The sequence below is a fragment of the Alligator mississippiensis genome, chromosome 5 (genome assembly GCF_030867095.1).
Source record: "Alligator mississippiensis isolate rAllMis1 chromosome 5, rAllMis1, whole genome shotgun sequence".
In the NCBI taxonomy this organism is placed as follows: Eukaryota; Metazoa; Chordata; order Crocodylia; family Alligatoridae; genus Alligator; species Alligator mississippiensis.
Window position 1 is genome coordinate 156748571 of NC_081828.1, and position 144179 is coordinate 156892749.

At 45.0% G+C, this 144179-nt stretch overlaps 3 protein-coding genes and 1 long non-coding RNA gene across 12 annotated transcripts; 2 read left to right on the top strand and 2 right to left on the bottom strand.

Moving 5' to 3' along the window:
• Nucleotides 1-547: 547 nt before the first annotated feature.
• CBX3 (chromobox 3) lies at nucleotides 548-12484 on the bottom strand. 2 transcript variants are annotated; one of them, XM_006265353.4, is made up of 6 exons: nucleotides 12386-12484; nucleotides 11121-11171; nucleotides 7496-7638; nucleotides 3898-4063; nucleotides 2421-2515; nucleotides 548-1198 (listed from the first exon to the last, which is right to left on the bottom strand). In XM_006265353.4, exons 2-6 carry the CDS (start codon nucleotides 11142-11144, stop codon nucleotides 1072-1074), a joined length of 555 nt encoding a protein of 184 aa, XP_006265415.1. In that variant the 5' UTR covers nucleotides 11145-11171; nucleotides 12386-12484; the 3' UTR covers nucleotides 548-1071. The 2 variants fall into 2 exon arrangements, with proteins under 2 accessions (XP_006265415.1, XP_006265414.1); XM_006265352.3 differs by lacking the exon at nucleotides 11121-11171 and having other exon boundaries at nucleotides 12386-12481.
• A 115-nt stretch (nucleotides 12485-12599) lies between these two features.
• Nucleotides 12600-27080, top strand: HNRNPA2B1 (heterogeneous nuclear ribonucleoprotein A2/B1). Of its 8 annotated transcripts, XR_001372838.3 has the most exons (12): nucleotides 13878-13980; nucleotides 17914-18024; nucleotides 18618-18764; nucleotides 19622-19832; nucleotides 20184-20285; nucleotides 20365-20454; nucleotides 21433-21495; nucleotides 22506-22625; nucleotides 22940-23062; nucleotides 24474-24551; nucleotides 25888-26019; nucleotides 26732-27080. XR_001372838.3 is itself a non-coding variant. In XM_014603146.3 (11 exons), exons 1-10 carry the CDS (start codon nucleotides 12773-12775, stop codon nucleotides 24533-24535), a joined length of 1059 nt encoding a protein of 352 aa, XP_014458632.1. In that variant the 5' UTR covers nucleotides 12600-12772; the 3' UTR covers nucleotides 24536-24551; nucleotides 24706-25191. The 8 variants fall into 8 exon arrangements, 7 of the variants coding, with proteins under 7 accessions (XP_014458632.1, XP_006265411.1, XP_014458633.1 ...); XM_014603146.3 differs by lacking the exons at nucleotides 13878-13980; nucleotides 25888-26019; nucleotides 26732-27080 and adding exons at nucleotides 12600-12802; nucleotides 24706-25191; XM_006265349.4 differs by lacking the exons at nucleotides 13878-13980; nucleotides 25888-26019; nucleotides 26732-27080 and adding exons at nucleotides 12600-12802; nucleotides 24706-25191 and having other exon boundaries at nucleotides 20365-20445.
• Nucleotides 27081-34804: 7724 nt separating this feature from the next.
• Nucleotides 34805-71538, bottom strand: NFE2L3 (NFE2 like bZIP transcription factor 3; the record flags this gene model as incomplete). Its single annotated transcript, XM_059729360.1, is given in 4 exon segments — nucleotides 34805-37444; nucleotides 37447-37720; nucleotides 60776-60955; nucleotides 71404-71538. Coding segments are annotated over 4 exon segments (1599 nt in total), but the record flags the coding sequence as incomplete, so codon positions are not given.
• Nucleotides 71539-72275: 737 nt separating this feature from the next.
• LOC132250916 (uncharacterized) lies at nucleotides 72276-78524 on the top strand. Its single transcript, XR_009462619.1, has 2 exons — nucleotides 72276-72521; nucleotides 75991-78524. It is a non-coding gene; the product is annotated as an uncharacterized LOC132250916 (long non-coding RNA).
• Nucleotides 78525-144179: the final 65655 nt, after the last annotated feature.

Below are 144179 nucleotides of genomic sequence, written 5' to 3' on the forward strand. Positions count from 1 at the left end.
CTGACACTTTTATGCACTGAAAGACTAACTTTTGCTGTAAGTTCAAGAACATTATACCTAGGGACCTACCAAATTCGCAGTTTCACAGATTTCACAAAATCTGGGCAATGCCCGTGGGAAAAAAAACAAATGTTACCAAAAATAAATCACTGGCTCCCCAGAGGGAGCCAGCAGTCCTCAGCACACTGTGGCAGCCTACTAGGGTGGAGAAGAGGGAGGTTGGACTGTTTGGCTGAAGGACTGCTGGCAAGATGGCTGCCTTCCCTCCCCCATTGCTTGCAATGGCTGTCTGTCATGTGGCCCCACCCATCCACCAATTGGCAACAAGGGCAGGGCAGCATGACACAGCCCTCACAGCTAATCAGTGGCAAAGGGCAGAACCACCAGGGCTCCTCAGCCAATCAGGGATATGGGGCACCCCCTGCCATGCTCTCCCAGTAAAATGGCTGCCCAGGCACACATTTTGCCTGCAAAATCAGGGAGCAGCACCTACAAATTAGGTAGGTCCCTAATTATACCGGTTCAAAAAAGTCAGTTCCTGTCAGTATAAAGGAAGAATATAAAACTATTTTATTGACCACTGTTCACCAGTATTTACAATAAAGTAAACAATATACAGTCTGATAACATTCAAATTACTACAAAGTTAGTTTTCATCTGGCCTCTTCCAGACCAAGTAATCCCAAATACTAAAAAGAATGGTTCTACAAGTTTAAAGGGGCTAGCTAGGGATAAAGAAGATACATGCACATCAATAATATAGAAGACTACAAAACATTGGTAAGTTTTCGTTTAAACATTTGTTATGACTCAGTAATAACTATGGAGGTTTATGAAGGTTTATAAAAGCTGTTACCTAATGTGGAGGAAGTAGTAGTATCAAATGCTCTCCTGTGATAAATGAAGTTGCAGAAAGCCTTTATTTACTTGCTGTTGATGCAAAACACACTACTCCAAAAAAATATCAAACTTGATTTTCATTAGAATGTATGCTTCTCACATTGCTAATAAATCAAATAAAATCAAAATCAGGTTTCAATATTCATATATATAAAAAAGCAACGCAAACAATTATTGTGCTTCATCTTCCGGACATGAATGCCAAGTTAGTCGTTCTTCATAAAAAGCGATTACAATCTGAGGACACTTCACATTGGCTTCTTTGGCCAGTACCAAATCTGCCTCATCCGAGTCTTTCCTATTATAGAAAGGGAAAAAAAAATCCTGACTTTTATAAAATAGTTGACAAGTACTAGAAAAGATGTACTTGAACTTGGTATTATAATAAGAATTAATGGATGTCAGAAAGTAAAGCCACAAATTTAAGTTCAGCAGCTTTCCTTCCACAGCTCAAACACTTAAAAGGATATTAACTAGTTAGTAATTTTGAGTCATTAATTTAATTAAACATTGTCCCCACTCTCTACCAACTTGGTGTTTTAGAAACATTTTCCTAAAAAGCATCTCAAACAGAGAAGAGAACGTATATGGAGAAAAAATTACTACGCAACAATGTACTTTATGCATTTGACACAGTGAAGGAAGAGGAGACAACCTCTTAATGTATTATTCTTTAATTATATGATTAAACTTCAGGCAGCATCAGACTTAAACTGACTGTGCCAGACTTGCAGAGAATGACCTTAACATATAAACTCAATACAACTTAAATGTAATGTAGTGAAACTACCTCACAGACTGCAGCCAAGCAGGTCGGTAGGGGTGAAGGACAACAAAACCAAACATGCAAGACTGAAGTGGTTCCGACTCTTGTGTTTTTAAAGCTTATGTTGATTTTACATGCCTGTTATGTACCTACAAAGTTTGCATACATGTTTGCTATCTGTAATAAGTTATGAAGTAACTAGCTACAAAGTAGAATACCTAAAAGAAAGATCAGAACTTCATTTCTTCAATTTTATTATTGTAGAATGATCTGTTTCTGCATTTTATAGTACGAATGTAACACTTGGAATACTTCTAAGACTTTAGAGTAAAATGAAAAGGAAGAAGGACCTTCTAAAGAACCGATCTTTAATGGTCTCAACAAGTCAAGTGATAGACTACTATTTTTTTTGGTCATTCTGCAAAGCATTTACCATAGAAGTGATAAAAAGCTGTCATTCCTATACACACATCCTCTCCTCCCCACACAGATATAGTATCCTAGTCTGTTTTTTTATTACTAATATTTCATCGGTCAATTTTATTTTTATTATTTGTTCAGGACAGGTCCTCTCAAATGCAGCTTTAGTTACATTTAGAGTAAGTATTCCATATAGCAAACAACCATATTACTATCAAAACAAAGCAAACAAAAACACTACACTAAATACACTACCAATGTTCGCATTTCATTCCAAGAGTGATTGCTATTTCACTAGCTTAAACACTTCAAATCGCAGCTGCAAAGCACTTACCACTTCATAAGAAACATAAGTTCCCCACTGCTATCTGTTGCTCCAATTATTCGCTCAGGATCAAGACCCCTTGCAAACCCTCTTGGTTTATCAACCTATTAAAAAAAGTCACATTTAGTTTAAAGTTAATGCTAAATGACATTTGCTTACTGTGCTGAATTAAAGATTAGATCACGCCAAAATTTCTTCTCTCATGGCTGCACATCAGACAAACCATTTCATGAGTGTTATTTAGTAAAGAAAAGTATTTATTACAAACATTTGTCTTGAAAAAACATGTAAATAAAGCAAGCAGCATCTTTCTAGGGTAAATGCAACGTTCCATGACTTCCACATCTCAGCTCCTTAGTTCAGCCACTTACCAGCGGGCAAAGAAATTAGCAACTATTTCCTGAATTTAGGAGCATCACTATTATTTTTTTTTTGAGCTAGAAACCATTTCTTCACAAAAAGCAAGATACAAACCTGAAACCAATTAAACCCAAGGAACTCAATTCTAGACTTCTCAATTCTGATGATTATTCCTGCTACCATTTTCTGAATGTTGCAATGTTGCAGAACTGACCACACCACAGAACTATGCAGTCATTATAATAGTCTTTATGTCACCCATCAGCCGGTCCATATGTCTTAAGAGAAATGGGGGCGAACCTTTAAGGCACGTGTGCCACAAGTTAGCCCCCACGTGCCACTGATTCCTTTTCTCTGTCCAATCTGCTGCTCTGCTTTCTTCTCCCTACCCTGGGCCTGATCTGTAGCTCTGCTTTCTACCCTACCTGCTGCTGTGGCCACCCCTGTCAGAACTTCTTAGCTTTCTGAAAACAGCTGTACATCTCTACTGAGCTGTCTACATTTCTGAATCACTACATCCAATTTAAAAGCTTGTAGGGATTTTAAATGTCTCCAGCCACTACAAATACCCTATTTTGCACACATCAACGCTTCACTTACTGTTGCCATGCTGTCCATTTACCTGAACTGCTTAGATCTTGCTGGACCTGACTGAATGAACTAAATGACCTGCATAAACTGCAATTTTTGCAACCTTACCATTTGTTTCAAAGTATGATACATTAGTTTAGAACCTTGGGATTCCCCACTGTTAACTTTCCGTCATGAGGCAAACTGATCATTTAACCCCCTTTTAACATTTTTATCTAAGCCATTTTTGATCCATAATTATTTAGAGCTTCTTTTGTACACCTCTGAAAAGACTAAATGAATTATGCCAAGTGACTTTCCTTTAACTCACTGTGTTGACATATCCAAAAAGACTGAGACTTTTCTTTTGCCAATACTATGCCTGTTAAACACTAACACATCACATGGTTCCTGGTGTTTTCTTATTCTGTTTTTAACTAATCATTCTAAACCAATGTTCCTTATAGGCAACAAAGACTTACTGATTTACTTCTCTGGCCTGGCGCCTTAAAAAAATATAAAGAAAAATATATATAGCACAAGAACATATACTTACGGAATCCCTTTTTTTCTTTGATTTACTGTCATCAGACTCACTATCTGATAAAGATTTTCTTTTGGCACCGTCGGTTTTTTCTTTACCAGCTTTCTGAGAGTTTAGAAAAGCTTCAATTAACTCTGGACAATCTAAGTTTTCTTCAGGTTCCCATGTGTTGTCAGCACTGAAACAGATGAAAGTATGAAATGTACATGAAAGTTCATGAAAAACTCTATTACTGCAATGGACCAACTTCAGGTCAAACTGAAGATACAAATCAAGCAGACATATTTGCTCCTATGACTGAGGGCTTTAAAAAAAACCTGGCTACTGCATTTAAATATGTTCACTTTTACTTAAACACCTTGGAAAAACCTGGACATAAAACCATGTAAACAAACTAGGTGATAAGAAAGTTAACTATGTGTATGCTCAGCTGTTATTTAACGTCAAGTGTATTAACTGCTTCTCCCCATCAGTTAAGTGCCAACTCAGAAGTCCCCAGACACCAACTGCTTAAACAGCACTGAACACCCAAAGACTGAATCCCCAAGACATTTCCAGCTACTGAAAGATGCTTTCCCGTCATCAGGCAGGTCCTGTAAATATCCAGACTACACAGGTTACCGTTCCATACATTTTGACATGACACACTCTAGGAGAGGGGTAGGCAAAAGGGGTGTGTGAAACGGGCTCTATTTGATTCGGATTCGGCCTAAATTGGGGATAGTGATTTGATTAGTGGATTTGGATTACTGTCCCCAATTCGATTCAACTGAATCTGAAGATTCAATGCCAATTTGGAGAATCAGTGATTCAGTCATAGACACAGCTTTAAGTGTTTTTTTCTACATACCTCGAGGTACCAGGCGTGGCTCATGAATGCTGCGACGCTGGGGTGGATGGAGTGTCCCACAGGAGCACAGCGCCCCCTAAATGTGCTTGGCAGTGAACCCGGAAGTGGACCGGAAGTACTACACGCCAGTCCGCTTCCCCAGTGGACCTGGAAGTGCTTCTGGTCCACTACTGAGTGGGCTGGGGAGCCCCCCACGTTCCTGTGGGATGCTCCATTAGCCCCACCATCGCAGCATTCACAAGCCGCTTGGTACCTTGAGGCATGTAGAAAAAACATTTAAAACTATGTCTATATCGCCAAATCTTTCTGAATGTCTATGAATCAATTCGGAGAGTTCCAATTCGATTCGGAGAGATTAAAGGGTCTCCTGATTCAATTCGGAGATTTGGCCACTGAACTGGGCTGAATCTCCGATGAATCGAATCGGGGACTGAAGCTTTGCACAGCCCTAGTAGGCAACCCCTGGCATGGGTGCCAGAGCATGACACGTGAAGACCTGGAACAGACCTAAGACCTGGAACCGACTGCCGCCAGAGGTGGTGCAAGCGCCTACTGTGGATTCCTTTAAGAGTCAATCAGACATTTATCTTGCTGGGATCCTGTGACCCCAGCTGACTTCCTGCCCCTGGGGCAGGGGGCTCGACTCAATGATCTTCTGAGGTCCCTTCCAGCCCTAATGTCTATGAATCTATGAAATTTTGCTTGGCATGTGTGCCTTGGAGCAGATGGCAGAGTAGGGAGGGGCTGGGGCTGTGCTGCCACAACAAGGATTGGGCCCGTTGTGGCTTCCCTCCCATTTGCCCTGGCACGCCAACATCTTACAAGTTGAGGTTGTAGGTGTTTTTTGCACTCTGCCCAAAAACATTGCCAACCCCTGCTCTAGGAAATAGAATGAAATCATAATATGACTACTTGAGATAACGTGAATGTGCACAGAACTGTGTACGTTCAAAAGCTAGACCAGGTACATACAATGAATTGCTTTATTTCCAGCTAAAGCATGATCTGCTCTCAAGTGGTGACATTCTGCAAGTCTTCTGTAGTGATTCACAAGTAGATATATATATACACACACACACACACACACACACACACACACACACACACACACACACACACACACACACAGAGAGAGAGAGAGAGAGAGAGAGAGAGAGAGAGAGACTTGGCAGAATTTGATTTTTTTTTTTAATGTTGATGGTTAAAATTGACATTTATGTTTAAACATTTCATTTTTATCCATTGACATTTTCAGGATCACACAAAATTAGAGGTGTGAGGGGCAGACAATTTAGTAATACAAAAAGTAAGTATCCATAAATCAATAAAACATACCTTCATACCCATGCATACACACAAAGTGGCTGTTGTAGGAGCTGGGGCTGTATGGGGTAAGGCTGTGCTGGGAGCAAGGGTTGGATGGGCAGGGCTTGTAGCAGCTGGGAGCCCAGTATGCTGCTGGCCCCTCGTTCTGCCCAGGTCCCAGCTGGGGCAGGGGCCAACCTCTGCAGAAGTCTGCCCTCATGAGGTAGGGGCCAGGCTAGGTCAGTCTCCCTGGGAGCTTGGTTTAGGCCCCAGCCACACAGAGGCCAGCTCAGGCTCCACAGCTTTGCCCCTGCCCCAAACATAGAGGGGCCAGGCTGGGTCAGGCTCTGTGGGAGTTTGGTCCCAGCCCCAATCATGCAGGGGGGTTAGGGGGGCAGGGCTAGCAGCAATGGGGAGCCTGGTGCTGCTGGCTGCTTGTTCTGCCCAGGTCCCAGCTGGGGCAGAGGCCAAACTCAGGCAGAGCCCAGTCTGGCCTCCACAGTTTGGCTCCTGCCCCAATCATGCAGGTGCTGGGCCAGGCCAAGCTGCACAGGTATTTAACCCCGCCCTAATCACACAGGAGCCAAACTCCCACAAAGCCTAGCCTGGCCTCCATGGAAGTTTGGCCCCTGCCCTGGCTGAGACCTAGGCAGAGCAAGTGGCTAGCAGCACTGGGCTTCCCACTGCTACCAACCCTGCCCCTCCAACCCCCCTCCTGCATTGGGGGAGGGGCAGGTGAACACCTTGGGGACCCCAGGACTTAAAAAACTGTGCGCGCTCCCCAGCTTAGTGGCATAAGGGGTCTTTACGTGTCCCAGCTCACAGGGACCTTTAAAAATCCCTGCTGGCAAGGCAGTCGGCATGATTACTGCGATCGCAGCTTAGAGCCCACCATGTCTTAAAATGAACATCTGTCAGAAGACTTTTGCAAGTGTAACGAATATCAAAAGGGACTTTAGTGTGCAGTACATCCCTCTTCAATACAAGTTTAAATAACATTTTCATTTAGTATAATGTCATATTTACTCTTTATCAGGCTGAGGAAGTGTCTGCAGTTGGCCTGTGCTCTTCCTGGATGGAATAATAAAGAAGCCAGAGGCTAGTGTACACGCAAGAAAGCCAGTCACCTCTCTACTATTTACTAGCTACAATCAATCCCCTCCCCACCCCCTACCTGTCTCTCACCCACAGACTACCTCAATTTACATTTTCACTGACTGGCTCTCTCACATGCATACCAGCCTCTGGCTTATTATTCCATCCAGAAAGCGCACAGACCAACTGCAGACGCTTCTCAGCCTGACAAAGGGTACTTGTACCCGAAAGCTTGCAAAGAAGAATGTTTCCCAGTATCTGAGTTGGTCTAATAAAAGATATTGGATTTTCCCGAAGAACCTTGTCTGCCTACTAAATTTTAGGTACTATCCAAGGATATACACATTGGGAATGCCTTACTCTGTAAATCCTTTCCATTTCAAGTAGTATTCAACCTTCCCATTTACGACACGTCTGTCCAAGACTTTTTCCACAACAAATTCTTCAGGCTCTGCCTCTTCAACTTTTTTACCTTTGCCATTCTGTTTCTTTCCCATCTTGTGCTACAAAAGAAGTTCAGAATTATACATGATGATTATCATTAATTTGCTTCATATAGTTACTTAAATGACCAAGGCCCAAATGTCTTCACTAGAAAAAGAACTTATAAACTTATTCATGCTATACCCACAGCTCAAATGCCTATAAGATTAGTGAACGAGGGAAGGTAATTTGAAGACTTTTTTTTGGAAGTTACTTAAGAAGATACTAGTGGTCAGTGTTACATCTTAACAAGGCAAAATATTTTTGGCTATGCAGTCAATACCACCTCTCCCCTCTGGATTTCATTTTCATTCCACTCCTTCCCAAGTGCCAAACACCCAGACCATTAACAAGAAATTCTAATAAATAACTACCACCCACAAAAAGGCAGTGCAAGAGGAACAGCATAAGAACAAATACAAAGAATGACAATGTTAAGGGAATTATGAGGAGAGGCATAGAACAGAAAGGGGATGCTACTCTGGCTTGAAAAGAAAGTTGAAAATGATTAAATATTAACCTGCCCTCCAAAAAAGAAAAAAATTCAGGACATGTTGCCATATCAAGTTAGATACCCAGCAGACAACTGCTCTCCATAGGACATAGACCAAGTAGCATTCCATAACTGCAGATCCCAAACATCCTTATTCATGTACCAACTCAACTTGCATTCAGATGTTACATATCTGCACAATCTGCTACACTTAAATACATGTAACATATAAAATTTTACTAATTAAAATTTTAGATAATTTATGTTACATAAGATATATTGTATAACATCATTTAAACTCTTAAAATTAATTACATCCACATCATCCTCAAGCATTCCCAGTTTAATAAGGCCCAATTAAATGTAGAAGGACACAGTATTTTTTTCAAAATTTCCCCATTTACAACCTTAAAAGGCTCCAAACAAGTCTATAATACTGTCACATTAAGCACCTTGGGTTCCATGAGACCAAATACAGCATTCTGGTTGCCATTTTGGAAATGTTCTTGCTGAGTGAGTATTCAAAATGGCAGTAACACAGCAGTTCAGCTCCCATACTGCAGTCCTGTGAGAAACTTATTTAAAGACTGACAGCACTGTTTTCTTACCTGATTTCCTACAAAACACCCAGGGCTGTTATAGTTTTACTCATAGTGCTATCTGTAAGTAGCACAGATAGTGAGAACGCAATGAAGCAGGTTTGAAACTAATTAAGCTTTATATACTTTCCAGGGTTTTGTTCCAGGGTGTTTTTTCTTTTTTCAGTACAGGATGCTATAAAGTCTGTCAGACAGAAAGTCATGTTTCTACCATCTATAATTGAAGATACTAAAGTTATTAGTATCTTCTTTCCAAAAGGCATTGATCTTTATGTTCCTTTTCATCAACTTTCCCCTAACATCAGCAATTTCAGATATCTCCTTAGCACATCCAAAACCTACATGTGTGTATAGCAAAATAAAACAGGGAAGTGAAGACTTTAAATAGCGAGTTTAAGTGTGAATATACAAAAAAGTGTGGTATTTAGGCTTTTAGGGCAAATTAGGTGCTGTTTAAAGAAGCTAGCTTCAAATGAGAAATGTTTGCACTGCCTTGCACGTTCCAGACATGTTTGAATGCAGAAATCAGGTCTAAAGTGATCCAACCTAATTACAATGGCATTTTTGGCCTCCAAAGAACGTAACCTAAGACTGAAACAAAGAGAAATAAAATAGGGGTATGTCTAGCCTCTCCTATAGAAGGAAAAGAAAGACATGAAAACTAGTGAAAAAGAGTAGAAATAAAAAATGATAGAGATGAAAGCACAGCAGGATGGTCATAGCTCTGTAACAGTAACCATATTGTTATGTTGGGCAAGGCTATTGTAAATATGACATACAAGTGCATATAATTTCTTGAGAGAAGTTCTTCTTTGGGCTAAATCTCCCCATCCCACCATTCTCTGAAAATGATTCTTCTTCTTGCTCTTATAATTTAAGAATCAAATCTCCTAGACTTCTAAAACAAAACACTTGAAGCAAGTGCATGAGAAAGGTAAGTATTTGGAAATCTTTATCGGACGTAACAGATTTATGTACGTCTCACAGGTACATCAGCAGATCTTCAAACTTTTCTTCTTGACCTTCTTTAAATTCTGTAATGTGCATTTTATACCATATGGCCCACAGAAAAATTGCTTATTCAGTTCAAATTTCTGCATGTTCTGTGGTTGCATGCTGTAATCCACATCTCAACCTACAAAAACACGCAACATTTGAAATCAACAGGAAGAAATGTCTCTAGAACTATCTGACCTCTTCTTCTAGGTCCCATCATTTTACACCAAAACCTGAGCATATTCAAATAAAGCGAACTTGCACTTTTTCATATTCAAAATTCACAGAAGAGACACGTACCTTCTTCAGTATATAATCACTCACCTTTTCATTTTATAAAAGTGAAAGATTATAACATTGAGGTAATATTGTAATAGGGAGGTTAGCTATATACAAGTGTCAGGAAAAAAGGGTCTCTTTCCCCTCCTATGAGTGTTTAGATCTACCACCACATTATTGAAGTTAGGGACTTGGGGAACTGGTATCTACTTGAAAATGTAGAACTTTAGCTTGATTAAGTATTTGTAAGCATTATTGACTGGAATCTGGTTGCAATACTCCTTAGAGTAAGTAAACCACAGCACTTAAAAGATAATGCAAACATTTAAAAGTTTACCTAAAATATAGTCAACTGCACAGTAACAAGCTTAATGGCATTTTTTTCCCACAACAGACAAAATTGTTCCTTTTCCAAAGCACACAGATTTGTTTGTCCATTTTTTTTCCCTTATTGGGTATATTTAACACTAGGCTTATGCACTTCTGTCCTTTGCAAACATGTCCTGTCATTTGTTGAGTGGACATCAGAACTACTGAGACATCCGCCTGCCCTAAATTCCAAGTTTGTGGTCCATCATTTGACAAACGATTCCACCATGAAAACTGTCCAGGTGAAGTAGACATTTGGTAACCTCTACAGTTATGAAACGCAAATTTGTTGTTCAATTAAACAATTTCAGTGGCAACCCTAGCTATACCCCATCACCTTACCTTTCTGTATTGGTATTTAATTTCAGAAATTGCTTGATTTCAGCAGTTTGTTCTAAACTCCTAGTGAAACATTAAGTGCTATTTTTATGTGCAATGGATGATATGGTGTGATGAAAGGAGGCTAAAAAAATTCAGTGTTTTCTGGTAATGGTTAACTATTATTCTAGTTGACAACTGGACAGCTGAAATGGAGTAGAGCCCTCCTTTAAAAAAAATTGAATGCATCTCATTAGATGGCAGATTTTTAAAGCCAAAGTCAATGTCCTTTCTCATAGCCTTACTTTCTGGATCTGAGATTTTAGTCAGAATAATGCTGGGGAGGGGAGATGTGGATGTATCTTTTACATAGAGATGCCAAGTTATAATTTTGAAAAAAAAATATGTTGGTTAAATCCTTAAATATTTTAGGTGTGCATGAACTTACCAATGTAGTTTTATTGGAGGCCATTTTTATTGCAGACTTGCAGAGCTTTTACTAGAAAAATGCATGACAATTAAAAGGAAGTTTACATTACTCAGAGAAAGGCATCTCAATACAAGCATGGTCCTTTTTCCAACCCCCATGTGTTCACTGTATATGACATTCAAGTGTGGATTCATCCAGAACAAAACTAGGTTGTTACTTTGTCTGGTGTAACCCAAGACCACATGGTGAAACTAGTGACATAAAACCTGCACTTGCACCCGTGGTTAAAAAATGTCCTTTTTACAGGACGTTCTGAGGCACAGGGATGTTTCAGAGGAAGCTGAGGACCACCAGGATGCCTTATATGCTTGAACCCAGAATCATAAGAACTCAGATTGGAGCAGTTAACCAGAAGACATAACTGCAAGCATTTGCAAGTTGCAAAAGAGAGATTTTTTGCTGGCAGCAGTTCTGCAATAGTGAAACAAGTAGCCAGAGTCCCCCGGGATCCTTCTATATAACAGTCAAGACACATCCAACCCCAAGGCTGCCACCTGATCTTGAAGTTTGCAAGCATTAGGACTGGGATGCTGACAGGGCCTATGGAGGAGTGAAATATTTAAGCCTAAAGATAAATGTATTGTTTGACTGCACCCAGGCCATCCCCCACCTCCCCTCCCCCCTCGTCCTCCATGTTGGGCCTCAGCCTGGCCACTTCTTCAGGGACCCCCCCCACCCCGAAATTCTAAAACGGCCCCGATTTCACTGAAAAAGGCGATGGATAAAGCTCCAGAGAAGGCCAGAAAATCCCCTTCGACTCAGCCCCGCCGCCCCGGGAGCCCAGGCAGCGCGAGGATCCCGGGCCCTGGCCCCGCGCGGCACAGCCCGGCCCGGCCCGCCCAAGCAGAGGAGGGGAGGGGGAACAAAGGCCCGTTGCCGAGGCCCGGGAGGGGGGGGGCGGGGCTGCGCCACGGGCCTGCGCTGGGTGGGTCCCGGGCGAGCGGGCGCCCCGGGGCGGCCTCACGCAAGGCCGAAGCTCCCCGGCGGCGGCCTCCTCCGGGCCCGCGGGCATCGCCACGTCCCCCATCCCCTCCCCGGCCGCAGCGCGGGCCCCGGCGCCGGCCAGCGCGCTTTGTCTGCCGCACACGGCCGCCCCGTGCCCTGCGGCTCCCCCGCCGGGGCCCCTCCTCGGCCGCTCCTGCCCGCGCCCCGTGGGGGCTGCAGCGGCGCCGAGAGCGGCGGAGCGGGGGACGAGAACGAGAGGAAGGGAGAAGGATACAGACTTCACGGCGGCTCCGCGGCGTCCCCGTCGCCTCCTCGCTCCCTGCGCGCACTGAGCGCAGCGGCATCCGCGGCAGGAGGGAGGGCGGGAGGGCGAGCAGGCGGGAGGCCGGGCGCGAGCGGGGCGGGGCCACGAGCGGAGCGGGGCGGGGCGCTGCGTGCCTGCGTGAGGGGAGTTGCCACCGCCGCTGCTGCTGCGCCGGCGACGGGGCCACAGCGCAGGATATCGCTGCTGCTGCCGCCGCCGCCGCGCGCGCCGGAGCTGCCGCCTTCCCCTCCCCCCAAGTGCCGCGCGGTCGCCAGCGTAGCAGCGGGCCAAGACGTCTCTCCCACGGGAGCCTAGCGCAGCGCCGGGGACCCAACCTCGCCGCGCGCCCAGGCGGAAGAAGATGCCTCGCGGGGACCGGGAGAGCGACTGGGTGAGTCGCCAGCGGGGACGCAACATGGCGGCGGCGGCTCCCGCAGCCACGGCCGGGAGGGAGCGGGGCTGGGCCGGGCAGCACAGGGCGAAGGAACCGGGCTAGGAGAATGGCGCAGGGCGGGAGCACTGAGGGAAGAAATCCGCTCTTAGTGGTTCGCCCTGAGGCGGGCGGACTGGGAAGGGCCGGGCCCGGGAACCGAGGAGTGGGCCGCGAGGGTTTGTCCCCGAGCGGCTTCGGCCCTTCCCAGAAAGCTGGAAGAGGGAGCAGCCTCCGCCGAGCTGAGCCGAGGCGCTTCGGCTCCGGTCGGCCACGCGGCGCCTCACGATTCCCTTTCCGGAAATGGCCGAAGCGGAGCGTGAGCTTGCCGGGTCCCGGACTCGCTCCTTCCGGAAAGAGCCGAACTTCCTCGGCCCAGCGGCCGCCGCCGTTTCGACTTTTTCCGTCAGGCGCCGAAGCAGAAGAGCTCGACGACGACGGACGCTTCGGCTCATTCCGGAGGCGGCCATTGCTCCCGGAGCCGATGTTTTTTTTTCCTTCCTTTTCTGCGGACAGTAAAACACAAAGGGGAGCTCGGTGCCACGGCCCAGTCTCTTCCCCCCTCTCGGGAGCCGCGCGCTTTGGGCAGGGCAGGGCAGGGCAGGCTGGCGTGAGGTGAAAACAGGTTGACCGCGAACCCGAATTTCAAATTGCGTAACGGCTGAGGCAGCCATTACTGGGCCTGTCGCGTGCGCTCGCACCCGGGGCCGCCCGCACCATGAAGAATATGGTACGTGCCTGGCGGCGCGCGGGGCTCGGCCGGGGGGAAGGGGTCGCGGCACCCCCACATCCCCTCCTTCCCCCCCCCCCCCGTGGGTCGCTAGAGCCGGCCCGGGCCTGAGCGACAGTTAGAGGAGGAAAGTTCTGGAAGCGCCGAAGGCGGTTGGGGCTGGCGCGGGGGGAGGGAGGCGGGGGAGGGGCGGGTCGATTGCCGGGACCGTTGAACCGAACGACAGCGGGGGGAGGGCCCGCGTGCCCCTGGCGACTGCCGGCCGCGGTGCCCCGGCTTTTAATGGCGGTAACGAGGCGGAGGGAGAAAATGGCGGCGCGCAGATAGGCTCGTGTGTGAGGAGGGCTAGCGGCTCCGCGCCAGGATGGGGAGGCGGGCCGTGAGCCAGGGCAGCGCCGCGGCCAAGCTGGTGAGAGGCGGCGTTGGGGGGGAGGGGGGCTGCGGTTTCCTCAGCCGGCTGCGGGTGCAGCCGGGCCCCGGAGGGCGGCGCGCGGCTTCTCGAGGGAGGCTTTTCTCCTGCCGCATCGCTTCCCCGGCAGGCGGCGGCTTGTGGGCGCCATTTTCCTTCTCCGCAGCCGAGCGGCCCCGGCTCCCGGCGCTGCCACATGGCTGCCACCTGGAGCGCGATGTGCTCGGGCCCTGGAGGCAGCGCGCTCCGGCGCAGGGGCAGGAGGCGCCGGCTCTGCCCGCGCAGCCGCGCATTGCTCGGAGCGGCCTCTGCGCCGCAGCTCCCGACCGCGCGCCGTTTTGGCGGGCGTTCAGCGCCGGGATGCGGAATCTTCTCCCCCGCCCCTCAAATTTCTAGCCGCCATTTTTTGGTGGCTTTGCTCTTGCAGCAGTTGAGACGAATTTGTTTTATCTTAGTGTACTAGGGCAGAACAAGGAGGCTCCCAGTAACTTGATAAGCTCTTCCCTTGCACAGGATACAGATGCTCAACCGGCTTTTCTTTTGGCATTTTGAAACAGTTTCCTTCCTCTCCCCCCCCCCCATCCAGATTTCATCAGCAAGCAGGTAAAAGTGAGGTGCAGACATTTTGCTTTGCCAAGTGTAAAACTGCAGTTTTCAGTATAGTGGGTTGGTTTAATTCTGACTTGTAAGCTAACATTCACACTCCCTAAAACTCAGGGGAAATAGTCTTAGTCCTAAGGCTCTGTCTTTGCTAAGGCAAAAACATTGTAATGAATGTGTTAAACATCCCAATGCATGCAACATATTTGGTGGCTGTCCAGTAAAGGTAAATCCTCAGAGGAACAAGAAGTAACACACTTAAGCATAAGGCTGAGTAACAAAGATCATTTGTAGGCTAACTAAATTAGAGATGCACAAACTTCCATGAGCCTGAGCTTACCTCATGAAGTGATGTGAGCATGTGCATTTCTGATTTGGTTAGTCTACCCTGCGTTTCTGCTTGACTTCAGAATGACTTGCCTACCTATCTCCCTCTAATTGTACGTTGTCATCAGAGTTCATATCCTACACGAGGCCGACTGCTTGCCTGAGACTTCACTTAAATGCATGTGTATACGCACGCATGCATGCAATGATATATTAAACAGTAATGTGAACCATCATTTAATATGGAGATTAATTATAGTAGTCTTTTCCCTTGGTAATCCCAATGGCTGCCTGAAAGCTTGTCTTACATTCCCCTTCTCTCTCCTCCCTCCCCCCATTATATAGTTGGTCCAGTAAAAGACATCACCAAAACTCTTGCTCCTCACATTTCTTAGACTAGTGGTTCTCATCCTTTTTAGATTCAAGATACCCCAAGGTAAACCAAAAGCGCTCTTGGACAGACTCATGGAACGCCTCAAAAAATGTCAGCTCTATTTTTAAAAGTAGTAATATTCACTACTTTTTTGGTTACTGAAAAATAGAGCAGTTTTATTTGTTGTAAAGAATTTGGAGACACCACAACTATGGATTTCTATTTGAAATCTCTGGGTGTATCTTGTGACTTATGTTTGGAAACCTAACAGTGCTAACATTGTATAGTACCCTTGAAAGGATGTCAAGGCATGCCACGAGGCCACGTACTGTGGTTGAAAATCACTCCCTTAGATCAGCATTTCCCAACCGTGGCACATGGGTGTGGAGCCACACCCCCTGCCCACTGATGCTGTGGACACGGGGAGCATGGCTCCAGCCCAAAATGCCATCCGGCTGGCTGCACACAGCTTCCCCTGTCCCCATCCAGTGTGCTGTTTGTGCTTTTTTTATTCAGGTAAATGTGCTGTGGGGCAAAAAGGTTGGGGGGCACTGCCTTAGGCCATGTGGGGCTACATGCTCCAACCCTCCTTTCCTAGTTGTATTATTCCCATATGGCAATTGCTTATATTGGAGAAAGTAAATTTATTTGTAGTTGTCTTGTAAGGAAGTTGTAGCCTACAAGCAAACCTTACCAAGTGTCCTGCACCACCAATGATCCACAGGCTTGTTTGAGAACCAGTAGTGTAATTTTATTCATTTCACTTTTTTAAGTGACTTAATGCCTAACTTTTTCTAGTAGGTATTGGTTACAGAGTTGAAATTGCTCTGGTTTTGTTTTTTTGTTTTTTTGTTACAGTAACATAAAATACCTATAGAATTAGTCTGTTGGCATGCCAAATGATAGTGATTTGATCTAAGTTTTATTAGTACTTGCTTTAAATTGTCCTCTTCCTTTCTTCAGTTCCATTTAAAGTTTTGTAATGTGAAAGGGTGGTTGGTGAAAAATTCATTAAAATCTACGTGTTTGCAATTATTTTATGTTGTAATAGTGCAGGTATTCTAGTTGACTGTTAGAATTAGGCCTTTAGGCTTTTTTTTCCCAGTGGTTAATGCACTTGGCTTCTTGGGCTAATTTTCCAACTTTTCAAATGCAGAAAATGATGCTGATGTTCTATTAAACTGTTTGAATCTTGATTAAAAAGCATAGTAGAAGATGTATGTGATGCTGTTATTACACTGTTGGCAGATGCAGTATTCATTTTTTCTAAATAGTTTTCTAGGGGTTTATTGGGGCCCATGTTTGCAATACATGATTCAGTTTTTTCAAAAAGTCTGAGTACTACACAACTCAGGCTCTGCAGACAGTTCTAAAGAAGTACAGGGTAAGGCTGTAACTTAGAAAAATGAACAGTGCAATTTCTGCAATCTGAAATTATAGTCTTGGTTTGAAGTCATTATCAAAAGCTGTTTTGGCATTGCTTTCAGTGGTCCTTCTTCCATGTCTCACACTAGTTGAAATCCTGCCTAGGCAGCATCAAAAAGCTTTTATTAGTCTGAATAGTTTATTGGAAAATAAGTTGAAGTGATAATCATTTTAAAGCAGGTTACAAACACATTTATAGACAAAATTGGCAAGTCTCTCTTTAGACTAGTTCTTTTTTATTTTTTTAATTTTTTTTAGGGTTGGAGAGAATAGGTAGGGGAGAACTTGCACCATTTTATTAGTGCTGGATTAGCCCTTCAGGTACATTCCATAAGTAGGGACTTTCCAAAATGTAGGTGGCAGGACAGGTGATTTCATGGTGCTGACTGCCATTTACATGGTCTCTGCGGAGTGGGCTCCCTGAAGCCCCTGATTGGCCAAGGGGCCCCACCCCCTCACTGCTGGTTGGTGGAGAAGGGTAGGGAGGGCCACATGCAACGCAGCCCTCTCAGCCAATCACTGCTAGCTTGGCTGCCCCTTTTTGTTACTGGGCCTCCCAGTTCTCCCCCCTCTCCCAGTAGCCATGGGTTGCAAGGCAGGGTTGCCAGCATTTTTTTTAGTAAGTCCCTGTGTCCCCCAGTGATTCTGCGATTTGAGTAGGTCCCTATCCATAAGTGCTAGCTTGATACTACTTTTAAATGAATTGATAAAAGAAATAGCTTAACGGCTTGTAGTTGTGTTTGGAGACATGTCTTATCTATTACTTTTTAATTAAAATGTGTGTTGGAACATTCAGCACAGACTTGTTTTAATCTGATCTGGCAAAATAAACATTCTGCTTATTTGAATCTTGCATACTGTTTTTCAAAAATAAAAAAATATTGTAGGAAGGACAGTTAAGGGAGCCTCTTGTATAAGAACTCAAAATTAGTTAAACTAATTTTGGGAGGTATAGGGAAGTTGATAAATCTTAGAAAGTTAATTGTGAAGGTGAACTCATTCCAGAGGAGACAAAACTTGAAAGATCAAATAAGCAGTATGGTATTTTAAAAAACACAAAATAAAACACAGCCTAAAGTTGAAAAAGCATGTTCATTGAAAGTTCTGAATTAGTTTGAGATGATTTAGTCTTACAATACTAGTTTAGTTTAACTATACTGTAAGGAAAACTTGAAATGACATGAATGTTATCTTGTTCTCCAAAATAGAGGGAAAAGGAACAGTTTCGCAAACTGTTCATTGGTGGCTTAAGCTTTGAAACAACAGAAGAAAGTCTGAGAAACTACTACGAACAATGGGGAAAGCTTACAGACTGTGTGGTAAGTTTTATGTATTAGTAACAGGTGAATAATACGGGCTTAAAGATTTTGTAAAAATGGTATGCCATCTCCTGACCAAATTTCAAGAACTGTAGACTTATTTTTGAGAGTTAGGTTAAATATTTCAGCTTTATCCTTCCTGCAGGTACATGTTTTGTGGTCAGTGCTTACTTAATCCATGCAGCTGACACTTGGCATCAGTACTGCCTCTTAACTGTGTATTATGTATGTTGAAGTGTAATAAGTCCTGTTTAATTAGGTTCTGTTTAATTGATAACATATTCCTTTAATTTATTTTAATGAGGGCAAATGGAAGCAAGTGGGATAAGATCTTTAAAAAACTTAAAAAAACTTTAAAAAAAAACTTTAAAAAAAAATTGGTGATGTACATCTTAAGTATGTGAATGAGCCATTGATAGTAATTGCTCTTTATTATGAAAATTTACTGTTTCAAAGTGTTTGTAGTGCAAAATGATATAACACGTTTTTTATATAAATCAAGAAAAATATAAATTAGAAAAGACATGTTACTATCACAAGTTATACAAAAACTTGTTAGTGGAAAAATAAAAAAAATTAACCGTCTTTAATAGGTGATGAGAGATCCAGCCAGTAAACGATCAAGGGGATTTGGTTTTGTAACGTTCTCCTCCATGGCTGAAGTTGATGCAGCAATGGCTGCCAGGCCTCATACAATTGATGGAAGGGTGGTTGAACCTAAGCGAGCCGTGGCCAGAGAGGTAAGCAGAATCTTGGCAGCTTTTGGTTATGTGGAAGTCTGTATTAACATTTTGGTTAGGGTATACTTATTTTTAAATTTAAGCATAGTAAACTCCTAAATTTCTTGTAGTTGAAAGGCTATGGTTGAGTCTAGAGGAAATGTGACCCGCTTCTTAAATTTTTACTTGTTAACACTGCTTTAAACTTCTTAAAGTACTATGTGCAGGTGTAGTTGTTGATTTTTATTAACATGAATTAAAGACTTGCTTGACAGGAGCCATTTCAAGTTAAGTGAATGCTCCTATAGTGAGGGTTTACAAATCAGATATATCCCCAGTGCTGACTCCGTCTCTGAACAGAGAAGTATATTTTGGGGAACTTCATGTTTTGCCAAATCTGAAAAAGAGTGGGATCATGGCTTCCTTAAAGTCAGTACAGGTCAGATTCTAATAATCTTAGGTGATATGTAGAATGTGAAAACCATGGTCTGAAAATAAAGAATGCAGTCTATTTAAAAAGCATACTTTCGTTTGAAAAACTTAATCATCAATATCTTTACAAGTAAAACCTAAGATTGATTTAAAAAAAAATGTTAGGGTAAAAATATCTCTTTTTTTTCTAAGTTTGTCATGTCTCTTTAGATTTTTCACATAGCAAATGGAGGGATTACAAGCATTTTAAAAATAAAAACAAAACAAAAAAAATCCCTAACCCTGGCAGTAATATTGCAGATGAGGGGTGAGATACTTAAAATATTGGTATTCACTTTTTAAAATTAATCAGACTTTAAATTGACTTCCAAACATTTGTAAAATGTACATGTGCACAATTTCCTCTTCCATTTTATTAATTTAAAAAAACTTGTAATACTTTCTAGGAATCTGGAAAACCTGGTGCCCATGTTACTGTGAAAAAACTTTTTGTTGGTGGAATTAAGGAAGATACTGAGGAACACCACCTTAGAGACTACTTTGAGGAGTATGGAAAAATTGACACTATTGAAATAATAACTGACAGGCAGTCTGGTAAAAAGAGAGGCTTTGGCTTTGTTACATTTGATGACCATGATCCAGTGGATAAAATAGTTTGTAAGTATAGCTGTATTATAACTATATCACAGCTAATGGTGCTTTTGCAGTAAATATTTATGTAAGTTCGGGTTTCATCATACTTCCGTGTATAAAGGTTGGTGGGATCAAAGTGTTAGTTCAGGCCTTCAGTTAATAAGGGGAACTTGTGTGACTGTGTATAATATATATATTTTTAATCCTACTTTAAAAAAAAAATGTCCTCCTTCCTATCCTAGTAATAGAAGAATATCTACAATCTTGGTTGGTATTGGTATGAGAAAACTGTTTGTATTTGGCTGTTGACTTTTCTTGTTTTTAACCCTAGAAGTAATATGTACTGAATGTATTTTTCATGTTTTGTGATCACAGTGCAGAAATACCACACCATCAATGGTCACAATGCAGAAGTAAGAAAAGCTTTATCTAGACAAGAAATGCAAGAAGTTCAGAATTCTAGGAGTGGGAGAGGAGGTATGGAAGTTTATTGTTTTATGATTTTAGGTCCTCTTTTCAGGAAATGAATACTTAAGATAATTCAAAATCATTCTAGGTAACTTTGGCTTTGGTGATGCACGTGGAGGTGGTGGTAACTTTGGTCCAGGACCAGGAAGTAACTTCAGAGGGGGAGCTGGTAAGCCAGGCATGTTTGTATTTTTATTCTTTTTTTTCTTCATATTTTGGGGGGTTCAGATTAATAGTATTTTATTTAAATGAAGAGTTTTGAAAAAAGAAAAATAAGAGAAGAAACCTTTTGGTGTGTTTAGCATACTACAGAATTGCTAGGCAGAAGCTGAAATGTGAGTAGTTAAGAAGAAGTAATAGTGTATTGAACAGAGTCATTTTAACATTTTGTCAGTGCTTTTCCAGTTTTAGCTTATATAATTAAAAGGACTCATTTTTAAATCAAACAGTTTAAAACTGGTCAGTTTTTAAGGAAACATGGAAAGTACTATAACTTAGAATAAATTGTTGAAATAAGCTAGTATCCAGGAAACTTCTGTCTTCTAAGCTTCCTTGTTGAGGTATAGAAACAACCCAGTATTTTAATGTAAGAGAAGCATAATATTTTAAGGAATTGGTTCTATGTCCTGTAACATACTAGTTCCATGTTCAGACTGTCTTAAAGTTTTTTGTATTCAGATTATCCAGAGTTTAATTTTTTATGTATTTTTCAAACTTTTCACATTAACATCTTAAGAAAAGGCTCTTTTTTAAGTTCAGGTGCAGTATAAGAGGTTAGCCCAATAGTAATTTTATTTATTGGAAAAGATTAGTCAGAGAAAGGATAACATCTTAAGTTTTGTGAAATGTATATTTTGGACAAATAGTGATTATAAATCACTAATTTCCATGACCTGTGTTCAGGGTACTGTTTTCCCCCCGAAAGGGTTGATAGTCACTATTTATTACCTTTATATAATATTTAGTTTTTGAAATGTGAGATGTGCAAGATTCATCTTGAATTGTCTAGGCAGATTAGAGAGAGAGAAAAACCTGAAAGGTGTTCTTATATAAGGTCTTAGTTCAAAATTCTTTTGAGATGAACATTAAGTTCGCCAGTAAGAATAATCTTACGGTTTCCCTGTAGAAGAACTAAAATGCGTTTTTTTTCCAACAGATGGATATGGAAGTGGTCGTGGATTTGGTGATGGATACAATGGATATGGTGGGGGACCAGGAGGTTAGTATAGTGGGTTTTTGTGACTTCCCATATTTGAAGAGGCTCTTGCATATGTTTTTTTTCTAATTGGTTTAAGTAATATATGATGTCCTTTTTTACAGGGAATGTAGCTTCTGTCTCTTATTAATTCTGTAATACGGTTTGCCATATGTTCTGGATATTCGTATTTTTCCTCTCCCTAGAAACTTGATTTCTGTTGAAAGCTTATTTTCTTTTTCAGTCCTGTTTTTGGTGCTAGATGATTTCAAGCTCCTTCACCTGTTATCAAGCATCTGTGCTTGATGTTAAATCAATGCATGTGTACTCATGTTTGCTTTTGTTAACGAATTTTTATGGTCATAGGTCCTGTCGTCTGTGTCCTGTCCCCGTCTTGTGTTGTGTCCGTCCTCTTCTCTTCCCCCCCCTCCCCCCCCCGTGGAAGCATAACTTACTGTACAATTTGCATGGTTTAACAGAGTTTATCTGTTCATCATCATCATCTTGGTATCTTATTTTTGTACCTCTGAACTGCATGCACAAAGTCCTCACCACTAGTAAAGTATCATCTTTGCACTGCTTGAATTTTTCTCTTCTATTAATTAAGTTGTGTATTACTTCCATGATGCATACAGAGGGTCTTTCAGAAAAATTGGTGGCAAAAGTAATGACTTGCTGTAATGCTTGTAAATTTGGAATTAGCTGCAGCTAAATACCACTCAGTAGAATTTACCTTTTAAACGTTCTATTTCCTGAAAAATGTGGCTTTTAACTTAACCTTTGTGCTGCTAAGCTTTGTTTTTTAGTCTATAAGCAGACACTGGAGTCAGAGAAAACAGCTTGTTGTGGAGGGGGAGGGGTACAGAGCTTTAAAATAATAAGACCTCAAGATTTTCTTGTGCCTTTTCCTTGGTAGAAAGATTATTTCATTTTCTTTGGAATCGGTTCTTAAATATTACCATTTGTCAGATCCTACAGTGTGTTGCTGACATTTATAATGTCAAGTTACTATTGAAAGGCTTGTTTTATAATAGGTGGCAATTTTGGAGGTAGTCCTGGTTATGGAGGAGGAAGAGGAGGGTATGGCGGAGGAGGACCTGGATATGGCAATCAGGGTGGGGGCTATGGAGGCGGTTATGACAACTATGGAGGAGGTAATTATACTTTCATGAAAAAGTTAACTGAAAGTCTGGTTATGAATTGGCCTGAGCATGACTGTTAACTCGAGAATACTTTTACACTGGCTTTTGTAAATTTTACCAAACCAATACACTCTTACTGTAATTGACATAGAAGAATGGTGTGACCTTGAGTGATATGTAGTGTTCTACTTAAAAAGGCTTGAGGATTTTCTTCTATTTGTTTATGCTTTGACAGTTGTTTGTTTGTTTGTTTGTTTGCTTGTTTGTTTTATCGTGAGTACTGTATGTGATTCTGCTAAATCTTCTCTTTTTTTTTGTCAATATAGGCAATTACGGAAGTGGAAACTACAATGATTTTGGAAACTATAACCAACAGCCCTCAAACTACGGTCCAATGAAGAGTGGAAATTTTGGTGGTAGCAGGAACATGGGGGGACCATATGGTGGAGGTACTTGTATGTCCTGGATTGAAATGGGGTGCAAACTTTTGGGGTTGTGACTTTGTTTTTCCCAGGGACAAGAGGAAGGAGGAGTACTTGCTAACTGAAGACTACACAAAGGTTGTGTAGGCATAGTCAAAAAATTAATTTTTGCCCTGCTAACTTTTTCTTTAACATGTTGCATTTGGACCAGCTACAGTAGCCATGCTTCCCACCCCCCTTTAAATCTTGGTCAACAGTTATGGACCCAAGTCAGAGAAGACATAAGTTGTGTTTTGTTGTTTAAGTAAGCGTCTTCCTTCTTTCCCCTTCTAGCGCGCCCCCCCCCCCCCATGTTTGTAAGATATTTGTTAATGAACAAATCTAATATGTGAATCTCCACTAAACTCCAAATACCTCTTTTTTTTCTCCCTCCCTTTCCAGCTTCACCCTAGTGTAATTTTTTTTTTTTCCTGACACTTGTTTGTTTGGGTTTTTTTTCCTTTGATCAATGCGTCTGATTTAGTCTGGTGTTGCCCAGGCTTCCGATACTGGGGCCATGCTTTCTGTGGATTAAAATTGGCAGCATACTTTGTTCACTGGTCCCTTGGCAGGAATCTAGTTCATGAGCCTGATCCCTCTGGGACTGGAGCCCCATCCAGCCCGTTTTTCAGAGCGTACTCTTTGAGAATCGCAATATTTTCTATAAGGTGCATCTCTGCATTGCTTTCTGTGTAGCAATTGCTGAGCTACAATCCATTTGACAGTTGGGTTGTGAAACTGATTTGGCCCCCCACGGATCAGATCCAGATTGCAGAGCTATTCTCAGGTTGGATAGCCTACCTCCTGGCAGCAGGGTGTGGGGCAGTGGCATTAAAACCCTGTGGCTGCTTGGAGTTGCTGTGTCAGCATAGAGGCAAAATCCAGGGGGTTAATGACATCACTACTTACTCCCTTTTTGCCTGCTACCGATTTTATTTGCCAGTGGTGACTGAAAACACTACTTTTGACAGTGGGTAGGGGTGAGAGTCCAGTGGCAGTCCTGTTAGTCCCCTGGGTTTCAAAGCTGTGCAAAGACGGTGGCTCTAGCAGCTGCAGCAACAAGCCCTGCAGGCCACGTCCCACCTACAGAGGTAGGTTGTTCAGCCTGAGAAGCCTAGTTGACCGTATGTTTGATGCCTTTGCTGTAAAATAGTGTGTTGATGGACTGCTGTAGCATGATACTCAAGACTGCATAGATTAGGAGAGTTTGGCTCATTCTGTGGAGATGAAAGAAATCTTCAGCTTCAGAACTTCAGAAACTTGAGGTAGTAAAAGGACAGTGAGGCGTTAGATTTTTTTAATTTGAGTTACGTGCAATATCTTGAATTAAATTGATCAGTCTTTAATTATACAGTGTACAAGAATATGCCTGAGAGTGTTGTGTGTTCCTTAATTGTAGGAAATTATGGTCCAGGAGGAAGTGGGGGAAGTGGTGGATATGGAGGGAGGAGCCGTTATTGAGCTTTTGCAAACTTGGGTAAGTATCTTTATAAGCGATAAACTTGCAATGTTTCTTGAGACTTAGTTGCAGGAGTAAAAGCTTTTTAGGATCATATTATCTTTCCTTTAAAAATTGGTTAGATGGATAATATCATAACCTATTTTTTTACTCTTTACTTCTGTTGAAACAGGCTTCACTGTATAAATAGGAGAGGATGAGAGCCCAGAGGTAACAGAACAGCTTCAGGTTATCGAAATAACAATGTTAAGGAAACACTTATCTCAGTCATGCATAAATATGCAGTGATATGGCAGAAGACACCAGAGCAGATGCAGAGAGCCATTTTGTGAATGGATTGGATTATTTAATAACATTACCTTACTGTGGAGGAAGGATTGTAAAAATGCCTTTGAGACAGTTTCTTAGCTTTTTAATTGTTGTTTCTTTCTAGTGGTCTTTGTAAGAGTGTAGAAGCATTCCTTTGATAATGTTAAATTTGTAAGTTTCAGGTGACATGTGAAACCTTTTTTAAGATTTTTCTCAAAGTTTTGAAAAGCTATTAGCCAGGATCATGGTGTAATAAGACATAACGTTTTCCTTTTAAAAATTTAAGTGCGTGTGTAGAGTTAAGAAGCTGTTGTACATTTATGATTTAATAAAATAATTCTAAAGGAAATATTGTGTAATTATAGATTTTTTTTTTAATATTGTAAAATAAGGCAAGGAGTGGGTAGTATAAGGTCCCACCAATAATACAAACTATTGTTGTATATGTAAAATTAAATGCTGGTCAGAAAAAAAGTATGTTGTCTGTAAATTATCAGGTTTAAAATATCTAGATAACTTAAGGGATATCTCTGCAAGGAGAAACACCTTTTTAGATCTTTTAGATGCTGCTTCTTCAATGGCAAGGAAAGGAAATATCCCCAGCGAGGTACTCTTCCAGGGACACAGGTCTAGTACAAGAGAACTCTTGAAAACGTCACTAAATTCAGGCAGTCTTAAAAAGCTGCGCTGTATTTCTGCCAAGCTTTAACTACAGTAGTTTTATAAGGATGCCAACGAAGGCTGAGGGTGTAGAGCAAAATAGTTCTAAGCTTCAGTTAAACTTCTTTAGGTAAGATCTTATTTACTTTTCCTTTCTTAATGTTCCAAAAAAACAAGAAACTAATACTATATGACAGTCTACTCTTTCAGTATAGTGGTTATCGTATGTAGTTTAACATAGCAATGAATTGAGTTAACCATTACCAACTGAAGAGAATTTTGTGAATCCTGTTTGTTTTTTCTTTCTTCTTGCATATTAAATTTTGAAATAAAATTTTGTATTAATTTCAGCTACTTAACATATGTTTTTCCTACTGGAATCTAGCTTTGATATGAACCATGGACAAGCATAGACTGCTGCTACTGTACACTGCTACAGTTGAACAAAAGAGACTGGCAAGTGTCCATTAGTAAAGCTTTGCAAGGGTTCCATCCCTGGTGTTGGTAGTTTAAAATGGTAGGTCATAAGTTAATTAAATCATAACATTTTATTTTTGCACCCTGCAAACTTGTTTTTCTTGGGAGTCTTAAGCATTTTGATGCTTCTAACAGTTCAGTAATCTATATTAAAGATAATGCATTTCACTTTAAAGAATCCCAAGTAACATTAGATTGTTTACATATAAGAATGTTTTTTTTGGGGGGGGGGGGGGGGGGGGGGTTGCCACTGAAATACATCTCAGAAGGAAATGTCACCCATTCTTTCATGTACAACAGTTCATGAAATCAGAAGCGAAAACTTCTTCATAGGAAACTACAGGTGGTATTTTACATATGCACAGTGTAATTGCCTAAACTGAAAACTTGGCTAGGATATAGGAGGTCTCCACTACTTCTGTATTTACAACTAGTAAATTTTTGTGACCAATTCTATGGCCCTTAATCTTGCTGAGTGTTGCCTTGCTGTTTAATCCATTGAACTCAGTGGAGTTCAATGTAAGAAAGGGTGGTGTAAATCTGCCCCCCCAGCTTTTTTTGCTCAAGACATTTTTTTGAAGGTTTCACTGCCTGCAAAAGGCTGTGCCTTGAACCTGGACTCGCCTATCCAAAGATGTCTTCCTAACAGGGATTTGTTTAATATTTTTGCAATTGCTGACATTCCCCTGTAGGTAATATGGATAGACATATGTAATAAACATCTTCAGATACACTTTTTTTTTCTTTGGCAGGAAGGTGCCATGCTGCAGGTAACTAATGAAGAATTGGTCAACCACAGAATCGCTTCAAGAAATAAGAAATTGTTTCATCAGAAAATAGTTGCTTTATGCTGGCTTCACTAAAAATAGAGGTTAAATGAATCTTGATTAAAACATCTCAGTACAGCTTCCTGTAAAGCTGGGTGCTTAAAAATTATAGTAATAAAAACTGTCTGTAAATCTTCTGAATAAAACTCAAGTTCAAGTTGGTTAGGAAAAGCAAAATCGCCAATGTTAAAAGGTAAACATTCTGTGAATAGAAACATTTTAAATACTTTTTATAATTTTCATAGCTTTTAAAATAAAGTATTTTTATACCAAATTAGTTCTAGTGTAATGATTGATATGAGGTAATTTGTGTCTAATATTCAATAACATACACAAGTTGGCCTTTTCTGAGCTTTTAATTTAAAGATGCATCTCCTTTTGAAAGTAACTTGAATCTTGGAAGGTGATTTGACATGCAGACACACAAGCTATTTCAATCTTGAATTGTGTATGCACTTGTTCTATCCTGGGAAAAACAGTGCTACAAATACAAGAAATTTTACAGTTGTACAGAAAACACTAGTTCTGTCTGCGACTGCTTTACTTTTTACCCTTTCTTCCTGTTCAGTACTTGTCTGGTAAAGACTTTGATATGCTTTCTTAAAACAATAGCCAAGTCCATTTTTAATCTATAAGATAAAATGTAATGTAAAAATATTACTCTACCAAAGTATGAAGCTTGTTTACAAGTTGTTTCCCATAGATGTATTCTCTGAAATATGTATGTGAGCTTGGGAAGCAGTCAACAGTAGAACCTACCTTCAGAAAGACTTCTTTCTACCTTCTGTGGTTTAGACCAGGGGCTGACAAACCACGTGCTCTTGGGACATGCTGTATCCCTAGGGCATGTAGCTTCTCTAAGCCACACAACCCCTGCATTGCATCTGTCTCAGCAGTCCTCCCTGCTCTGCAGTTACTGTGCTGTAGTGAGGCCAGGCATCTGCATTGATATGCAGACAGCTTGAGTTTTGAGGAAGCCAGAGGGGCTGGGAAGGAGGGGGGAAGATATGTGATCCACTGCAGGGAACCAGGTCAGAAGCCTGTTTAGTCTTATGGGAACACAGTTACTAGAGCTTGTGATGCATTCTGAACCTAGTTCCAGTTTGTAAGTGGTGTAAGTTTTGCATGTCCATATTTTAAGCACTTCCTTTGGCAGTGATTATCCTACTGAATGGGGGGACAACACTTGGGGAGGAATAATTTTTCCTTTTTCTTAACAAAATGGTTTGGTGTAATTTGGTACAACAATGCTTTAGCACTGTCTGGTTTTAATGAAAGTGGATGCATAATTATTTGTCCAATAGAACTACTCCGTTTTCTATCCTGTGCATTGGAAGGGTAATGCAAAGGAGAAGCATTTAGCTTCAGCTGCAAAAGGTACAGTGGGTTCTAAGATCCCATCCATGGGGGAGTTTGTGTTTTATGTTTTTGAAAATCTGGTCACAGTAATGAATATAGTGACATTTTAAGTCACCCTAATATGGTTTTTAGTAATTTAAATAAGGCTTCAATGTAGGATTGATCTTTGATTCAGTTTCAAATTAAACTTGTTCTCCTTTTTTCCATTCTTAATTACAATACAAAGTTACTTTACAGAATGCCCTTTCTAAAGAAGTTTTATATGATTGTCAGTTAAGCATCTCAATGGGACAATAAAAGCGAGTACTAAAGCTGGTATTTTTACCTTACCTAGTGGTATAAGAATAAGGTAAGTCAGCATTTCATGATAATTCACTAGAATCCTGCAAAATGGAGGACTGTCCAATAATATAGTCAGCTTGTCTCAGACTATAGAGCATCTCAATCTTAAGATCAGGAGCAAATCTTCCTTGCTGCAAGCTTGGATGGAAGAGAAAAGTATTTTAAATAACTATCTACACTTTTTTTTTTTTAATTAAAGAACATTTTTTGTGTTCCAAGTCAAATTGGCCAAATCAATTCCAAATCTGTGATTCATTCAAGAACTAAATGTGGCCCTACTTCCAGCAAACATCCTCCACCCCTGCCTGGGGCTTCAAATGTTTCTAAATCCTTTGGCAGGCATCCTACGTGCAGGCCCAAGCCTGAAAGCTTGGTGTTCAGAAGCCCCTGAGCTTGGCTTGCTCTTGGCCAGATGGCCACAGGAGCAAGCTAGGGAGGAGTGTCCCATTTCCATAAGGTTGGTGTATAGCCATGATCCTCCCACTAGAAGCTGGCCAGTGGGAAGCTAACTATGGCTCCTGTAGGGCATCTTGTCTGCAAGTAGACAAGGGTGTGCAACCCTCCACTACATAGTGCCATTTTAATTACATAACCTCAATCAGGGTATTTCCCCTGCCAGGTAACCATCTACACCTTTACTTGGTCTCGGCTGTTGAAGGCCAGTTTTGGGTTGCTAATGGGTCTCAATACTGTTCACTTAAGGTTGTGATACTGGCTACCCTTGGGGATACAGGAAAGTTTTGTCCATAAAGAATGGGGAGGGGAAGTACTTGTCATACTGAAAGTATAATGGTTAATATGCACATTGGAACAGTGATGTCAGGGAGGGTGATCACTCTGAATATAGAGACAACATGTATTATAAAGCTCAGTGAACTTGATCATTATTAGAAGAGGGAAAGACTACTTGAGACTAGATCAAGCTTGTAGGTGCTCCTTAAAGCTTAATTGAGTGTTAAAATACGTGAAACAGTGCCTATACAAGTAAGGTACATTGACTCCTAAGTGCTTTTGAACTCAGTTTGTGGTGTGCAGACAGGGATCCAGGTTTTCCGTTTTCCCATGGAAAAATGGGGGGGAAAACATTTCCCTTTTTTATCAGAGAGAACATGGATTTCTCCTTTTAGCAGAGAAACCCGCCAATTCTCCACTTTTGCAAAGAGCTCTGCTAGCTGGTTGAACTCCAGCCTGCAAGAGCTGTTTGCAGATGGGGGAAAGGGCAGGGTCTGCGGCTCAGTCAGCCACAGCTTGGGGCTCAGCTCAGCCTTGCTCTTTGGTCCTTGAGCCTGTGTGGTAAGTGGGGCTTACAGGAGCCAGCAGGGCTGTGGGAGAGCCAGGAGCTGGCCCTGCCTGAGCAGGCAGCAGCAGTGGGGAAGCTGGCTTCTGCAACTGCCTGCTGTTGGGGGCAGGGGCCTGCAGACTTGGCTCCCTGGCTCCATAGCCCTGGCAGCTGGGGGGCTCTTTTGGCAGGGCTGGGGGGCAGGGGCTGCAGGTGGGGGGCAAGAGGCATGGGGGAGGGCTGTTCTGGGAACAAGTGAGGGGCACCAGCAGGGCTGGGGGAAGCACTGGGGGCAAGTGAGGGGCACCAGGAGGCCTGCAGGGTGCTTTTAATAATGGACTTAGGGCTTTTTGTCAGAGAATTTGATGGGGGGGGAGGGGGTTATTGTATTTTTTTTAATTGGAGAAAACCAGGATCTCTGCATCATCACTTCACCCAACTTCAAAATGTCTTCAGGAAACATAAGGGGTCTCAGTTCAATCCCTTGCTTTTGCAGGCAATGACAACATAAAAGAATCATAGAATCCCTTTTTGTAAAGATACCACATTTCTGTAATTATTTCTGTAAGTAGAAGCTGGAAGTACAGAGGCAGAAGAGATCCACAGATTGTAAGGAGCTGGAAAGGACCTCAGAAGATCATCAGATCCAGCCCCCTGCACCAGGCAGGAAAGACAAGTGGGGTCAGGTGACCCCAGTGAGGTGACTGTCCAGTCTCCTCTTGAAGATTTCCAGGGTGGGTGATTGCACCACCTGTGGTGGGAGCTTATTCCACAGTCTGGACATGGTAACTGAATAAGTTTTACCTGACGTTGAGCCTGAAACAGTCTTCCAGGAGTTTGTGACCATTACTCCTAGTTTTCCCCAAGGATGCCCTGGTGAAGAGTTGTTCACCAAGCCCTTGATGTACGCCTCATGTAACCTGCTACCATGTCCCCTCTCAGCCTTCTCTTTTTCAGGCTGAAGAGTCCCACATCCCCCAGCTTTTCGTTGTATGGCTTGCCATGCAAGTCTCTGATCATACAGGTGCCCCTTCTCTGGACTCTTTCAAGCTTTACCATGTCCTTATTAAAGTGCGGTGCCCAGAACTGGATGACGTACTCCAGCGGCGGTCTCACCAATTCTGAGCAGAGTAGAAGAATCGCTTCTTTGGTTTTGCTGGAGATGCATCAATTGATGCATGCCAGGGTATTGTTAGTCCTGCTGGCTACAGCATTGTACTGCCAGCTCATGTTCATACTGTGGTCTGTTACCTACCTTTCATTGGTAGTGCTGGTCAGGTTGGCGTTGCCAAGCCTGTAGGTGCGCAGGGGATTGTTTGTCCCCGGGTGGAGCACTTTACATTTCTCAACATTGAACTTCATCTGGTTCTGGTCTGCCCAACTTGCAAACCTGCCTATCTGCATCCTATCTTCAAGCATGACCATGCTTCCACATAACTTGGTGTCATCTGTGAACCTGGCCAGTTCTCAAGAACACCTCAAAAGAATAGACCTTTTAGTTCTCTTGCTATTGGATACTTCCACAAAATCTGTTTCTGCTATAAGGAAGGGAAGTTTGTTTGTTATTCTAGCTTTGAGCCTTTTGGCTAAGGTAGGATATAAATCATAGGGCTGGAAGGGACCTTGAAGGATCATCGGGTCCATCCCCCTGCAGGAGCAGGACAGAATAATTAGATCTTTAGAAATGAAAGGCAGATGAATACCAATAATACAAATACAAACCAGAAAATCCTGCAGTCATCAGGAGAAGATCATTCTTAACATTTGTATCGAGAGCTATTTATGTTTGGAAATAGTAGTTTCTAGTATTATATCACACTGCTTGGTCTTCTCAGGAAAGGCATTATCTTGATAAGTTATCTTAACCACAAATGCAGCCTAAGCAGTACTAGCAGTTACCTTGTAGACACAGAAGCCAAAAGATAAACTTTACCAATCAAAGGAGAACTTAAGCTAGTTTTCATTAGGTACTTTTCATTAGGAACTTGAAATAAACTTATTAGAGGTGCACTGGTACATTGGTCCAATATCGGATCGGCACTGATGTAAAGAAAATGGTCTATATTGGAAATCAGCCTGAAGTGACTGATAATTTAGCTGATAAATGGCCTGTGCGTGCACACAGCTGCAGCACAGCATGTAGGCAGTGAGGAGCATAGCCAGCAGTGTGGAGACCTGCATGTAGATGGTAAGTCTGTTGTGGTGGAAAGGGGGCAGATCAAGGCCCCCCTGATGAGAGAGCTGGGGGAGGGGCGGGCACTGCTTAGCTGGGGTGGGGGGCATGGGATGGAGCCACAGCTTGTTCACGGGGCATGGGAAGGGCAGGGGGGCTCCCACTAGTGAGCACAGCTCATTTGGCAGCTTATCTGGCGGCTCCTGCCCCTCAGCCAGGAGGGCACTTGGGGGTGTGTGCCCCTGAATCTGCACGTGGTAGGCAGCGGCGGTGGCACTGGAAGAGGATGTTATGGGGCAGTGACAGCAATTTTTGGGGTGGCTACAGCCTCCTCTAGTCCCCTCCCAGTGCTGCTGCCACCTGCCTGGCACCACCCCAGTGCCAGCCCCAGCCCGCAGCTGTAGCTTGCCTCAACTGCACTGTGCGCAGATCTGGGGTGCATGCCCCCTGCCCCCCCATCCCCTCCTGGGGTACATGCAGCAAGCAGCGAGAGCCCCTGCCCTACACCAGCCCCACTCCCTCCTTTACTGAGGGGACCTTGATCTGCCCTCCAATGACCATTCCCTCCCCCCTCTCCTTCCACTACACCAGACTTACCAGCAATACATAGCTGTATCAGAAATCCGAATGTATTGGCCGATTATGCCTCCTTAAAAATCAGCTATTGGTCCCCAAAATCTCTATCGGTGCATCCCTAGCATTTATACTGCTTCCATGAGAAAAATAATTCCGATTAGTTCAGAAAGGTGGTCATCTGGAATAAAATTAATATATGCCTTTTATCTCACATCTCCACTACCAGTAGTTCTCAAGAAGAGAGCAGAGTTTGCATAATAAACGTTAATAGTTTTGAATCCAGGGCCAAATGTAAAGTCAACTACCAGCTCTTGTGTCATAAATAGGAGTACTTATCAGCCTGGTGGTGGCTTCCTTAGTGGTTACATTATCAACAGGAGCCTTACAGACATCAAATCTTGATTTGTTACTCTCTGCTGTTCCCTCCCTTGTATAAATTACAGTATAACAGTAAATATCCAGAGCTTCTGGGTAAGACCCATGGCACTGTCATGGTAGTAGCATAGGGATAAATCAAGGGAAATTGAATTGGCATAAAAACTGAATATTCTAGTGAGGGCACCAGTTCCTTATGGTCTAAGAATACAAGACTGCTGGAACCAAACAAGGCAAAACCAATGGTCAGATAATCTATTCTGCTATCTCTATTTAATTACTAAAATACATAAACCTTCATCCTCCTTACAGAGAAGCTACTGCTAGTTTATTTCCCAGAAATTGAGCTCTCCATAGGAAAGTTAAATGGCTGAAGCGTGAAATCAGTGGAATTAATGGTCAGCTTAGAGCTACATACACTTCTTTAGTCTACTATATTGCGATTAAGTAAAAAGGAACTGTGTGAATGTTTAGCTGTGTAATACTGATTTTTCAAGGGCTCTGAGAGTGCTGCTAATTCCTCTTACCATTTCTAACAGAACACTAGTAATTTAATTAACTGTTCCCCAATTTGATAACTCCTTCATAACCTTTTTTGGCTTTCTCAGCAACACACACGTGAGGCTACCCTACTTTTTCCTTGACTGTTAAAGTACTTGAAAGAGATCCTCTCTCCCCCATTTACCTTATTAATTTTGCTCAGTTTAGTTTTGAATAGGTTTCATAACTTACATGTGCACATTTTACAATGCACTAAAGACTTCAGAGTTCTTGTGCAGGCCCTGTTCCAAAGAGCTGGCCAGACTACCTTCCCTGCCAAAGCCCCCTTTATAAATTAAATACTTGCTTTTACTGGTCTATTTCCTCTTATCGGCTTGGGGCTCAATCTCAAACCCTGTAAGTCCTCCCACTCTTTTCAGTGATTACTGAACGCCCTGTGATTCTCAGACTCTGAGAAAAAAATTGCATGCACACAACTTGAACGGCAGGAGTTATTTTTCTGATGTCGGCAAAACTACTGCATACTAGGGCTGTGTGAAGCTTCAATAGACGATTCGATTCAGAGGAGATTCGGCCTGATTTGGTGGCCAAATCTCTGAATCCAAATCAAGTCGGGAGACCCATTAAAAGGTCCAAATTGATTCAGAGATTTTCAATTCGGCAATTTGGAAGGCTTGCAGCATACAAAAACTAAGGAGGGGGATGGCGTGATCTTCCATATATGGAAAAGTCTGAGGTGGGGGGGAAAGACTGCTCTGATACTGACAGCTGCAGCTGGTCAGTAACTGTGATCTTTCTCTGAGTTCCCTTCCAATTGCAGGGCTCTGGGGGAGGGACGCAGAAACAACATATAATGCTGTGTCTGAGGTGCACTTTCACAGAAACCCCTGCACTTGTCTCCTTGAAACCTTGGCAAACTTCATGCCCTTAGAAGAGGCTACCATCCCTGCTATTTTCATCCAATTCAAAAAAATGATGAAGTTATAAGTATTTTAGTGATTCCCCATTATAGTCTATGGCTGAATCTCCGAATCTGAATTGGCCAAATCAAATCGGGACAGTGATTTGAATCACCAAATCGAATCACTGTCCCTTCAAATTGGCCGAATCTGAAGTGAATACCTGCTGCTTTGCACAGGCCTACTACATTCAAAAACCTGTAGGATCTGAGCTTATTTTATAAACCAGAATATATAAAAGCTTTGGTGGCTTTAAAAAAAAAAAAAAAGGCCAGTGATCCAAAGAATTCCTTCTATATACTAACCATTACGAGTGATCTCTAAAACCAGAAAATGTTAGCATCTGAAGGAACAGTTCAGTTAGTACCTATGCAAATTTAATCCAGTGTTTCTAGAAATGTGGAAAGGTTATTTGGAAATGACATGGACACAAATTCAAGAAATCTTTTAATGTACAAATGCATTTTGAAAAAAAAATAGGAATCTAATTTCTTGATCACAACAATTAAGAATAAATTTTGCATTATCAAGCAAATAGTACATGATTTTACAAATTATGAATGGATAATATTGTATCTGCTGTTCTAAATCACTGTAAACATAAGTTCAGAAAATTCAACACTGCTGATTGATGCAATAAAGGAAATTTAACATGGGCTTACCACAGTACTTTTTTGTGTGTCTGGACACAAAGCTCTTGTGTGACAATCCTGATGCAACAGATACCTTTTTTTTTTTAGTATGATAAAATTTAATACTATATTTTTGTAGTATTTTGTATTATAAAAGATACCAAGTGTCTTTATGCTGTTATCTGGTAGAGCTAATGGTGGTATTGTACATTACCACAGTTTTTTGGTTTAATTCCCTATCTTAATATTGCATACCTGCTTTTCTTAGAAGCCATCATTCTGCAGATCTTTCAGGTCAGAATTTGAACATGTGATCCATTGCAAATAAAGAGGTAAATACTTTTGGCACTTATTCTTATAGCACAAATAAATCCACATCAAAGGCTAAAGCTAGAATATCTAAGCCATGTAATCATATACAATACTACCACCAAATGCATTGTGATCTTGCTGCTATAAGTGTAAGACAAATAATTTAGTAGTTTGTTTAAACTGGAAGACTTGAAAAATGTAACTTTGAAAAAGAAAATTGAAAAAGGATTCTTATTAGCAAATCCACTTCAAAAAAGAATCTGATTAAAAAAGGTAAAGGTGCTTACAAAAAGATCAATAAAAATAAAATGCACAATCTAAAAACTTACTTTTCTTATGTAATTTTCCCTTGGAGAAAATGGAGAAGGGTCAACTTATTGAGACTGAGAAATGCCACACTAGAAGTACAACACAAGGCTGGAACACAAATCGCAGAAAATAACTGATTCACCATTGCATTCCTTCAGCTTTAAACAGAAGGCTGGTGTAACAGTACTGAATTTAGTGCAAACTGTATGTCTGGGTGTACTTGGAGAAAAAATGGCAACGTTAAGTATTAAATGCGTTTGAAACTATCATTATAAATGTATGTGTATATAAATTTGTATATAAGCCTCCAGAGCCCCTTCAGAAAACTAGGGAAGAGAGAATTTTTGAAGAAATACACAACAAGCATAATTTACTTCCACAAAAAGGAAAAAAAAACTTGCATAAATTAAAAACAAAACCTTAACGAATTCAAACTAAAAGACGAACATTTGCAAGGCTAAGATTTTTGTTCCAGTGCTAATAGACTAAATCAAAATCTTAAGGTTGCTTTACATTTCAAGAGTCAGGCATTTAGAGTGACTCCTCAAGTGAATCCTCAAGTAACTCTGGCTGTACGTGAAGTTCAACTGCTCAGTCTAAATTGGAAGGTTTGAATTGTTGTAGCTTCTTAAGGAAGATATATATATAAAATCTTCCTTAATTGTTAAACACAAGGGCCACCTTCTCAAGTCTAGGAAGATTAGTTTTATCCAGGTTGCTGTTTTTATATTACTATAAGCATTTCTGGTCCCCACTATTAATGCCTATGTTTTCACTACCCCTCTTTAAAATGATGTCCTGAACAATTTGCTTAAATTAACATCACTTTTTTTTTGTTTCTGTTGTTTTGCTCATCTTGTTTATGTTCAGATTTGACTAGTCTCCTGGGTACTATGAAAACACTGCCATCACTACTGCAATGAATAGCATACTGGCTCCGGTTAACAGGTCTACCTTGGTCATCTCTTAACCTACTGAAAATGTCATGATAAAGGTCACATAGTTTTTGCTTCATAAGGCTAATTGATTTATTGCATTGAGTTCTCTCCTTCTTAAGGTTCGCCTTTTGTGTTTGAAGGTTGCAAACATCTTCCAAGTTCAGGATCACATCTAGCTTACGTTTGCGGCAGTTCTGTGCAGCAACTTTGTTTTTTCCTCTTCTCCTTATGTCACGTATAAGTGATATTTGGGAATCTGTCAGATAGTACATTGATAGCGTGCTATTAAACAAATCAACAGGCATGCTCACAATTTCATCTATGGAAAATGGAATTCTCAGGGCTTTTGCATGGCGCTCGTCACAACTAAGATTTCGACTAAGATTTGCATCTGAACTGTTGTGGCATCTGCTTTTTTCTTCATCTGGTTTTCCAGGCAACAAGGAACAATGCTCAGAAGTGGTTGTTAATTGATTTGGCAGATGATTGTAAGTGTGATTATGAAGAAGCTGTTGGAGTGTTGATTTCCCTAAATAGTCTAAATCTCTTTGATAATCCATAGGGGAATATTTACTTGGCTTTGGGAAATGACCCCCTACAGCTCCTAAGACATCATGGGAAATAGATCTAGCATCACTGCTATAACCAACAGCACCTTCACTGTAGCCTGAAGAAGCTGATGAATCAGAATTATTTGAAAAGGCGGTGCTGTGGTTAGAATTTATAGAAAGTCCAGACTCAGAGTCTAGTTCTCCAAAGAGTTAGGAGATTTCCATATGATCAAAACCTTCCTCCAAAGCTAATGACATTGCATTCATCTCATCAAATATATTTTCCTCAAGATTTGTTAGATGATCCTGGTTTGTTAGGTTCCTGATGTCAACTCAACAGATGGAAACAGCCCCATCAAACTCGTCCCATTAAGCAGTGATTAATGATTTGTGATGCTAGAATTTAATTGTAGAAAAGGCTCTTGTCTTTGTATGCTTCTCATTTCTGGATTTATCCTTGTGGTGTGGTTTGATCTCTGAAACATAGCTTCACGAAAACTGACATCATGGCTAATAGCTTGGGTCAAATTGACATTATAGTGTGAACATGATGAATTTGTATTTCTGCTACTAGTAGCAAAAGGTTGAATATCTCCCAGTGAATTTCTCTAAAGGAGAAAAAAAAATTAGCATCAGCAACTCTGGCCAAAACAAATTCTCACCTATATACTGACTCACCTACTTTTTCCTTCTTTTTTAGCATTATCCCTATTATTAGGATGCATAATGATACTAAACTAAAAGAGCTGGAAGTATTCTGTCTTAATTATATATAGATCCATATCTATTCTCTGATTGCATTATTTTCTAAAGAATCCAATGCTGGCCATAGGTAGGTGTTTCTAAGTTTTTCTTGAAAGGAAACAAAAAGCTTTATGGCTGTGAAACTGTCCATTAAAGGAAATAATCACAGTTGAGCCAATACAATACTGTCTTCCAGAGTATGCAGGAAGCTCAGAACATTCTGCAATTGTGAAAGGCTGCATTCACTTAAATTCTTAAATAAATAATCCTGTCTAGTTTTAAGTTAAGATATCAACATTAGTTATTTTACTAATTAGTTTGGAAGAAATGTTGAACTTTCCCTCTTGCATACTCAGGCCTTGTCTTCACCGCAGAGCTAATTTGGGTGACTGGCACATAGCTCAGACAACCCTACACCCAGCCACTCTGCAAAACCATACTTAAGATACTGTATCTTGGCTGGTGCTGCACTCCCTTGCATATGTTGCTAGGATGTCCGACAGCACATGGTATGTACTTTATGCTGCTGCAAGCTGAGCTGCTCTATGATTCTCTTCTAGTGAATTATGAGAACACTTTATCCTTCCAGATACAAGGGGGAATTATGGAAAGGAACTGCCCAACCATCAGCTTTCAAGTAGTTAGCCTGTCCCTCACTGCACAATGAGTGGCAGAAATGATCCTGACTGAAAGCCTAACCAAGCTTTAATCCATCACCCAGAGTAGGCTTGAAAGCATGACTAAATTCTGGTCAAAGGTTTATTTATGCAGACAGAAGAGTAGGTTAGGGGCTAAGTAAGAGGTTGGATTAACTCTTCAGGGAAGAAGCTATTTAATTGTTTCTCATACCACTCTATCAGCTAAAACAACTAAAGATTATTTCCTCTGCTGCCTGAATCTCTAGTTTACCATCTCCATCAATGCTGTCTACGACATACTGTACATATAACACATATGAGGAAAACAGAAACTGGGGAAATGAATGTAGTTCATTATCTTTTGTCTTTTAATACTAACAAAACTTCTGCGTAGCCTTCAGTGCCCAAGAACCCAATTACTAAAGAATAAAAGTTATGGTCCTGTGCAACTGAAGTCTATATTACTACAAAGTACGCAGGCTCAGGTTGTATTTTGCAGTTCCCAACAGTACCACATCATTACGAAAGAGTGAAATATTATTTCCCGACATTGTGCCCTTTCTGCTGACTCTTCCTCTCAGACATATTAAAGCTGCTCTTATTTCACTGAATCCACTATTCAAAAACAATCATAAAAAAGCAAAGTAGTAGTTTCAAGTAGAGTTCATGACCCTGAGGATTTGCCAAAGTGATGTAATATTACAACAGAAGTTTCTTATTTTTTAAAGATATTTTTTGACTGTTGCTATGTGTAAAACATACCTGAACAGGGGAAACATTATGGTAAAACTGACTGCACAGAAAATACTGGCAAATGCATGAATGAATAAATAAATACTCTCCATCCCTTTCAGTTACAGCAGTGACTCCACAAATGTTAGTAATACTTTATTTATCTTGCATACCACTCCCCCCCAAATAAGACATGCGCCTTGATTTTTGGGAAGGTGGAATGAAGCAAACAAGACGATGGTGTAGGAAGGAATGTTTTAGGCTTATTAGGAACTGAGGAATCTTTTGCAATGGGGGAACCTGTACAGAAGGGATGGTCTATACCCGAGCCTAAATGGTACCAAATTGCTGGCATGTAATATTAAAAAGGAGATAGAGCAGGTTTTAAACTAAAAATGGGAGGAAAGCCAACAGATGTGGAACAGCACACAGTTCAGACTGACAACCCCAATAGGGGTGAAACCATAAAAAAATGGAGATAAGAAACAGGGAGAAGACAAGCACAAGCAACTACCTTTAATGATTAAAAAGTCACACGTAAGTGGCCAGGCAGCAATAAAAACTGTATGTGCTTTTATACTACTGTTAAAAATTTAAGGTCAAAGGTGGGGGAGCTTAACAGTAAATAATATTATTGTCTAAAACATGGTGGAATGAAGTGGAAAAAAAAAAAATCAACAGGATGCTGTAATTTTAGGATACAAATTATACAGCAACAAGTGGGCCTTTAGCTCAGTTGGTTAGAGTGTGGTTCTAATAACACTAAGGTTGCAGGTTCAATCCCACTCGGACTAGATGATCTCTCGAGGTTCCTTCCAGCCTTACTTACATATGACCACATCCACATGAGTGTAGAGGTTTGTTTTCCTAGGGACAACTAGCAGTGGGACACCTTGTGCTGCTGCAAGCTGTCCCTGGGGAAGGCCTGTGCCATGCACCCTTTAGCAAAGGGGTGGGGAAAATGTGGCCCGCAAGGCCATTCTATCCAGCCCGCAGGGCCCCTAAAAAATGTAGAAAAATCAATATTTCTCTGCCCTTGGTTCCTGTCAAAAATGACAGGTATGTCTTACACATAGCAGGAGTCAAAAATGACAGGAACTAAGGTCAGTAGCACCCAGCCCAGCCCACCCCCCAGCTGGAAGCCCCAGCCAGGGTTTCTGGGCTGGGAGTACCTGGCTGCCCCGGCAGGAGAAGCTCAGGTAAGTTGGGGGGGGACCCCAGGCAAGGAAGGAGCGCTGTGGCGGGGGAAGGGGCCTCTCCCTGCCCATGACCAGTGCCCCGCGCTGCAGCTGCTTGAAGCCTACGTGGGGCTGCCTGCGCCCACTCCGGACAGCCCCATGCAGGCTGTGAGTGCCTGCAGCGTGGGGCACCAGCATGGGGCGGGGCAGGGTCCACTCCCCCCCCCCCCACGCTCAGCTTTTCCCTGGGCTCCTTCCCTGTGTGGAGAAAAGTGACCCCTTGCCCGCCCCATGGCCGGCACCCCGCGCTGCAGGCGCTCAGCCTGTGCAGGGCTGTCCAGAACAGGCACAGGCAGCCCCAGGTAGGCTGTGAATGGCTGCAGCATGGGGCTCTGGGCATGAAGCAGGGAGGCGCTGCTTTCTCCCCCTACCCTGCACTCAGCACCAGCTTGTAACCTGGCCCCACTGCCAGGCTGGGGAAAAGTGGCCCCTCGCCCGCCCCATGACCAGTGCCCTGCGCTGCAACCACCTGCAGTCCGCATGAGGCTTCCTGTGCCTGCTCCAGACAGCCCCGCATGGGCTGCAAGTGCCTGCAGCGTGGGGCACCGGCCATGGGGCAGGCGAGGGGCCACTTTTCCCCACGCTCAGCACCAGCTTCTTCCCTACTGGCAAGCAGGGGGTCGGGGCTGTGCACTGCACTGGGTGCGAGCAGGTAGGGAGCCAATGGAAGCACAAGGCCCACACCAGTGTCCCGGGGCCAGTGCTGGCCCGGGCCCAGAGCAGGGTGGCAGGAGCGTGGGGTCCCAGCTGGCAGGGTCCCTATGGAGTCAGGCCAGCTCCTCCCTCCCTGCTGGTGCAGCCCAGCCTGGCTCCACAGACCCCTGCCAGCCTGTGCCCCGCTCTGGGCCCCACCGGTGCTGGCCCTGGGACATTGGTTCCAAGATGGTGACCAGGGGGTGGGGCACCTGTCAAGGGGCAGGGCTACCCATGCAGCCCTTGACAGCCTGCCAAAACTGGGTAAGCAGCCCTCCTCCGAAAATAATTGCCCGCCCCTGCTCTAGCACATGGCAAGTTACCCTGGGTGGGATAGAAGAGGCCAGGGCCAGCACTAGGCTGGCTCCAGCAGCCTTACCTGGCGGGGGGAGGGTCTGGGGGCCTCCTGGGGCTGCAGCCACAGTGATTCTGCTGTTCGGAGTCTAGCTGGCAGCTGGAGCATGACTCTGGCTGGCCAAGCTCCCATTCTGAATGGCATATGCTGCCCCTGTGTGCACCGCTCTGCTTTTTTTTGGCACACTTTTTTTGACCCCTGGATATCCAGGGGTCAAACCCTCCCCCATGCTGCTCCCTTGCAGCATGGAGAACTGAATGCACAGTATGTGGTGCTGTAGACGTGTTTGCAGCACCACATACCCCATGGCCACACCCATCTGGATGCAGCCTATAAAAGATAGATTAGGCTGTACTACTGAGGGAGTAGCAACCTACATCAAAAACACCACCTAATCAAATTGGGTAGACTTTGATAAGATAGATGCCATAGAATCTCTGTGGACAGAAATTCTGGATTTCAATAGAAAAAAGTACGTCTGGGGATATACTACAGGTTCCCAGACCACGATGGCAGAAGTGAGCTAGAAATACTAAGGGAGATGACAGAGGTTCTGACAGCAGAAAACACAGTAATAACGGGTGATTTCAACTATCCACAAAGAGACTGGGTCAATCTAACATCAGGCTGGGATACAGAGACCCAATTTCTTGAAGTTATAAAAGACTGCTTCTTGGAAGAGTTAGTCCTGGAACCTACAAGAGGAAAAGGCATTCTTGACCTATTCCTAAGCAGTGCACGGGGTTTGGTGCAAAGGTAAGTGTTACTGAGCTGCCCTGCAATAGTGACCACAAAGCAATTGGGTTTGACATTCACGTAGAAGGGGAGACGAGAAGAAAATCTAACACTGTAGTCTAACTTTAAAAAGGGAGACTGCACCAAAAAAAAGGAAATTAGTTAGATCAGGGGTGGGCAAAATATGGTCCACAGGCCAGATACAGCCCACCAGGCCATTCTATTTGGCCCGCAGGGCCCCTAAAAATTTATAAAATTAATATTTATCTGCCCCTGGCTGCCTGTCGTGTGGTCCTAAATGGCTTGCCAAAACTCAGTAAGCGGCCCTCCGCCTGAAATAACTGGCTGCCCCTGAGTTAAACAGAAGTTAAAATGGGACTTTAAGGAGGTAAAGAATGTGCAAACAGCATGGGAACTCCTTAAAAACACTTGGAGGCACAGATAAAATACATACCACAAATAAAAAAAAATGAAAAGTGGACCTACAGAAAGTCAGCATGGTTTAATGGCAGAGTTGAAGAGCCAATAAGCAGAAAAAAGTCTTCTTTCAAAAAGTGCAAGTCAATTCCTAATGAGGAAAATAAAAAAGATCATAAACTCTGGGAAATCAAATGTAAAACTGTAATAAGCAGCTAAAAAAGAATTTGAGGAGAAACTTGCTACAGACATAAAAGGTAACAATAAACATTTCTTTAAGTACATCAGAAGCCAAAGACATGCCAGGGAGCCAGTTGGGCCTTTGGATGACCAGAGTGTAGAAGGGGCACTAAAAGATGACAGAGCCATTGCCAAGAAACTAAATACATTATTTGCATCTGTTTTCACTCGGAAAGATGTTAGGAAGATTCCCTCACCAGTTCCACTTTCTCTCTAGGGACAGGTCAGAGGAGCAGACCCAAACTGAGGTGTCAATAGATAAGGTCGTAGAGAAAATTGATAAATTAAGCCAGGGGGTTTCAATCAGGAGTATGCATGCCCCTGGGGGTACCTAGAATGATCTCAGGGGGTACTTGGCAGCAGGCACTGATCGGCCACGGGGGACCCACCCCCCTCATCTAGCTGCTGAGGGACTCCTGCCTTCTTGACTGGCCGCCAGGGGTACACTGATCCAAAAAGGTTGAAAATCCATGAACTAAACAGTAGCAAATCACCAAGACCTGATAGCATTCATCCTAGAGTCCTGAAGGAACTCAGATTGGAAATTGCCAAGCTCTTAACTGTAGTATGCAACCTATCACTAAAAACAGCTTCAGTACCACAGGACTGGGAGGTTGCCAATGTAACTCCAATATTTTTAAAAGGGTCTAGAGGGGGGACAGAACTACAGGCCAGTGAGCTTAACTCCAGTTCCTGGAAAATTGGTAGAAAAAATAATAAAAAGAAATGTTCAGCACATGGCTGAACATGACTCGCTGGGGTGGAATCAACACAGCTTTGTCAAAGGGAAATTTTGCCTCACCAACCTAGAGTTCTCTGACAGTATTAATAAACAGGTGGACCAGGGAGACCCAGTTGACAAAGTATATATAGATTTCCAAAAAGCCCTTGACATGGTCCCCCAACAGAGGCTCCTAATTTAAAGCAGGCAGTCATGGGATTACAGGGAATGTCCACTTGTGAATTAGAAATTGGCTTAAAGACCAAGGCAGACTGTGAGGAAGTACAGAAGGATCTGGATGAAATGGACAACTAGGAGATGAAATTCAATATAGATAAGTGTAAAGTGATGCCCCTGGGCAAAAGTAACCCAAACTATACCAGCACTATGATGAGCTCTACACATTAGCTGTTAATACACGGAGTCATTGTGGATAGTTCGCTAAAAACATCAGCTCAGTGCTCAGCAGCTGTCAAAAAGCTATCAAACAAATTATTAAGACGGGAACTGTAAACAAAACTGAAAGTATCATCATGCCCCTTTATATGGCTTATGCGATGTATGGTCAACCTGGACAGACCCAGAGACATATAACCCCTATCTTGAAGGAATATGAACCCCTTCCATACCTAGTAGGGCTGTCAAGAGAGGGTGGCCTGCTCCTCAGGTGGAATTTATTCTTGGGTGGCAGCTTGAACCAGGGCAGCAAGTCTATGGGTTGTGAGGAGCTGATGACATTATGCAGCTTAAAAGGCTGGGTTTGGCTGGCACCTGCGCAGGGTTAGTGTCATATTCTGTCTTTTTGGATAGCGCATCTGCTTTTGTTTCTGGACCCAGGTTGGTATGGTATTTGAAAATCAAAACAGGAGAAGAAAAGCACCCAGCTCAGCTGCCTCTGATTGAGAGCTTTCACCTTAGAGTCATGGAGTCAATGGACTGGAGGAGACCTATAAGATCAAGTCCGGTCCCTTGCCATAGGCAGCAGCTTAATGAGCTCAAACTAGGTCAACGAGCCACTTATCCAGCCTCCTCTTGAACACCTCCAAGGATGGTGACCATATCACCTCTGCCGGGAGTGTGTTCCAGGTTCTAGTTACCCTTATGGAGAAGTTCTTCCTAATGTCCAGCCTAAATCTTCCCTCTATTAGTTTGTGACCACTGGTCCTCATTCTCCCAAGGGGTGCCTTTTGCTCTCCCAGATCTTGGGTGTTCCTCCTGACATACCTGTAGGTGGCTATCAAGTACACCTCACAGCCTCCTCTGACACAAGCTAAACAACCTCAACTCCTGGAGTCTCTCCTCATAGACCTATCCTCCAGACTCCTAATCATGCGGGTGGCCCTTCTCTGCACCCTCTCAAGTTTATCTGCATCCTTGAAGTGCGGTGCACAAAACTGGGCACAGTACTCCAGTTGGGGCCTCACCAACACTGAGCAAAGAGGGAGAAGCTCCTCCCGGGATCTGTTCACAACACGTTGGCTGATGCATGCCAGAGTTCTGTTTGCCCTACTGGCAACTTCCTCGCACTGTTGGATCATGTTCATCTTCTGGTCGAATCTGGCCCCCAGGTCACGTTCAGATGCTGTGCCAGCCAATGAGCTACTGCCTATCCTATAGTCTTGGTGAAGGTTCTTCCTACCCAGATGAAGAACCCGGCACTTCCCCTGTTGAACCTCATCTGTTCAGCCCATAGAACCAGTCTGTCAAGGTCATAGATTCATAGATGTTAGGGTCAGAAAGGGCCTCAACAGATCATTGAGTCCGACCTCCTGCCTGGGCAGGAAAGAGTGCTGGGTCAGATGACCCCAGCCAGATGCCTATCCAGCCTTCTCTTAAAAACCCCCAAGCTTGGAGAGAGCACCACCTCCCTTGGTAGCCCATTCCAAATTCTGGCCACCCATACTGTGAAGAGGTTCTTCCCGATGTCTAGCCTAAATCTGCTCTGTCAGTTTGTAACCATTGTTCCTTGTTACCCCAAGAGGCACCCTGGTGAACACAGCATCTCCAGTTCCTTGCTGCACCCCACTAATGAATTTGTAGGTAGACACAAGATCATCTCTCAGCCTTCTCTTGCAAAGGCTGAAGAGGTCCAGGTTTCTTAGTCTCTCCTCATAGGGCTTGGTCTGCAAACCCGTAACTATCTGAGTGGCCCTCCTCTGGACCCTCTTGAGGTTATCCACATCCTTCTTAAAGTATGGTGCCCAAAATTGGATGCAGTACTCCAACTGCAGTCTGACCAATGCCACATAGAGGGGAAGTATCACCTCCTTGGATCTATTTGTCAAGCATCTGCTGATGCACAATAAAGTGCGGTTAGCTGCTGATGATTCCATCACACTGACGACTCACGTTCATCTTGGAGTCCACTAGGACTCTGAGATCCCTTTCCGTTTTTGTGCTGCTGAGAGGGTCATTTCCTAGCTAGCAGGTATGCTGGATATTTTTATGTCCTAGGTGCAGCATTTTGCATTTGTCCTTGTTGAACTGCATCCTACTGTATTCTGCCCACTTTTCCAACCTGTTCAGGTCTGCCTGCAATCGTGCCCTACCCTCCTGTGTGTTCACTTCACCCCACAATTTAGTATCATCCACAGACTTGGACAGAGTACACTTCACTCCCACATCCAAGTCACTCATGAAGATATTGAAGAGTACAAGTCCAAGGACTGAGCCCTGCGGGACCCTACTGCCCACATCCTTGCAGCTCAATACTGAACCATCCACTACCACTCTCTAGGTGCGACCCCCAAGCCAATTTGCCACTCACTGGACTGTGTAATCATCTAAGTCACAGCCTCTTAATTTATTTATGAAAATGGAATGAGATACCGTATCGAAGGCCTTCCTAAAATCCAAGTAAACAACATCCATCTCTGCTCCTGCGTCTAAGCATTTTGTGACCTGGTCATAAAAAGAAACCAGGTTAGTCAGGTATGATCTACCATGCTGGTTGCCCAGCTACATTATTTTTCCTGCTGGACTCACATAAATATGATCCTTAATAATTTTTTCAGACTTTTCCAAGGATAGAGGTGAAACTAACTGGCCTATAATTACTTGAATCCTCCTTCCTCCCCTTCTTGAAAATAGGGACCACACTGGCCCTTTTCCAGTCCTCTGGGACCTGACCCAAGTGCCATGAGTGCTCAAACAGCTCTGCCAGTGGTTCTGCTATGACACTGGACAATTCCTTCAGTACTCTTGGATGCAGCTCATCCAGTCCATCCAAGTGACTCTGTACCAAGTCAGCATCAACTGTTGGTGGGCTGGTGTCCCTCTGATGCCCATCTAAGAACCCATTAGGAGACTTGTTTTGACCTTTGTTCAGAAACACTGAGGCAAAAAACTCATTGAAGAGCTCAGCCTTGTCCCCCCTGTGTCACTAATTGCTACTGCTTGTTCAGCAGGGGTCCTATGCTGCCCTGTGCCTTCTTTTTACTCCCTACATGCCTTAAAAAAAAAAGACTTTTTGTTGACTATAATTTGCGTTGCCAGCCTCAGCTCTGTAGTTGCTTTGGCCTTTCTAACTGCCTCCCTGCAAGTGCAGGCCAAGTAGGTATACTCCTATTGTATACTCCAGGTCATCCTGGATCTTTACCCTATTCTCTGGTGTGCCCTCATTTCCCCACAGCTTAGTGTCATCTGCAAACTTAATCATAAAGCATTCCACGCCCTCATCCAAATCATTAATAAATATGTTAAAAAGCATGGGTTCAAGCACTGATCCCTGTGGGACACCACTGGAGACAGTCCTCCAGGGTGAGGCCATCCCAACGATTACAACTCTCTGGGACCAGCCTCTAAGCCAGTTATCCACCCGCCTCACTGTAGGCTGGTCAAGGCCAGTACACTCCAGTTTAGTTGAGAGAATTTTATGGGAGATAGAATCACAGGCCCTACTGAAATCTAAGTAAGTGATGTCTACCTCATATCCCTTGTCCAGCTGGTTGGTTACCTGGTTGAAAAAAAAGACACCAGTTTGACAGGCGTGATTTGCCCTCCACAAAGCTGTGCTGGTTGTTTCTTAGCACCCTGTCAGTTACAAGCTTGTGACTGATGGCATCTTTAACAATTTTTTCAAAAGTTTTTCCTAGGACTGAAGTAAAATGGACTGGTCTATAGTTTGCAGGGTCATCTCTTCTCCCTTTCTTAAAGATGAGCACCATGTTGGCCCTCATTCAGTCGCCCGGGTCCACCCCTGAGTTCTACAATTTTTCGAATATCTTCGCCAAAGGCCCTACTGTGAGTTCAGCCAGTTCTTTCAGGACTCTTGGATGTAGGTCATCTGGCCCATAGGACTTGAAAACGTCCAATTATTCTAAGAGGACCCTCACCTGTTCGGGACTGATTACATGTTGTTTGTTGGCTTCCCCATGTTCCCTGGGCCTCTAGACAGGTACTCAGCTTCTATTAGCCTTCTGGAATACCAATGTGAAGCATTCACTTAGGACAGGGGTATACAACCTTTTTGAATGTGGGGCTAGATCATGAACTTTTTATCACCCAGTGGCCTGGCGAGCCATATTCAAAGACCTCACAGGAAGCAGTATCACATCAGGAAGCGATGTCACGTGACCTTTAACACCAATGAAGATGCAGGAAGTGACAATGAAATGGGTCTGGAAATATGGTTTAAAATCCAATAAAAACAATATAAAAGCAAGAATGAAATAATACCAAACACTTGACTAAAATAAACTTTCGCTTCTACTCACTTCTCAATGAATGAAAGAAGCATAATGCAAGTCAACAGATCAAAAGTGGAAAAGATATTTGCCAGAGTGGAAACTAATCAAAGCAACAAAATATGGGCATTTTTTAGAATAATCTTCAAGAAGATTTACTTTTACTGAATTAATAACTAGTTATGACTAAATGTTACATAATAAAAACCCTGGTTTTAAATGTTGACCATAATTTAAATAGCAACATCAGAAAGGCTTGTCAGCACCATCCAGTCTTAAAATAAATTGCCCTTTTCTACACAGAGATCGATGGCAACATAAAACTTGACCACTAGGGAAGCCCATCCAAAGATAAAAAATATTTATTCCATCAGAACTGAAGTAAAGTAGACAAGCTGTTTCCAAACTGAGACTTTTTAGAAAATATCAATCACAGCAGTTACATTTCTATTACTTCCAGGAAGATCTTTCTTTACTAATGAAGAAGAAGAAACAATTAAAACTGTTTGAGCCATTTATCCAGCAGGGGAAGGGGAATGCATCCCTCTTCTGCCATTTTGAGAAGTCCCTTGTTGGATCACTGAGACCCCCTTCCTGAAATCCAAGTTGCTCATTTATTGAGAGAATCCAGTTCCTGGCAGGACCAGCCCTGATAACTGCCAACAAATTAATCAAATCTTATTAGATACGGTGGGAGACTAATCTATTTACAAACAACTGCAGCCCACCTACATAAAAAGCACGAAGTTTACACATAAACAAAGTACCACATTTACTCTCAGGTATACAGAGTAGAAAAAATATAAAATCTACATTAAACCTTAACCTACATCCTGAATTCTGATTTCAACCAAAGGTATCAAAATTATCAAAATACTGAAGCTCCACCTGAACTGCCAAGGAGGTGGCTGGACATAGAGCACCTCTGGGCCGGGCTCCTCCTGCCTGCTGCCCAGCCCAGCTCCAGCAACCTTGTGCCCCGCAGCCCCGGCCAGAGGCACCCCCAGCTCCGCGTGGGTCCTTACCTGGTGCCTCCATCCACCACGCACGCGGGCAGGGTACAGGCCATGCTGCAGCTCCCCCGGCCGTGCGCCGGGTGCAAGGGGCGGAGCCAGAGAAGTTGCAGGCACTGCCCAGCTCATCCAGTCAGGCACGGCTGGGGCAGCCTGGTGCTGCGCAGCCCTCAGGGCAGCGGCAGTGGGACCTGGCTCACGTGATGAGCCCAGCCCTGCGGGGGTAAGCAGCTCCCCTCTCCTCACTGCCATCTGGGGCCCGCAGGCCGGCCCTGCCCGCCTCGCCACTGCCCCACTGCTGCGGAGCGCGGAGCAGGTGCCAGGACTCCTCACATGTCCCGAGCAAGGGACCTTGGGCCAAAGAAAATGGCTTGGCAGGCCGCATGTTGGACAAGCCCGATTTAGGAGCTCTGCCTTTTTGTGGGGATCAACTGTAGGCTGTCCCTCCGAATTCAGTAGGGGTCCCACAGTGCAACTTGATTTTTTTTTTTACTTCCCATGTACCTGTAGAAGAACTTCTTGTCCTTTGTTTTGGATGCCAGCTTGTTCTCCATGCTGCCTTGGCTTTCTGTATCTCATATCTGCAGACCCTGGTTATATAAGTGAACTCTTCTCTGGTTGCTGAACCTTTTTTCCATTGATTATGTGTTTTTTTTCTTTTTCAAAAGTCCTCTAATGTCCCTGTTGAGCCAAGCGGGTCTCTTGGCTCCTTTCCCACTTTTTGATCTTGTAGCAATGGCCTCTTTTTGGGCACTGAGAATTGCTCCCTTGAGGGGGCACCAGCGCTCCTGAACTCAGAAACTGTCCAGTCACTGGTCACAAAGGGCATTTCCAACTAGCCTTCTGAGTTTGTCAAAGTCAAAGTCTACCCTTCTGAAATCCAGGACTTCCATTCTACCTTCAGTGGATGGTGAACCTAATCAGATCATGATCACAGTCACCCAGAGTACCTCCAATCTTCAGGTCCCCTACCATGTCCTCCCCTTTGGTAAGCACTAAGTCCAGAGTGGCTTTACCCCTAGTCGGTCCTTCAACAACCTGTGACAGGAACAGGTCATCAATAGCTGCCAAGAAACTGGCTGACTTGCTGGAGCTGGCCGAATAGTTATTCCAACAGATGTCAGGGTAGTTGAAGTCACTCATGACAACCAGGTCTTTAGTTCTGGCTGCCTCAGTCAATTCCCAGGAGAATGCCTGATTGTCCTCCTTTTCTTAGGAAGGAGGTCTGTAGTAGACTCCCACTATCTGGTCTCCCTCTCCTGAACCCTCTTGTATCTTGACCCAGAGGGTCTCGAGGGACCCCTTCCTGCACTCCAGCGTGACCTGCAGGGAAGGGTACTACTCTTTCACATAGAAGGCCACCCCTCCTCCCTTCTTCCCAGCTTGATCCTTCCTGTAGAGCCTATGGCCCTCAATATCCACTGCCCAATCATAAGTCTCATCCCACCAGGTCTCTGTCAAACCAATGAGGTCAAATTCCTCATCTGCTAGGAGAAGAGTCAGTTCCTGCTGTTTATTGCCCATGCTTCTGGCATGATGATACTTTCAGTTTTGTTTACAGTTCCCGTCTTAATAATTTGTTTGATAGCTTTTTGACAGCTGCTGAGCACTGAGCTGATGTTTTTAGCAAACTATCCACAATGACTCCCTGTGTATTAACAGCTAATGTGTAGAGCTCATCATAGTGCTGGTATAGTTTGGGTTACTTTTGCCCAGGGGCATCACTTTACACTTATCTATATTGAATTTCATCTCCTAGTTGTCCATTTCATCCAGATCCTTCTGTACTTCCTCACAGTCTGCCTTGGTCTTTAAGCCAATTTCTAATTCACAAGTGAACATTCCCTGTAATCCCATGACTGCCTGCTTTAAATTAGGAGCCTCTGTTGGGGGAGTGGCTGTTCCCATCCTGTTTGCAGTGTAGAGGACATGGTTGCCCCGTCCATCGATGCTGTGAGAGCTGCATAGCTGTTGTGTAGGGCTATTGGTGGAGCAACTGATACACCTTGTGGCTTTGGGCCTGATGTGACCAATTTCCACCTGTCGTTGGTTGGGTCATCTTGCTCAAACCTGTTCTTCTGCCTGGTTTCCCTGGCATACTTCTCCAGGTGCAGGACCTGGCAGTATACTTCTATCTCGACCTCATGTTCCCTGATGACTCACAGCCTGTTTACCTTCTCCTAGAGCTCCCTTACCCAGCCCACCAGAGTCTCCACCAGTGAGCACATCCCACAAGTGGGGTTGCCAGTGCCCCAGCTCCCAATCTCCAGCAGACATGCCAAGGCAGCCCTTGCAGCCTAGAGTCAAGGGCTCCGTCTGTGTGGAGGCTGGGACCATAGGCTCTGTCTGGGTAAAGTATTCTAGATTCCTGCAAAAGTATTCTAGATTCTTTTGGTCTGTGAGGACCTGTATCTTGTGTTGCACTCCTTCAAGGCAGTGCTGCCATTCCCCAAAGACCATGCAGGTGGTCAGGCATTCCCAATCCAGGATCTCATAATTCTGTTCTGTTGTGGTAAGTTTTCTGGAAAAGAAAGAGCAAGGGTGTAGGGTCTGTTCTAGGCTCTGCCGTTGGGAGAGCACTACACCTATAGTGGTGTTAGATGCATCTGTTTCTATCATACGTGACAGGGCAGGGTCTGGATGGGCAAACACAGTGGCAGAGGTGAAGGCCTATTTCAGGTGCCTGCACATTTGCTGGTGCTCCTTGGACCAGTAGAACTGGCGTTCTTCCACAATAACTCTGTAAGGAGATTTACCAGCCAGGCAAAGTTTGTAATTAATCTATGGTAAAAGCCACAAATCCTAGGAATCTCTGGAGCTCTTTGACATTTGATGGGGTTTCCACTCACAGGTGGCCTGAACCTTCCTCGGGTCCATTTTCAGGCCTTCTGGAAATAGAACAAATCCAAGAAGCTTGATTGTCATTTGGTTGAAAGTACATTTCTCTAATCTGGCAAACAGGCCATGTTGGCACAGTCTTTCCAGTACTATTCAGAGGTGTGTTGCATGCCAGCTAGGTTCTTCTGAGAAAATCAGAATGTTGTCCAGGTAGGCAATTACAAATTGGTCCAGTAGGTCTCATAGCATGTTGCTGAGAAGGTGTTGGAAAGGAGTTGGGGTGTTAGGTGGTCCAAAGGGCTTGACTAGGTCTTCAAAATGCCCATACTGCCCTAAAAGCAGTCTTCCATTCATCCCCAGCACAGAGTCGCACCAGCTTATAGACTCCCTGAAGATCAAGTTTGATGTAGATTCAAGCCATTTTGAGCTAATCAAGCAGCTCTGGGATGAGGGGTAGAAGTTACTGATTATGAAACATAAACTGGTTCAGTGCCTGATAATAGATGCATAAACAAACATTCCCATCCTTTTTTTTTTAAATAATCAGGACAGGGGCTCCCACAGGTAAAGTGGACCTGTGTATAAAACCCCAGGCCAGGTTCTCACCTAGGTACTTGCAGAGGGTGGAGAGTTCAGGCTCTGACATAGCGTGAATACAACCCATAGGAATTTTTGCTCCTGGCTGTAGGTTGATAGGAACCTTGTAATATTGATGTGAAGGAAGAACATCTGTTTTGGGTTTTTTTTAAAAGAAGTCTGTGAACTCCTGGTGTTTCCTGGGCAAATGGGTTCTGGAAATGGCACCTCTGGAGGGGCTGCAGCAGGCAGGCCTCTAGTTTGGATTGTAGGGGGATCTGTCCCCCTTGTCTTCCTACAGCATTGCTGGCAGTAGTCTGAGTTCAGGTGGACCTCCCAGGCTCTCCACCTGATTAGTAGGTTGTCGCACACAAACCAGGGGCACCCTACAATTAAGGGTAGTGCAGGGAGCAAATGGCCCCAAAGCATATAGTTTCCCTGTGTAGCAGGAGATTCATCTTGAGGGTGGAGGTTTCCCATTCCATAGGCCTCAAAGCCAGGGGCAAGCCATCTATGAGCTCTATGGTTTCAGGTTTGTATCATCCCCTTCACAGAATTTGTAGCCTTCGTATCATGGCCTCGTCTATGAAATTACCTGCAGCTCCAGAGTCTAGCAGGATGGTCATCACAGGGAATGAGTGGTTCTGACCCAGGACTTGGAGGTGGGCAGATAACAGTACCTGGGCCTTTTTTGGGCTGGGTATTACACAAACTTCATGGGCTAGGGATGCCTTGAGGACTCTGGATGACTCTGAGACAGTTCCCTTTACCAGGCCTGGGATCACTCATTCATCTTGACCTCTTCTCTGGGGGCATGTGGTGTGCTTTTGTCCGGAGGCCCCATCATCATTGCACTACTGCTACTGCTGGTGGTGTTCCCATTCTTCTGGTATGGGGTGTCAGAGCCCCTACCTGCTAGCATGGGGTCGGGAGCTACCATAGTACAGTAAGACCCGGGAGGGATCAAGGCTTCTTTCTTTTCCTCTCTGAGTTCCCAGAAGCAGAGGTCAATCTGGACAGCCAGGTCCACACACACAAATTCTGAGGGTGTTTCCACCAAGCCAGTTTGTCTTTGATCACCCGTGGTCCCCAGCAGAAATAAGGGAGTTGGGCTGGTTCATTCCATCAGGTGTGCGCTGCATAGTAGCACAAGAGGGAAGCATTCACTGTAACAGAATCTTCCCCCTGATGTAGGGACCACAGCACAACCTCCACTGTCCAGACTGGGTGAGGGTCTCTAAACATGGCTGTGAAGTCCGTGAGGAATGCTCTTCAATCTGGAACTGGATTATTGTGCTCCACCAAAGGTGCAGCCCACTTCAGAGCATCTCCTGTTAAGAGACTAACCACTAGCCTCACCCTTAATGTGTTTCCAGAGTAGAGCTCAGGTTGGGCTATGAATAGGCTGAGGTATTGCATGAGGAACCCGTGGAAACACAGCCTGACACCATCGTACCTTGCTGGTAAAGGGACTGGTAAGTGGGGTTCCAGGTGGGAGGCTGACACATGGAAACCTCACTGTAGAGCTGGTAGACATGGGAGCAGAGGGACCTATTCTCCACCAACACCTGCCAGACCTGATCTTTTAGCATCTTCAGAGCAAAAGCTATCTGCCAACTGTTCTGGCCTGAGTGGATCTGGGGGCACCAGTACAGAATCTGCCTCCATGCTGAACCCCCTTTGCCACATGTGGTGGTCCAGGCAACTTGTGATGGGCTGCAGGCACCAAGGTCTGGGTCAGAGTTGGAAGTAGCCAGAAGATCCCAGGAGATCTGTCTGGGAAACCAAACTGGAGGTCCAAGAGGTCAGGCAGAATGTGAGGTCAGGAGGCTAGCTAGGTCAAGTTTTCAAAGAATTGGTTAGACTCAGCCGCAACACAATCCAAGGGCGCAGCAGCCTAGGTACAAGGTTGCACCTTGTTTCCTGAGCACTTCCACTTCCAGGCCAGGGTCCTATATGGGAAGGGGTAAGATGTCAGCTGACTTTGGCTGGCCACTTCAGTGGCAGAGTGTGGGTGTACACCTAGGCCCAGATGGAGGGTTCTGGCCAGCTGGGTCTACCCCAGTGATCCATTAGGGAGGTGGCAGACCAGGGTGAGCCACTTTGCCAGGCAGACCAAGGCCCTGGGTTCAAGGCCACAGCCTAATGCCACATGTCCCCAAATAAGATGTGTGCCTTGTTTTTTTGAAAGGCAGAATATAGAAAAAAAGGTTTTTCCAGAGCCATGACCTAGAGCTGGCTTTTTCATGAAGACACTGTGCTACAAGATGGCTGCTAGTTTCTCTGTGCCTTCCTGGAAACAGGGTGTGTGTGTGTGTGTGGGGGGGGGGGGGGGGGGGCGGCAGTGCAGCCCACTGTTAACCCTTTCACAACCACTCGTAATTTGACACAAGTTTTTGGCAAGTTTTATGAGAGATGTAGTACTGAAATGACTGCCTTTTTAAAAAGCAAAAGATTTTCAATTATAAAAAAGTAATTTAAAGGATGTGAGGACGGTTGGGGAAGAAATACCACATGGTTGACTGTTAAAAGAGGGCCTGAGACTGTAATAAAGTACATGATGGAGAACTGAAAAAAAAAAAAATCAATGGAAAATTGTATTGAAGAAAGCAAGAGAGCAGTCTCAAGGACAGCAGAAAACAGGGGAAAATGACAAGGAAGAAAAATAGGTGCAAAAAATGTTCAAAGGGCCATAGTCTACATGTGAGCAGACTAGAAAGAGTGCTGCCTTTTAAGCAAGCCGGGGCAGCTGAGGAGGACTGAAGAGTGGGAAACTGATTGTGCCAGTAGCGTAACAAGGGTGGGCACCCGGGCAGCTCCCCCAGATGCTAACTTGGGGGCAAAAAAAAAGTGGTTGCCACTGCACAATTGCACGGAACTACACAGAAATTGATGCTGCCCCCGTGTATAGGCACCATACTCCGACTACTCATACCAAACTACTTTGTTACACCTCTGCACACTGACGTCTATGCCTTCAATGTTGAGCACATGGAGAGTGGAGATGTGCATGTCATTTATGGATACTACTAGCACCAAAAAGTCTCCAAGCTATAGTGGCTGAAGCACATGAGTACCCACAGGGAAAACATGCATATGAACAACCACTTGAAGAAAAGCCTTCTCCATTTCATTAACTATGAAATGCATTGCAAAGAATTTCACCGTAGCCAAGTTGTACTTAGTTGGGCTTACAAATGGGGTTTCCAGTCTGCAGTGCACTGGATAAACAAGTTAAGACGCCCTTATACAAATTAGAGACAATGTATACATTTTTTAAAAGCAAAATACAGTATATTCACATAATGTTCTCTGATCCACTTACCTGTAGCTCAGGTGAGAGAAGATCTTGCCATATTTCTCCAAAAGAGTAACCCTGTATTAGCTCTTCTGAAGACTCAGAAGCGAGTTGTTCTCAGTTATGCTCTTAAAAAGAAAGATATCATTGTTTTTTAAACAAAGTGTTAGAACGTAAGAAACTGCCATTTATTGGGTCAGATCATAGACCTACCTAGCCCAGTGTCCTGTTTCATAGTGGTGGAGGGTGGATGCCAAGGGTATGTCCAAAATTTCCACTCCCACCCCTGCCTGCCCCACCCAGCCCCACCCCTGCCTGCTCCACACTTGCCAGCAGTGAAAGCAGAGGTGGTTGCCGGGCAGAAACTGTTCCTGGGTGGGGGAAAAGTGGCCCCTTCCCCTTGCTGCTACCAGGCCCTTCCTGCTGCAGCCACCCGAAGCCTGCACCGGGCTGCCTTGTGTCTGCTCTGTGCTGCCACTGCTGCCGTACTGGGCAGCCCGGAGGCAGCGGTGACAGCACCGGAGATGCAGGGCAGCCCAGCATGAGCTCCAAGTGGCTGCAGCAAGAAGGGCCCAGCAGCGGCAAAGGGGAGAGGCTGCTGTTCTCTTACTCTGAGGAACAGTTTCTGTCTGACTGTCACTACTGCTGCCACTGCTCAACACTGGCAAGTCTAGAGCAAGTGCAGGGCGGGTCAGGTCGGGGCTGTGCGCATGGGTTCCCACTGGTACCATGGGGCTGAGGCCAGCGGCAGTGGCAACCCGAAGGAGCCACTGCCACCTGGGCTGCCTAGAAAGGCAGTCCAGCCGTGGAGTTGTCCCAGCCCTGCTGCATGCCCAAGGGATGACAAGATGTGCCACAGGCGGGCCGTGTAGAGCAAGCAAGGGGCGGGCTGGGGTTGGGGCTGTGCATGTGGGTTCTAGCTGATCTGCTCCTGCCAGGGTGAGTTCGGAGTGGGCATGGGACAGGGCTGGAGCTGTGCACTGTTGACAGTGGTAGGGAGGCGCTGAAGGGCACACAGGCTCCAGGCTGTTGCAGGGTGAGGGCAGGTGCTGACTGGCTCAGGGGGGTGTGCATGGGGGGCTCCCATGCACACGCTACCATACCCACAAACCCTCGCCCACAAACCCCAGAACCACATCCTCCCCCACGTACAAATCACACACCCCACAGACACTGCACCCACCCATAACCTCCCCCACACCCCTCCCCACATGCACCCCCCCCACACACCTGCATGCCTCTGGAGGGGAGCCTTGCTTACTGCTATGTGCACACACCCCACCACAAACCCTATACCCACCCACACCCTTCCCCCCCGACACACACACACACACACACACACACACACACACTGACAGCCCCCCACAAATCCCATATGCACCCATCCATACCTCCCCAGTCCTCTACATACTCTCCCCCATTATACAAGAGTAAGACTTCATTTTGAGCTATTATCCAGTCACCTCTATATACATAGTACAAACATACAAATCAGGACAAAAATATTTTTTTAAAATAAAATTAAAATATGTTATTGTGGATGTTGTTTTTAGCATAGAATTTGTTTTTTTCCAGTTACAAGATTGCAAACCCCCTTCCCAAAAGGAGTATTTCCAGGAACAAGGGCAGGGACATCCAGTGCCAAAGGTCAGGGGGTAGGAGTAGGGGTAGGGGTGGGGCTTCCGGTCCCAAGATGGCAACCAGGGGGCAGGGCACCTGTCAAGGGGCGGGGCTACCCTTGTTGCCTTTGACAGCTCCCCAAAACTCATTAAGTGGCCCTCCAGCTGAAATAATTGCCCACCCCTGCTCTAAGTCCACTGAAAGTAAACAGCAGACAGGTCACAAGACAAAGCAGAGCCACTGGTAAGAAAAGCCAGTATAAAATTCTCACCTCTCAGATGGAAAAAGGAGTAGCTACCACATAACAGATTTCATTGAGACATGGGCCAGGAGTACCTTTCTGATTTACTATAGCAACCTTAGGGTGCCTACAGACGTTTAGGGGCCCACTCTAACTCATGGTGCTTTACAAAAATACACCATGAGTTAGAGACTCCTACTCTACCCAGAAGTTTGCCTTCTGGGTCAGTTGGGGGAAGCTGCTGGGGTGTGGAGGAGAGGGCAGAGATTGGGATGCAGGGTTGGAGCCTGCCTGCACCAGCCCTAGCCAGCAGACAGGGGTGCTCCAGCAGCTTTCAAGGAGGCTGCTGAACCACCCCCTCCTTAGCCTCACCCTGCCCCATCCCCCAGCTCCGGGGCTGTCACTGGGGGAGGGAGGAAGGAAAGGGAACAGCCAGCACAGAGCTGCCAGCTGCTTTGCCTGGCCAAAGCTGGAAGGGGGCTGCTGAGTGGAAAGGAGCCCCCTTGCTTCATGGGCCCCTTACAACTACCCCAGCTGGGGTATTGGGGTGTGTGCGGGCCGGGAGCGGTCCGAGGCCCTTTTTCCGCGCGGCGGGCTGTGGCCAGCAGCCCGGACACGCCGGGTCGGGGAAGGCAGGTGGTACGCTAGAATTAGACACGGACGCTTAGTGGTTGATTTAAGATTATTTTACTTACACCGAAGATGGTCGCGGTGCAGGCAGGAAAACTTGCTTGAGTTGCAGTTACAAAACATAACAAAACTCGAATCTGCAGAACATGAGGGTACGTCGCAATGGGGTTTCGGTGACAGGAAGATAAACCTGCAGGACTCAAACCCGGGTAGAGCCCTGGATTCACTCACACGAAGTTTGCTAGGCTCCATGGAACTTGCGCGCAGGGAAGGGTACGTCAAGGGATCAGGCGGCGATGGGGAGAGGCGAGAGGTTGATCAGACCCCTATAGCCTTCTTGAGATACACGCTGGGTCCGATAGGCTCCGCAGCGCTTAGAGATCTTCACGAGATGTGAAGTTCTCCTCCTGATAGTTATGGAGTCCTCCAACTTGGGCGGAAACCACTCAAGCCTCTTATACGGTTAGCAAGCCAATCACTAGCCGCCACGTAGGAATAATTTAGAACTGGCCAATAGTGGGGCACAAATTTAAATACAAATGGCGGGAACTCCTTGCAGCGTGCATTTCTCTTTTTGCAACTTAGAAATGCACCCTGCAAAGAAAGCTACGAGTGGCGGGAAATAATTCAGCAGTGCCGAAGCACACACAAACAAAAATCACACCCTTGGGTTGTGACAGGGGGGGAGATAGGCCAGGCCTGCAAGGCAAGGGGGCTCTGTTCTACCTTGCCCTCAGCTTTGACTATTGAAAGCAGCCGGCAGCTCCGTGCTGCTACTGTCAAAAGGCCCAGGCCAGAGGTGGGGGAAGGGAGTCCCCCCCCTTGCCTCTCGGGTAAGGCCCAGCTCCCTCCAATACCCGAGCAGGGGTAGCAGGGGGGAGGGAGACTGAGGTGAGGGGGCTCTGTTCCACCTTGCCCCCCCCCACCCTCCAGCGTTGGCCAGATGAAGCAGCTGGCAGTACCATGTTGGCTGGTCCCTTTCCTTTTCCCTCCCTCCCCAGCTGACAGCCTTGGAATCAGGGCACTCACTGGGGCCTGAGCATGAGCCCAGCCCCACAAAGCAGGAAAAGTTAACCCAGGAGGGAACACAAGTTTCCTAAGGCACTCTGCTTTACAGCATCTTCATCCATTACCTCATTTGACCAGGGTAAATTTTTCGTGCGATTGGCCATTCTAAAAGCGCTCTGCAGCTGTGTACGTGTGTTACGTCATGGCTGTAGAGCACTTTCAGGGGCCTGATAGCGCAAAAAATGTAACTTGTGGAAGCACTCTCAGTGTCCATTTTACTCCTTCAATCTACCATAAACATGCTTAGATATGCCCAAGCAAGACTCCCTTTATTTAATGTTAAAAAAAAAAATCAACCCTGTAACATGTAACATAAACTTGTAGGAATGAAGAGCTAGATAAACCATAAACAGTGAAACTAAAATACTTTAACATCCTTCTCTCAAATACCAACGTGCCCAACTTTAAAAACTGCTTCTCTGGAATAACCTTCTAGAATAGAATTAAATATAGTTTCTAAGAGACTAATTATATTCATTTTAGAAGGACTGGTGTATGGAAACCTAACTCCTAGGAAGACGAACGGGGAATGTCTTATTCACAGGCTGTCATTTTGCTTTCGCTCTTCTGCTATTTTTCCTAGCAGCATGCACAGAACAAGTTGACCACAGGATATTCAAATATTTGTTTTGAAAACTATTGTGGAATCAGAAAAAAATATATGCCTTAAACTTTGATTATTTTAGTTATAAGATGACATAACCGCTTTGTGGAGAATTGCTGGCTCTGTATAGTAGAACAGACAAGAGGAAGTGTTTATTCTTTGTAACTCCTCTGCAACTGCTTCGCTCACCGCGGCCTTGAAGATAGCAAAAAAGTATGTACAAATCTGATTTCCAGGTGCAAGAAGGAGGTTTGTGAACTAACCTCGCCTCCCCCATTAGTTCCCATCCTGATTACAGCAAAGAAATAATGAAGTAATATTATAGCCGCTTTTCATGCTAATTTCACTATATGATCATGTGAGTTGTAAGCAACTGTTAAAAAGTATATAAGCCTCCTGATTTTACTCTTGGGGGGGGGGGACCCCTTCCAAGTGCTTGGGAAATCCATGTCACTTTGGAATCCCCCCTACAGCTGTAGTTTCTTTTGAATAAAAGCTTCTGCTGACCTGACCCAAAAGTATGCTGCGTGTGTTTCCACAACACTATTCACCCAGTTTGTTTTTTAATTACTCTTACCTCAGTGCTAAAATCTCTGTTATCACTCTCTTCCCCATCAGTTTTATTTCTTTTTTCATTCTCTTCATTATGCAGTTGCTTTATCTCTTCTTCCTTCCGCTTTTGCAAGTTTGATTGTTCATTTCCTTTGTGAGAATAAGAGTAGTCCAAAGCTTCCTGACTCACTTTCCAGTCTACATCCTAAAGATGGCAGAACAATTATATTGAGTATGCCAATATAATCTTTAAAATACATATCTACTTTATACAGTCAGAAGATATTACTTCAAATAATAGATAGATAGATAGATAGATAGATAGATAGATAGATAGATAATCTCAATCAGCTCATCTGTACAACTAGATTAATTAAATATAAATTTTATAGCATGACAAACAGACTGGGAATTATGTTAAGGGAGAATCCTGTGTGTAGCATGTAAAAAGCACACAATGTATCTCCAATTTGACATGTAGACCCTGAACCTACCTATGGACATTCTCAAACACAGGAGACGATTACACTAAAACAGAAATGCATTATTTTGATTTCATAAAATGAAACCAAAGTTCACTCATAGGGTCCTCTTTAAATTGTTCTTTTTCAATGGTTATTCCTTGACATACACTTATTTTACGTTTTGTGGGTTTAGAATATTTGTATATGAAGAAAAACAAAAAAATCACAAGACTTCTGTTTTCATATCCAAGACAACTATATGTTATTGGTTGTAGTGATACACAATTCAACTGCATTTTACAGGTTATTGGAGCAGAGGAAGAATGACCAGATGAATCAATCTGAATGAGATATAAGAAGACATCTCTATAATGCATATCTTCATCTGCAGAACAGAATGTTATGGCACAGCAGGAAATGCAGGCTCCAAATGACAGCAGGTGTAATGAGTCAATGAATGTTTTACCTTCCTTGTTCCACAACCCTATCTTGGAGAACACAAATTAAACTGATTATAAATAAAAGATCATATACTCTCCTCAGTTCATAGTAGAGCCACCAATAATGTCAATAGGAGGTTTGCACAAAGACCAAAAGGAGACTCCAACTTTCTTGCAATAATTAACCATTAGAAATTGTAGATAAAACAACATGTAATGAATGATTATCATAATTCATATGCACAAGGCTACTAACTTACAGTTGCACAGACAACCTTACTCCTGGTGTTTTCTAACTTTTGAGTATCTGATTTTGCAACCATAACATTTGTTTGATGTAAGGTTGTTTTAATTCATTTATAGTTATTTTTAGTACTTTCCTGTTGCTGTTAGCAGCATGCATCAAGTAGCACACACTTCAGCACCAGAACTAGCTCTGCTTTGTTCCTTTTCCTTTAGGACAGACATTACAGTAATGTCTAGGAGCTTCAGTCATGGACCAGGACTCCACTTCATACTGACTTCATTCTCCTGATTGAGAATTGTCTATAAAAGCTCGTACTTCCTTGACCAGTTAATTGCAAAGATGCCACTCTGTCCTACCTTCTGCCTGACTTCAGCCTAACACAGCTTTCCTCTTGCCATTGTGTTTCTAGCCCTTTTTCCCAATTCCCACCCCCGCCCCACTTTTTTCTGCAGGAACTCCTAATTCATGCCCTATGGATTTAATACACATTCACAGAATGATCAACAATGAAGTAGTTAATGTTAACATTCAAAATATGTCATTCTAGGTGTCAGCATCAATACCAAAAGAGTTCCAGAGAGTAGGGAAATTCAGAGTTTTCAGAACTACAGTTTCAGACTGCACACAGACTCATGAAGAGAACTTGTAGTTCGTATTTGAAAGTTTTTCTTCATAAACATGATTAAAATTTGTTGCCTGTGAATCTGCCATTCAGACTCATCATTAGGTTGAATGTACTGGATGTCTGACACCTCTGGAAAAGTGGATTTAGAGCCTCATCTCATCTCAATCCACTGATTTCATTGAGACTGTAAGACAGACTTTGGATCAACTTTGCAGATTAGCAATTTTGGAAGCTTCAGTTCTAAGGTACAATCCACTTATACTCGCAGCTTCAGTTCACAAATTTTTAACACTGGAATAACAGTAACTTATAGCTGCAAAGTACAATAATTTTAAAGCAGAAGAGAGAAAATGTGTTACAGTTCAAGGCTTCAAGTTTTATGCTTAATGAAAGACAATATGGCCCCTTCCAGCTGTTTTCTATCCTCCAAAAATCTGTAATAAGGCCAGGCCAGAATCCTAGACTCAGCCAGTCCCAATTAGGAGATCAGGTCAAGTCATCCCCAAAACAAAACATCCCCACCTGCAGCAAGCTCAGAGCAGGCCCTGGTCCCAGCTGGGCTGAGTGAGCCAGGGGCAGCAGGCCCTAGCTCTTCCAGCTCTTAAAAGCCAGGCCCAGCCTAGCCCATTCTCCTTGTGTGGGCAAAAGTATCAGTTTTTGTACTTGATGGGCTATGCATGTCTTTGCTGATCTTCTAGTTTAACTCCAGCTTCCATTCTGGTAAGCCCTCTGGTATGCCTTGGTTCTGGTTCTCTGCTTGTGATTCTGATTCGACCTTCAGCTCTGGCTATCAGTTACCCCTCAGCTTACCTTGTCTTTGGCTTTGGTTTCTGACCCCAGCTTATCTAACTTTGGCTATGACTTCTAAATCCAGTATGACACCATGCCCCTCTGAACTTCAGCTCCCTGGCTGAGACTATACCTGTGCTCTGGGTAGCCAACCCATAAGTAAAACTGCCCATACCCTAGTGCATAACAAAACTCACTTTTTGGAAGAAAGAAGCTGTTTATGATGAAGTTTTGGGGAGTGGGAGGAGAACAAAACTATTGTAATACAGTTTAAGACTGTACATAAGCATTGTATTTATTCTTTGCTTTAGGTGATCTAACAATGGTGTCTCTCATTAGCTTCTTATCCATTATATCATTATGTAGCAGTAACAACTAGGAAGCTGCTATTGCAATATAAGTGAAACAGGCAGCACAACTTCTATTGGGAGGGAATAAGAGGTTTAATCTCTGGTATCTGAATATACTTTGAATTCATAGAAAACTAGGGCTGGAAGGGACCTCAGGAGTCCCTTCTAATCCAACTCCCTGCTCAAGGCAGGACCATCCCCAACTAGATCACCCAGCCAAAGCTTTGTCCATCCAGGTCTTAAACTCCAAGGATGGAGCTTCCACCACCTCTCTGGGTAACCTGTTCCAGTGTTTTACAGTAGGAAAATTCTTCCTGATATTTAACCTAAACTTCCCTTGCTGCAACTTGAGACCATTGCTCCTTGTTCTGTCATCAGCCACCACTGAGAACAATCTAGTTTCATCCTTTTTCAAACCCTGCTTCAGGTAGCTGAAAGCTGGTATTAAATCCCATCTGTCTCTTCTTCTCTAGACTAAATAAGCCTAGTTTCCTAAGTCTTTCCTCAGAAGTTATGTCCCCCAGCCCCCTCACTATTTTCTTGCCCTCTGCTAGACCCTCTCCAATTTGCCCACATCCTTTCTGTGAGTGGCAGGGCAAAAGCAAACACAGTACTCCAGATGTGGCCTCACCAGTGCTGAATAGAGGGGAACAATCACTCCCCTTGACCTGCTGGCAACACAACTACTAACCCCCTCCCCACTCTGGTTTGGTGTCAGCTGCAAACTTGCTGAGCACATACTCTGTCATCTTCCAGGTCATTGATGAAGACCTAGAACAAAATTGGCCCCAGGTCCGACACCGATTCAAGAAAGCTCTCGAATAACTAGATTCTAGACATGGACCACCTATAACTTTCCATGTCTAGAATCTACCTATTGGAGGGTTGTCTTAAAATTCATCACCCCCATCACTGCAGTGGAGAAAGCAGCAGAGGAGTCAAATAGCTTGACCCTTGCTACTTGCCGTACCCCTCCACCCCCCAGCTACTGTTTAACCTCAGTTGCAGCTCTGGCCCAGGATGCAGAACATGTGGTGGCTCCAGTCCTCACCTAGCTAGGCAGCAGTTGCAACTGCCCCAGCCCTGGACTTGCCACCACCACCACAGCCACCCCTGGCTGGGCAGGGGCCAGTGTCATCATGTGCTCCATGCCCTGAACTAGAGTGGTGCTGGAGCTGTGAATGTGGGTGGAAGGGCAGAGGAGAGGTGGGGTGCTGTGGCTGCAGCTTTGACCCCAAGCCTGGCTGGAGCAGGAGCCACAGCAGCCACCTTCCCCTCTGCTGCCTTGTACTCAAATCCAAGACTATGGGCTCATCTTTTATTTTAATAAATATGGTAGTACAAGCAAGCATGAGCTGCATTTCCAACTTTCTGATACAAGCATACTACTTACAAACTAGGGTGTCTGCAGGGTATCTAGCAAAGAAATACCCAAGCTAGCTCTAAATGAGCTTGTGGATACCAGAAGCAGACTCCTTCATCATATGAGGATCCATACAAGTTAACATCCTGCTTCTCAGAGCAAATATTATATAATGTCTATATATTATAATGTACTGTGTAGAGATGCACCCTCCAAGACCTGATCCTCAATTATTTGTCAGTGGACATTTTCCTTCTAAACCGCTGAAGGAATTACTCCATTCCTGTAATCAATATTTTTGTTACTTTGCTAGAAGCTTTGTTTAGTTTCCCCTGTAAACTGTAGATTGCAAGGACAATTTTTACCTTTGATAATGGACAGACTTCTCAGTCGGTTTGCTTCTGAAGTAATATGTAGGGACCTACAGAATTCACAGTGGAAATGGGCTTTGCAGTGGCTTCTTTAATCTTGCAGGTTCCCCTGTGCACCCCCCTCCCTGCACCCTCACAATTGGCAGAGGGCTCCCACTGCTCAGTCCTGACCAGTGGAGAGGCAAAAACTGCACATTTAAATATGGCACCGTTTTTTGCCTCCTGGCCAGTCAGCACCAAGCAGCGGGGCCACCAGGGCCCTTCAGCCAATCAGCAACAAGGGGGGAGGGGAAGGGATGCGCGGGGGTAACCTGAAATTGGAAGAGCTGCCACGAAACCTACTTCTGCCGTTAATTCAGTAGGTCCCTACTAATATGCATTCTCCTTCTTGTCAGTTGACAAATGTCCCAGGCTGAATGTTTCCTTTTTTTTTTTTAAATCAAGTCCTCTACTCTTTGAACAAACAGGAATTCCCTGAAGTTTACATCACATTGCTGCAAAACAGACTTGCTCAAAACTTACGCTCCCCAGTTACCGTTGTTTCCCTCGAGTCTCCCTGGTTTATAGCATACCATCCTAAAACTAGCTAATCTGCTGTACCTAAAGCATTTTTCCCTGCCCTTGGCTTTGAATGGGCTACCGCTTTCTTTGAATCTCTGGTGCCAATTGATTTCTTGCAAAACTGAAACCTGTCTGCACTTCATCTTTCACCTTTGCAATTCCCTGTAGGCCTCCTAGCATCCACTTGGCATTTATGAGAGGATTGCCTATCAGGCACTCCATACACCTAGAGTGAGTGCCCTCCCAGATCTTGTGTGCTGTACAAATTCACTTCAAGCACTTTTCAAGATAAACCATCCAACAGGAGGCAGACCTACACATTCATTAATGCACATTAACTCTAGTACCACTGGGTGCCTATACATGAACAGGGAGGCTGCTCTAACATGCTGGAATTCTGGAGCATCAGAGCAGACTTGATTAATCGAGTTTGCTGCAGCATGGTAATTACTAGGACTGTGTGAAGCTTCGGGTGCTGATTTGCTTCGGAGGAGATTCGACTATTCAGTAGCTGAATCTCAAAATCGAATCGGGGAACTAATTAAAAGGTCTGAATTGATTCATAGAGCTTCAACGATGTGGGCAGTCCCTACCCACTGCAGCAGAGAGCTGGGCCCAGATTCCATGCCAGTAAGTATGGGGTGGGGGGACTGGAGGGGAGGGGACCATGGGGGGGACCCCCACCAGGCCCCATCTCCTGCCTGCCCCCACCCCCCATGGCTGCCTCACCAGCCTCAGCTCCCGGTACTTTAAAAAAAAAAAAGTCCCCATTCACCAAGTGGGGGGCCGATCCCTGCTGCCCCCTCCTGCCCCACACTGCATGGGGGGCTCTGCCACAACTCGCCCATCTGCCCACCCCAGCTCTGGCCTTTTAAGAACCCCGCCACCCCAAAAAACCCCAACCAACTGCAGCAGCCTTGGGGGGCTCGTGCAGAGACCTCCACAGCGTGGGGCAGTGGGGATCACCCCCTGCCTGGTAGCACCCAGCGAGTCTGGGCACTTTTTTTTCAAAGTGCCGGGAGCTGGAGCGGGCGAGACAGCCATTGCTGGGCTGGGATTCGAATCACTGAATCAAATCACTGTCCCCCAAATCCAAAGCAAATACTAGCCGCTTCGCACAGGCCTAATAATTACCACTCCAGCAGCCTCCCACATCTCGTGTATCAGTGTTCCTGTGCTTCAAAATGGTGACGGGGTGCTTTTATCTGAAGCCTGAGCAAGCTATAAATGAAGCACCCCCATCACCACTTTGAAGAGCAGGGGCACTGATACATAAGATGCTCCAGGCGCTTTGAATTAGTGGCTCTCAGAGCTGCTATAACTGAAGTGCCCCTGCCCCCCCCAAGCACGTGTATAAAAGCACTCTGCTGTGAAGTACTAGAAAAATGCGCATTAGCTATTTTAATTCACATTAGCAAAAGAGCACTTTTTTTTGGGAGGGGGGGGGATGCCTTAAATGGGTATTAATGTAAATAAAGCATGTGTGTAGACACACTGACTCCTACTTTGCTGTTCTAGCTATCTGCTTGACTTGGCTCCTACAAATCACATGTATACTGCAACATACTGTGAAAAGCAAAATTTGAGTGCATTGTGTACACAATAAAAAGATATTATAATCTTTTACAGTACTCAACGTTCTTCCCATGAGCCATTTTCTCTATACCCATCCTCCTTCTCTCCTAGCAAACATTTCTGACTTTTGTCTAATCTATATGGCAAGCATCTTGGAGCAGGAACCAGTCTTATTCATTTGCATGCCAAGTTCCTTCCACACAACACAATGCTCTTCACCACAGTGTGGTTCTATTTCAAAAGGGAACACTTTTCTAGTTTGCTTTTTAAAACAAGCAACCCCCCAAGCCCCCCCAAGGCTACAGGTAACTTTCTGTCATTTAAAAAAAAATTTTTTTTTAATCTATAGCTGTGATATAGCCACTTTTCTCTGCATTTTGAACACCAAGTATTTAAGAAATACCTTAAATACCAAAAATTTAATTTTTGCATTACTTCATTCACACTACAGCAGTCAACCACTCCCCACCCCCAGCACAAAAACAAACAAACCCTCCAACTGCAGGGACAAATCAATTGGTTCTTATTCAATGTAAATATCTCCTGTGCTGAAGATGAAATTCTACATTTTTCTGTGTCCTACCTTCCTCAATAACTTGCATGGTGTGTGCGTGGCTGGTTTTCTTCTTTAAAGTGCTCAGTCAACTCTTGCTATTAACAGGCTATATGTAACTTCCCAAAAGTAGTCATAGTTTGCGAAATTATGTAGACAGTCATGAAAATAAGTATTACAATTACCAACTCATCACTTCTATTGTAATTTATGAACAACAATATAACTGACTTTAATTATAGCCGGCATTCCTTAACTGTATGTCAATTCAGGGCTTTGGGAAGGTTCCAAACAAACCCAGCTTTGGAAAATGAAGCTAACCCACAGAACACGTTCATCTCGGGCAGCAGTACAGCCTCTTCCAATGCTGCCAGTAGTTTCAATCACAGTTGGAGCGAGCTCGGCAATCACAGGGCAGTGATATCTCCTTGGCCTGCTATGTCAACACGGACAGTGATTTTTTTAGCATAAGATGTAACACTGTTTTGCAGTATGGACATCTGTCTACTAAGAAATGGATTTAGAGCACATGGACAAGTCAAATAATTATGTAAAAGCTATATATCCCAGTACCAGTCATCCAAACTATTCAGTCTTCATCCATTTCCCTTGAGCCAAAAATAATGAATGTCAATCTCTCAGAAACCCTCTATTCCAATTCTTATGTCCGATTCCTGCACACACAACTTGTATATTTATATAGTCCCATCAAATTCAATGGAACAATTCTCATTTAGCTGCTTAAGAAACTAGGGCCTAGGATTATGAATCCTTTCTTGGTTATACTGCGACATCACAACCTTCTATGCTATGACCTTCAATCTGCAAATTAACATCTTCAAAGGTATCTGGTTTCCCCTGTACCACAGATTCAGTCTATATAAAATAAAGCCATCTAAGCAACCAACCACTGACGGTATCACAGAGATGCAGGAAACTCCATCCAAGTCACCTTACCTTGCTCCTCTGCTAAACACCAGGTATGACAGAAAGGTGAGGTAAGGCTATTTTTTTTAAAAACAAGCATAGGACAAACCCTCTTCAGCTTTGGTCAAGTCACTTATATTTTTGGCCTATGAAACATGCCAAAGAATGTCATCTTTAACATGTTGACATTATTCCATCAATTTACAAGACAATTAGTCATGCTGTTGCTTTACCTTTTAAAAGCCATATTTTATTTGTAAGTAACAGTAATTTTGATTTTAGTATGGCCACTAAACATTATTGGATGGTCTTCATTTTATTACAAAACAGTTTATTTCACTTATAGAAATCACATGAATCAGATTACAACATATGAAATACAAAGGCTACAGCTGACTTCAGTTTGCAGTTTGATTTTGCAACTTAAGGCAGAAACTCGCCTACACGGCTTTAATTATTCTCAAAGATTAATTGCTCAAGCTTTCATAATATTACTTTACATTATCTTAGAATATTAAACAAAACAAAAAAATTGGGTCAAGCTGTACTGAAAGTTTGTCCAAGTCCAAAATGCATGTTTCAGCTACTATACTTGGTTTTACATTTTTTTATCTGCTCTTATCTTCCATGTCCATGAACATCAGTTCTCTCAGACTGCCACTTGTTGATCTATGAAAAGCAATCTCAGTCATCTAGCACTGATGCAAGAAAGTTAATCTAGTTATCCTTTCAACAGTCAGTGACTATCTAAAGGCTCCCCTAACTTCTTAAACTACAACCACAAAAATAATCAGAAAAACAAAACACTTCCTTTTAATCTTTCCCAGCTCCAGCCTTGATCCATCTCATAAGTAAGAAACAGTGCCTGCCAAGGAATCTAACAGCATGGGAAGTTGGCAACAGTGGATTACTTTTTATTACAGTAAAAATGAAAGTTACAAATCTGCTGAACTATCATGTAATTCAGTTTATTACTGCAGTCTTTTTTCACTATAGAGTACCTTTTTCTAACCCTGCAGAAATAATCATTTACATGAGGCTAAAATTTCCCTTCTGATTAGGGGTGCATCGATAGAGATTTTTGGGGCTGATACCAATAGCTGACTGTTTAAGGAGGCATATCAGCTGATACTGATCTGATTTCTGATACAGCTGCCTCCAGCTAGTAAATGCGTTGTGGTGGAAGGGGGGGGGGGGGAGAAACGGACAGATCAACGCCCCCCTCAGTGAGGGAAGGAGTGGGGCTGGGGTAGCTGCTGCCCAGCCAAGGTAGAGCAGGCACAGCAAAGAGCCAGGGCTCATCTGGGGGATGTGGGGGGCTGGCTCCTGCTGCTGTTCACACTGCTCATTTGGGAAGGCGCAGGGGACAGGGGTGCCCCTGGGTTTGTGTGGGGCAGGCTGCGGGTCATGCTGTGCTCGGGGCAGGTGGCAGTGGCACTGGAAAGGGGCTACAGCAAAATCTGGGGTGGCTGGATCAAGCTCAAATGAGAGATAAGTTCTTTATCATGAGATAGGAAAACTTAGTTTATAAAAGCATGCCCACCTATGTATTATTTATTTGACAATTCAAAATATATTGCCATCTTCAAAAACTAGCTCAGAACAATCCATTCGTCTCTGTATCCACACCATACATCACCATGGTAGCAGGTGGTGGCTGTAGAGTTACAAAATGAAAGCATTGAAAAGACAAAAGCTTATGAAGTGAGTAATTTTACTCTTGGGAACAGTTACATTAAGATGAATGGCTTTACTTACATTCAGGAAGTTACACACACAACTGTTTTCAGGATCAGGGTCCACATGCATGTGTGCAACATAAAACAGGAAGTCGCTAAAGTGGGGGTGGAACAACCAAAGAGTATAAAGGACGCTGCTCATCTCTTTCTGGTATAAAGCACATTTTACTGTTCCTGTGTTACTAATTCAAATACTATAAGAAGCTGCAGGCAACTGAAGTGTTATCCAGCTCTGGTAAGACTGGATCTAATCCAGCCCTAGTAAAGTGGCTAAAACTCACAAGGACCATTCTGAAGTGAGGTGGAAAAAAACTAGCTTTAGACACTGATGTAGATGTGCCACCCCAAAAGCAACTAGACAGAGCATGCCCTCATTATGATAGCCCAGGGGAAAATAGCATTTGCCTAGCCAAATTATACCTTAGAGCATCCACCTGCACACGCATAGAAAATACTAAAAGCTAAAGCCCAATGTCCTGACAGAACAGTCTAAAAGAGGGACAAGTTCACATCTTAGAGAAGCAGGGCTGGAAGAGCCCTCCAGAGGTCATCTGGTGCCTAGTCCAACCCCCTGGCAGAGGCAGGATCATCCCTATCCAAACCATCCCGTGCAAACCATCACCTAAACTTGACATAAGCAGAGACTTACGTCCTGGCAGCCTGGGACCGAAGTATTCACTGTCCCTGCCCGTGGGTGGCGTTTGAACTCAAAAGCATCTACTTGCTGCTGCCCAAGCAGGACGACTTGAGGAGAGTTTAGCTGCTTGTTGGTAGGTGTTGGGTGTTAGGTAGCAGCCATGTGTCCGCTGAATAAAACAAGCCCAGGACCCTGGGATCAAGCCCGGCGGGCGCGCCGCGGCCCTGGAGGGGCGGGCGAGGCGGCGGCTGGTCCCGACCCGGGGATCCCGCCTGCTCTCCGCGGGGCCAGCCCGGATCCAGCCCCGAGCCCCTGCAGCGGGTCCCCAAGCGGGGACGAAGGGGCAGGGGGCGGCCCGAGCCCCGGCTCCAGCCCGGCCTTCCCCCCCCCGGCTCTCACCTGGCTGGCGGCGGAGCAGTCGCTGGCCCCGGGGGCCGCAGCTCCGCTGGGCTCGGGCTCCTCCTGCGGGCGGGGCGGGCGAGCGGGCGCCGGCTGGCAGCAGGCTCCGCGGCGCCCCGTTGGGCAGCAGCCGGGCGTGGGGCAGCGGCCGCGGAGTGCTGGGGCGCTGCGGAGCCCGGCGGGAGCTGCACGAGGGCGGGGGCCGGGAGCAGCCCCAGCAGGCTGAGCAGGACGAGCGCCGGCAGCACCCCCTCCTCGGAGCCGCGGCCCCGCGCCGGGCTCATGCTGGTGGGGCAGGTCGCTGCGCTCCGCCTCCTGCCGCCGGCCCGGCCCGCAGCACGTGCCCGCAGCGCCGGTCCGCCCGCCCAGAGCAAGCAGACAAAGGCAGCGCCGCACAAAGGCCGCCCGGGGCTGCCCTGCCCAGACATGGCCTGGCCGGGGCCGGGAGCTCCTCGCGGAGGCGGGGCCAAGGCGAGGAGCTGGCAAGCTCGCGGTCCCGGGGGCACCGGGCAAGACTGGGACGGGGGGGGGGGGGCCGAGATGGCTCCGTGCCGGGGCGCGTCCCCACACACGCGCTAGGGCCCACCCCGGGAGGAACCGGTGCAACCGGAGGGGCCGGCCGGGCGGGGGAGGAGACGCGAAGCCGCCGGGTCTCGGCGCGTCCCCATCCCGCGGTGCTGGCAGCGCCCCCAGCCGGGCCCTGGTTCTTGGGCACCCGCAGCGGCTGCCTGGTGAGGCCTGGAAGGGAGCCGCCTTCGGGAAAGCCGGGTCACGGGGCTAACTTTGGTGCCATCCTTTCCTGGCCCAGCAGAAGAGCTGGGGGAGATACTAGACAAGCTGTGGCGGAGGAAAAAGGGAAAGCAAAAGTCACTCGCAACAGCAGCGATGCAGCGCCCCTCGCACTCCCTGCCTGCTGCCTCCTTTGGGAGGTGGTGTCTCATTAAAACGTGCCCACGTGGCTCTGCATCAAGACAAGGCCCGGTAGATTTGCACCTCTATAGACTAAGAAATAAGATATAGAGGGCATGTGGCCACACTTGCATTTGAGCGTGCCTAAATTGAATGTGCATTAGCTTAAAGCACATCAGCGGGTTTCAGCAGGCGTCTACAGTGCAGGCATTAAAGTAGTCCCAAGTCAGTCCACACACAGAGCATTTAATGCTCTTTAACTGTATGCTTTAAGGACAAGTGCAGAGTGCTGCACCTAGGGCACAAAGATATCCAGCACACCTACAGGCTGGGAAGTGACCCTCTCAGCAGCACAGAAGTGGAAAGGGATCTCGGAGTCATGGTGAACTCCAAGGTGAACATGAGTAGTCAGTGTGACGAAATCGTCAGCAAAGCTAACCGCACTTTATTATGCATCAGCAGATGCATGACAAATAGATCCAAGGAGGTGATACTTCCCCTCTATGTGGCATTGGTCAGAGCACAGTTGGAGTACTGCGTCCAGTTTTGGGCACCGTACTTCACAAAGGATGTTGATAGATTCAAGAGGGTCCAGAGGAAGGCCGTTCGTATGGTCAGGGGCTTACAGGACAAGCCCTATGAGGAGAGACTGAGGGACCTGGACCTCTTCAGCCTCCACAAGAGAAGGCTGAGAGGTGATCTTGTGGCTGCCTACGAATTCATTAGGGGGGCACAGCAAAGGATTAGAGATGCTGTGTTCACCAGGGTGCCTCTTGGGGTAACAAGGAACAATGGTCACAAACTGACAAAGAGCAGATTTAGGTTGGATATCAGGAAAAACTTCCTCACAGTAAGGGTGGCCAAAATTTGAAATGGGCTTCCAAGGGAGCCCTATCTTGGGGGTCTTTAAGAGAAGGCTGGGTAGGCATCTGGCTGGGGTCATCTGAGCCCAACACTCTTTCCTGCCTAGGCAGGGGGTCAGACTGGATGATCTGTTGAGGTCCCTTCCGACCCTAGCATCTACAAATCTATGAAACTAGTGTGCCAAGGGGGGGCATCCAGCAGACCATACCAGTCAGTGCCCACTGGCCCTTGAATGAGTCCAAGGAGCCAGTGAACACTGCCCAGTGATACTCTGCCTGGAGACAGAAGGGAAAGGAAAGCAGTCCTGCAGTCCTCAGGGGTCCTTCTAGCCAGAGCCTCCTCCGTGGTGAGATATACTGCTAACTTTGTCAAGGTCAGGAGGAGGTTGACCAGGAGGTCCCAGGACTTGGTGGGGCCACAGATGGGGAGTGCGTAAATAAATAGGTGAGGGGAGAAGTGCAGCCAGAATTTCAGCAGGAGGTTCTAGAGGAGGTGGTTAAGGGGCTGCAGCCTGGTGCACCCAGGTACATGTGTGCCAGGGTCTCCCTCTGCTCATGGAAGGGACAGGTGTTGGGGGTGTCTGTGAATGTGAGACACAGAAGCCTGGGACAGATAGACCTATGGTCTGACCCAGTAAATGGCAGTTCGTATGTTCTTATGAACTTGGGTTCACAAAAGCTTGAGTTCTATATATATGTCTTGTTTAGTTGGTCTATAAAAGGTGCATATCTATCCTGCCTTCCAAATGACTTCAGACTAACATGGCTAACTACCTCTCTCTGCATAAATAACCATTTAACCAAGAACAGAAAAGTCTCTATGACTCTAAGGAAATGGGTGTTGCATAACACTTATATTACCTGACATGCCTGCAATGTTCCTATTGCACTGAAACCAAGGGCAGTCCCTTAGATCCATTCAGAACTCCTTATTTCATGAGTAAGTTCTTAGACTTCACTAAAGCTGTTTGTTACAAGGGAAATACTTAACATAACTTCTAATGATGATACTTTGCTCTTAATGCTGGACCTAAAAGGCTGGACTCCACTTCTGTTTACAAAATGAAATTGTGGGGAAATACATAGTTTATCACACATTTTTATATCTAATCAGGGTATGTTTCTCACCATAGTTATGGTACTTTCATTCAAAAGAATTAGTCAAATTTGGATTTTCCACTATTATACATAGAAGTTAGAAAAATTATCGCTCTTATCTAACTAGAAAAAACAATCAAATTTTTTAGTTGTGTCTAGATAGTAACTCTTCTGTTTTAGGGTGGTTATTAATTAACCCTAATAAAACAGGAAAACTAATAGTGCAGGTAAAGACTTCAGTAACATTTATCATGGTACCTAAGGGCTTCTATACATGTGCAGGGAGGCTGCTCCAACACACTGTAATTACAGTAATTACTGTGCTTCAGCAGACTCCAGCATCACGTGTATTAGCATCCCCATGCTAAAAAATGGCAGCAGGGCACTTTAAACTAAGGCTTATTCAACAAGCTTTAGGCACTTTTAATTACTACAGTTTTCAGAGCTGCACTAATTAAAGCGCCCCTTCCCCCCGCCCCTTCCCCCCGCCCCCAGTGCCCAGGGGGGGCACATGTATAAACACTCTAAATATCTTTGATTGTTTAACTTTTTCCCCAATGTGACTAATTTCACATTGGAGCTATAAGCTCACACTGGTACAAGTTCTCTGTCTGATTTTTCTTCTGATTACTTTGCTATTACAGTCAGTGTTTTCTGAAAAGTTCCTTTTCCTCTCATTTTCTGGAGCACTTTTCGTTATCCCAGAGTACATGAGTGTCTGAAACAGTTTTGGTATATGTACAAGAATAATCCCCCTTCCTGGATAGAGTGTAGTGCTTCCCAAGGAGAAAGTTCAGTGATTAATGGCTGTGGTTTCCTCAATTCTTTTGTCTTTTCTCTTTTTTTCAATTCTGCTAATTACATTGGTTCCCAATACAAGTGTCTACAACACTTGTTCATATAAAAAAACACCAATATCCTGTTGTTTAGACTTCAATAAAGTCATTGTTTTCTTTCAGTAATCAAAGGGGGAAAAATCTAATATCACCTTTTACTATCTACTAACTTTATTCTAGGTAAGGTGAGATTTATGACTTTATGCCATAGATTGGTAATTAAGATAATCTAATGTTTACATTATTTTTGCAAAATAAATTACATGGGTATTAGAGATAAATGCAAGAACAACTTTAATGTTATGATTCAGAATATTCACTATGATGACTTCTCATATTCTGTTACTGCTTGTTATTAACTGTTTTGTATTACAAACACAAAACTAGTTTTGAAGAATTTTCAGGTTACCAAGTCAAGCTCTCAAAAGTTAGATAATGTATATGCAAGCGAGGTACAGTCTTTATTTATGTGACTACAGTTAATTTCTCCACAGGAACCAAACCTCATGTAGTGCACACTCCTGACCTCTGTATGAGCCTTCGTCTGCTATAGACAAAGACTTGTCAGGCCTCCAAAGACTTCACTGTTCATACACACTTCTATCTTGTAAGGAAAAAGAAGCAGATATGCTGGAAGTCCTGGGTTGTAGACCAGAAGGAAAAGCCATTGGAGATGTTTGGACACTTTGTGGGACTGGGAGGCAGTGTTATGCTTGGATTAACTCTGTTTGTACTTAACATTAATGAAAGCAGCTCCAAACATTCTTGAAGTGTAACCTTACCATAATTCATGGTACTTCTGTCCCTGAGCAAGTGTTCCATACATGGTTCCCATAGCTATTTTATTAGTGCATACCCTGAGGGAAATAAAGACATGTTTGTGAGCATTTGGGACTAGATTTGTGCTTTATGGCTGAGTCTACATGAGACACTGATTATGCAGTCGTTACTGCACAGTCATTTAGTACTTGTATAAACCTGAGTTACTGTGCAGTAGCATCAACAAATAGCTTTTTTGTGACGCTAACTGTGCAGTAGCCTGAGACTGCTATGCTGTAGCGTTGCATCACGCTTTCTGCCACACAATGCTACTGTGCAATAGTCTTGGGCTACTGCGCAGTTAGCATCTCATGTAGACGTGGTCTATGTAATGTATTTTAAATTATGATTAGCAAGTAATCTCTTTCCTGTTAAAATACCATGGCTCTTAATGGATTTGCTATGTATATATGCTTTCCTGTCATGGTTGTTTCTGGAGTACTGTCATTAAAATGACCCAACTACCTGGGCACGTCTAATTATGGAAATACTCCAGGGTGGATTTACTTTAGAGTAATTTCATAGATTCATAGATGGTAGGGTCAGAAGGGACCTCAGCAGATCATCGAGTCCAACCCCCTGCCTAGGCAGGAAAGAGTGTTGGGGTCAGATGACCCTAGCCAGATGCCTATTCAGCCTTCTCTTAAAGACCCCCAAGGTAGGGGAGAGCACCACCTCTCTTGGAAGCCCATTCCAAATTTCCTCTAGGGTAAATCCATCCCGGGCAGGCATCTACATATACGGGGACATGGGAGCAGATTTGTTGTTCATGGCAGCAGTGTGCTCCCACCCCCACTGGCCCTACACTGACTCTCTGCAGCAGCCAGGGAAAGCTCTAGACTCCTCCTGGGTGCTAGTCCAGGGGCTGGGAGGGAGCATGGAGCCAGGTGACAGCTGTCTCCTGGAAGGGACTGGGACATTACTCCACCACCAGAGCCCAGTGGGGCAGGCTTCACCACCAGAGCCCGGGTGGGGACAATGTCCATCTGCCTTGGCAGGAGGAAGCTCCCAGCCCTCACTCTGTGACCATGGGGCCCAGGCTGAGAGATTCTTATTAGCCTGGGCCCTGCAACCCAGGGGGATAAGAATCTCTTAGCCCCCACTTCCTGATTGCGATTGCAAAGCCGGGGCTGGGAGCTCCCTGCTGCTGGGGTATGGGGGCATTGTCCCTGCCCAGGCTTTGATGACAAGGGAGGTGGTGATGTATGGACACCTGACTGAGCAGCAGGGGTCCCAGATAAAGCATTTCAATCAGCTTGTGTCCTGTGTCAGGAATGCCCTGTGGCAATGCAGGAACTTCCTGTTATACAGGCACGCTGAGCTCAAGGAAGCAGACTGTTAAAATGTTTCTGAGCGAACTTCAGTCCTACCACTGGAAATCAGCGAGTGAGAATGGAGAAGACGTAGCCAACTTCATCTGGAAAAGCAACACGTGGCACAGGTTGTTCAAAGACCCTCCAGGAGTGGAAGTGGACAGAGAGAACGACAGCGGGGAGGGGAAGAGGACAGAGATGCAACTGGACCTGGAGACAGCAAGATGGACTACAACAGGATCAGCAGCAGTGGAAGTGACAGCGACATGAACAGTGACAGCGACAAGCACAGTGAATGAACTGAGACTGTAAACCCCAAGTCAGGGTTTGGACTAAAGGACTGCAATTGGGGTAGGTGAGGGTGGAGGGTGGGTGCGCAGAGGTGCAGGGAGGGGAGTGGGTGCATTTAGTGTAACAGGAAGCACAGGTTTCTTAATGCGGTTTTAAGATGTGTGATGGAAAGTTTATGATAGAGGATGTATATAACTCTCTCTCTCTAGAAATATATTTTAATTAAAAAAAAAAAAAAAGCTGGAAGCTCCCACCCTTTGATGCCCAGTTGACTGGGAGCACATTTGCTCCTGGTCAGCCATCTGAGTAAAGCATCTCATGTAGACATCCCCCTGAGGCTCAAAGTAATGTTTTAGTTCTAAGAGTATTAATTCCTTTGCCAAACTAAATCAGTCACTGAGAGAGAAGAAATTTACTTACACAAGACTTCAAGTGGAGGGTAGGGTTGTTGCCACAATTGCCTTCTGCTCCTTGAATTTTTCCATAAAATCTATAAGCCCAAATGGCATAAAACCTGGAAATGCTCTGTTATGTATGTTACGCAAAGTAGATTTTGGTATCAAAAAAATGTCCTGCCTTGGATTAAACCACTAGTGCAATAAGAACTGTTTTGTGTGTCTTACTTAGTCCAAAATCAGTATGTAGCAGATACTCTCTTGACAGACACCCAGGATCTTAAAACACAGGCATCTCCACCAAGCTTTGTTATTTTGGCTGGTATTGAATACACTGCTAAGTTCTTATTTTTATTTTTATTTCTGGGGAAGTGAACTGCAGTCTGTGATCGCTGATCATCACCAGAGCACTGCAGAGGCCTTCATACAAGATTCTCTTACCATGAATCACTTTCATTGCTTCCTAATCAAGTATTGGGTACCAGTGATAGTTTGTATCAGTTTGTCTACTCAGCTAGCTCATTTATCATGGGGAAGAGATGTCTGTCTGATAATTCCAATTGAGGCTTGTTCCTGGTTAATTGAAGTTTACTCTTCTGATGAGTCAGTGGTTTAATAAATTGATGAAAATTTTACAAAGTAAAGAGTAGACTGATACAATTCACCCAATTCCTCTCTCTCACTTTGTTTTCCACTAATGCAACTTAATTGACTATAACAGAATTTCTTCTGAATCATAGTGCAAGTGAGAGGAGGAATGCACTCTGTATCTGCAGTTCTTCAAAGCCTTAGCAGTCACTTATTCCAAAGAAGCTTGCTGACAATCTAATTTTCTGCAAGTCTAGAATTAAAGGAATATAGTAAACACATCTGGTATTTATTTTGCTACTAAATTCAGATAATCATTTACTTACTGTAATACCGTATCAGTAGTCCTTCTTCCATGCCATGTCTTACCCTACCCTGACCAAATCTGTCATTCCTTGTTATAAACACACTCCTTTCAAGACACACCTTTTCTGTCACAATGTTCATTACTGGTCCATCCTTTCCTAGAAAAGTAACAAATATCTTGCTTTGTTATCTGGTATTGATTCTGCTGGGAAAGGCATGGGTGTTCAGTTGATTCAGTGAGATGACTCTCAACTTCACACAGATATTAAGGAAGGGAACGTGTCTCTTAGAGAGCATATATCATGTGAACTAAGTCATTAGGTAAGAACCCTTTTAGGTTGTGCTTTTTAGCATGTGCTTGATTTTACACAGTGTGTGAGGTTAATTTCAGAGCAGATTAGAAGAGAACCAGCTCCTTGTGGTATCACTGCCTGACTCTCCCTTCTTGGTTCCAAGCTTCTACCACCAGAAAGGATCTTACTGCCAGTACTGTAAGTCCTTGTATATGCAGGCACTACCATTCCTGCCCCAGTCCAGAGGTGGATTAAGATTTATTGGGGCCCAGAGCAAGCAGAAAATTGGAGACCCTCCTGCCACCATTTCCGCACTGCGCTAAGACATGACTCAAGAGGGCCACCTGCCCTGGGGCATCCTGTCCTGCCCCGCACGTCCGTGGAGTGCATGGGGGTGATACATGGGGGCTTTTGGAGGGAGCATGAGGCACCGCGAGTTCTGCTTGGAGCTGCATGCTGCCCTGGGGGCAGGGGCGGGGGCCGGTCTTGAGATGCAACTGGTGCAGGCCGCTCTGCTTGCACAGGCCCTACTGCTGCTGCTGGTCTGCAGAGCTGAGTACACTCAGTGGCACCACAGGGAAGCAGGAGCAAAGCAGGGCATGGCCCCTGGAGACTCAAGTAGGGCCAGGCCCGCGTGAAAGGGCTTGAATGGGCCAGGAGTTCAGGGCAGCGGGGGCCAAGTTGTGCTAGCTCCAAGGCAGCTCCTGCCCTGGTGGTACCAGGTTGCCATCACTGAAAGAGGGAGCTAAGCCTGGAGAGACCTGCGCACTGCTCCACTCTGGCTGCCCGAGTTTCCAGGCAACGTCAGGCCCCTCCTGCCAGGTCATGGCTCCAGTCTCCTCCCCTCAACCCATCTGTGCTGTCCTGCAGGACCTGGGCCTTCTGCAGCTGCAGGCTCTGTCCCCAGCTGGCGCAGCGGGAGCAGTGGCTGGAGCAGGCCTCTCCTGCCTGCAAGCCCACACTGGAGCTGGAGCCTGGGGCTGGTTGCACAGGACTTCACACAACATCACCGCTTAGCCAGGCAGCACCCGGGGTGTGGAGCTGCTGTCTGCTGGGGGTGCGCAGCGCATTTCGAGCTCTGGGGGTGGCCCCTCGCCCCACTGCAGCTTAGTTCAGCCACAGTAGCACCCAGCCAATGCACAGGATTATAGCTGGACTGGGCCAGGGACCTGGCTGCACTGGTGCCACCCCACTGCTGACAGATCCCAGCCATGAACCATGCCTGGATCCATTCCCTGCCACTGACAGCTCTGGCCACTCCCAGGGCTCCAGTGCAGCCGTGCCCCATGCCCTACGTGGTACCCAGCAGCAGCCAGAGTCCACCACATTGCACACCCAGCCTAGCCTGGTCCTGTTGCCAGTTTCATCTGCACCTAGGTGCCCCTACTTCCCCCCATGATTGGCAGGGGCCCCCGGGCTCAGGCCCAACTGGCCCATGTATTAATCTGCCTATGCCCCAGTCAGTTATTGAAACAAAACTCCTCTAAGTACAAAAATACAATAAACTCAGTAATTAATTTATAGTCAAATTCTGGCCCTATTCCTTTTTTAAAATTTGATTTTCAAAGGGAGTAATGTAACTGCAGAGACTGGAGTCAGAGGATTAAGGCTGTCATCTGTCATGTGCCATCCCCATTATGACAATGCCCTGTACTTGTGTGTACTGTCTGCTGTTAGTTGAGTACCAAAATTATCTTGTAAAAGTGTTAGAAATGGGTCTGGGGGTCAGTACAGTCAAGGTCTTGGAATGTATCCCTATTTGTTTCATTCTAAAGTGGATTCCCTTTATGTGAATTTGAGTTATGTGTCATTTTCCGGGAACGTGTACAGCATAAAGCGAGGGAAACCTGTATACTGTTTGTTACTTGTTGGGAAACTCCATTTTGAATATGGTTGAAAGGGCTGATTGACTGGGATCTGCCCTATGCTAGGAAAATAGAGTTTAAGGTCATATAAAGCCTAGTCCAATCTGGAAAGATTTGGACATTTTAAGAGTTAAATAAGGCTGAAAATTTCAACTGAAATAGCCTTGGAATTCAGTTTGTATAGAAGCCTATTCTAATATTAAAAGACTGATTTTTAGCTTGGTAGCCTTATAGAAACAAACACCATTCAGAAAAGACTGTTTAATTTAATTTGAAGTTCCTTTTTTGGAAATTCTTTCATTTGCTACTAGATATACAATTTTTTAAAATGATATTCTCTTTATTCCCCTACCCACGTTTTTCTGTTGGTAGCTAGAAAGTTAAAACAACAGATTATAAACCAGCCTGTTTGTAAATAAAGGGAGGATGATCAAGTGATCAACATAGATTTAAAGCAACATGGATTTGTTAAGAACAAATTATGTCAACATAACTTAATTTCCCTTTTTGACAGGGTAACCCATTTTGTAGATAAAGGGAATGCACTGTTGATAAGTGGACTTTAATAAAGTATTTAACACCATCCCAAATGCCATTTTCCACAGTTGGAGAAATTTAGGCTGGACAGAAATACCTTTAGGTGGATACATAATTTGTTGAATAATGTAACAAGACCAACACCCCAGGGGTAGCTGTGATGCCCCCTCATGGCCAAGTGGCCCCTGCTACTCCAGCACCCTTCCTATTTGACCTTGCTTCCCATACCTTGATGTTTCTTATGGAGTAAAGGGAGGCTGACCCAGGGTCCTAAACTGAGCCCAAAGTCCCCAACTACCCAGTCTCCATCTTGCTCCCTCAGACACTGAACTGTGGCCCTTTTGGCCCTGCCAGTGCCTTGGGACACCACTCACCTTGTGGGTGGTATTTGTAGCCTCAGGCCTCACCCTCCCCTGTAGGCACATCCATGCCTCACAGGTGTTATTCCATGTCCATTTTGAAGGGGTGCAGTTTTTGGTCCTCAGGCCCTGAACTTTTGTCCATGCCTCAGCCTTCCCAGCCTTGGCCCTTTTCTTCTGGCTGTGCCTCTCAGCCCAGGTCCACTGCCCTGGGCCCTGGCTCCTGGGCCCCAAGTCTGATCTTGTTCCTGCATGCTCTGGATCCCCAACCCCAGGCCTGGCTGCTCTTACTATTCCAGCCTCTACGTCCCCAACCCCAGGTTGGGTTGCCTGTCTCAATACCTCACTAAGCACTCCTCCACAGCCTCCACACCTTCCCCCATACTCACAATCCGGTCTTCCAGTATCTAACTTAACTGCAATGCAAACACAAGCATCTGCTTCCAAACTCAAAGTCTCCATGCAAGCTGTACTTCCCTTTGAGCTCACAACTCCCAGTTCTTCTGGGTGGCTTGGGTGCCTGCTAGACTGTCTCCTGCAGCCCCTCTCTCCCAGGAGTTCCATTTCCTACAGCATGCAGGGCCAGACTGACCTCCTTTCTCTAAACACTAGGCTTATATGCCTCTAAGCACCGCCCCTTCTGGTCAGGTGGCTCTGCAGCCACCCACAGCTATTTCTCCTTTGCTGAATGGCCAGTGCACCCTCTGCTGCAGCTCTGTACAACAAGCTTAGCTTGCTGCATTTTCCCCTTAAAATGACAGGAGCCTCTGGCTCCCTGCAACAAATGACCACAAGCAAAGAGTAATTATGTAGGGCTGTGTGAAGCTTCGGGTGATGATTCGATTCTGAGGAGATTTGGCCCGATTTGGTGGCTGAATTTCTGAATCTGAATCGAATCAGGAGACCAATTAAAAGGTCCGAATTGATTCAAAGCACTCTGTATTGATTCGGAAATGATTCAAAAACCTTCAGAGATTGGGGCAGTCCCTGCTTGCCGCCGCAGGGAGCTGTATCCAGACTCCATGCTGGTAAGTAGGGGGTGGGGGAGGAGGGCTGAAGGAGGTGGGAGGGGACCATAGGGGGACCCCTGCCAGGCCCCATCCCCTGCCTGCTTCCCCAGCCCCCCTGAGCTCCTCCCTACCCCTGCCTGCTCTCCCAGCCCCCTACATGGCTGCCCTGCCTGGCCCCAGCTCTAAAAAAAAGCCCCCACTCATTGGCTGCTGCACTGTCCCTCACTGCCCTGTGCTGCATGGGGGGCTTTGCCACGAGCCCCCCAACCCCTGCCCACTCTCCCAGCCCCCCCGTGGCTGCCCTGCCTACCCCAGCTCCCGGGTCTTTAAAAAAAAAAAGCCCTGAACTCACCAGCAGCTGCAGCAGCCATTGGGATTGCTGGGGGCTTGTGGCAGAGCCCCCCATGCAGCACAGGGCAGTGGGGGGCAGCGGGGATTCCCCCCCTCCCTCCCACCTGGCAGCAGCTGGGGAGTGCTGGGCTTTTTTTTCAAAGAGCCCGGAGCTGGGGTGGGCAGGGCAGCCACTGATGAGGCTGGGAGAGCAGGTGGGGGATGGGGCCAATTTGGAGATTCGGCCAATTCAGCAATGGCTGAATCTCCGAATCAGATTCAGCCAAATCGATTCAGGACAGTGATTTGAGTCACCAAATCGAACCACTGTCCCCTGAATTGGCTGAATGCAAATCCGAAGCAAATACTAGCCACTTCACACAGACCTATAATTATGAATGGATCAACATCAGACTAGCAGGCATCACACTGGCAAAAGGAGTTCCACAAGGTTCTACCTGGAGTTTGGTGCTTTTGCACATTTTTATTAATGACTTGGACATAGAAATAGAGAACTAATCAAATTGGCAGGCAGGAAAATGGGATGGGTTGCAAATGCTTTGGAGAAAAGGATTAAATTTTAGAGGAAGCCAGACAAATTGAGTAATTTGGCAAAAGACAACAAAATCTAATTTAGCAAAAAGAAACAAGGTTCTACACATAAAAAAGAAAAACTAACTGCATGAGTACAGAATGGGGGATAACAGGCTTGGTAGTAGCACTATTGAGAAGCACCTAGGGTTTATGGTGGATTGCAAATGCAACACGAGTTAGAAATGGGATGCCTTTTAAAAAAAAAAAGAAACGCAATTTTGCATTCCATTGATAGCAGCATTATCTGAAAGATGTGGGAGATGATAGTACTAGGTCTGGGTAGGCCTTAGCTGAAACACTGTCCAGTTTGGGGCACCATATTATAAGGATATATAGAGGATCCAGAGGCAAATGGTTACAACCATCAAGGGGTTAGAAAGTTTGAAGAAAAAGATTAAAGAGGGCAGTGAAGCTGCTCTGAGAGCACCCTGGCTGCTGCTTTCAAGCCAATAAGAGACTGATGTCTCAGAAGTGGCCACATGTGGTCATGCCTTCACTGTTGCATATTTGGGTTTGGTACATAATGACTAAGCCAGTGGGCAGGGTATGCTGTGGGGCACCCCGATCAGGACACACTAGAGATGTGGTGTAGACTGACACCCAGTGACTGAGTTTGCTAACCTTATGTGTACATCGCTGCTGTGCTGTCTGTATCAGTCTATACCAGTCCCTCTCTCTCTTTCTTGTTGTATGCATCAGCTGTAATAATAGTACAGGAATGTTACTGTTGTGTTTTCAAACTATTCTACATTTTTAAATCAAATGGGAAATTTAGATTCCTAACTTTATAATCTATACCAGCTCAAACCCTCTCCTTGGATCCTACCCTTCATCCTGCAAAGATCTTCAACAATCCAGCAAGAGAAACTACACGATAAACCCGACACCATTTTGAGTCTGGATCTTTGTCTGATCACCCATTGAAGTATGCATTTAAATGTCTGAACTCTGCTGTTCTTTGCACAGAACAGTTATGAACAGATTCCATTACACAGTGCACATAAGAAATACAGAGACATCTGCTGGCAACTTGTAGAGTTACTCCTGTATCTGCTGCTCATAGCTTTGTTCTTGATATTGCATTGTCCTTACTGCACTTACAAATCCATAATGCACTGTGAATATCTCTTAATACAGAATCTAAGCATTAATTACAGAAAGAAATGAGCAGACTATGAGGTACGAGTTGCTGTCAACTAATGCCACTTTTCCTATGTCTATTACTCTGTTGAAAACCAAATGAGACATGCTTTCATCAGTGTAGGAACTTGTGAGGCTACATGAGGACCTTGTTTCCATAATTCTATCCTGTCAAAGAGTCTGTGCTGCGATGATCTGCCCTTTGGAAGAAGTCACCTGATTATGATTCCTTCTATGTCAATCACTGTTATTCCTTGTGTCATTCAAGGGATGGCAGATGTTCTGTCTTCACTGAAATTAAATACTCTGGCTCCTTGGCTCTTCAGGCTCTTGCTAGCAGAAGAACAAAGGAATGAGATGCTGCCTCATTGGACTACAGCTCTCTATAATTACAAATCTACTATGCACAGTGGGCCATATTCTGCTGTTGGATGCATCCACTGAAATCAAACCCACGGTTTCCATGCTATGCACTTAACTGTCTTGGGTAAAAAATAAGTTTCCATTAGATTCATAGTAATTAAATGCCTGTTACACTTATTTCTGTTAATGGAAAATATTTTTTCTTGCTGGGGCAAGGGCTGGCTATGCATTTCCAATACAATACCTTGATTTTTACATGACAAGAAGCCCTATTACTGCCTTTACTATAATACACAAGTTGTTGGGCTCTTTGACCCTGTACTGACTTCAGTGTGGTATGAACATAACAAAATGAACAAGGAAAAATCTTTCTTTTATACAAGATGAAATGCTGGGTACTAGAGCAAGGTAACTGTGTGTTTCTGGTAGCTACCATATTTACCCAAATCCAAGTTGACTTTGAATTTAAGGTGACCCTCAAAATAATTAGATTTTTTATATGGAAAATGTGTAAATGTGTTATAGAATCTATATATATAGAATCTAATTATTGGGGGATTGTCTTAAATTCATCCCTCTGGTGGCAGGGCATCAGGCAGCTGGCGGTAGGGGCAGGTGCCCCCTCCCCACTTGTCCCACCCGCATCCTGGCTGCCCCCAGTGATTCCTGCCGCCTACTCCCTGCAGCCTCTGTCTTCCTGCAGCCTTTGCCTCCTCCCCACCACAGCCTCTGCTTCCCTGAAGCCTGTGTCCCCCTGCCTATTTTGCACAATCTCTGCCCCCAACAGTCTCTATCCTCTCCCCTCAGTGACCTTTCCATAATAGTTTGGCTTCAACTAAAGAACGACACAGTTACCTTAGATTTTAAATTACTACTACTCAAATATGCAAATAGAAACAAAAAAGGAAACACTTGTGGAATCAGAAAAAATATATGCCTTAAACTTTGATTATTTTAGTTATAAGATGACATAACCGCTTTGTGTAGAATTGCTGGCTCCGTACAGTAGAACAGATAAGGGCAAGTGTTTGTTCTTTATAACTCTTCTGCAAATGCTTCGCTCACCGCGGCCTTAAAGGTAGAAAAAAAAAAAAAAGTATGTACAAAGTAGATTTCCAGGTGCAAGAAGGAGGTTTGTGAACTAACCCTATCTCCCCCATAATTCCCATCCTGATAACAGCAAAGAAATAATGAAGTAATATTATAGCCGCTTTTCATGCTAATTTCACTATATGATCACGTGAGTTGTAAGCGACTGTTAAAAAGTATATAAGCCTCCTGATTTTGCTCTTGGGGGGGGACCCCTTCCAAGTGCTTGGGAAATCCATGTCACTTTGGAACTCCCCCTACAGCTGTAGTTTCTTTTGAATAAAAGCTTCTGCTGACCTGACCCAAAAGTACTCTGTGTGTGTTTCCACGACAATTCCTGGTGCCGTGACTCGGATCCAGAACACAGGCTGAGGAAGGAGGACCGCAGGCTACCCCCCCCCGAACCCTGAGGCGCCAAACTTGAGAGGTAAGAGACCTAATTCAAAATCTCTATTGGGGTTTCGGAGGAGGACTGCCTGTAGGCTCCCAACTTGGCCGTGGTAACTGGATCTGAACCTTGTTAAAACAGGTCAGTCTGAACCTTACTGCCGGCTAAAATTTTCTGTCTGGTAAAGGATCCCATTTTGTGTCTGGTAACGTACGTTTTAGGGAGAAACTGTTTGAGGCACCTTCATCCAACAGCACATCGGGCTTGTAGTTAATTAACTAAGGCGGTGTGGGGTAGGAGGTCTGGCTGACTGAATAAATGTGCATGTGTGTGTGTATTTAGAAATATGAGCCACTGACCAGGACTGAGACTACGGTTGGGCTCAGCCGCCCCAATTCTGCCTGACAGGGCCGTTTTAAAAGCAAGGGGGCCCAACTGGAACCTCGTGACCCAGTGGACAGGGCTTATTAAATGAATGTGTGTGTGTATTTAGAAATATGAGCCACTGACCAGGACTGAGACTACGGTTGGGTTCAGCCGCCCCAATTCTGCCTGACGGCAGTTTTGAAAGCAAGGGGACCCAACTGGAACCTCGTGACCCAGTGGACAGGGCGTCTGAGTGATTTTGTCTTTTCCAAACCCCTCGTCCCAGTAGCTTCTGCCGAAAGCAGGAGTGAAAGGATCCCTCTAGTGTTTCCCTCCCCATTTCCATTTTATGAGCCGGTGTCGGGTCAGAAGCCTTTTGTCTGGGCAGTGAAAAACTGCGGGGCAAGGCACTGAGCGGCCCGGACATCCTAAATAAACCTCTCCTACGTCTCCCTGTGTGACTGAAAATGGGAACAAGTCAGTCTAAACAGGTTCCTGTCCCCCCTAAGGGGACTCCGGCGTACTTTATGTACACACACTATTCTCCCGAGACTTGCAAGTACCTGGATAAGTGGAACTGGTATACTAGGGATGATCCTGTAAAACATTTTCCACAGGAAGGAACATTTGATCAGGATAAAATAGTGCACTTGAGAGGGGCGTTAGAGTCCCGTGGATCCAAAACACCACAAAACCAGTGGGACGCGTTCTTTTATTGGTATGATGAAATGTCCAAAAGGCGGACAGAATCTCAAACTAGGAGCCTAAAAGACTCTCAAGAAAAATTAAAACAGCAGTTAAAAGCTGTTCGGGAGAAATTGGCTGCTCCCCCAAATTACACGCTGGCCACCGCTCCAATGTATCCAGCATTGCCCGGGGCGCCCCCACCACCGGAGCCAGCAGAGGATATCCTTGACCTTTGTTCGAACCCCGCTCTCCTGGGACTCCCACATCAGCCACAACCGGTTCAACATCAGGCTGCAGCCCAGGCTAGTGACCCATTAGCTGAAGCTCCTTCAGTAAATCCATCCATGGAGCTTAATAGTCCGGACTCATCCACCATATCTGCCACTCAATCATCACCAGTGTGGCAATTTACTCCTGGGTCACAACCCACCACAGGTGTATTTAAAAGAATGGGAATAGACATGGAAAGATCTCCCATCAATCTGAGATCCCGAACTACACAAGTTTACCCCCTAAGACAAATGCCAGGCATTGGCACCGATGGACAAAATATAGTAACTGTGCATGCACCCTGGACTCCAGGTGATCTCTACAATTTAACTCAAAAGTTCCCAAAAATCAGGGAAGACCCAGAAAAATTTCAGGAAGAATTGCAGACTGTTATAAATTGTTATAATCCAACATGGGCTGACATTAATCAGCTCATGCGATCCATTTTGCCCAAAGAGACTATGCTACGTCTGTACGCTGCCTGTACTTGGCCAGATCAAAACCCAGGGATTGGCCAAGACTTTATTGACAAGAGAAATGCTTTGGTTCAGGCAGTTCTCACAATTTGCCCAAAAAAGGCAGACTGGACCAAAATAAATACCTGTAAACAAAACAAAAATAAACACCCCAGTGACTATTTAGAACGCCTCAAACAGGCATTTGAACGATACTCAGGAATGGATAACCCAGTCGGAAATGCTAAACAAGCAATAGTGGCAGCATTCGTCCAGGGACTTAACCCTAAAATTGCTGAGAAAATTCAAACAGTAATTATTGGCTGGGAAACTAAAGATTTGACCGAAGTCCTTGCTGCGGCTAACCATTTTCATAACAAATTGGAACGGTCTAAAGACAGTGCCGAGTTTAAGTTAATGGCCTTACAGATTTCTCAGTTACAGGGTCCAGGTAGAGGAAGGGGACGAGGACGGGGAAGGGGAGGCCCGGGTAGATTCAGGGGAAGAGATAGATCCTTGAGCCCACAAAACCCAGGCTATGGGAACCAATGTCATTATTGCAAGCAAGAAGGACATTGGAAATCAGAATGCCCCAACCGCCCCGGCCAAGGACCCAGACCCCAGCCCCCACCTCCACTTCCTGTCAATTTTCCCAGCGTTGAATAAGACAGCCTGAGGGACAGTGACATCATTGCTCCTTTGCTTGCTACTGACCAATCTGGTCCGTTTGTTGAATGCCTTATTTCTGATAAACCTGTCTCCTGTCTTGTCGACACCGGAGCGTCCCGCTCCACGCTAAAGGCTGCTGAGTTTCCTTTTCTACCTTATTCTCCTGAAACTGTAAATGCTGTCGGTATAGGCGGACAACCTATCCCACATCCCGTCTCTGAACCTGTCTCCATCTCTATTGGCCCTTTGTCTGAGAATCATGCCTTTCTTCTTAGCCCCTGTGCACCTGTCAACCTTCTTGATAAGGACTTGCTGTGTAAACTGGGATGCGTGATTTATTGTAGCCCAGATGGTGTTTACCTTGAGGTACCGGAACATAGGGAAACCGAGCTTGTGGCTTTGCTAACCCAAGAGTACTCTGATTCTGACACTTCCTTCTTGCAAGAGGAACTGTTGGCACGAATACCTCCACAGCTGTGGTCCACCCATGCGAATGAAGTGGGGCACATGCTGAGTGCTGAACCAGTGCGTATCATCCTAAACCCTGCCAAGCCACTTCCTCGTGTCCCACAGTACCCCATCTCAAAGGAAGCTGAGAAAGGGATCAAGCCTGTCGTTTCCTCACTCCTTGAGCAAGGGATTATTGTCCCAATACGCTCCCCTTGCAACACACCTATCCTACCTGTCAAAAAACCTGGTAAAGATACGTATCGCTTTGTGCAAGATCTTCGAGCTATAAATGCCGCTGTGTTACCCGCTTTCCCCGTGGTCCCTAACCCTGCCACTATTCTTTCCTGTATCCCTTCAGATGCTACATATTTCACAGTAGTGGATCTTTGTTCTGCTTTTTTCTCTATCCCCGTTCATAAGGATAGCCAGTATCTGTTTGCATTTACTTATCAGGGATTTCAATATACCTGGACAAGACTCCCTCAGGGATATACAGAGTCCCCAACCCTGTTTTCCCAGATCCTAAAAAAAGATTTGGATCCTATCACGTTCAAAGGGGGGTCCACCCTTGTTCAGTACGTTGATGATCTATTGTTAGCCTCACCCACTTTAGAGGCCTGTGAGCAAGATACTTTGACACTCCTCACAGCTTTAGCTCAGAAAGGCCACAAGGCCTCAAAATCTAAATTGCAGCTCTGCAAGTCTAAGATACATTATTTAGGGCATGATATCTCAGCAGGAGAACGACACCTTTCCCCTAGTAGAGTTAAAGCTATCCTCAACATTCCCAAACCTATGACTAAAAAACAGATGAGGGGATTCTTAGATGCAACGGGTTATTATAGACAGTGGATCCTGGGTTATGCTGCTTTCGCAAAACCCTTACAAGCATTCACTCATGATACCACCCCGGAACCCCTCCCTTGGACTCCTAAAGCCGAACAAGCATTTGTGGTCCTTAAGCAAGCCCTCACTCTTGCTCCTGCTCTTGGACTTCCTAATTATAAAAAACCCTTTACCTTGTTTTGTCATAAACGGGAAAGAATCGCTTTAGGAGTACTCACTCAGCTGCATGATAAAAAGCATCGCCCAATTGCATATTACAGCTCTGCCCTTGATCCCGTAGCTGCGGGACTTCCTCCTTGCCTCCGTTCAGTTGCAGCTGCTGCCTTGTTGGTTAAAAAGACAGATTCTCTAGTTTTGGGACACTCTTTAACCGTTGCAGTTCCACATGCTGTGATGGCCCTTCTGCTCAAGGGCAAAACTCAGCACATTTCCAATTCCCGTCTTACTAAATATGAGAAACTTCTACTGTCAGCTACAAATATAACCTTAAATCGCTGTTCAATTCTGAATCCTGCGTCACTTCTGCCTATTGCCTCTGATGGTGAGCCTCATGATTGCCTGTCTATCACAACTCAATTGTTAACCCCTCGAACTAACCTCAAGGACATTCCTATCCCGAACTCTGACCTTGTTTTGTTTGTTGATGGTTCCTGTCTTAAAAATGATGCAGGCAAATTAGTTGAGGGATATGCAATATGCACTCAGTATGCTGTTTTGAAAGCCTATTCTTTACCCCAAGCTCGTTCTGCTCAAGTTGCTGAACTCATTGCTTTAACACGTGCTTGCATTCTTGCAAAAAATCAAACCACAACCATTTATACTGACTCTAAGTATGCTTTTGGTGTTGTTCATGATTTTGGACAAATCTGGAAACAAAGAGGGTTCCTCACTTCATCAGGGACCCAAATCAGTCATGGTTGTTATGTAAAAGCGCTCTTAGAAGCTGTTCAATTGCCTCTTGCTATTGCTATTGTTAAATATAAAGCTCATGAGAAACCGTTTGATGATGTCACACGAGAAAATGATCTGGCAGACCGTTCTGCCAGAAATGCGGCCCTTTCTGGCCCACAGGCTCCTAACTCTGTTTTTGTTTGTTTTTCAGCAGACCAGTCTCCTTTGGCTAGCCTTTCAAGTCTGGCCCTTCTTCAAAATCAGGCCCCAAAAAAGAAAATAAATGACTGGCTGCGTGCAGGATGTTCACTGCACCCCGACTCTCTCTGGCGCTCCCCGGACGGCCGCCTGGTGGCGCCTAGAGAGCTTTTGCCACATCTTGCTCGTTTAACCCACTCTGTGGCCCATACGAGCAAAGGAGGAATGATTGCTACAGTACAAAAAAATTGGTTTGCCCCAAATTTTCCTTCCATGGCACAACAGTACTGTAGCTCCTGTCCCATCTGCTTAGCTCACAACATTGGACAACGGGTAAAAACGACACCCGCAGCCCATCCCCCTCCATGGGAACCGTTTATAAATCTACAAATTGATTTTGTGCAGCTACCTAAGTGCTGTTCTTATGAGTACATTCTTGTTATTATTGATGTGTTCTCTGGATGGGTAAAAGCCTACCCATGCGTACGTGCTGATTCCATCACTGTAGCAAAGAAATTGCTCAAAAATTCATCCCTAGATTTGGATTGCCTCTCACAATAGATAGTGACCGTGACACCCATTTCACAGGACAGATAATAAAAAACATCTGCCAAGCACTCAACATACAACAACACCTACACTGTAGTTATCATCCACAGTCAAGTGGTGCTGTAGAACATAAAAACTCTGATTTAAAAACGCGCATTTCAAAGATTTGTGCTAAAACAGGCCTCAAATGGCCTGATGCACTGCCCATTGCTCTTATGCACATTAGAAACACTGTTAACAGAAAACATGGCCTAACCCCTTATAAAATACTCATGACACGACCCATGAGGATGCCAGCTACACCACCTGTTGCCCCTCACCAAACAGACCTACAATTAACTGATAAAACTGTACTAAATTATTGCAAGACATTAATAAAGTATGCCAGGTCTGTTCATTCACAGGTCCAAAAAGCCTTACCTCAACCACCGGATGTTCCCTGTCACAACCTCGAACCAGGGGATTGGATCTACATAAAGGTCTATCAACGAAAAAACGCACTTCAACCCAGATAAAAAGGACCTTTCCAGGTACTTCTAACCACTAATTCTGCTGTTCGTTGCCAAGGTCACCAAACGTGGACTCACGCCTCACACTGCAAGAAGATATCACCTCCATTGGACCCCAAAGCAGCTGTATTCCAACCAAGGTTGGGATCTTTCCCTGAGGCCAAGGACAAAGACCCTCAGGACCTCACTCAGGCAAGTGAGGAGCATCAGGGTGCAAGTGCTAGTAACCTCTCCCCTGCACCCAACACCTCAGCCCAGCCGGATTCATCAGTTAAAAAACGAAGATATCATCTTCGGCCTCGAAAAAAGTGAATGCTCCCATTCGAAAGATCACCACCTCGATCAAGACCAAGAGCCGACATTATCAGTCCTTTAGATAACTTGAGCCCAGAGGACGAAAAAAGACTTTGGCTGCCATCCTGGGTTTGGCTGGTAGTGTTCTTTTTCTTACTGGTGCTGGTTATGTTTGTTGTTAAGATTCTTTGTCCCTCCTGTATCTAAAAATGGCACTAAAATCCTTATATATCACACTTGGGTATCTCAGTATCACCCAAGGAGGGTGAGAAAAAAATTTATATTTGCAGATCTCCCATGCGGTGGCTCAAGCTAAAAATAAAAGTGACTGCTGGATATGCTCTCACAGCCCAGCACACCTACACCAAAAAATCCCAATAATCGGAGTACCAATATCCCTCCAGCAATAGAAAACAATAAACGGCGGCTTCGTTAGACACTACTCGTTAGCTGCCCATCGGTCCGCTCCTAAAAAATAGAGGGCCGCCCCTGCTAACTGGATAATCTCCCCAAGAATAGAGGCGCCTTTCTGTTACAGATCCAACAACACCGGAGCTTATAATAAAGCCACACCTATAGAACACTACCCTCATTGCCTAACTACTCTAGATTATAGCCCTAATAGCACCAGTAAAATCCTGTTGGATAACGTACCCTCTCTCAATTATACAGGATTCATGGTCTACAACTTTTCTAAGAAACCTCATGTTGCTCTCATTGCAAACAGATCAAAATTTTACATTCACTCCAATTTTACTTCTTATAATATATCTCGGTCCAGCAGAATAACAGCTGAACGTGAACCGTCCTATACGATGCATATCAATCGAAAGTGCCGGATAGGGCACAACAACTGCTGAGATTTGACTACCCTTTCTGCCCCAGGCCTTTACTGGCTCTGCGGAAACAGGGCTCATAAAATCTTGCCCTGAAATTGGGTGGGGGCATGCACTCTTGGACGTGTTATCCCTGGTTTCAAAATGCATAGTGCAATATATCTGAAACAAATAAAAAATTTCAACCATCACATGAAAAGGGCGGTTAACCCCTTAGCTACCAGAAACACAGGGTTCCATCGATTTGTGAGAACCTTCATACCGTGGCTTGAAATAAGAGAATTGGAACTAGCCATAATTAACATTTCAGCCACAATGGAAGCTATGGGAAATGCCACTGCGGATACAATTCAGGCTCTGCAAAAAAAGATCTCCCAGATCTCACAAGTAACTATACAACACCGCATAGCCCTAGATTACCTATTGGTATCCCAGGGAGGAATATGTGCCTTAGTAAACTCCACCTGTTGTGTCTATGTCAATCAGGACATGCGAATCAAAACTGACATTTGCAAAATCCGAAATCAGTTAAGGGTCCTACATCAAGTGGCCTCAGAAAATACTGACTGGGGTCTAAAAGAAATGTGGTCTTGGCTAACCTCCTGGCTCCCAGATTTCGGGGCCCTTGGCAAAAAAATCCTGTATGGAATATTGTTTGTCTTGATAGTTCTGATAATGTTCTATGTCTTAATACAACTGATCCTCTGCTGCGTAAAAGCCAGCAGGGAAAGCTTTAGCAAGGCAAAAAAACCCACAGCAGAGTCTAGAATAATGGTGTTACAAAAGTGTGAGCAGATTAAAAGAAAACATAAAAGGCTGCATAATAAAATAGAGGGGCTCATGAAAATAAAAATTTAAGGCTAAAGTGAGACTAAATAGTCTCAAAGGGGGGGGCTGTGGAATCAGAAAAAATATATGCCTTAAACTTTGATTATTTTAGTTATAAGATGACATAACCGCTTTGTGTAGAATTGCTGGCTCGGTACAGTAGAACAGATAAGGGCAAGTGTTTGTTCTTTATAACTCTTCTGCAAATGCTTCGCTCACCGCGGCCTTAAAGGTAGGAAAAAAAAAAAAAGTATGTACAAAGTAGATTTCCAGGTGCAAGAAGGAGGTTTGTGAACTAACCCTATCTCCCCCATAATTCCCATCCTGATAACAGCAAAGAAATAATGAAGTAATATTATAGCCGCTTTTCATGCTAATTTCACTATATGATCACGTGAGTTATAAGCGACTGTTAAAAAGTATATAAGCCTCCTGATTTTGCTCTTGGGGGGGGACCCCTTCCAAGTGCTTGGGAAATCCATGTCACTTTGGAACTCCCCCTACAGCTGTAGTTTCTTTTAAATAAAAGCTTCTGCTGACCTGACCCAAAAATACTCTGTGTGTGTTTCCACGACACACTGAACTGTGGGTGGGGAGGAACAGGGGTGGAGCAAGGGAAACATGGCAGAGTTCCATCAATGCTTGGACCTGGAAGTTTGGTACCACTTACATATCACACCGGTGCATGATCATTTTGCTCCTATCATGTATGTAAGATGAAGCTAGAAAAAATTAATGTTATTTAGATTTTAGTGATATTTCATTATGACAGTTAGTGACAGTTATTTGCTAAAACGAGTACTGACTAACATGTTTACTTTGCTATCAAAAGTATTGGGAGTTTCAACAAAGTATTTCTTAAATTTTCAAAGCAGCTTTTCAGTACTTCCAAAGTGGTCTGTGTCTTATCATATAAGTACTTCACATAATCCTTTATGTTAGGGCTGGCCAACTGATCTGGCCTGGTGGGCTGAACAACCCACCTCCTGCGGCAGGGTGGTGGCTGGTCAGTGTGGCTGCTGGAGCTCCTGTGTTAATGCAGCCCCAGAAACCAGGGATGAACACTGCCACCGCTTGCTCTCTCTTTTCCCGTGCTGCTGATTTTAGTTGCCAACTGTGACCAAAGACCCTAAGTTCAATGGTTGGCGAAGGGGTTAGGGGTTGAGCAGAGGCTCCAAGCAGCTATGCTGACACAGATCTCAACTTAACCACTGCCAATTGGAAAGCTTTTCTTTATGTCATTCTGCTTATTATACTTTTAATTATATCAGAATAAATTGAGAGTAAAGTATGGGCTTTAATGGTTTACCTTTAATCTATGCCAGGTAACAGAATGTGTTCCTTGAAATTTATAGCATTGTAACTTTTCCAGTAATGATCATAAGAATAGTCAAGTAGTAATTAATTGTTACCCATACACTTATTGGCAAAACTAAACAGTTTAATTTGTCCTATTTAAAAAAAGACAGTCTTCAAATTATTCAGGAAGATTTTTCCTTTTTTATGATCTCGGGAGTTGTGTTTTAATTACATATTTTACATAGTCTTCTGCTAATTTTGGCAATGGTTTACGCAATGCTCATACCTGCCTTCTCTGAAAACTTTTTAATCACTGTCCTGTCATGTTTGTCCAGCAGAAAACCCACTTAAATATTTTGCCAGCTTATATTTATAAAGTAATTCTATTAAAGATTTTGGCAAATATGTCAAAACATTTTGGAACAGAGGTTAAAATTATAATGACATAAAACAATTCAGACATTGTTTATAAATGTGTTTAGTCTGGCTTTAACAACAGAGGACACACTTGAGACACAGAGCACCAGACTTGGGTCCTCACCAACCAAGTCCATAGGGTTTAATTGTAAAAGGGTAGGGTCTAACAGCTTCCACTGATTCTAGGGTCATGTGCTTGGCATCAATTAGGCTACCATGATAAGGCTGGTTCTCGCAACATTTTTATATTTGCATGACTCTAGTGATGACAGTGAAACTTCTTCAGGTGTCACTGAGACCAGAATTTGTTCTACAGAATCTGATTATGTTTTGAATCTGCTTTAATCAGCAGTAATTTAAATTAAAGTCCAAATGAACAATGCAAATGACAGGAGAATCAGGTCCATAATTATCAAATGATGTAAAAGAAAAATGAAGAATCACGTACTTCAGTGTTACATCAGGGCTCATAGGAGTTACACTCATGTAAATACCAGTATATAAATATATATTGTAGATGATTACAGGAATGTAAATATATAATCAAGCCATACTTTAAAAGGAGATGGGCTCTACTGCTGTTGAAATGTGGGGAAAAACATTCATCAAAGTATTTTTGGGTAGCAATTAATTTTATCTGGGTTATGATATATAGAGAATTGGAAAAAATTACATTTCTACAATATGTTAAGCAAAATGGTATTGTCTTTCTGTTGATGAAAATGATGTATGACTATTCGTGACTTATGTGCAAGATTAATGAAACTGTTTTTTAATTTTTGCAACCTTTGTAAAGTAGGCATGGAAGTGGGATTTTTTTTTGCTTTTGTAATGTAAAGGTGATTTACTGTGGCAGTCTCAACATTTCCCTTTACAGACTTTGCCAAGCACAGTAGTTTATTATAAGATATCCATATTAATACTTCAGGACTTCTTGCTGGCAGAGGGAGTAGTGGAGTATAAGATTATTAGTATCTATGTAAACTTTCTGAAATTCTTCTATACATCTGCAGAAAATATATACTGACTAATTTTAGGACTTGTCTTCTTGCTTTTTCAGTTAATAATCTGCTAGTGTGAGGTTGTGATACATTAATGAGGAAAACAATTTCACAGATTTCTTTAGAAGTCTTGAAAAAAACCCTTGCTGTTGTTTTAAAATATCACTTTTGTTCCACTTTTTTATCGGGCAAGATGATTGTGTTACACAAATATCCCTTGATCAGGCTTATACTCTGTGCGCCCAGTATCACCCTTAGGCTCTTTGTCTTGAGCATACTTCTTGGCAAACACCTACTGCCACTCTGCTAGTGGCTATGTTACTTGCTTTTTCATAATTTGGTGCATGTGTAGCAACAGGAGTTGGTTGTGTGTTGTTTCATACTGTTGTCCCTTAGAGCTGGATGCATCATTGACATGCCAATACTATTGCACAGACCCATCAAGAAAAAGATTTTAGGGGTCATTGAAGGCTCTGGCAGCCAAAGATATATTTAGAAGTAGAAGAGGTGGATTTGTGTTGTAGTAGCTGAAAGCACTATGCCTGTCTGGGAGAGAGACTAGGAATAATGCCTTTGGGGGCGTTGAGGGGCATATGTTCAGTACCAGAGTCCATGACAACTTCCGTGAGGATTTAGTTTATGCTGAATCCAGTACAGACTTCCTGGCGACTTGTGGTGAAAAGGGAATATAGCACCACAGCCATGCCCCAGCTCAGAAAACAACGCCCCATCCAGTGCAACACACTAGTGCAATTAGCAGTGTCCCATGCCTCAGGCTTTGCATGTGTTGTAGCATTATAGCTGCCTCATGCAAGGAAATTCTCCAAAAGATACCTGGTCTGCAGCTACCATGATTTGGCTTTGTACTTCCTGGATGCTGTAAGCATATACATGTTCTCACATGCATCTGGCTGGAAAAAGCCAACATTGTAAGGGTTATTGTAAATTCCCAACTCTTTCTTCTAGGTTATTTCAGGTTAACATTAATTTTACTAATTTTCTGTTCATTGTAACATGCTGACTATACCTTAATGAGATGGTTTATTTTCGTTGTAATTGGTGCTAATCCTAAATTAAATACTTTGAATGGTTACTGCTTCTATCTTCTGTGCAAACTTTTATAGCATCTCATGATAGCATCTGTAGTATCATGAGGTATCTAGACACATGCTCCAGGGTTGGGGGGGTGTGCGCTTTAATTATAGTAGCTCTGAGAGTCACTCTATTTAAAGTGCTTGCAGTGTCATGTATATTCAGTGTTTCACATTTCAAAATGGCGGTGGAGGCACTTTAACTGAAGTTAGTTTGATGAGCTTTAGTTAAAGCACCCCTGCTGCCATTCTGAAGCATGGGGATGCTGAATAGACATGACATGAAGGCTGCTGGAACATGCTAATTAGCATGTGTTGGAGCAGGTGTCCTTTATGTGTATAGGTCCCCATAGGTACTAGAATTTTGGAAAGGAGGTACAGATAGTGATGTGCATCATTACATATAAAACACATATTTTTCTCTAGTTAAAAATAAACTAGAAACTTTACTAATCTGCTACAGACCTAAGGCTGCTATTGAAACAAAACCAAATAGTATGTAATTGGAACAAGTGCAAAACAGTCTGCAAATCTATGAAATAAACTTCATTATCAGGAGAAGCTAACAGATGGCAGAATTGCAGAACAAAGAATAAGTTGATTGGCTGGACATCATGACAATTGCAAAAAAGAGAGGGTTGTTAACCCCTGTGGAATGAAGAATTTAGAAAGGATCAGGTAGATTACAATGAGCCATGAAGTCAATGGACTCCCTCAGCACTGGATGACTAGAAATGCTTCTGCCGCTGCCAAATAGTTGGTTTTAAACTATGGGTGGATCAGGAATCAAAGGAGGGTGCAAGTGTACCAGTGCATCCCCCCTGGATTCACCCCCGCATTGGCATCACTTTGGATCCAGAAACAAGAGCCCAAGCCTCAGTCTGTCTCCAGCTGATCACATACTGGCTCCAGTTGATCTAATTGCAGATGGGTATCTGGTTGGGCTGTTGGTTATTGGAGCTGGCACCTTAAACCATGCTGGGTGGATGGATCCTTGACCATAACAAGTATGTATGATTAAAGAATAAAGATTGCATTACCTAGAGAGTTGAGTCAATTCTGTCTTAGGAAAGGTATAATGTTTATGGAGCTTTGAATTTTCGGAGACTGAAGATATGGTAGCTCATTGGAATGGGCATGAATGAATTTGGTTGGGAGGGGGGCCTCCTTTTTTATACTGATTCATGGGCTTGAATAAATGGGTTAATTTGAGCCGCATCTCCACTGGTTGGAAGATTTGCAGCTATCTCCACGTGTTTGTCTTATGATCCTTTATTGCATACATCAATATCAAATGCCATGTAAAAATTTCTGACACACTAGGACCCCTTTATGATCAGGTAAAAAGTGCTTTTGCCTTCTAATGGAGTTGTTCAGGATCCCACTGACTGGACTACAGTTTCTAGCTCTCACAATTTTCTGCTAAGTCTCATGGTTTTGGGTGTTTTACTTAAAAGTCCAGGAAGCATGCAAGTATGTGAGTATATCAGCTTTTATTGTAAAAGAGCAAAAAAGAAAGTTTCCAGCCCTCAAGTTTGAAAAAAAATCTTGAAAACCTGAAAGGTTCAGAAACTAAAATGCAATGGAAAAGGACCCAAATTATGCTTTTTTGCTTTTAAAATCATGATGTTAAAGCCATTCTCATGATATTTTTTGAAGTCTGATGCATGATTTTTGCATGCTTGGAAATGCAGGGACTTATTCCGCCTAATGTTTAATCCTTTAATACAATTCTAGACCTCATACACAGGTGCCTATCTGGCTCATGACTGACAGCACATATTCCGTATCACTCCTATTTTCCCTTTTCATTCCCATACCCTCTGTTTTACACCATTTACCTGCAGCAGCCCATCTAGTGGATGATGGAAATATTGCAATGATTGTACATTACCAAGAGACAAGATTTGTTTGATAATATCTTTTATTGGGCCAACTATATCTTTTGGAAGATGTCAGACAAGCTTTTTGACACAAAATGCCCTTCCTTTGGTCTGGTTTTGAGCCTGTAAGCTTGTCTAACATTTCTCCCAGATACACAGTTTACCCAATAAAAAAATACAACCTAACAACCTGGCTTCTGGCTTATTTCCTGGACCATTGCAGCTACAACAACACTCCTATCTTGTTACCTAAATTTGCTCCTTTCTGATTGATAAATTAATCTTTTACATGGCAATCATCTCCATGTTTAGTACCAAAACATATTTACTTCTCCTTGAATACAAATAACCATAATCTGTAGCCTGTTCTCCTGGTATTCTTCTGGCTTGGAAAGCATGGAAAGCATTTGTATAATGCCTGGAACAGATTAAAAAGAAATCCAGACTTACAATATGTTAAAGCATGTTTTTGGGCACTTTGTGACTCATTTAATGAAACAAGATGTCTGATTCTCTTAATTCATTCTGTCAAATTGAAATTTATGTTATTAACAAAATTAATCAAGATGGATAACAAGGTTATTTCAGAAAGTATTATCAATTGACCAGGACACCAAGGAATAGAGACAATTCATTGTACATAGAAACACTAGTTAAAAATGGTGTCTAATTTTGTGCTTGAAATTCTGTGTGCAAAATTAATTGTATATATATTTCTGCAAGAACAACTGTATTTGGAAAGCACTTGTTAATATGTAGATATCTTACTGAATGATGCATGGTCAGAAATATCATGTGTTCTCAGAAATAATATAGTTAGGTATCTAAATTAATTGTACCTGCCATTAATTGCAGGCACAAAATTGCATGTGAAAAATACAGAGCTGCACCACTTACAAAATTTGGCTCCTACCACTAATTTATTAGAATCTTCTCTTTAGAGATTTCAAATGTACATAATGACACCAAAACCTGAAACTAGACATGCATGACCAGTTGATGATACCAGAATAGTACATCAAAGAAAGTGTCTTGAGGCTGACTGGTCAATAAATCTGCTTGACAATTTAATTGGTATAATTGATAAAATCCATATCACTACTAGGAAGGAAATTAAATTACTCTTTACAAATCAGATTGGGATTTAGATTAGAATTTTCTGGGTCAACTCTGTTTCATGCAAATTATGTTATTGAAGACCCCCTGGTTTTGAATACATTTGTTATGCTTTCCTATAAAAAAGTATATTCATTTCTGTAGCAAGGCATAGGCTAGTAGCCTTAACTACCATGTACCTGTGTTGCAAGGAATTTTAAAACTCTAAATATATATGCATTTCCTAGTCACAATAGTCAGAAATGGTATTACTTTTTTATTTGCATGGGATCACACACTTCTTTAAGGGACACAGCAGCAGTTCGTAATAGAGTGCTAGGGTGAGAAACGCTAAAGTACAATTAATCTATATAATCCCTAGAAGCTTTGCAACATTAATCTGAAGTACGTGTTCGCAGAAAGAACTGTTGCCCTTCAGCAGTGCCCATTTAATGCTCGACAGGGTATTGGCCATGCCGTCATGGTCCTTGCTTTTACATATGGCACCTTAGAGGGTGTAGTTTGTTTGGATTTGAAGTGGCAATTTGGGAATTATTTTGGTTATTGAGTGCCTGCAAACACAGAGAACGGAGCTCAATGGTGCAGGAGATTTTTTCCAGTTCTATATTCCAAAAATGGAGAAAGAACTTGTGGGAATTACTGGATGAAATTCTATGGCCTATGTTATACTGGAGTTCAACCTTGATGGCTTTAACCATTACTTCTGGTTTAAAAAATTACAAAATGAAGTATGCTATTAGTTCAATACAGGGCAAAAATCAGTTTGTCCTTATCTGACGACTAGTAGAGAAGCTGAGCAATTATGCTTGGTTTTATGGTTTCTGCTACAGGGAGTCTGAGCATTCTCAGTCGCTGTGAAAGGGGAGTGAACTCCTCTCGAGGCTTCGCAGCAGTCTCTTCCTGTGGCTGATTTCAGGAGTTTGATGGACCACAGAAAAAGGGCAGTAGCATGATACATGGCCTTGAGCCTGTCTGCATGCACGTTTATAGGAAAGAGAAAAATAGAGAAGGAGAATCTTCTTCAGAGATTTAAGATTTTGATGTAATAGACAAAGCTTAAAGGGGACAGAACTTTTACTGCCTGCTCTAAAAAAGATTTCCTTGCAATGGGTTAGGTAGTTACTTTTCATTTGAAAATACTGTTCCCAACTACAGAATGGAAATGGCCAAAGACCTCCTGTCTGATACCTACATGACTGTATACCAGCTGTACAGTAATATTGTAACAAAAACTGTTTGGCCAATCATTGTTATGCTGGTGCTGTTTAGCAGCTTGCTTCCAATATTGCATTACAAAAATTACATATTTCATATAATCAGGTCTGTCTCTTACTTAATCATCCTACTCTACATATAAATCTTTAAAATGGACAGGTCAATAAATCACATGCATTTTTCATTTACCGTTTATTCTAAGCCAGGCAGTTTCTTATTTAAATTGCTATATGAATAAATCTAATAATCCTTATTCACTTACATCATCTCAAACTTTAAATCTAGTTCTGACTAAGGTCAGAAGTGAAATCAGTATTAAGGGCAAAACTAGCAGCTGTAACAACTGTAATAGCTCACCAAATTGTATTAAAAAACTCAAATAACATTAAAAATGAGGAAGAATTAAATTAAGTTATTAAGCATGCTATGCTGAATCAGGCAAACATTCAGCCTAACCAGAGATCTTAAATGTGCATGCATGGAGTTTATCACCACACTTGTCCATATGCCCTAATTCAATTGAGGAATAAAGCCGCTTTCCTAAACATTTCTTTTTATAAGTAACATTTGTATATGATGCTACCTAGGCTTTAATACAACCCCTACATTTTGAATGTCTATTGTGTCAGTAGAAGGCAGGGTAGATCTGCACCTTATAGACTAACCAAAGTAGCTAGATACATACATACATACATATATACATACATACATACATACATACACACATGTATATATATATATATATATATGTGTGTGTGTATGTATGTGTATACACACACACACACATCTCTCTCTCTCTCTATATATATATATACATATATATTATAAAAAAACCTTTCTCTTCATCACATGCTTCAGCCTGTTACACTTAACTAACTGTGGTTGAGAATGAAACTGATGATAGAATGAGACCAGTCCAGTTACAACATGAAAGGTTTATTAGGATATGCAATAGTAAAGACTTATTTGTGTTAATAAATACAATGCTTACATAGCCCTGGATTCAGGGAAGAGACAGGTCTTCTGGCCAAGCTTCTCTGTTCCCCGGGGGACTTAAATTGGGTGCTGAGCTCTGGACAAGTCCAAATTTTGCAGTTCAAAATGTAGAAGTTCAAATTTCCCTCTAGCCTATGCTCAGTATTTATAGATGTCTGGTTTTAATATTTTAATGAATAATTTCTGATTGGTTTTATTTAAATATTTTGGTTTCACTGAAACTTTCAGAACCAGATTAAACTAGATTTCTTGTGGGCCAAGAATATGTCAGTTAGTTGGGATTTATATTCCTGCGAAAGCAAAAGGAACAAAAGAGAGGCTTTTTATTTCCTTTTCCTTTTCACTGTGAAATGTTATTTCTCCACCTTAGTTTATGATCTGACAAGGCTGCTTTGTTTTTACAACTTTTTTAATCATTCTAAGAAAAATACATTTATTATAGCAGAATAATATTTAATACATTAGGGGCAAGTCTACACATGGATTTGCTGCAGCACCAGTAAATGGGCAAGCATCTTCATGTGTAGGGAAGTGGGAGCAGATTTGCTGCCAGTCGGCTCCCACTTTCCAGGGCCCTGCAATGGGCCCCTGCTGCCACTTGGGGGAGATCCAGGCTCCAGCTGCAGTGGCCAGCAGGCAGCAGCCCTCTTCAACAGCCAGCCCCACTTGCAGCTCCCTGGCCAGCCACTTCCCTGGCCAGCAGTAGCATGCCTAGCACACAGACAGCAGTCAGCAGTGCTCTCCTTGCCACCTGTTCCTCTGCAGTATGGCTGCTCCAGCCCCTGCCCCTGCCCCTGGCAGTGACGACCAGCGCCCTGGGCTCCTGCTAGCTGCACTGACTGCTGCCTGGCCCACAGCTGTCTGGGCCTTCCTGATTCCCCAATGCACAGTGACCGCTTGCCTGCCCACCGTGTGCCATCCCAGGGCCACCGCTGTGCACCTGCCACCTTAACCTTGTCTGCCAGGTTGGATCCCAGCAGGGATGCTGATGATGGGTTCCAGGATGTCACTGATGGGGGCTGCCCTCACCCTCCTGGGGCTCTAGCCCCACTGCCTTTGGGCCTGCTGGGCCAGCCAGGACTGGTGGCGGCATGTCGTCCAGCACACCTGGGATGACGAGCAGTGGCTAGAGGCCTTCCACATCTGGGCTACCTTTTGGGATTTCTTGGGGCAGCTCTGCCCACACCTGGAATGGCAGGACACTGGCATGCAACTGCCCCTCCCTGTGGACACCCACCTAGCCCTTGCCCTGTTCAAGCTGGCTACACTCACCAGCCTGTGGGTGCAACACTCTCCAGGACATGCAGGGGATCACTGTGCCCTACGTGCATGACCCCCTGGTGGTGGGGGCAGGGTTCCATGCCCTGGGCTTCTCTGCATGGGACCCACATCCCTGTCACCTGCCTGCCCCACAGACACTGCCCCTATTACAGCAGGAGGGGCTTTTACTCTGGTGCTCCAGGCCATCGTGGACCACCATGGTGCCTTCAAGCATGTGAGTGCTGGCTGGATGGGACGCCCGCATCTTCAAGAACTCTGGCCTGCCAGCCCTGGTGCAGAGCGACCGCTTCGCACCGTGTGTGCCAGACCTACAGCTGGGCACCATGGCTGTCCCACCCCTCCGCATCTGGGACCCTGTTTACCCGCTTCTGCTCTGACTCATGCGACCCTACACTGGCCACCTGGACCTCCACCAGGCCCATTTTAACCACTGCCTGGGCTGGACCCATGCCCTGGTGGAATGTGCCTTTTGTCACCTCAAGGGCCACTGGCCCACCCTCACCGTCCACTTCACCACTCACCAAGGACAACCTCCCCTGGGTCATCGTCTCAGCCTGCATGCTGCATAACATCTGTGAAGCCTGGGGGAAGGTTGTCTGTGATGTGTGGGTGGAGGAAGCGTGGTGCATGGGGTACACCTGGCAGCAGGAGGACCACCTGTGGTGGCAGTGGCAGCCTCCCTGCCAAGGCCCCAGGACAGCTGTGCACCTGCCAGTGGGGGCCAGGGCACTGGGTATGGGAGGTGCTGGCTAACCACCTCCTCCAGCACTCCCCACTCTAGCCCCCCTGCACCGCCACTCATTGACCCTGCCCACACCCCACCGCCTCAGAAACACACTCATTGCAGACACGACTCAGAAGAACAAGTTTTTATTTCCCTCCCAACAACCAGACCCCCCTCCCTCCCCACCAAACAGAGCCTCCCTCCCTACTCAACAAACAAAGCCACTCCACCACTACCACCCACCCCACTCACCAACAGTAAAAACTTTCTTTCCTGTGAAAACTATGTACAATGTACTTTGTGTGCCATCCTGGGGTGGAGGGCCATGGGGAGGGGGCACCTAGGAGGCAGAATCCAGGGACAGGTGGCCAGAGCCCTGGCCTCTGGCTGATCCTTTACGGGTGCATGCACTGCAGGCAGTGTGGTGGGTGGGGGTCTTGCTCAGGGGTGATGGTGGCCAGGGTTCCCCCAGCCTGGGTGACTCCCCCTCTGGCAGCTGGTGTCCAGGGCCAGCAGGGCTGGCATAAGTTCCTGGCTCTGTTGCAGGCAGCTCCAGCTTCATAGCCACATGGAGGTGGGGTGAGCAGCAGGCCTGGGCCCAGGGGGTGGGGGCTGGGTGGCATCAGACCTGGGGTGGGGACCGGGCCAAGTGCTTCTGACTCCTAGAGGTGGCATAGGACCTCCTCCCAGGCCCAGGTAGGGGCCTGCTGCTGGGTGGTGGGTGGCTGCAAGGGGGCAGGCATGGCTAGGGTTGGGGGCTGGGCAATAGGTGGCACAAAGGTGACTGCCAGGTTCAGAATGGTGTCCAGCACCTGGCAGTCATCATCCGTGGCCAGCACTGCCCTGCCCAAGACCACAGTCTGCTCCCACAGTGCCTCCACATGCTTGCACTCTGGGGCCATGAGCTGTGCCCAGAACTCCCTGTCCACCCGGTCCTGTACCTCCTACTGCCAGTCGTGCGTGTCCTCATGGGCCTTGTCCTCTGCGTGGCACCTGTCCTGGTGGGCCTTTGCTTTGTTGGTCTGGGTGGTTTCTTTTGCTTTGTTGACCAAGCTAGTGTTGACCATCTGCAAAGGTTCGTGCTACAGTTACTCAGACACAGGCTTCTAGAGACTTATGCCTTAGCCACATTTTTTCAGCTTAGCCCCAGACCTCTTGAAAATTGCCAAGTTTGGCAATAACGTACCAATGGCTTATGCTGCACAGGCCTATGTATGACCTACAAGCCCACAAAAGCTTACATCTATCTACTTTGGTGAGTTTATAAAATGCAAATCTACCCTGCCTTCTATTTGACTTCAGACTAACGTACCTAATTATGTCTCTCTGGTGTTAGTAAGTATAACCTCATAAATCCGGATATAAAAAATCAGAAATTATCAAAAATCCAGCACTTCTAAAACTACACTCCATTGGGAAATAGCGGCGGCCAGTTCCCAAGTGGCGGAGGAGGAAGTTTGCACATGGCGGTGGCTGCTGCCATCCTCTACTGTGTGCCGCCACTTCATGTGCAGCCACTGCTCTGGGACTGGCTGCTGCTACCCACCCCTCCTCCTCCCCCACTCTGGGACTGGTCACTGCTCCAGTTTAAAAAATTTAGAATTTTTCACATTTCTGGCAGGTGCTCAGGCCTGAGCATGCCAGATTTATGAGGTTATACTGTAGTCATAACAGAGTAAACCCATTTTAAAGTACTGATGCTTTAAATAAATATCTATTAGAGCCTAAGCCTGTTTGTACACAGGGTACACTTCGTGCTCCTCTTACTTATATTGGGCCAGATTCTGAGACCCTTACTCTCAAAGAGTAGCACAAGTGATGGAAAATGGTATCAAAACCTAATTATTCAATAGGATTTTACTGTATGGTCCCATTGAATATACAGACTTGGTACTGAGGAGCACCAAATTCCATTGAGGTGCAAAAGATAAAGGCTGTTTACAAAATGTTGGAATGAGAACTTAAAATGATTTATTGCTGCCTCAGGAACAACAGGGCATTTATCTGAAAATTACAAGTTCCTTTAGAACATATGGAGAGATTCTATATTATCTATGATCTGATTGTAGGTGTTTTGTAAAGTGTCTAGATACCACATCTTTTATCTGTGAATGCAATTTGTTGTGGAAAGTTTTGACTTAGAGTTTTCCCTGATTGTAGATGACAGCTTTGATAGTGTTTCATGCCCAGAGCTCTGTGTAACAATGAATGGACTCCATGTGGACCGTTCTGGTAATTGGATTTTTATTAGGAGAGCTGCTTGTAGCCATGTGGTGCACTTCAGCTGAGAACCATTGTTCTCGGAGCACATGGAGCTTCCTGGAAGCTTAATGGTATCGCTCTTCAAATTCTCCCTTCTACAACTCCTGTTCCAACCTGCAGGGAGCCTGCATGTTGTCACCTAGAGAAAGTGGAGAAACCAGCTATTTCCCAACCCCAAATACAAGAGAATCCTGACTATCCTAACCTTCATTTCTCATGAACTCTAAGAATTATTGCCTGGTCAGCTCCCGATTGTCTCCTGAGTTTCCAACCTCTCAATTGCTGATGTATTTGGTGTTGCCCCAGCAGTTTGTATAGTCAGCATTCTATTGCAAACTTTTTGGAGTCTTAGGCACCGTACAGGTGAAATAATAATGTGATGGAGTTACATTTCTAAGGATTGTTTGGCAATAGCATGGGCCAAACTCTCTTGCTGTTACAGCCTCACTGATATTAGGGGCAGTGTATAAGGATAACAGCAAATTTGGTCCAATGTGTTTAACGACCTGAATATTGTCAACATCCATACTGGAGATGAGAAAGAACGAACTAAAACTGCAGCAACAGTAGGAGTTTCAGAGCTCCATCAGAGAGTTGATTCTAGTGACCAATTCATTTTACACAGGCCACTAGACATCAACAAACAGATGGTCACAGCTTTTGGACTTCATAGACCTAAAATGAATTTGAACTTACAACTTAGATGAAAGGTTCTGTATCCCACTGTTGTGTATCTATATAGTTAATATCCTTCCTCCCAACTCCCTTCTTTATTGCAGCCACTGCTGAGTCTTTTTTAGATTAGATTGTAAATTTCTATAGTTAGTGAGTGGCTCTTGCTAAGTATTTTTGTGGTCTTAGTAGGCCTGTGCAAAGTGGTGAGTATTTGCTTTGGATTCAGATTCGGCCGATTTGGGGGACAGTGATTCGATTCAGTGATTCAAATCACTGTCTCAAATCGATTCGGCCAAGTGTCTGAATCACCCAGGCCCTTCCCCCACCTGGTCTCCCAGCCTGGCAATGGCTGCCCCACCCGCCCCAGCTCCAGGCACTTGGGGAAAAAAAGCCCCGACTCACTGGGTGCTGCCGGGTGGGGTGGAGCTGGGGCGGGCGGGACAGCCATAGGGGGACTGGGGGAGTGAGGGGAAGGTCAGGGGGCTTGTGGCAGAGCCCCCCACATGGTGTGGGGCAGTGGGGGGCAGCAGGGATCGCCCTCCTGCCCGACAGCACCCGGTGAGTGGGGCTTTTTTTTAAAGCACCAGGAGCTGGGGTGGGCAGGACAGCCATGGGTAGGGCTGGGGGAGTGGGTGGGGGTTGGGGCAGATGGGGGAGCAGGTAGGGGATGGGGCCTGGTGGGGGTCCCCCTCTGGTCCCCTCCCCCCTACTCCACCCCTGCTCCTCCGCCCCCTGCTTACCAGTTCTGAGTCTGGCTGCAGCTCCTTGGTGCAGCCACCAGGGACTGCCCGAATCATCCAAGCTCTCCAAATCTTTTCCGAAGATTCGGAGAGCTTCGAATTGATTTGGACCTTTTAATTGGTCCCCTGATTTGATTCGGATTCAGAGATTCAGTCAGTGAATTGAACTGAATCTCCTCTGAATCGAATCAGCGTCTGAAGCTTTGCACAGTCCTAGTGCTTAGTACAACTGAATAATGATCTTGACTACTATGCAGTACCTAGCACCTTTAACCAAGGAATAACCCCAATGAAAATTCCCCACTTTTGTGCAGTTTTAAAGAGAAAAATCAAAGCTATCTAGTTTAGCTGGTATAACTCAGCTTTTTTCAGATTGATGACTCCAGTAAAATTGCTGATTTGCATTACTGACAGAAAACTATTACAAATGACTGAATTTTATGAATTAGTGAAGAAATGAACAAGCATGATAAAAAGGAAGGCAGAAGGCAGGGTAGAGATGCACCTTTGTAGACTACCTGGGTGAATCTGTGTGTGCTATTAATGAGACTGAATAAACTCCGGTGTAATCTGAGCTGGAGTTAACTATCCTGGATGGCACTGTTTACACATATGTTTAAGTGCAATAATTTGCTCCGCCACTAGATAGGAGTAGTGTCTGATGGGACTATCTGACGGTGCAGTAAATTAGTCTACACTAATTGATTGCCGCACACATGTAGATGGTGATGCTTTTCTGCGCAACAAGTTAGTTTACTGAGCAGTAACGCGCCCATGTAGACATGCCCGCTGAATCAGAAATGCTCATCACAAAATATTTTCTCATTATTTTCTCAGTTGTACTTTGTTTTTAATTTCAATAAAACCTCAAAGCCCAGTGATTGTCAATATAAAGTACCTAGCATAAAGTACCTAGTAAAATAATCATAATTACTTTCAAATAATTAATATCAAACTATTAGTGGTGACTGCTATATGCTAGTCAATTTGATATTATGTAGCTTATTTTGAAAGTTAATTATTTTTTTTAATGTGAGACTTTACTCCAGCATTTCATATGATATCTTTACTAAGAGATAGGGAGACCAACACATTGTTTGTGCAGATTAAAAAAAATGCAGCTCATTGGATCATGAATTAGTGAGGTTCTGTTGTGTTTTATTAGTTAGCTAAGGACATGACATTATCCAATAAATAGAAGATCAGTGTACAGGAATAACAGCTTTTGTGTTATGTAAATGAGGGTGTTCTGATAACCTTGCACCATTATTTAACATTGATATTTGTCACCCATTGATTCATTTCAGTCACGTTAGTAGGACTACAACCTGCTGAATTTTAAGGAAATTTCTTCACAACATAAACCAAGGACATATAGGCACTTTACATTGAATCACTGTGGGAAGCTGACAGTGGAAAGCACCAAGCACTTCTCTAGCTCAAATCTATCAGACAAGCATGATAACAGCAGTATATACAAATGAGACAGGGTAAAAATATTTTGCCAGTCTGTACTGGATACGACGATGCTTGTTTTATAAGCAGGTCATGATGACCCTTAGAACAATCTCATTTGCTTTTGTGTTTTCATTATTTCTTCTCTGACGCTAGCATTCTTTACGCCTTTGAAAATGCTAACGGAGAGAAAATAAATAACTTACGTTGTGTTTGGAACCTTTCATCCCATGAAATTCCAGAGTGATTTACAAACACTGGGCATTCACTGATGCTCATGGGAGAGGCAGAGTCCTCAAAACCTTCTTTACTCCTGTATGTCCCTACCCATTTGCCTGATGATTATACCAGGCTGCAGCAACTTCATGGCCACTGCTTTGAGCCTCACTGATCTGCTTCCTTTAGGCATCCAAGTTTCAAAAGAAAAAAATTATCAGAGTGCCTCTCTAGTAATTTAAATCTGGGGAACTCTCTCAGTTTCTGCAGTAATTCAGCTAGGGGAAAAGATGTCATTCTTAGGGGGAAATAGGTTGAGAACACAGCCTGAGAAAATCCCTATCTGTCCCTAACTGTGCTTTAAAGGTTTGAGATTTCAGCTTCATGAGCAGTGTGGGCTGAACTCTTCTTTCCTCAGAGCAAGAAGGGAGATTTATAGTAATCAAGGGAGACTAGATGTGAGGGTTCATCCAGGACATAGGCGGCCAGGCCAGCAGTAGGCCACTAGGAGCTACCTAGAAATCGACAGGGCAGGGGTGAGATGTAAGCAGAGGTCAGGAGTCAGAGAACCAGTCCTGAGTCCCAAGGAAGATCTGAGGTCAGGGTCAAGGAAGCCAAGCCAAGTCAGATGCCAGGGAAATCAGAGAGAGCAGGGCCAACACCAAGTTTCAGGGGAAATCCAAGATCAGGGTCAAAGAAAGCCAAAACCAGGTCAGGAGCCAGGAGAACCAGAGAACAGTGAATATGAAGCTGTGTGAAGGTGTGCCTGCTGAGGGTGCAGGTGTGCTTATAGATTTCATAGACACTAGGGCTGGAAGGGACCTTGCAAGATCATCGGGTCCAGACCCCTGGCCAAAGGGCAGTAAGTCAGCTGGGGTCAGATGACCCCAGCAAGATAAGCATCCAGGGGTGAGTGGTGCTTTCAGTGCCAATCCAGCTGCAGGGAACTGAGGCAGTCTCATTAGCCAGGAATCAGGTGCAGGTGTAACTACTCAGTTGCTTGGCCTAGCTGAATATGTCTGATTAGTGACAGTATTCCCCCCCCCCGCCCCCCCGATGGGGCTGTCTTCCAGATGGGCCAGGACATGGCTTTTCTGGGCACATCTGATGGAACTTTTGCATTAGTTCAGGTGTGTGAACATGGTTGGCCAGTTCCCAAGATCCTTCTTCAGGGCTATAGCCCTCCCCATTAATCAAGTAATGGAACTTTCCTTGGATGTGTTTGGAGTCTAATACCTGCTTAATGACATATTCTTTATGACCTTCCACTATCACAGGTATGGGAGATGGGTTCAGATGGTCAGGAACAGGGTTCTTGATGAAAGGCTTGAGTAGAGAAATATGGAAAACAGGGTGTACTTTCAATGTCTCTGGCAGCTGGAGCTTGAATGCAACAGGGCTTATTTGTTCCATAAACTTAAATGGGCCCAGAAACTGGTGGTCCAGTTTAGCTGATGGTCTCAGGGTCTTGATATTTTGTGAGGAGAGCCAGACCTTGTCACTGACTGAAATAGTGGGGACTGGCTGACCATGTCAGTCAGCTTGGTCCTTATATGTGGTCTTGGCTGCACCAAGGTGGGCTTTTAGTTCTTGTTGAACCTATTGGAGATGGGATACAAGGTCATTCACTGCAGGGACCTGTGGGAAGGAAGATGGTGCTATGTGGAACTGAAGATGGAATCCGTAGTTGGAGAAGACTGAGAGGGAACTTAATAACAGCCTCCAACTACCTGAAGCAGGGTTCAAAAGAGGATGGAGCTAGACTGTTCTCAGTGGTGGCAGATGACAGAACAAGGAGCAACGGTCTCAAGTTGCAGCAAGGGAATTTTAGTTTAGATATTAGGAAGAATTTTCTCACTAGGTAGTAAAGCACTAGAACAGGTTACCCAGATAAGTGGTGGAAGCTCCATCCTTGGAGGTTTTCAAAACCTGGCTAGACAAAGCTTTGGCTGGGATGATCTAGTTGAGGATGGTCCTGCTTTGAGCAGGAGGTTGGACTAGATGACCTTCCAAGGTCCCTTCCAACCCTAACTTTCTATGATTCTATGAAAACGGGGGTCTGGCCTGTGGACATATGGACAGTATTATTGTATGAAAATTCAGCTGGGGTGAGGGGCAAGGACACTCAATTATCCTGGTGAAAGTTTAGAAAGCACCCTGAGGTATTGTTTCGAGGTCTAGTTTACATGTTCTGTTTGTCCATTTGTCTGAGGGTGGTATGCAGAAGAATGAAGACATTCCATGCCCAGAGCTTTACAGAACTCATGCCAGAAGTGTGAAATAAACTGTGGGCCATGATCAGAGAGCACCTCAGATGGGCAACCATGTAGATGAAATATATGCCACAGAAACAGGTTGGCTGTTTTGCTGGGCAGGGAGAAAATGGGCCATCTTAGTTAATGCATCCATGATAATCATGAATGTGAAGCAGTTTTTAGAAAATGGGAGGTCCACAATGAAATCCACTGAAAGAATTGACCACGGACATGTGGGAGTGGGTAACAGCTGAAGGAGCCCACCCAGTCTGGTTCAAGGTTTCTTGATTTGGGCACAATGTGACACAGGGATAGATGTACTGTTTAACATCATGGCCCATTCAAAGCTACCAGAGGTGGCTTGCAGGAGGTGAGTCACTCATGACACAACCATAATAGTCTTGATTTTATGAAACCGTCTGGGATGTACAGATACTGTGAAAAATAAAGAAACCCCCTGAAAATCAGATTGGGATGGCCACAACAGCTGATGCAGCTTTTTAGCAAGGTAGTCATCTACGAGGGTCAGTTGGATGTCTGATAGGAGACTTTGCCAAGTAGTTCCCCAAATTAAATTGTTAGGCTGGAGAATGGTGGAGGGTTGCAATGGGTCTAATGCTGAAGGTTCATCCTCATGAGATAAAGCATTTGCCTTCTGGTTCTTGACTCCTGGACAATATGTGATTATGGAATTGAAATGGGAAAAGAAGAGTGACCAGCAGACCCGTCATGAATTCAGTTTCTGGCTCACCTGGAGGTATTCCATATTCTTAAGGTGTGCTATTACCTGACACTAGACCAGTGGTTCTCATCCTTTAGAGACTCAAGGCACCCCTTCATAACTTTTTGTGAACTGAGCGGCATCTCATTTAAAAAATGATGTGTATATTATAGGGCTTACCTCCCTGCAGGGGGCAGACATTGGGGGCAGGGGAGCAGCTGGGTAGAGAGAACATGAGTCTGCCCCTACCCACTTATCGCAGGGATGGAGAAAGTCTGGCCTGCAGGCCAGATTGGGCCCATGGTGGGCTCCAGTTCCCAGCAGCCTCTGTCTGCATCACTGTGGCCGGTTTCCATAGAGACCCCAGCAGTAGCAGGGCCCTGACAGTGCAGGGTAGGGGATTGCACCGGGGCTGGAATCTTGTAGTGGTGACAGCATGGTCCAGACCCGGGGCAGAACTGTGATCCACTACCTGCATGCCCTGGGCTGGGGCATGTAGACAGGAGATCACAGCTCTGCCTTGGCTCCAGACCACACTGTCACTGCTGCAAGAGCCTAGTCCCAGCCCCAGAGCAGCTTCCTACCCAGCTGCATGCCCTGCCAGTGCTGCTGGGGCCATTCTCCATGGAAACCCTGTCCCTGCCTGTCACAGCCCTGCCACTGCTGGGGTTTCCATGGAAACTGGCTGGAGCAACACAGGCAGGGGCTGCTGGGAAATGGAGTCCAGTCACTGGCCAGATCTGCCATTTTTTCCTCACACCTGCTTATTTCCTCACACCTGAAGCCTGAGTCTGCTTCTATCCACTTGTCTCCTGATATCTTTGATGTTGCCTTACACATCCTGCGGCACCCTTCAAAGGATTTTGCAGCATTCTGAGGTGCCCAACACCTTGGTTGAGAATCACTGGATTAAACTTTATTCCAGGGTCTTGGATGAAGTATTGTTAAAGGCCAGCCAGAAAAAAGGACTGAACACACATACACACACACGCACACATGCACGCACGCTCACACACATGCACGCAGCATTCCCAGTTAAATCAGGAGAGATTTAGAAGGAGTCAAAAGTATGGAGAATTATCTCCAAATTTGTGCAAACAAGTCTTTTCTTACAACTCCTTTGTTTCAGTCTTCTTTCTTCTTCTTTTTTTAATCTTTAGTTTGTGAAGCAAACGCCTATGGCACTTAGACAGTTTGAGAAGGGCTTGGGCATTAATTTTTACATTTTCAGACCAAACACTCTATGGCCTTTCTGTTTGTTTTGCTGCCACAGCTGCTTTCTCATGTTACTCGTAATCTTCAAATTCTTAAACGATTAGATTCTGGTTGCTTTATCCTTTATAAAGCCTCATAGTATGTGAAAAAGGATGAAGCTTCCAGTAAAATACTTAAGCCACCTTATAGCGAGGTACAATACTATATTAAATTCTCTAGTATTTGAATGTCCTTCAAATAGAATTCTATTTATTTTCTTTAGAATGTTTTTGTTTTCAATCACACACAATTCTATGGACACTTATACACATGCTCCAGGGGTGGGGGGTGCTTTAATTAAAGCAGCTCCTAGAGTTGCTCTACTTAAAACACCGCAGCATCTCATGTCTTAGCATCCCCATGCTTCAAAATGGCGACAGGGCCACTTGAACTAAAGCTCGTTGAACAAGGTTTAGTTCAAGCACCCCTGCTACCATTTTGAAGCTCAGGGACACTAATACATGAGACATGGAGGCTGGCTGGAGCACAGTAATTACCATGCTCCAGCAGACTCGAGTAATTGAGTACACTGGAGCAGCCCTGCACAACGTCTACAGGCACCCATAAAGACTATTCCACTAGTCATGCTCTCTCTCTTTTTTTAAAGTGACTCCTTTCATTTGGCTTTAAGATATTTGGATGAGGTATTGTTGATTTGTAGTATATTTTTCATTTGTTGTAATCAACCTTGAAATGTTGTATTCTGCCTCATCCACGACCTGCCTAACTTTTAATATGATTGAACTTTGTATCTACTATTGAGATTCACTAATACAGACCCTGTGCCCTGTTGAAGTCCTGTTTACATTAAAAGGATTCTAAATGGAACTTAACAGTGTCGAGTTGTGTCCTAGGTGCTTTTGTGTAGCTTGAAAACAGCATGATTGTGTTTTGCCTCCTACAGCGGATCTGATTTAAAAAAAAATGTCTCTGGATATTGGTTTTTTTTCTGATATGGTGCCAACTTTTGATAAAAAAATGTTCATCCCTAGAGACTTTATTGTAATTTGGCCTGTCACTGACTAGTTTAAACTATGCAAGAGAAATTAAAATAAGGTGTCCACTTAAAAATAAGACACGTTTTGCTTTCAGCTGTGTCAGAAAGCAGTTTATTTTTGTTGTTCAAAGTTGACATTAATTTACTCATCAGCAAGTGGGTGGGTAAGAGTTTTCCCCAAAGTCTCACAGTAAATCTAGTTGTGAGTAGAATCTGGAAGTTTTATTTCTTGTTCATTTGTTTTAATGGCCAAATAACACTGCTACCCAGTGTTATACAGTCTGCTCCCCAGAGTTGCCTTCTTCTGCACATCATTCCATCTTTTCCTCCTTTTGTGTTGTGCCTTCTCTCCAAATATATAATCCTAATTTTCTCTTGTCTAAGATTGTTCCTAACTGAGGTGCTGAGTCTAAGGAATCCTTTGAAGGATACTTCGAGAAATCCCTTTTATTTTAAAGCCTGTCTCTCTTACCCATAGCTATCCTCTGGTTGAGTGGATGTGTATATGGGTCAACATTTTCTAAAATAAACACTAGTTTTGGCTGTCCTGCTTGAGAGATCTTGAGCCAACACTTTAGGTGGTCAAAATTAGAAAATACTTTGGAAATGTTAGTCATAATGGACATTTTTACATGTGCTTCTGAGTTTGGAGGGGGTGTTTAATTAGAGCGGCTCCAAGAGTCACTTTAATTAAAGTGCCTGCAATGTTTTGTGTATTCAGTGTTCCGTGCTTCAAAATGGTGGTGAGGGTGCTTTAACTAAAGCTCCTTGAGTGAGATGCAGTAGACTCAGCTGGCTTTATGGGCCACAGCTGCAGGAGGGCCGGCTGGCCCTTGATTGACATGAAAAACCCTATGCAGAACTGGGGAAGGCATGTAATCAAAAGGAGGCTGGCTTCCAGGCAATATAAACCCAGGGCTCGAGCCAGAGCAGACAATCTGGCCCTTTGTGCTGAATGGTGAGGAGCTCCTGATGGAGATGCCTGCAGTGGATTGAGTAGTATGCACCTGAGCTGTTGCTTGGAGCTGACCAGGAGGAACTAAGGGAAGCTTGATGGCCTGAGTAAGGCGACAACCCAGAACTGGGTAGGCTTTTAGTTGGGAACAGTGTCTAGTATTTATGTTGTAATTTAAGATGTATACCAGAAGATCAGATTGTGGCTATGGGGGAGGTCTGGAGGCCACGGAGGGGTACCTGGTAAGGCACTTGGCATTAGATGGCCTAGCCATGGTCAAAGACTAGAGGGTTAAGAGCTGGAGGGGCAAGCAGCCTGACTTAGGGTCAAGGACCAAAGGGCTAAGGGCTGGAGAGCCAAGGAGCTGGGCTCGGGGTCAAGGACCAAAGTACTAGGGGCTAGAGAGCCAAGCAGCTGGGCTCAGGGTCAAGGACCAGAGGGCTGAGGACTTGAGAAGCAAGTAGCCCAGCCTGGGATAAGGGACCAGAGGGACTGAGGGTGGAGACAGTGAGGGCATCCCAGACTGGGGTCAGGCACTCTGAGGGCTAAGGGCTGGCCCAGAGTGAGAGAGACAGGGGCCAGAAACACAGAGAACTGACAGGACTGAGACCAAGATAGCAGGGCCCAAATCAGTGGGCCAGGGCTTGAGGTCTGCAACCAGAGAAAAGGGAGTCTAAAGCCAAGAGGTCTTTACCAGGGACAGAACAGTGTACAGAGTAACATGGAAGGAGGCCATTAATTTAGTCCTTAGGGCAAGTAAAAACTTGGAGAGCGAGGGTTGAGTGAAACAGCGAGAGAGCACCCCAGGCTCACCAGCCTGAGGATAGCCTTCCCTCATCAGGTTTTACAACAAGACGTGGCAGCCAAGGAAACAGGGTCAGGACCCTGTTAAGCAAGGGCAAGAGTTAGGCAGTGTTGGGGTGACCACTACAGGGCAGCACAGCAACCCCTGGTTAGGGCTGTGTGAAGCTTCGGTCGCTGATTCAATTCGGAGGAGATTTGGCCTGATTTGGTGGCCAAATCTCTGAATCCAAATTGAATCAGGAGACCCATTAATTTCTCTGAATAGAAGCCTCTGATTCGATTCGGAGAGGTTTGATGATTCGGCTATAGACAGTTTTATATATTTTTTCTACATACCTCAAGGTACCAGGCAGCAATACTGAAATGGTGGGGCACATGGAGCGTCCCACAGGAGCATGGGGGGCTCCTCAGAAGCATTTCTGGTCCACTTTCAGGTCCACTGTGGAGTGCATGGGGGACCCCCCTCCCACCCCTGGCTCGGCAGCTGGTGCCTCCTAGGTCTGGGGGGGCCACCCAGGGTCCCCCCATGGCCAATCGCTGAGTCAGGAGGGCATGGGGGGCGGGGGCTCCCTGCGCACTTGGCGGTGGACCTGGAAGTGAACCGGAAATACTTCTGGTCCACTTCTGGGTCCACCACTGAGCACGCAGGGGGCCCCCTCCATACTCCTGTGAGATGCTCCATCCATCCTACCATCTTAGCGCTCACGAGCCATGACTGGTACCTCAAGGTATTAAAAAACCCCATAAAAAACTGTGTCTATGGCCGAATTGCTGATTCTCTGAATCAGAATTGAATCTTCAGATTTGGATTCGGCCAAATTGAATTGGGACAGTGATCCGAATCAACAAATTGAATCACTGTCCTCTGAATCAGTCCAAATCCAAATCAAATACAGCCCGCTTTACACACCCCTACCCCTGGTGCCTCACCTGTTACAGCTGGGTTTGCAGATGATGATCTATGAATGTAATGATTTATAATTTATCTACCTCAGATGAAATGTGTGTTTGTTTTGGATATAAAACTGGGAAAGCCCCTCTGGAAGATGTTGCCAGAACTTTTCAATTGACTTTCTGTATCTTATTCACACCCTTTAAACTAATATCTGAAGGATCTGATAGTCCTTGCTAAGAGACAGAGACCATTGTATTATGGTTCATGATGTGCCAACAAAAAGTAAAATTAACAGATGATTTGAAAGGTCTTGGTATTGTCACATTCAAGAACTCTTCTGTTTTACATCCTGTCTGTTTCTGCACTCAAATACTTAACATACTTTGGGAACTTTATAAATAAATAATACTGATATTTGATGATTGCTTGCAGGAACACTCAGTTGTAAAGTGGGGAAGTGGTTTCCTGGAAAGCAATCAATCTACTATACGTTGACCACTATTGTAAAGTATCTGAGACCAGGATTAATTTTTCAATTCATATCTCTGTGGTGCCTAGAACAATGCACCCCTGATCCATGGTTTGAGGCTATTCAAGCTTTTAAACTGTGTGCGCCTCTGTAATATATTGATTAATGGCCATTTGTGAAACTGCAATACTAACACTACTGATAATAAATATTATTGGTTCCTGAATTTATTAGGTCCAGAAATCCAGCAGAAGAAACTATAGCATTATAGCCAATGGAGCAGATGATACAAAAGCCTAAGCAATATGTTTGGAAGAAAAACACCACTATTGACTTATTAACTAGATATATTTCCAGATTCTTTCATTTAAAGATCAGATTTTTGGCAGGGAACTAGAGGAAAAAAGGCTATCTGAAAATGCAGGATTTCCCAAGGGGTGGGGTATTAGCGATCCCAAATAAATCTGAAAATGTTCTGTTTAGTGATGTAATAAAAAGAAGTATATCGCATACAGAAGTTTATAATTTTGGTTTTGTAAATAAAAGAGGTACTAATATAGCTTACCTACCTACTCACTTACATCACTTTCTTATCTGAAGTTGTGCTGAACATAAGAATTGAGCGATTTTTTGACTTGCAAATTTCTACCTTTTTTCAAGCAACCCTTTACACTTGGAACAACAATCCTTTCTCCTTCCCTGAGGCTAACTCTTTCTCTGCTTCCTTAAAATGTATTTCTTCCTGTAACAAAGAGCCAGACTCCCGTTACTTTAAGGGGAGAAGCAGAAGCAGAGGGGTCCCCAGGTGAGGGAAACATTGCCCATTATGGGCTGGCTGCAGAGGACTAAGCAGTCAGGAATCAGTAGGCTACACGTGCCTATTGCAGGGTTAGTGACCTAGAAATAGGATAGTAGGCCAGAGGCTTGATTGGGCATCAAGGGCACTGCTAAGGCAGCCAGAGTAGCAACTGCAAGCTGCCCTGGAAGTTAGTCATCAGGCCCTAACTGAAAACCTCTGTGGGTGTCTCTGACCAAACGGAGCAGGGTTTAGGAGGTTTATAAGCCCAGGGCTTGAGCCAGGGAAGGTAGTCTGGCCCTGCTGGCAGCAGGCAGAAGAGGTTTATAGCAAGATGGCTACAGGGGAGTAACTGGCCGATACTCGAGCTGCCCTTGGAACTGCAAATAAGGAGCTAATAGCTTATGGGGAAGTATGACCCAGTGTGGGCATAGTTTTAGTTGTAGCCAGTAGGCTTATATTTTTGTTCAAGCTTTATAGCAGCAGACCACAAATGGCTATGAGGGGCAAAGTGGAGGCCAGAGGGTGCCAGAGGACACGAGGGCTTGAGTCTGCCAGGGGCTAGGGTGCAAGCCACAGTGGTGTCCGAGGGGCACAAGGGTGTTTTGGGCCCTATCAGAGCTAGGCTCAAACACAGGCAGGCCAAAGCCAGGAGGGCCAAAGCATGTGATGGAGCTGGCCTGAAGCCAGGAAGGCTAAGGCCCAGTGCCCAAGGGGGGGCAAAACCAGGGCCAGGGGCCCAGTACCCAAGAGGGGCAAAAGAGGGGCTGAGGTCCAGAACAGTAGACCTTGAGTGGGCTATGAATGCAGTTAGAGGAAAGGAGTACAAGCTGAGAAGGCTGAGGCCCCAACAAGGGCATGGAGGCTTGTCATTGGAGTGATTAACCAATAACATCTGCCAGGCATGGGCATGGCTGTAGGGGTGGAAGGAGCCATGAATAGCCCTTAAGATGACAGGTGCCCTGGGGGCACGGACGGGCCAAGCGGGGGCAGGATTGGTTCCAGCAGGGTCTGAGACGGAAGATGGACAAGGGCCCAGTCTGGGTCCTGAAGTTAGCCTCCTTTACTACACATCAACTAATTGCATCAAGGCATAGCAGAAGATAGAAAAGGGAGATTATGCAGGCAGTCAGAGCCAAGCAGGAGCTGCATGGCTACCAGGGGGAGTCACAGCTGCCCCTGTGCGGCATGGTCCTGTAACACTTCCTTGTAGCTTTCATTTGTTAATCTGCCCTCCAGCACTGTCTGCATCCACCCTCATACTAGATCTTTTTATATTTGTGTATTGGATTACGTTATATCCCCTTTGGGGCAGAGATCTCATTTCTTACATCTTTGTAATGGGAAGTATTTGCCTACAGTGCTACAGATCTTGTACCAAACCCTGCAACCCCAGGAACTGGCACAGGGAGCCAGCAAGGGAAGTTCTCACTTTTCTATAGGGGATGCTGGGGATCTGGGTCACAAGCTAATGGGCTACGGAGAAAGGGAAAGGCACAGGTGAATAAACATGAACATTAAGGTACACACAGTTAGGATCCAGGTAACAGGTAATAAACAGTGACACTGTGGTGAAATTGCCCAAGAACAGGTAACATGTAGGGAATACTAATACTGCAGTATATACACTTGAGAATCCTTCAACCCTCCTACAACTCTAGAGGGACTCCCAGCCAGCCTCTGGTCCCAAAAATACTAAACTGCCATCTGCAGGGCTCCCATGTCTGAGCCCCACTGCTACAGCTCACAGTCATAGATTTCATAGATTTCATAGACATTAGGGCTGGAAGGGACCTCGGAAGATCATCGAGTCCAGCCCCCCGCCCAAAGGGCAGGACGTCAGCTGGGGTCATAGGATCCCAGCAAGATAAGCATCCAGTTTCATCTTGAAGGTGTTCAATGAAGGCGCTTGAACAACCTCCAGTGGCAGGCTGTTCCAGACCTTGGGGGCTCGGACAGTAAAGAAATTCTTCCTTATGTCCAGCCTGAAACGATCTTGTAGTCGTTTGTGACCATTCGTCCTCGTCATCCCTTGGGGCGCTCTGGTGAACAAACGTTCCCCTAGATACTGGTGGTCACCCCTGATAAACTTGTAGGTGGCCATCAGATCACCCCTGAGCCTGCGCTTTTCCAGGCTAAAGAGCCCCAGGGCTCTCAGCCTGTCATCGTAGGGTCTGCTTCCCTGACCTCTGATCATGCATGTGGCTCTTCTCTGGACTCTCTCAAGCTTCTCCACATCCTTTTTGAATTGTGGAGCCCAAAACTGGACGCAGTACTCCAGCTGCGGCCTCACTAAGGCCGAGTACAGGGGGAGAATGTTGTCCCAGGATTTGCTTAAGAAGCATCTATGGATGCAAGCCAGCGTTTTGGTCGCTTTACTAGCCGCAGCATTGCATTGCAGGCTCATGTTCATCTTGTGGTCAATGATGACCCCCAAGTCTCTTTCTTCCATAGTGCTAACCAACATAGCACTGCAGAGCCTATAAGGATGCTGCGGGTTTTTTTTCCCAAGGTGGAGAACCTTGCATTTATCGGCGTTGAACACCATCAGATTCTCATCCGCCCACTTGCTGAGCCTGTCCAGGTCAGCCTGGATCATCCGCCTGTCTTCTGGTGTGGATGCTTTGCCCCAAAGTTTGGTGTCATCAGCAAACTTGGCCAGTCCGCTTCTGACTCCAGTGTCCACATCATTAATGAAGATGTTGAACAGTATGGGTCCAAGGACAGAGCCTTGGGGGACCCCACTGGTCACAGGACACCATGATGAGTGACTTCCATCAATTACTACCCTCTGGGTCCGACCCCGGAGCCAATTTTCCAGCCAGTGGATCGTGGGGGACCCAAGGCGACAATTGGCCAGTTTCTCCAAGAGACGATCATGGGACACCAGATCAAAGGCTTTTTTGAAGTCAAGATATATGACATCAATCTCTTCTCCCTTGTCCAGGTGATAGGTCACCTGGTCGTAGAAGGAAATGAGATTGGTCAAGCAAGACCTACCCGCAACAAACCCGTGCTGGCTATCCCTTAAGATGTTGGCGTCGGCCAGTCCATTAAGGATGGCCTCCTTAATAAACTTTTCTAAGATCTTCCCCGGGATAGAAGTCAGGCTGATGGGCCTATAGTTAGCCGGATCCACTTTCCTCCCTTTCTTGAAGATAGGCATCACATTGGCCTTCTTCCTGTCTTCGGGCACTACACCAGAGCGCCAAGAGTTTTCAAAGATCTGCGCTAGAGGCTGGGCTATGATGCTCGCCAGCTCCTTTAGTACCCTGGGGTGAAGATTGTCAGGGCCGGCTGACTTGAAGGTATCCAGCTTCTCAAGATGTTCCTTCACAAAGTCAGCATTAATGGAGGGCAGGGGATCACCTTCACCCGGACTTCCCGGCCCTGTAGCGGGCATGGGCGTCCCATGGGGCTGATGAAAGACCGACGCAAAGTACCTATTTAATAGGTTGGCTTTTTTCTGGGCGTCAGTTGTCAGTTGCACCATCTGGTTCAGCAGGGGTCCAACGTTGCCCCTGCTTTTCCTCCGGCTCCCCACATATCTGAAAAAGAACTTTTTATTGTCCTTGATGCTCAAAGCTAGCTGGAGTTCAGTTGCAGCCTTGGCTTTCCTGGTCTGCTCCCTACAGGACCGGACCAGTGCAGAATAATCCTCCTTGGAGGTGACTCCCATCCTCCATCCTTTGTAGGACTTTCTTTTTAGCCTCAGGAGGTCTGCTAGGTCCCTGGAGAGCCAGGGGGGCTGCTGTGCCCTCTTGCTGCCTTTCCTCCGAGATGGAATAGACTTAGCTTGTGCATTGAGGATCGCTCCCTTGAGGAGCAACCACTCTTCTTGAACTCCCCTCTCCCTGTGGTCACAGTCCCTTAGGGCCTCACTGACAAGCCTCCTGAGCTTGTCAAAGTTGGCTTTCCTGAAGTCAAGGACTTGCGTGTTGCTGACTGACTTGCCAGCTTTTCGGCGGATGGTGAAGGTGATCAGCTCGTGGTCGCTGTCACCCAGCTTCCCATCGATCACTAGGTCGCCGACTAGGTCCTCCCCAGTAGCCAGCACCAGGTCGAGCAGCGCTTTGCCTCTCGTTGGCCCATAGACTTCTTGAGTCAGGTAGAGGTCATCCACACACGAGAGGAAGCTCTGCGACCGCTCAGATTTTGCTGAGCGATCCTCCCACGAGATGTCTGGGTAATTGAAGTCACCCGTGACAACCATGGTCCTGGAGCAAGCTGCCTCAGCCAGTTCCTGGGCAAACTCCTGGTCTAGCTCAGGACTTTGGGTGGGAGGTCTGTAATAGACTCCCACCATTGTGTCCCCTGTGCCGTGTTCCCCACGGATTTTAACCCAGAGGGTCTCCAGCCGTCCACCCTGGTCGCCAATATCGGCTTGCAGGGACGTGTAGCTTTCCTTAACATAGAGAGCTACACCCCCGCCCCTTTTCTCTACACGATCCCTCCTGTACAGGGTATAGCCATCTATCCCTGTGGTCCAGTCATGGGTGGAGTCCCACCAGGTCTCCGTGATCCCTATGACATCGTAATTGTTTGCAATGAGCAGGAGGATGAGCTCCTCCTGCTTATTCCCCAAGCTCCTGGCATTTGTGTACAGGCAGGCAAGTGCCCCCTGGGGGGCTCCTTCCTTGCCCACAGATTTTACCAGGGCTGGGGCTGGGGTGGGCTCCCTTGAGTGCCGTGATCCGCTGGCTTTGCAAGGATTGTTCAGCGGGCCAGCAGTGGCGGTAGTCCCCCCATCCCCCAGCAGGCTTAGTTTAAAGTCCTAGCCCTGCTACTCCTTCTGAGTCTCTGGCCATGCCTTTCACTCAGCCACAGTGATCCACTCACTCTCACTGCTTCTCTGCTTCTTTCCATCCCTGGTAACCTTCTGGGAATTGTAGTGTGCCTTACAATTACAGTTCATCCCTCCAGTCCCCTGGAGGCTTCTGGGAGTTGCAGTTCACACTACAGTTCCTTCCTCTAGTCCCCTGGAGGCTTCTGGGCACTGTAGTTCATGTTACAACATTACAGTACATGACATTCAACATTACAGTCCATTACAATATAATTGGCAATAGTGTAGGTAAAGAAAAAAAAAGCCATGCCCAAGTGCTACAATAGGTCTCTTCTGAAACGTCAGCTGCAGTTTAGTTTTAGTTTAAGCACATTGGTGATTCCACCCACTAGTGTAATCTCTAGAAACAGAAGCAGAAAATGGGAGAAGATTGCCTGCCATAAATGTGTTATGATTTGCAAAGATCTAGATGTAGAAATGAATACTTAATTCAGACTCATCATCATTTAACAGACAAATCCACTAAACCACCTCTGAGTTATAAGAAATCTAAGAAGAGGAGGCATGTCAATTATCATAATCCTTTGATTATGCACCTTTTAAAAAATCTTCTACCAGAGTGTTCACTATTTCAGGGTTCATAATTCAGGGATTTTAACTTCCTTTCTGCATTATAATAAAGCACTGTTTTCTTCCAATGAGTATTTTGCATACACAGTCATTATTCACCTACTTGCCATGGTAGTAGGACAACATCCCATTTAATAATAAAGACCTACAAGTCACCATGATACCATGGACTTTTGTGTCCCAAATTCCACTGTGATCAATATATGATGCTTCATCTGAAGGAAAACTTTCCCTTTTTTTCTTCCAATAATACAGCCAGCTAATTGAAAAATTCTAAGGAAAAAGAGCAGGAGAGGAAAAATGCATCCTTTATAAACAAGCCTTCTGTGTCTATTACAAAGAATGAAAAATAAGTAAACACCTTTTTTCATCATCACCTCTACGTTAGTGCATCCACCAATTGGAAAGGAAAAGGCCTTACAAATTTGTGATTATGAAAGAAGGGCGAAGAATACATTTTAAAATACAGTAGGTTTTTTCTATCAGATTATATAGGGAAAAAATTAGCCCAATTATAAGACAAGATAACACACTGCATGATTCAGGAAGGTAGAAGAACACTGTGATCTTCAATTCAGTGGGAGTACTCCATACTTAAGGTTAATCCTCTGCACAACTGTTTTCCTGAATCAGGGCTAGCGGGCTGATTTCATGTCCATAAGCCTGAATACACGTATCTCAGACTGAATTCTCCCAAAACAGGCATTGTCTAAACACAAAAGCTGATGAATGTCTACCTATGCTGGTATAATGAAAGTGGCACACACTTCTCTGCTGTGGCTACAGGTATACTGGTGTGGTATATTCTTGTGTTCTCATATAAACTACCTTTATGCCAATAGAATTGTGTCTACCTTTATGATTATTTGGTACAAACATTCATGCCCCTAACTGAAACGGCTGCACTAGTACAAACAGTGCATATAGACTGGGCTTTAGAATTAGAGTCCACACATCTGTATCACTATTAACTAGCTGCTTCTACAGTACCTATTTTGTAGTGTAGGGCACTTCTGCATGAAATGTAGCAATGTCATTAATATTCCCTTTGCTGATTTTTTTGTCTTATCAGACCCCTTCCTTCCTCAAGCCATGTCTTAAATCATATTAACTAGCATATTTTAAGTAATGTTCTTCATCACTGTTGTTGACAGCATTTAACACATTATTTTATCTTCTGACACCATTGCCGTATTTTTCGTGGTATATTGTGAAGATGTCATGATAGCTCTTTTAAAATTGTTCTTTTTTGGTTTTTGGAATTTAGGACAAGGTTTTCAAACAAGTTGGATGAACAATCACATTTGGAAAACAGAGCAGTTGAAAGTCTGATTGCAATTATCTCACTTGCATATACAAATCTAGTAATTATGAATGCAAAATACCTCATTTAGAAACATTTGTGTATGCAGTTCTTCGTATGCAGGTGTAAAAACACTAGACATCTGGTTGACGGGCTTCAAGGTTGAAGTCCTCTACCCAAAGCTCAGATTCAAGGATAAAAGGTTCCCTCAGTTCCCTCATTCTTGTGCTTCAGCCCTTTCCTGGAGGAATGGTAAATGATTAATTCAGTTTGTAATCCCTTGTAATTTTGCTGTGATTTTTTTGTTAAAGAATAATCTTGTTGGCAATGCACTGGTGGTTTTGGGACATGAACATCAAGGAACTGGACAAGGACCATCAACAGATTGTAACAAAGAGAAGTCTGATTGGAAGGAACCTTTGGATCACTGTGGAACCTGGCTCTGCTTACATGTGTTGTATAATTGTTCTAATTGTTCCTAAGCCAACCAGATGCTCTTGATCAAGCTGTAAAAAAGATTTGCAATAATTTATCAGAATACTTTTTTTGTTTGAGGTACATGTAGGCAACTGGGCAACTGTTAGTCAATATCTGGATCATTGGGAAAATTGTAACTGGGAACCCAGTGCATGAGATGTATGTAAAGTTCCATTATTATGGGGCAGAATTGCATGTAGACATGTTGTTGTTGTGTCTTTTGATTTTTTTTATTGTTAGACATTCTGGTAATATATTAGTTTTAAAACAAAATTTGATGCATCATACCTTTGCTTTGGCAAACCACTACAGTATCATGTGAACAGGAAACAAGGTTTTTAAGTGCCCTAAAAGCTAATTGTGTTCTAACCAGGGCTCAGTGAATAATTGATAATTTAGTCAACATGTTTCACCTTTTCTTTCTCTTTGTAATTTACCACCACCAGAACATAATTTTCTTGAATGCATTTGTAACTAAAAATTATTCTGCCTCGTTAATTTGCAATATCTCTCAAGTCCCTCTCTCTTCCTTACTACAGTGTTTTCTCTCTTCTTCTTTCTTTCCTTTAGTTTTCTCCAGATTTTCTTCATGCAAGCTTTTGGTTGTGTGTCATTAGGTTGCTTTTCAACATGCTATTAGATTCTTCCTTGCATTTTGCCTATACAAAGTGAGTGTAAAATGCCTAAATCAGAATGGGAATGTTTTCTGCTTGTTTGGTACTCAGAGTTTACACAGAGGTAAATGTTTACACAAGGCGCAAGGTGGCAGTATGTCAGATTCTTTGTATTTCTTTTGCTTTTACTCTGTCTTAGGCAGTTTCCTGTGCTTACTAACCATCTTTTTTGTTTTTTTCTACTTCCTACTCCATTTTTAACTGGTCCTTCCTTTGTCTTTAGCATAAAATGTCCCCAGTGTCAATCATATACTATGTAGGAAGGGTTATCACTGAAAGTTCAGCAGCGGTAGAACATGCTTAGGATTATTTACAGAAGTAAAAATGGTTAGCTGCATTTTGTTCATCTGTGCCATTGGCTAAAGGAAGGTTGCACCAGGGTGAGCCATGGGCCTTGGGGCTGCATGCTGCACAGATGTCACCACTACTGCATCATGGCTAGGGACAGAAGTTACACGTAAACTGGTTTAAGTGATAAGCAGGGATCCTGGTTTTCCATTTCCCGTGGATAAATAGAGAAAACCACAGATTTCCTGGTTTTATCAGAAAAAACGTGGATTTTCTCTTTTAGCAGAGTAACCCACAGATTTCCCCCTTTTGCAAAGAGCTCTTCAGGCTAATAGAGTTCCAGCCAGCAAGAGCTGTTTGCAAAAACAGCAGGAAAGTCCCAACCCTGCCCGGAGGGGGAGGGAGAGGGGGAAGGGCGGAGCCTATGGCTTTTAGTCAGTCACAAGGCCTAGGTCAGGCTCACTTTCCTCCTGGAGCCTGTGAAGTGATAAGTGGGGCTTGCAGGGGGCTGGGGGGTTGTGGGGCAGCGCTGTAGTGGAAGCTGGCTGGGGCCTGAGGGAGCAGGGAGGTGTTGGGGAAATACATGGAGTGCCTGGCTGGTGCCTCCATGTGCAGCTCCCTTAAGGGCAGCTAGAGCTTTTTTTGTTTTCAAGTGCCCCTGGCCAGGCACTCCAGCCATGAGTGAGGAGGTGTCGGGGAAATACATGGAGTGCTTGGCTGGCTCCACATCACCCCACTCGTGGCCGGAGTGCCTGGTGGAGGGCACGTGAAACCCAAGTGGCTCTAGCAGCCCTTAAGGGAAGCCACACATGGAGGTGCTGGTCAGGTGTGGGGAGATGTGGAGCAAGCTGGGCATTCCATGTTGTTAACTCTCAGGGGGTAGGGGGGACCTACACCCCAAGATCTGTGCATGGGGCAGGCTGTGGGCTCGAGCTCCCACCCTGCTTCCCTCCTGTGGGGCTGCTGTAGTCCCGCAGGCAAGATCCGGCACAGCTGGGAACAGCAGGGCCATGCCGGGATCTCCTCATCCTCCTGCCGCGCCTCCTGCACCTGCCACTGCTTTGAGTGGCAGAGCCCCCTCCCACTTCTTTCAGTGCAGCCCCACATGCAGGAGCACATTGCTGGGGCAGCATGGACCAAGCAGCCACTAAGAGATCCCAATGTAGCTCCTCTCTCCCCACCTGCCCTGCTCCTCTCCCCACAACCCAGCATGGCTGGGGACAGAGAAGCCACCTGGGGATCTCCTAGTGGTTGTTTGCTCTGTGCTGCCCCAGCAATGCACCTCCTGCACATGGGACTGCACTGAAAGAAGTGGCATGGGGCTCCACCACTCAGAGCAGCTGCAGACACAGGACGCGCAGCGGGGGGACAAGGAGATCCTTGCATGGCTCTGCTGTTTCCAGCCATGCTGGGTCTTGCCTGTGGGGCTACAGCAGGAAGCAGGGCAGGAGCTTGAGCTCACAGCCTTCCCCTTGCACATCTTGTTCCCCTTGCCCCCTGGGAGTGTGCGCAGCCGGCAGGAGCCAGCCCTGCCCTTGTCCAAGTCAGCAGCAGCCAGGCAGCAGTGGGGGAGCTGGCTCCATGCTCTTGCTGCAGCCTTCTGTTAGGGGCAGGGAGCTGTGGACCTGAGTCCCTGGTCCCATAGCCCTGGCAGCCAGGAGCCCCCTCTGGCAGGGCAAGGGAGAAGGGGCTGTGGGTGGGGAGGCAAGGGGCATGAGCAGGGCTGGGGAGCTGTTGTGGGAGCAAAGAAGGGCACCAGCAGGGCTGAGGAGGCTGCGGGGGGGAAGTGAGGGACACCAGCAGGGCTGGGGGGGGGGGGGAACTGTGGGGGGCCTTTAATTTTAATAATGGGTTTTGGGTTTTTTATCAGAGAATTTGCAATTTTTTATCATGGAAAACCAGGATCCCTCGCGATCAGAAATGGGTTTAAGTCTGTAACAGAACATAAGTTCAGTGCACATAAACCAGTTTCAAAATGGCTGAAACTGGTTTAAGATAAACCTGGTTGAATGTAGTATCAGACTTAACTGGCTTGGGTCAAACCAGTTTATGAAACTTCTGTCCCAGACCCCTTCCTGGTTCAAGTTAAATCACAGTCCTCCAGCATCCCAACATGCTTTCCAGCCATGGGTTGGGCTGGGCTGTGCTGTCTGCTACAGCAGACAAGGATTGTGGGGAGGCAGAGATTGCTTCCCCCCTCAGGCAAACCGCAGCTGGGGTCTGGGGCCAGGTGGAGGGGGGGGGTTAAACACCCTTTCCCCTGGTTAAACCCCTCTTCCACCAAGTACAGATCTGCCCTGCCCTGCTAAATTTACTGAAAGTTACTGCTGGCTGCCATTGTGGACTACAAATCCCAGAGGCACCTGGAGGCAGGAAGAGGAAGTGATGCGCAACCCTGTAGAGTCCTGCTTATGTGATTGTGGACTGCAAATCCCAGAGACCTCGGGGGCAGCAGGAAGAGGAAGTGAACCCACAGCCCATGCTGGCTATGTGCCAGAGAACTGTGCTGTAGCACCCCCTGGCTTCTGGCTTGAGCCACTGCAGGCCTGTGGCTGCATTTCCTGAATCAAAAGTAAATGTGTGTCCAGTTGTTTCTCAGTTTAATCTGTGCAGCTTAGACTAACCTGTACAGATGGAATCAATTCAGCTACAGTTTTTTTGACTGTCTGTACTTAACCCATATGTCTGCATGGCTCCAGACTCAGCATCTACTCCCTGCACTACAGTGCCTTGCCTGCTAGGGTAGGGGTAGGGGTGGGGGCAGGAAGAGATAGCTGAAGGAGGCAGGGGGAGCCAGGAGACTGGCTGCTGTTGCACCCAGAGCAATAAGGGGAACGATGACTGAGCAGGAGCCCAGGGGCCACAACATAACCCCTTGTGGGCTGCATGCTGCCCTTGGCCTGCCGGTTGGACAGCCCTGGGCTAGAGATGCTATTAACAGTAATACTGTAGCTTCCCAGCCTTCGTTACCATTCTGGAATTTAGTCAGATTCCATGATCCCAATGGTGAGGGATTTTTTTTTTTTTCCACTGGTTTACCCAAGAATCTCCAGATCCAATTTCAGTGCTGGCACTCTACATTCAATTTAGATCTGGACCAGTATATCAGCCAGCAGCAGACCTGCTCAACCTGCCTGGATCATGGAATCTGAATAACTCTGGGCTGGGCTCTATACTCTGAAGCTTTGTTTTTCTCTTCTAATCTGGAACAAACCCTGTAATTACGAGTCCAGGCCAATGCCTTGGCTGAATGCCATAAATTGCAAACACACACAATTCTTCTCAGTGTACACATGATTGTGTTAATCCTTAATAGAAAAAAAAAATGTGTGAAAAACAATTTTTAGTCTTTGGGAGTATACTTTAAATTAAAATGACAATCAGCAGGTCAGAGAACTCTCCTTTATCTATACACTTAAAATGAAGGTACATTTGGGAAAAAGCTATGGCTTGTTTCCAATATAACTACTTACCATGTGTTGTTACTTTTGATGGAGATATCTGTGAAACACTATTGAATACGAGACCCCAGCCAGTACAAATTATTATGTTTTCTTTTCAGGGGAGGGGTTACTTCAAGTAACAGAGGAGTGGTTTGCAAACATTCAAGTAGAGGGGCCATGATAGTTTAAAAACGAGGGAAAGGGTCAGATTTTAGCTTTACTTGAAAACACTGTTGGGAGCTTATAAAATAAACTGTGCTGGTACTAGAAAAACTGTTGTTCCCTAGAGATTTAGTAAGGATGCATCTGTCCTTGTTGTCTGGTGTAATCAAAGAACTCCTCAAATACAAAATGAATTGGTCAGAGATTGCACCTGGGAGCAGTGGAGTTCGCAGTAGATGTTGTTTTAAAAAAATTACAAGGAAAAATGCTGGTGGAAAAATCAAAATACTCTTAATACTGAGAATGTAATAGAAAATAGGAACATTGTAAATCATTATCATGTTCCTTTTTGCATATTATGGAGGGAGTTGGGGACTCTTTCAGTTCACAAGATTATTTAGCAAGTGAAACTAAAATGCACACCTCAGAAAAAGTGCAGCTGCTCTAAAAATAAAATTTTCAGAAACTAATTGCTCTGCTGCTGCTCACCAGCTGGGCAAGACCTTCAGAAAAGGTTTTCCTGTTGTGTTATCATGAAGAAAGTCTGAACTGTTTTTTCAAGATGTTTCTTAAGAATTTGAGCAATTTTAAAAAATGACCCATGATTTTGCCCTTCAGTTTGTAAGTACCTAACTTGAAACACCATAAATGGGCCTGGAGAGCGCTCAGCTCTTGTTGAAAATCAGTTCTTTTCAAGTGGATCACAGAAGATGTTTGAAAACTGAGCCCCACCCTATATCCCCCTCCAAATATAGTAGAATAAAAAATATGGTGGGGATTTGGCTATGTAAGGCTTGGCTGTTATTCCTTGTACTCAGGAATTTCTGTTTTCCAGACAAATTCTGAGTTCTAATTCTTGCTTTTTAAACAAGCCATTCTGGCAGTATGGGCCAGTGACTTTGGGTTTCCCTGCACACTCTTGATGACATTTCTAACACAATATTGACTGCAACTGATCCTCCAGTTTACAGCTAGCCTATTTTCAGTAACAGAAGCAAATAACCTAACTACTCAGCATTTACAACAATAAGAAAGATGTCACTGGTAGTCACTCATGTATGTTGGGGGTCTTGTTTCAGTGGTTGCTTTAATGGCCAGCTGTCTGTAGTAGCAGCTTGGTCATAGGTTTCATTCAAACTTTGAAAATGTTTGCATGGTTCTATTTAAGAGCTGCATCCTAGCAATTCTGGGGTTGGGTTCTAGGAACAAAAATAAACCTGAAATGTTTGGGTAGTTTTGTAGGTATTGGAACTTATTTCATGCTGCATAAACCAAAAATGTAAAAATTTTGTACCTCTTCCATCAGCTTCATTTCAATGAGCAAGGGTTATGTTGCAAGTGTAGGTTTAGCCAAAGCTGGTTTGTCAACTTTTCTGAGAACAGGTGAAAACTACCTAAAGGGCACCACTTTGTTGGCAAAGCAGTGAGCAGGTCTTTATAATAAAGTACAAGGCAGTTCATGTGTTGCATGGGCTTAATACCAGCTCCAGGTTCACCTACTTTAGGCTATGTTTGGTTTATCCTGGTAATAGTGGGGAGAAAGCTGCTTGTAGTTGCAGCCCTAAGGCCAGATTCTGCTGTGTTATTCTGAAGTCAATCAGAATGATTCACTGACTTTACTGGAGTGATTCCAGATTTACCCTGATGCAAGTGAGAGCAGGCTCAAGTAAACTCGGGGCTGAGTTAAAATGTTTCTCATAGGAGAACTTAATCCAGGCCTACTTTATGGATGGTCAGGCTGTAAGTCCTGGATAGAGGAAATGTTTCATGGATAGAGGAATTCCACAGCAAAGTGGATGGAGTGCCTGACTTGTTCATTTCATACCTTCAGTACTCTTTCATCAGGTTCCTACAGAGCTGAGACAAGAGGATGGTCAGGCTAAGTCCTATTTCCTGTTATGTGCCTAAATGGCACATATGCAGTGGTGTAACTGCAGTCCTCGACATTTATACACAATGTGCTATTCAGCTGTGGATGTGCAAGTATGCACCCACTAACTGAGCACACTCAGTTGGGCTGTGCTCTGGCTGGGCAGGTATGCATAAATGGGCATATTAGCATTGATAAACAATAGGTTGTAACTTTGAAAATAAAGGAGATCTAAATGCATATCTTTCTATGCTGCTTTTGCAAACCTTACTCAGATGTGTATGTAAGAATTCTCTGGGTTAAATGAAGGAGAGAGAAATTAATTGAGAGGCTAGTGGACATAACATAGATAAGATTTTACATGCTTCTGGCTGCATCATGCAGTTTGCCTGTCTTGAAACACAGCAATGGGAATTTGACATGCATAGCAACTTTTTGGCAACCATTTCAATTTCCTTTCTCAACAGGCTATTGTTTGTAACATACCATATGGGGACTATAATGAAGGACAAGAGATGTGGAGTACATTGCATTCAGTCTGTATCTCGGCATCTATGTTTTTGCCCTCTTCCCATCTGCATCCCTTTCTCTCCATATCTTCTGCCCAAGCTTCCCCCATGATTGCTCTTGGCCATGTGCCAACTCCAATGCCAACCCTTCTGCTTGACAACACCTTCCATTTAGAGTGTGCCAGCCAGCCAGCCACCCACTCTTCTCCCTCAAACCTGCTGTAAACACTTCTGTTTAAGGAAGCAGTCCAACAGGGCTGGACCGGGTTGCTGAGCAACCAAGCAGTTGCCTAGTGGGTCATTCATTCGTGATCTGCAGGGCCAGTGTGCCAGCACAGATTGGGAGTGCTGATCTGATTGCTCTAATATAGAAGAAGGTGGTGTAAATAGGGCCCTGTTTAGAGCACCTCCCTGAGATATGGTGGCTTGAAGAGAGAAGAGATGACCATCCATTGAGAGGAAGGTAAGATCTTCTAGGCCTCTGAGTGATTGAGGGTGAGGGCTGAGGAGGCACATATGGGTGAAAGGGTTGGGAGAACCAGCATACAATGTAATAGTAGAGTCAGAGCTGCCAAACTATAGCCAGTTGGATGGGAGAGGCTTGACGTCATGATGACTGAGTTTTTAAATGCCACATTGGAACGCTCAAAAAAATCCTTTACCACAAGCCAGAAACTGTAAGATCTGTCTTAATCCAGAATGGCAGTGTTTCCTTCCTAGTGAGTAAGCCTTGGAATATCTACAAGATGAGGGCCAGATGGTTACTATGTGAGATGACAGCACTCACTCACAGTGTATTTGACTGTTATAGGTGGAATAGTGTTAGAGCTTGAGTGAGGGCAAGAGGAACAGGTAGAGAGGATGAAACCACTGCAGAAGTGATTTTCAACTAGGGTGCCATGGTATCTTGAGATGCCTTGAGATCCTTTCAGGGGTGCTATACAAAGTTAACAGCATTAGATTTGCAAGCATGATTCACCAGGCTAACCCAGAGATTTCAGATAGGAATCCATATCATTACAAACATTCTGACCTGCTGTGGTCGTTTTGAGTTGTTTGCAACAGAAGAATTGCTCTATTATATTTCTGTAGTAAAAAATGAGTTAAAACTAAGAGCTGGCATTTTCCTAGGGTGCCTCTAGTTTACTGAGTGGTGCCTTGAGTCTGAAAAGGTTGATAACTATTGCATTAGGGGATAAGGAAGGACAGTCAGTGGGAAAGTGAATATAGAAAATAATAGAAGAAAACAAACACTACATACAGTAGGAAGGAAGAGAGGTGCAATATCTGTCTAAGAGTTCTATATTGCTGCCCAACACTAAAGAATCCGACTTTTTTTTTTAATCCACATCAATAGTAAAGTCCTGGTAGAATCTCTCACATTTCTTACTTTTCAGTGTAACTTCTTCTCTCCCTTCCCCACACAAGGCCTATGTGAATAGGGAAGTATTTGATTTGGGATTCAGATTTGGCTGATTCGGAGGACAGTGATTCGATTCGGTGATTTGAATCATTGTCTACATTTGATTCGGCTGAATCAGAATCAGAGATTTGGCGCTGATTTGGAGATTCAGATCAGCCAGGGAGAAGCAGGTGCAGCTGGACAGCTTCAGGTTCTCCCACGGCTTCTCCAGCTGTGTCTACCTCTGTCTGGGCAGGGGGAGCCGTGGGAGAAGACCCCATGGCTGCCCAACCCGGCCCCATTCCCTGCCTGGCTCCATCCGCTGCCTGGCACTTTTAAAGCCCTGCACTCATAGGCTCTGGCTATGGCAATCAGGGCATCTGAAGGCTTGTGGCAGAGCCCCCCTGCACAGTGGGGGGCAGTGCCAGGTGGGGGAGGCATCAGGGGTGGGACTGGGTGGGGGGGGAGATCGGGGAGCAGGGGCTGTGCAGTGGAGCTCTGCTATGTGGCCTCACAGCCCCTGCTATAGCTGGTGAGTGCAGGGCTTTTTTGTTTTTAGTGTCCAGAGGCTGGGGCCAGGCAGGGCAGCCATGGGGGCTTCTCCAGCTACCTCTGCCCTAGTGGGGGGAACTGCGGGAGAAGTGCCCATGGCTTCCCTGTCTAGCCCCATACCCACCCAGCCAGTGCGGGGGGGCGGGGGTGTGGGGACACAGTGTAGGTGTGGCTCGCTCCTGGCAGCAGCAGGGCATAGCCGCCGCTTCCAGTGCTGCCGCACCTGCATCAGTGCTGAAAGTGGGGACTCTGCCTTGTCGCCACTTGCCAGCCATCGCAGGGGGGACTGGGATGCAGGCATGGCAGCGCTGGGAGCAGGGGCTATGCCCTGCTGCCACTTGTCCCCTTCCACCTGGAGCAAACCATGCCCACATCCTGCCCCCCCTGTCCCCTCGGCTGGGCAAGCCGCAGCAGAGCAGAACCGCCACTCCCAGAGCTGCCACACCTGCATCCTGCACCCCGCATCCTCCTCCCCAAGTAACACAGCCCCCTGCCTCTGCTGGGCAGCTTGTCCCAGTCCCAGCACCTCCTTCCCCCACACCCCTTTCCTCCCCTCTCCCCCAACCCCAACAGACTTACCAGCTGGTCCGCTGCCTGTTTAGTCTATGGCTGAATCTCTGAAGCGGCCAACTCTTTTCCAAATTGATATGGCCAATAAATGCCCGTGCATGTGCGCAGCTGCAGTGCAGCATGTAGGCAGCAAGGAGGCCAGCCCAGTAGCTTGGAGAGCTGCGTGCAGCTGGTAAGTCTTTCGTGGTGGAAGGCGAGGAGGAAGGAAAGGGGCACGGGGGGACAGATCAACACCCCCTGAAGTGATGGAGGGAGTGGTGCTGGGGCAAACGCTGCCCAGCCTGGGTGGGGCAGGTGCAGGACGAAGCCACAGCTTGTCTGGGTAGCAGCTTCTGCCGCTGCACACACCTCGAGAGAGTGGGCCGGATGGGGGCATGTGCCCTGGATCTGTGCAGGGAGTGGGTGGGCTGGACTGCAGCTGCAGGATGAGGCCAGGACTGCACTGGGCTCTTCCTAGAACAGAGAGAGTAGCGGGGGTTTGGGCTGGGGTTGCATTTGGGGTGGGTGGCAGTGGCACTGGAAGGGTGCTATGGGGGGGTACAGCAAATTTTGGGCGGGGACTGCAGCCCTCCCTCATAGCCCCCTCCCAGCACCGCTGTCACCTGCTCCAAACACACCTCAGTGCAGCCCCGGCCCCAGCCTGCAGCTGCATCCCACCCCGCCCGCACCCAGCACAGATCCAGGGGCACACCACCCGTGCCCTCCTGGGTTGCATGCAGCAGCAGGAGCTGCCCTCCCTGCCCCCCCAGATGAGCCATGGCTTTGTCCTGTGCCCAGCCCAGCCCAGCCCACCCCAGCTGGGCAGCACTTGCCCCAGCCCCTGCACCAGTCCCACTCCTCCCTCACCTCAGGGGCCTTGATCTGCACCCCCCAAGCCCCTTCCCTCCCCCCTCCCCTTCCACGACAACAGACCTACCAGCTGCATGCAGCTCTCCATGCTGTATCAAAAATTGGATTGGTATTGGCCGATATGCCTCCTTAAAAACTGAATATTGGTATCAGCCCCAAAAATCTCTGTTTGGTGACTCCCCTAACAAGGACACTTAATAAAAATTTAAAATGATGATTCCCCAGTGGGAGCCAATGGTCCTCACTGCCAGGAAGTGAAGACACCAGCTGGTGGGGTGGCATGAAGGGCAGCAGACTAGTTGGCAGCTGCCTCATCATTCCTCCTTCCCCTCAGGGCCTCTTTACTGATCAGCACAAAGGGGTGGGGATGCCATGAAACACACACAAAATCAGCTCTGCATGCCACAAAAAACCCTTTGTTTCAGGGGCGACGCGTAGGGGGTGCACTTTCCCCCCCCCCCGGGGTGTGGTGATGCACCCTCCTGCTGCTGACACCGCTGGCAGCATCTGCAGGCAGTCCATGATCACCCCTGGCCACCGTTGATGCTGCCGGCAGCGCCTGTGGGTGCTTGCTGAACCCTGGTTGGTGCTCGATCCCCCCCCACCCACCGCTGACAGTGCTGGTGGCATCTGCAGGAACTCCCAGCTTACTGCCACTGAGCTCCTGCACCTGTGCTCCCACTGCCACCAGCACAGCCGTGCCTCTCCATCCACCAGAGGCATGTGCTGTTCATACTTTGTTTTTCCACAATTTAAGTAGATCCCTAAGTATAAAGGACCAAACCCATTTTGTGTTTATTCTGTAATGCAGTCTGCACCCCCCCCCCCCCCCCCCCCCCAGTGTTCAGACTAGTGATTATCAACCTTTTTAGACTCAAGGCACCCCTGCATAATTCTGTGAATTAAACAATATTCCATTTAAAAAATGAATTTATTTATTATAGTGCTTACCTGCTTGAAGAAGGAGCAGGCAGAAGGGGAAACAGCAGCAGGAAAGAGCCTGCACTACAGTGAGTAGAGGAAGAGCCTGCACTACTCTTCTCACTGGACCCTGTTCTAATGTCACTCATTTCCTGTCATTTCCTCCCTACCTGCTGTTGGGATCCAGAGGCCTTCTGGCCCTGGGTTTTGACCTTTGTGCTTCGCTTAAGCTGCATGTTTAGCTTGAATTGTGGTCAAGACTTTCACCCAGTGAAAAGGAGCAGATGGAAAAATACTGTCCCTGACTTAAAACGAATCGGGAAGCTGGCTAACTAAACTGAATAAATATAGCCTGGATGTAACACCACTATCTCCTCTCTCCTGGCAGCATCCTACAGAAGCTGTTGTGGCACCCTAAGGTTCAAGCTTCAGAACCCTGGTTAAGCATCGCTGATTTAGACTGTAAACTTGTTTTAGGATGAACATTCTGATACCCATATTTAGCCTGTTATGTTGCAACATGGATCTTACATATAAAATAAGGGACTGGTTTCAGAAGCATTTATTTTGTATCAAACAACATTTTTGACAGTAGGTCTGTTCATGTCGTGTGTGTGTGCACATGCACACAATCTTGGAGAATGTTCTCATGGCATGTGTGACAGGGGCCATCTCAAGGCTGGTCCAATCAGTAGCTCACCCACCTGTCTAGGGCAGTCCACCAACCTGAATCGCTTGCAATGCCTTTGTTGGAATTAAATAGTTGTTTGTAGGCAGGAGGAGGCCCATTTATTGCCATGATGCCACAGGTGTAATACACGGCTCTAGTACTACCCCTATACCATGTCTCATGCCTCGCAGGTGGCATCCAGTTCCACTATTACTCCCCTGGCTCCTTAGCTGGGCCGCATTTGGCCTCTGGCCCAAACTTGGCCTCAGGCATCCTCAGATATGCCTTGGCCATGTGCCCCTCACAGGGGCCTCTACTCTGGCTGGCCTATGTGCAGTCCTTCAGGCCTTACTCTCCATGGCCTCCAGCTTTCCCTCTGCCCCCTCACTGGGGCTTCTGGATCTTACACCCCTTGGGCTATAGGTGTCTGTCGACATGCCTGTACCCCTAACTCAGCCTACAGCCCACTCAGGCCTCAGGTGTCAGTCTATGTGCCTTGACCCTGCCCCAGGCCCCATTCAATGGGTCTGGGCCCTGTGCTTTTCTGTCGGGCTGTGCTCTCCTAGCCTTTCCCCTCCACAGGGTATCCACAAGGCAGTGGGGGTTGCAGTTTTCTGGCATCCCATCTTCACCTTTCACTGGGGAGGCAGAGGTGCAGCATTTTCTGGAGACTACCTCGCCATGGGCAGCCCCACCATACCACCCATCCCTAGCAGGGTGTAGTTTCAGGTCATGCCCCAGGACCAGGGACCTCCTCCATCCCATAATTCCTTCCCTGACCTTCGGGTGTTCTGGAAGCTGCAGGCTGAGAGATGTTGCTCTTCTGACTCCCTAGGTATAACTACCAGCTCTACTCCTAGGGCCTGGGCTTATACTGAGGGTGCCCAGCTCTCCTCCAATCTGGTGGTCCCTTTGTGGTCATGTGACTGCCTAATTGGGCCTAACCACACCTGCCAACTGCTCCACAACCTGCTCAACCCCTTAAAGTGGCAGGCACCAAAGGTGCCCTGCCACAGCATGGAGTGTTTTCTTATGTTTTTTTATAAAGTCAGATTTTTAAAACTTCTTAGGCCAGATCCTCCATTGCCTTGTGTAATCATTTACACCAAAGAAAAACTCAACCAAACCAATGCAAACAGACCTTTTTGATATCAATGACTATGAGATACAGAGAATCTGGGGTGTGTTTGCTCTAGAGCTCCCTCAGTTTATTTTCCCTGTCTTTAGTGTCTCTTTCTCTACTGAAGAACCTTATTAAACACAGGACTTTTTTTCCCCTGGGGCATGCTCTCAGAGTGAATAAGGTATTCTTCTGTGGTTTGCAGGGCACCAGCAGTATAACAATGTGGCAGGGCTTGCGCTAGTTATACTACTGCAAGGCATTTACATTTCAGTTCATGCCAAAGGCCACCTCAATCAACCCATCTGTAAGTGGCTGCTTCGCTTCCCTGTACGTCATGGACTGTAGAAAGCCTAACCCAAGCGATCCTGATGGGCTGGTTGGCTCAGGTAGATCTTCTGATTTTGATTTTTTCTTCTGATTTTAGTATCAGTTTGATATTTGTTGGTAAATGTTTGCTGTAGAAAGTAAGGGAGTGAATGGAAAATACTATTCAACACTGGTAAAAATGATAATGTTTCTTATCCTCTGGAGCTAAAGCACCTAGAGACAGTGGGTTTAAACTCCTATATTTCCTGACTATAAAGTTTGCTACTGATCTCCTACTTATGAGCTCATATGCTCCTACCTGTGTAACTCTGTAGAAACAGTTTCACATGATAGCATAGGTACATAAATAGCACCACAGCTCAATGTCCTAGCAATGAGATTTGAAGGATGGCAACCAGAGAATGGATAGGAGGGTTGTATTGCCTTCCCTCTCTGGGTAACCTGTTCCAAGCCAATGCTTCTGGGCATCAGGTTTAAAATTTACCACCATGTCCTTGTGGTTCACAGTTTTCTATAAAACTAGCTAGGAGGCTTCTCTCTGGTTACCACCATAATCAACACTCATTGACAGAAAGGAAAATTCTACTGAATAGACATGGGGACTGATTAGACCTTAATCCCAAGAGCTTTACTGATGATTTCAAATGCACAAGGGTTTGGCTTTATGACCTGGTTTCAGCAAATCACTCATACATGCCTTTAACTTTATGCATGTGAGTATTCCTATTTAAATGAATGGGTTCTAAGCATTTACTTGGAGGTGAAAATTCAGAATGGTAAACTAGGTGACTAAACACAGCTTAGCCAAAAGTTAGATGCCTAAATTTCATAGATTTCATAGACACTAGGGCTTGAAGGGACCCCAGAGGATCGAATCCAGCCCCCTGTCCCAGGGGCAGGAAGTCAGCAGGGATCATAGGATCCCAGCAAGATACACATCCAGATGTCTCTTGAAGGCATTCAAAGTAGGTGCTTGAAGCACCTCCGGCGGCAGTCTATTCCAAACCTTGGGGGCTCAGACAGTAAAGAAGTTCTTTCTTATGTCCAGCCTGAAACGGTCATGGAGGAGTTTGTGACCGTTCGACCTTGTCATCCCTTGGGGCGCTCTGGTGAACAAACGTTCCCCTGGATCCTGGTGAGCACCTCTGATAAACTTGTAGGTGGTCACCAGATCACCCCTGAGCCTGCACTTTTCCTGGCAGAAGAGTCCCATCATTCTCAGACTTTCATCATAAGGTCTGTTTTGCAAAAAGTGAATCAGAATACCTTACTTCAGTGGCCCCACACCCTTGGGGGCCTACATTTTGGATTGCACCCTAGGCACCTAAGTCAAGGCTTTCAGACATATCTGGAAGACCTCTAGCCTGAGCAGCTGGCTTTATATCCTGCCTCAGTTGTGCTGCAATCCAGCTTGATAGTGGGCTGTGCATAAACTCTGAGTCATTGAAGGAGCCCCATTCTGTTAAACATGCTTGGAGCATGCACATGGCTGAACTGAGTTCAGCACAAAATATAACAGCCATGGTCAACTTCAGAGGAAAATATAGCCAGGGAAGAAAGTAGCAGTGCTCACCATTTACAATAGGCTTGTGGTCTCCTTACTTCTGATGAGACTCAGACCCACCTCTCCCACTTTCCAGGTAAATGCCCTACCACCAAGGCTATAGGTAAAGCTGGGAAGGAGGGTAGGAATACTTTCCACCCAGTTGAAACTGCCACTGTGTAGAAAGGAATGAAAGGTTTCTGGGGCCGACAAACAAGCCAGTGGGAGCCTGACTCTATTGTCTATTGGTTAGAGTACTCAGCTGGGAGAAGAGACCTGCATTCTGGTCCTGCTGTCAGATCTGTTCCTCCTCTTACTATCCACTGACTGTATGTAAAGTACTCACAATCCAGGGAGCAAGGACTGTACCTAGGACCCCTCTTTTCCACCTGAAGATTCAGAAGCCTCTCGGCTCCTCATACTGCATACGCAGAGAAGCCCAATATACAGCTTGGATTCAGGTGCCTATGGTCAGAGAGGGGATGGAATTTAGATGGATCCTGAAGTTAGTGCTTCCTGTTGGCTAGCTTTGGGCATTTCCTCTGTAGGTCCTCTGAATATCGCCCTTTGGAAGTGCCTGATGTTCTTCCAGGAGTATATGGGAGCCTCCGTGCCTAACCTTGTTTGTTTTTATCACTCTCCATGGGTCAGGTGACTTTTGTTAATCATGCCAAAGCCTAAATTGGAGGTACATGGAGGGCCAATCTGGATATGCTTCGCTGAACAGGGATGACATTACCCACCTGCTGAAAGAAAAATGTGTGGGGTGAATATTTAATTACAAGGCACTGGATTTCAAATGGTTCATAGATAAAATACCAGTAAACATATATGTGTTCCACAACTCCCATTAGTTAATAAATGAGAGTGGGGAGAGAAAACATCCTATTGCCTAAAACAACCCACTTCTGTACTTAAGTCATTTTGTGGCGTTAGTATTTAACTGAAACATGAGAGATGAAAATTGCTTCAGGAAATTAAACTATGCAAAGCATAGCAAGCATTTACAGGGGTCTTGGTCATATAAAATGCAAAAAGAATATAAAATGTGTCCATATGGTTTAGATAAGTTGCAGTTTTTGTTCTCAGCTAATGTAACGTACTAAGAATAGAAGAATTCCTTTCCTCAGTGCAAGAAGGGGAGTTAGTGTTACCTAGAGTTTCAAGCATGAGACCAGACTGTATACTGGAACACACTTAAGCATGTGATCAAGTATTTTCCTGGATCAGAACCAGGTAGTCAAGGCTCTCGAATTTTATTCTCAGGTTTGAGCACCATCTCGTTTCAGGCAAATGTACGTGCCTAAAATTTGCAAAAGCCTGCAAGTCTCATTTTCAAAGTGACTTAGGCATTTAGGCCTGAATCTACAAAGGTGTTAGGTACCTTTTGGCTGAAGTTAGATGCTTAAATACTTGGCAGCTCCAGAATCTGAAGTCCAGATCACGTATGTTTGAGGATCTTGACCTAAGGAACCAGACATGGTGGACTTACCAGGGTCAACAAGAGCATCCTCAGGTACTCAGTGCTCCTCCTAAACC

Coding starts and splice junctions, on each gene's coding strand:
- CBX3 (XM_006265352.3), bottom strand. CDS start 12,451: ATGCCGCTGCGCTCAGTGCGCGCAGGGAGCGAGGAGGCGACGGGGACG. Junction 7,639..12,385: donor CGCCGCGGAGCCGCCGTGAA/GTCTGTATCCTT, acceptor CTTCTTTTGTAG/CACAAGATGGGAAAGAAACA. Junction 4,064..7,495: donor AAATGGAAAGGATTTACAGA/GTAAGGCATTCC, acceptor CATCTGTTTCAG/TGCTGACAACACATGGGAAC.
- HNRNPA2B1 (XM_014603145.3), top strand. CDS start 13,936: ATGGGGAGGCGGGCCGTGAGCCAGGGCAGCGCCGCGGCCAAGCTG. Junction 18,765..19,621: donor AGCGAGCCGTGGCCAGAGAG/GTAAGCAGAATC, acceptor AATACTTTCTAG/GAATCTGGAAAACCTGGTGC. Junction 20,455..21,432: donor AGGGGGAGCTGGTAAGCCAG/GCATGTTTGTAT, acceptor TTTTTCCAACAG/ATGGATATGGAAGTGGTCGT.